Below are 144179 nucleotides of genomic sequence, written 5' to 3'. Positions count from 1 at the left end.
GGCCAACGGCAAGGTCGTAACCGGTGTCAAGATCCCTAACCCAGACATATCCCCCTCACTTGTGAGGGGCGGCACGGAGGCTTACCTCAAGTGCAACTACCAATTTCCCTTGACTTGACGGGGGCCCCAATAAAACTCGACGCCACTTAAAGGTCGTACGAGGACTCGTGTGAGGTATCTAGAAGGTAGCGTAGACCCCCCCCCAAACCCCACACAACTTACCACATCTGCCGTCGCAGACGTACTGGCCCCGGGAAATTCCCCAGGAGGGGGCTGTAACCCCTCCTACCCATGAAGGGGCCTTGACCGCCTTCCCTTTCCTTTCGGCGACCCATCCTTAGAAGGGACCGCCTCCCCGTTGAGGGGCCAATGGCCACCTCCCCCGAGCGCCCCCATCCGTAATGGGTGACGCCCACTCATAGGGATTTTCCAATTAGTGCTCACCGATCATGACCTTACCGCCACAGGTCCGGATAGTTGACCGGCTATCCGGACCCCCCACCACACTCCTACCTAAAGGTCATGTTTAACGTCTTCAGCCAAGCTATGAAGTCTCCTATGAGTAACTCATTCCCCATCCGAGACAAATGAACACCATCCCCCAAGTACATACTGTCATCATTAATACATCCATGCGCGATAGAATGCAGTGCATTGGAACGGAACAACCTACTTACTTTGTTATTAATTTTTCTCACAGAGTGATTAAGAGCAGAAACCGAAAAAGCCCCCCGCCACACTTTTCGTGGGATCATATGGGACCATGCAATCGTGCACCCTGGAACTCTCCTCGCTAACCAACTTACAGTGGAAAGCATCGCTTCCAGGAGAAGTCGTCTACCAGTGGTGACCAAATCATTGCCCCCAAGATGTACTATGACTACAGACGGCGGTGACCTCGTCCGCCCTAGCAAACCCTCGAAAAATGATTGGAACTGGTCAATACAGAGACCGCCCTTTCCGTAGAAGGACACACTGTACCCGTATTCCCCAGCCACGTGCACCATGTCACCTGCCTTGAATACGTCCGCGGCACGCCTCACGTATGAGTGGCCCACGACCCACACCTCCTTTTTAACAGCCGGTGATGTCTGACCGCTGGCCCGGTGTTGGGTCGACTGCCTAGTCCGCCCCGCCTCGTAGGCTTGCGTAACTGAAAACCAAACAAAAACAAGAAGCGTGAGTACATCATTACGGCTTCACAACATGTGCAAACGCACATACCTTTTATAACAATTGGAGGACCAACGCCCCACACGTTTAACTTGTTCCACATTCAGACCTCTGGCTGTAGCCTCTGTAGCAGCCCCTATCCGAAAGGAATGGGTCCCAAATTCGCCCGGGTTCAAGCCCGCAGCTGTAATCGACATCGCAAGCACCCGCTGAAACTGAAACCTTGTCAGTGGGGTGGCGTCCGCGTGTCTCAACAAGGTCCCCCCCCATGATGCCACCCTTCGTGTTAAATAGTCCTCTAAACACTTCACTGGGCACATGGACGACCCGGGAATCCTGCGTATAATTATGCATTCACCCATCCCACTCTGGTCGGTTTTGGACCTCACAAACGAGACAGTCATCGTCTCCCCTCTGATCTGAACGTGCTCTGCGCACAGTCCTCCCGTCACATCCTGCTTGTTCCTTGCCACTAATTCGCTTACCCGCATAGCCCCATGAAATGCCAGCGTAAAAGCGGCTCGGAATAACACTGTCTCAAACTGAGACGAACATGTTGTAGGGAGTCTGGATAATAACTGGGCCAACCTATCCAAACCTATCGGGCGCCTCTCATCTATTCTGCGACCCTCAAGGCGTTGCCACCCACGTAGCGCTTTTTGCACAACGAAAGACGCTGTCGGGTCCTGGATCCCATGAGCCCTAGCAACAAAGGAAATGGCAGCCCGATGCCTCTGGGCCGTGGCCACCGTCTTTCCTGCCAGATGTAATGACATCAGGAAGTTCACAACCCCTTCCTCCTGGCCCCAAAGCTCCTCACTAGCAGTCCCCAAAAAGGCTAAATAGGACCGGAACGCCCCTTCATATGCCTTCCTCGTCCTGGGTGCTAAACTCTCTCCCACGAGGTTACGAAGTTCGGGGCACCGAGAGACCAAAGAGCTTCGGGAAAGGGTGCCGGCTCCGGGTCCGCTGTGGGCAGAAAACCCCAGAAGGCCTGCATACGAAAACGAGAAAGGGCATCAGCCGCCTGGTTCATTACCCCAGGGACATGTCTTGCTTTGAATAAGACATTCAGTTGCATACACAGTAATACGATCTCCTTGAGCAGCCTCAAAACCCATTTGCATCGTGCTGCCTGACTATTGATACACTCAACCACGGTCATATTGTCAGACCAAAATACCACAGAGTGATCTCTGAACCCTCCGGGCCACGTTCTCAGGGCCACGAAAATGGGGAAAAGTTCCAGGAAAGCAATGTTACTTGTCAGTCCACTGTTATGCCACCATGCCGGCCATTTCTGTGCAGACCATCGAGCACCGAAAATGGCACCAAAACCTACACTCCCTGCCGAATCTGTCCACAGCCCCAGCTCCTCAGAGGACACGGCTGGTTTATTCCAGACGACTCGACCATTGAAATCCGCCAGAAATGCCAACCAAATGCGCATGTCCTGGCGGACCTCGGCCGAGAGCCTCGTGCGATGATGGCCCTCCTTCAATCCGACCATGGCTTGAGCGATCGAACGGGAAAAGGGGCGGGCCATAGGTATAACTCTCAGGGCAAAATTCAACTGGCCCACTAACTGCTGTAACTGATGCAGCTTAACCTTAGCTTCACTCAGACACATTTGCAGGGATGCCCTGAACTTAAACACTTTATCACTTGGTAAACGGAAACAACCTTCTCCGGAGTCTAACTCGATCCCCAGAAACTCGAGGCAAGTCGAAGGACCCACCGTCTTACCTGGTGCCAATGGCACGCCAAACTGATTCATTAAAACACAAAATGCAGCCAAAGCTTGCCCACATTCCGGATCCCCGGCTGCCCCCAGGAACAAAAAATCATCGAGATAATGCATCACATGTAGACAACCCGTCTTCTTTGTGAAGACCCATTGTAGAAAACTACTCAATTTCTCGAAATAGGCACAAGAAATTGAGCATCCCATCGGCATACATCTATCCATATAATACTGACCCTGAAACATGAAACCCAGTAGGCGCTGATCGTCTGGATGTACCGGGAGCAACCGGAACGCTGACTCGATATCAGATTTTGCCATCAGCGCCCCGGGCCCCAGGCGATTCAAAATGGCCACGGCCTCATCGAAAGATGCGTACCGTACCGAACACATTTCCGGGTCTATCGCTTCGTTTACGGAAAGACCACGAGGGGCTGACAAATTATGTATCAGCCGAAACTCACCCGGGTCCTTCTTGGGGACCACTCCTAAAGGCGAACAGACAAAGTTAGCCACCGGGGGTACACTAAACGGACCGGCGAGTCGACCTCGAGTAACCTCCTTCCGGATCTTTTCCTGTACCACGGTCGTATGCTGCAAGACCGATATCTGATTTTTGCATTTTTCCACACCCTGAAAGTCCCCCACTGGGATGCGGAAACCATATGAAAACCCGTTCCGCAACACCCCAGCGGAAGCACGATCCGGGTATTCACTGAGCCAGGGAATCATTGCCAAGGTATCAATCGGGGTAGGTAAAGGCGCCCCTCGGACTATGTTAGACCTGTTTGGCACCTCCTCTACCCCCGTTATCACCCGTTTTGGCTCTGCACGTGGACTCAGGATGGGATGATTGCCCACACCCACTACATTCGTGTTTAAATTTGCACGATCCCTGGGGCCTAGTACATTTACTCCTGTTAAAATTCCAACAAACCCCCTTTTTACCTGTATTACCGGTAGGCCTCGAGTGATTGTCGGTACCCGTACCTGATCGAAAAGGCGTCCCCGCATACTGACGGGAGGATTCGCCCACATTACTCCCTACTAATGGCACTTTCAACATACCAGTCTCCTTCATTTTGGACCAGGACACAGAATCATAACAATCCCAAGTTAAGTTTTTATCATGTTCTTTTGCTTTTCTGAAAAGATTATCATAGCAAAACCAATGATTACCCTCGTGTGATACCGAGTACCCCATGATCCGTGACTGATAACTCGGCAACTCGGGTAGCAATTCGGGCCTCCGTTCTCCCAAGATCGATGTGAAAATTCCCCATGCCTTGCCCCAATTGCCAACGTTTTCATTAACCTTAAAGGCGGCCATCTTTGCGCGCCAAACACTCGGATGCATGAGATCCTTCTGACCTTTAACATGCTCCATCTCATAATGATCAGTAAGCAACGAGAAGATGTTCACATATTCCCCTGCCCATATCTTTTCTTTAATAGCTAAAGGAACATGCTGACCCAACCTCTCCCTTCGAGAGGGAGCCGACTCTTCCCTCGCAATCGGCAATGGCCGCTTACCTGAACTGGACGCTGTCTCTGCGACCAAAACAGTCCCCTGTGGCTTCTCTACGGCCGCAGCCGGCGTGGATACCTTCGCTGCTTCACGAGTTTCCCGCAGTTGATTCATTAACACCTGCGCGTCGACAGCCGTGGCGCCCTTGCTACTTTTACCCAACCACGCTGCTACTTGTGCTGCCAGCTCGGGCGGCATGTCTTCCCCGGACACGGGGGTGACCACCACGGGAATCGGATTCCCTTCCTCCGGCACAGGAGTGGGTGCTTCGAGCGGGGCACCGGGACCCGGGGTATCTCCCCCAGCTGCTCCTCTCCTGGGCCTCTTGCCTTTTCCTCCCGGGGCCGTTCCCTCCAAAGGACGTTTCGGGCCCCCTTCCTCATTTTTATCCATCCGCCTTTTTAGGTCGGTCATCTCCTTCATGAGAACACACAGCATCTGTTCGGTAGTCATTCGCTTTCCCGCCTTCTTCGGCATTCTCCGACAGAGTATCTGTAAAACAAACGAGAAAGATTACAACGCTCAAAATTGGCTCTTCGTTCCGTCTCGAGCTCACGTGCAGCGAGGAGGTGCAGCTTCAGAGCACAGGAACAAGAGGATGCTTTCTGGTCTTGCTCCTCCTTTTATCCGTCTTCAGGGCGGGCGTAAACCCGCCCCTGCCTGCCCCAAGGGCGTGGCCAGCCGCGTCAGTGTCTAGGCCAACCCACTCTAGGGTGGGAAAAAGGCGCGCCCCGGCTACGCCGCTTCGGGCATACCAGCCGAGACTCGCCTCCCGCCCAAGATGGCTTCCCGGGGGGATAGTGGTACTCTGCCATACGTTCGGGGGGACCGATTGGTCGCCCCTTGCCAAAAGTAATCTTTAGGATCCAGTGTTCATTTGTGCCAGTAAGAGCCACATATGAAAAAACAGAGTCTATGACTCCACATAGGCAAAAGAAGGCCAGAGAGCACAAAAGGGGATATTGGTAATGTGTAAAGAGAACCACTGCTCATCCTCATATCATCTGGCGGCGAGATGGCTGCTAAAGATACTGGGGCAGATTTACAAGCCCCCTGAGCCACCAGTATGTCACTTTTTGTGTGACGTACTGTAGGCGCATGTTACTGACCCATATTTACAAGGACGTGGCTTTTCCTGTCCTTGTAATTATGGCCCCTTTACACGCAGCACTTTGCGTGAAAGGCGTGTTCCATGGGTGTTGCTGTGGGTGTTTCGAAGCAACACCCATGGAATAAGACACATTTCCAGATTTACGAGGAATCGGAAATGCATTTGAATGCTACGCCACCCTAGGGGTGGCGTAGGGAGGCACAACGAGGAGAAATGTTTTCATTTTTCCTCGTGTTTTCCTCTATCAATGCGTGCTGCAGCACACATAGGAAGAGGAAAATGCCTGTAGTGATTGTTTTTGTGCAGGAAGTTACCCCTTCCTGCACAAAAACAATCTTTCCATGACGCAGGCATCCTATCACCATGGTGCAAGGGTGCCTGCGCTGGCATATGGCAGCTGTTTGTGCGCCAGCGCTGAGGAGAGCACATTGTAAATATGTCGCATTCCTGTGCCTTGGAAGTGGCACATTGTGGCGCAGCCAAAGGGCTTGCGTTGCCGCGCTGCAACACTTCCCTGTAAATCTGCTGCACTGTGTGTGTCAGTAAACTGTAGGGCAGTTATATGGTGCATGGTTAAAAATCACTGACAATAAACCGTTATATTTTTTCCACAAAACCAACAATTACTACATACCATATAAAAAACAGGCCGGGCCTTCTCTTTTCTGATATTAAAACAACTAAATGAAGGTTTGCTTGCAAATCAAAGCGCACTAGTTTACTGCACTATAATATAATGTCATTGTCAAATCAAAGGTAGCTCACCAAAAATCTGAGAAAAGACTTGTTAAAGCGTTCACGTTTCATTGATCCCTAAACAGAAACTGACAACCCCTGAGCTATATGAATCTGTTTCACTTGAACAGAGGGAATTCAACGTAAATAGATAGTGCTGAGGGGGTCCTCATCAAGTTACAGAGCTGGTGACAGAAAGTGAATATGTTAGTGTCGAGGGACACGGTCCCTCGCGGTTCCACCAGTGATCTAAGAAACTCCCTGAGAAAAATGAAAGATTCGGTAGCGACTGTATAACACAGCACGGAGTGTCTGAAGGTATACAGTCATTAATTACCTACAGATTACTTTCTTGTATAAACTGACATAACTGAGACCCATCATTATTCAGTGAGTACGACCCGCCATTCTTAAAGTGTTCTTGCACGTTGGTGCTGCTAACATAAGCATGTGCTTTAGGACTGACGTCAAAGACCAGGAAATTATATAGGCGTATGTTTCTAAGGAAGCAGTTTTTGTTAGTCTCGGCTTCTTTAGCCTTCAGGGAAAAACCGTTTACGTAGAATATGCGTATTCCACTATTCAAAAGAAAGCCTGCTTTCTCTCCTCCAAACGTCATTTCCTGTATCAGTTTACATTTGTGTGTGTTGTTGGCAGCTCAAAAACGTATAAGTGGCTGGGATATGGTATCACGTTTAACAATGAAGTAGTAGATTTTACAAGATCCTTGCAACACTTTCACGCCACCATTGAATCACTTTTGTGACGCAGCGGCGTCATAAACAATGTGCCACATTTGCAACGTAACGCATCTAGGAAGATGTGTCACGTTGTAAAGCCCTGCATCACATTATACCTGCGTCAGGTATAATCAGGGCACGAGTCCTAAAAAGAGAAGTGGGGGGACGCTGTCACAGGAAGTGACGTCACGACAGGAAGTGACATCACGAAAGGTGTGCTCCGATCTCGTCCCAGAGAGGCCAAAGAGTGAAGTCCACCTGTTTAACAGGGGGGACAGCATCCACCCGGTAAAATAAGTGCGGGGATGCCGTCCCCCTGCGTGGTACACAGACTCGAGCCCTGGGTATAATGTATGCAGGGTGGGCGTTCCAACGCAAGAAAGTCTCCTAAAAGTGACAAAGTGAAATCCACAAGATTTCACTGCATCACTTCTACAACGCCACTGCATCAAAACCTTATGCCTGTTTGAAACAGGCATAAGGAGTGACGCAGCACAATAGGAATAGGCATTTCTGGGCATTGCTGGAGTTGTGTTGTGATTGCGACATAACTACAGCTGCGTTACCTTTATGCCAACAGAGGCGCGATGCATCTGTCAATCCTTGAAGGAATTAGGGGGCATATTACCAAGCAATAGCGATAATTATCGCTATTGCTTGGTTAGAGACAAAAATGTAACGCTGAGCTACGGCGATTTTTACCGCAAATAAACCTTGGTATTACCAAGGTTTATCGCAAATGCGATAAAAATCGCCCGCAATGCATGAATATCGCTGAAAAGTCAGCGATATTCATGCATTATCGAGCTAATGCTCTTAGCCATGTTATCCACCTCCCATTGGATAACATGGCTAAGAACTGCTCAGGGCAGGTGGTAGCTTTTGGAGATATTCGCGCTTAGCGCGAATATCTCCAAATGTTGGTAATAGGAGATAGCGATGTTAGCGACTGTTTTCAGTCGCTAACATCTTGGCACGCCCACTTTGCATGTCATTAGTGATAAATATCACTGACATGCAAAGTGGGGCTCAAGATGGTCGCTATCTCCTACTAGCTGTCACTAACTGGTGTTAGCGACAGCTAGGTAATAGGGAGATAATTTTATCTCTGCTTTCTTGGCTTTTAAAGCCAAAAAAGCGGAGATAAACCCCCTTGATAATATGCCCCTAGATTGGTTAGAAATGGGGGAGAGGATTTAGCCTTACGGCTAGCGCGGTCAGCTTCGAAGCTGGTGGTGGTGGAGTCTTGGCAACAATGCTCAACATCCTATGATTCTGGGCAAATCACTGAATCTCCCTGTGCAAAACAAAAATGAATGTGTCCTTCTGCAATTAAACTGGCGCTCATGTAAAGCGCTCTGATACCGGATATCTCGGGTCTAGTTTGCGATATAAAACCCTAAAAAAGCATTCTTATGTCAACCCCAACTACTATGGTACGTTTTCAATCCTCAATTTGTGCTCCTCCAGATCAAACACTTAAAATATACTGCACAGTTACACAATTGTTTTACTGTACAGTCAGCTCAAAAGGATACTAGATGAGTGCCCTTCCATATAGGTTTCCCTTGTCTTCATTGCTTAAGTTCATTCTGTGAATGCCAAAAGTAGTAAGTGCATTCTGTGAATACCAAAATAGTAGTAAGTTTATGATTGAGTCTTAAATTCATTCTGTGAATCGGGCCCACAAAATCCAGACCAATTAGGTAAGTATAAAAAGGTAAACTTATAGTTTATTTTGTTGAACCACACAGGACTTGCCTCAGCCAAGTAAGAAATACTTTCAAATGCAAGGCTGTACACATGAATGCAACTGTGGATGTGTTGGAATCATTTACAGATTTGCATTACTTTTATAACAGTTCAAAATACAGTAAAATTAGTGTTAATTACTTTTAGATTACTTTTCAGTTACTTTCAGCACTTGAGGTGATATGCCGAGATATCATGCACTAGAGTGGGTCACTTACAGGTAAGTATGACAATTCTTAGGTTAAAGCATAGTTACTTTTTTTCATACAAAACAGTAAGTCAACAGAAAATTTTTGGGAAATGCCATTGGTTCCTATGGGAAAAAGAAGGTTATCGATTTACAGGTAAGTAGACGACCTGCAAGAATAGTTTTTGGGGGTTAGAACCAAGGTTCAGGCAGACACTCAAATTGCACCACCATCGGCGGCACTAGGGCAGCCGGGTGCAGAGTGCAAGATGCCAATGTTAGTCCATGGGGCACCTTGGTTGAGGGGCTGCTAACGGGCAGGCCACTCGGTCTCAGGAGCCAAGCTCCTTGGGTTAAGGTTAGGGCAAAGGGATTTCCAGGTCAGCACCAAGTCCACACCACCAGCGGTGCAGGGATGGCTGGGTGCAGGGTGCTTCGGAGGGGTCAGGAGCCACATGCAATCCTATAAAGGTTGTCGGTTTTGGATTTTGGCTGCAGGCTCGGTCAAGGAAGTCTTCTGGGAGGAACCAACAACTGGGCAGGTCAGTTGGAGTGCTCAGGGATATAGTTGCAGCTCAGGTCCTCTTTTCCAGGGCACTGGCTGGACAGATACAGGGGTTCCTTTTGAGGTTGGATTTGACCTTACCGGGCCACTTGTGGTTGGGAGGGTTCTCTTGCAGAGGCTGCAGGTGCTGTCAGGGAGACCTGGAGGGGTCAACATATGGTGGACCCAGGAGAGTTGGTTGGTGGACCTCGCTGGGACCGGTGGGTCACTTGGACTCAAGCCATAGGCGACGGGTGCAGTGGTGGGTCCAGGCATCAGGTTTCTTCGTCCTCAGAAGGCTCAGAGCTTTTCTTTGTAGTTTTTGTTGAATAGAGCTGCTGTTCGCTGGAGATCCAGTCTTTGCTGAAGACAGTCAGTTCTCCTAGGGGTTCTGGAGGTTGCTGTCTGCAGGACTAGTCAACTTTTGTTGGAGGATCTCCGGAAACCGCATACTGGCCATTAGGGCTGGGGCCAAGTCAGTTCTTCTCTGTAGTCTCCTCTGCTGTGTGACTTATTCTGTCCTTCTTCTTCATAGGTTGCAGGAATCTAAGGAGGCAAGGTTCAGGGTCACCCCTAAATACTAAATACTAAAGTTAGGGATGTTTACAGGGGTGTGCAGGTCGGGACCAATGGGCCCTTGTTTGGGGTGGGTACACCCCATATTATGCCACCCTCCAGTGGGAGGGGAGCATGAGCCTCTCTCTAATTGGCTGGGTCCCCTCGTCTTCAAGATAGAGATACTAAGATTTGTGCTTCACCCCACCTCCTCCACCTGAGGGGTGGGGTTGGCGAAGGTGGGCACAGCTCTCCTCCTATCTAGGTTTTACTGCTGAGTCTCACGCCCGAAGTGATGGTCTGAACCAGTGGGAGCCAGTTGCTGGGGGCAGAGAAAGGGAGGGACAGCTTACAAAGGCAGCAGGCCTTTTAAACACCCCCTTTGTGGACACAGCCCATCCTGGGGGAGGAGGCATGACACCTCTGCCCAGGGTGGGCTTTGTTTCTGAACCCAGAGAGCCGAGTCTCTCTACCCAGGGATGCCGAAACCTGTCTGGCGGTAGCAAATGGCAGGCGGCCATTCAGAAATCACATAAGGGCTGGCCGTTCTACAGGGGGCATCTCTAAGATGCCCTCTGTGTGCATTTTACATTAAATCCCACACTGGCATCAGTGTAGGTTAAATGTGCTGAGAAGTTTCCTACCAACTCCCAGACCATATACTCTTTGTGGCTTTACTGCACTTGCAATGTCTAAGAATGCACTGAGATGTTGGAGGGGTACAGGGCTCATGCAAATGTACCCTCACCTGGGGGCTAGTGCACCATGCTAGAGGGATGACTTACCTAGGCCCCAAACAGTGGGGTAGGCACCCCAGAACATAACAGGAACCGGCTTGCAGCAGTCCTCAGGGCCATCCGTGGCTCTGTGAGAAAGGCTGCGTAGCTCTGGTTTAGTACTGTACATATTTTGACAATAGGGGTTACATTATATGTTAAACTACAAACCAATATGCTCTAATAATATTATGCCCTAAGGTTTGAAGAATCGATGGTTCACACAGAATTGATATGTTAAATAACAGAATATTGCAAGCTGCAGATATTAAGTGCATTGTCTATGTTTATTGTTTTCATATTTTAATTGAGCACCAAAATGGTGCTTTTTAGAATTAGAAAGGCAGTTGAACTGCTGAAAAGCGTCTCTCTGTCCTTCTTGTCGCTGTGTCCAGAGAGGCAAGATCAAATAAAAAGGTTTAAATTGCTCCTAACTTCGAGTGCTAGCTCTCTTACTTATGAAGTTTGGGAGGTTTTGTGGAGTTAAGAGATGCCAGCGGAGGAGTCTCACTATGCACCACCAGTGATATGGATGCTTCCAAGTGATTTGCATGGAAATGTGCAAATCACTTGAAGCTCCACCTGTTTGGCCATGCCCACATTAGTAGTATGCAGAGGTCTTCCTGCCTTTTGCCAGGATGATGGATAGCTTAAGAAGCGGCTGCCCGGTGTGTTCCCGGGTGATTTTGGCAAGGAGTTCCTGGTGCCAAGGAATATGAAGACATGTCCACCAAACAAAGAAGCACTTACTGCAAATAGTTAAGAGAAAGGTCTCTTGTTTGATTGACTCTTTGTAGACTTTTTGTCTTCTCTCCAGGAGGATTCATGCTATCACATATTTCTTGATAAAGACGTACCATGAACAATCACATTGCCAAAACGTACACAAGGTCACTGGTATGGGAAACATAATTTAACCTCCAGTCACAACCTCTGCCTTTACAACGCAGTCACTACCATGATTGTGATGTTACCATGCATTCCTTTAACCCACAAGTTGTTGCAATGACTTTCTCTAGGGGGCATGTTGATGGACTGGTATTGCATTTTTAAGTCCAACACCTTCCCAACTGTTGCCTAGACTGGAGTTGGAATAGTAATTTATACTATTCCAATATCAAGCGCCTCCTAAAGCAAGTTGTTGTAATGACTTGTGTGGTAACATAATGTGTGATAACTTCACAGTTAGGGTAGTGACTGTGTTATAAAGGTATGCAGGGTAAATGAATGCAGGGTTCCGTCGTACAACCCTAGTGACATTTTCTCTTGCTCCATTGTGCAGCTGTAGTGTAAAATACATACTGAACATTTACCCAAGGAGGTAGCACTTAGTATTTAACCAGTAGAAAGTAGTCCACTTAGGTAGATATTTTGTGCAAAACTATGGACTCTTGTTTGATAAAGGGGCAGGTGTGTTTCCTTTGCGGCCGAGTCACTAACACAGCTACTGACACTCCCACAGAGACATTTAGAGACCCACTCACACACTCAGGCACTCACACACCCACTCACAGACCCATTCAGCAACTCATGTACCCACTCATAGGCCCACTCTGGCATGTACATCCACTAACAAACACATTCAGACACTCATGCATCCACTCACAGACCCATATAGGGACTGAGACAGCCACTCATAGGCCCACTTAGAGACTCACACACCCAATTACAGACCCACTCAGATATTAATGCATCCACTTACAGACCCACTCAGACGCCATGTACTCACCCACAGACTTACTCAGACACTCATGGAGGCATTCACAAACCCACTCACGTACTCTCACACCTACGGATAAGCCCACTGAGAAACTCACTCAAACACTCATGCACCCACTCACAGACCCACTCAGGCACTCAAGCACCCCCTCACATGCCCATTGAAACACTTTGCAGTCACTCCCAGACCAAACAGACACACACACACAATCACAAACCCATTGAGACACTCACATGCTCACACACACCCACTGAGACACTCATGCACTGACACACACACTCACTCTCAAAGGTTAGAGTTCGAAAAAAATTTTTTTAAAAACTTAGAAATTCACTTAAAAATCCAAAGGTTACAGGGAAGTTATAGTTAGGAAATATATTTTAAAAAGCTATAACTGCTGAATGTCACTAGTTTTGTATGAGTGATATTTGAACCTAACTATAACACCCCTGTAACCTTTGGCATTTTCAGAGTAAAAAAAATATATATACATACATATATATATATATATATATATATATATATATATATATATATATATATATATATATATATATATATATATATATATATATATATATATATATATATATATATATTACCTACTGGCTATCGCCAGTAGGTATATATAGTTAGGATTAATTCCCTATGGGATTTCTGAAAATTCTATGTCTAATAACTTTGGCGTTTGTGGACGGAATCGGCTGAAATTTTCAGGAAAATGGCACATTTTGTTTCTGAGCAGCCCCTGAAAATTTGGTGGGGTTTCGTCAAGGGGGGGCCGAGAAAAAAGGGGGGTCCCAAAACGCATTTTTCCCATTCATTTTTCCATAGGGCCTTTGGCCTCACTTTTAGCTCGAACGGCTGAATGGATTTGCACGAAACTTGGCAAAATTGTAGGGACTGTTAGCCCGATGTGCCTTTGCTAGGTCTCAATATATGTGCTTCAGTGGATTTTGAGAAATTAACGTTTAAATCAAGATATATATCTGTAACAGCGCTCCGGGCAGCGATCCGGTCCGCTTACTTTTCGCTTATCGGAACTTTGCGCGCAGAAAGCTGATTGGCTCTCCGGTGTCTGTCAACATTCTAAACAGTCCGGAGCGGCCGCCATCTTGTCTCTCGGTAGGATCGAGAGAGAAGAAGAGGTGAAAAACGAAAGGGGAATTTAATGAAAGGGGGCAAGGTATCCCCCTCTTGACCCCCTAGGAATGTTGTTGGGGTTATTAAAGGGTCCCGTGGGGAAAATAAAAAAAAAATGATTTTTCACGGTAGAAGCGCTTCACGGGCCGCGAACTGGTAGCGAAACGGGAATTCGCCATTTTGTGCTTCGTTAATTAAATTACTAGGTATAAGTGGGTGCGGGAGACGTATCCTAATCCCCTATGTTTCCTGAGGGTGACTGAGGAGGCTGATATATGTTGATACATCTCTTCCAGCGGCTGTGCGTGAGCTTTTTTTTTTTTTTGCTGCGTGACAGTCCGGAGCGGCCGCCATCTTGTCTCTCGGTAGGATCGAGAGAGAAGAAAAGGTGAAAAACTAAGGGGGAATTTAATGAAAGGGGGCAAGGTATCCCCCTCTTGACCCCCTAGGAATGTTGTTGGGGTTATTAAAGGGTCCCGTGGGGAAAATAAAAAAAAAATGATTTTTCACGGTAGAAGCGCTTCACGGGCCGCGAACTGGGCCGCAAACTGGTAGCGAAACGGGAATTCGCCATTTTGTGCTTCGTTAATTAAAGTACTAGGTATAAGGGGGTGCGGGAGACGTATCCTAATCCCCTATGTTTCCTGAGGGTGGCTGAGGAGGCTGATATATGTTGATACATCTCTTCCAGCGGCTGCGCCATCTTGCCTTTTTTCGAATGCCACAATTTTGTCGTGCACGGCAGCCATTTTAGATGCCAGGCTGGTCCCAGGCTATCACCTAACCCTGCGGATGTAGTTTATGGCCCCAGCTGTAGAGAATTCAGACATGCCAATCCTCCTGATTCAGGCGTGTGACTACTGTTTCAGTGCTAGTCTCCCGCCTCCCGATTTCTGCAAGCAAAAACCCGGGGGCATATTACGAACAACTAGCGATAATTTTTGTCTCTAACTTGTTTAGAGACAAAAATTATCGCCGCACATCGGCGATTTTTATCGCAGATAAACCTTGCTATTATCGCAGAAAAGTCAGCGATATTCATGTATTATCGACCTAATGCTCTTAGCCATGTTATCCACCTCCCATTGGATAACATGGCTAAGAACTGCTCAGGGCAGGTGTTAGATTTTGGAGATATTCGCGCTTAGCGCGAATATCTCCAAAAGTTGGTAATAGAAGGTAGCAATGTTAGGGACTGTTTCTAGTCGCTAACATCTTGGCACGCCACTTTGCATGTCATTAGTGATAAGTATCACTGACATGCAAAGCGGGGCCCAAGATGGTCGCAATCTCCTTTTAGCTGTCACTAACTGGTGTTAGCGACAGCTTGGTAATAGGGAGATAATTTTATCTCCGCTTTCAAGGCTTTTAAAGCCAAAAAAGCGGAGATAAACCTCCTTGATAATATGCCCCACGATTCCGTGTCCTAATCCCCTATGTTTCCTGAGGGTGGCTGAGGAGGCTGATATATGTTGATACATCTCTTCCAGCGGCTGCGCCATCTTGCCTTTTTTCGAATGCCACAATTTTGTCGTGCACGGCAGCCATTTTAGATGCCAGGCTGGTCCCAGGCTATCACCTAACCCTGCGGATGTAGTTTATGGCCCCAGCTGTAGAGAATTCAGACATGCCAATCCTCCTGATTCAGGCGTGTGACTACTGTTTCAGTGCTAGTCTCCCGCCTCCCGATTTCTGCAAGCAAAAACCCGGGGGCATATTACGAACAACTAGCGATAATTTTTGTCTCTAACTTGTTTAGAGACAAAAATTATCGCCGCACATCGGCGATTTTTATCGCAGATAAACCTTGCTATTATCGCAGAAAAGTCAGCGATAATTATGTATTATCGACCTAATGCTCTTAGCCATGTTATCCACCTCCCATTGGATAACATGGCTAAGAACTGCTCAGGGCAGGTGTTAGATTTTGGAGATATTCGCGCTTAGCGCGAATATCTCCAAAAGTTGGTAATAGAAGGTAGCGATGTTAGGGACTGTTTCTAGTCGCTAACATCTTGGCACGCCACTTTGCATGTCATTAGTGATAAGTATCACTGACATGCAAAGCGGGGCCCAAGATGGTCGCAATCTCCTTTTAGCTGTCACTAACTGGTGTTAGCGACAGCTTGGTAATAGGGAGATAATTTTATCTCCGCTTTCAAGGCTTTTAAAGCCAAAAAAGCGGAGATAAACCCCCTTGATAATATGCCCCACGATTCCTTGGGGGTTTCAGCTGACAGGGCTTGGTATTGGGTTACATGGTAATTTTTCCAGGAAACGTCAGAGGGTCGATGCAGGGGTTCTAGAAGAGGTGATAAACCATTTAAGCCTCATGAACAAGCGCATGGTCTTTTAAAGATTTGTGAAGTACTCGGAGCGGCGGTGTGTGTGTGTGCCCTCTTTCAGGAGCGGGCGGGGGGGCACTGCCAGCAACTTGCCAGGTCAGGTAGTGTTCAACACGTGCATCACCCTTTCTCTGCTTGCTATTGCGCTCCATGCTTCGGAAAGGTAAGAAAAAGAACGTGCATTTGAGTTTGAAATGTCCGATCCTGCAGCAGCACACTTCCAAAGCCCACACATGACAATAACCCGATTCAAGGCCCCATTCACCCGTTTTTAAAAAAATAGATAACACTCCAACAAAGTAAGGTTATAAAACTTTATTAACTACTAACTTTAACGAACGGAACAAAAACTAAAAACATTTAAACATTTCTCAACACAAAAAGCAACAATGGTTAGAAGCTGTCTTTTGTGCGAATAGTCCCAAGGCAGCACAACGTGCAGAGTTCTGGACGGCACCCAGGTGATGTCGCCTGGGTGCCGCACTGGTTTAGGGATCCTACAATGCAGCACAGAAAAACAGCGTGGGGCGTCCCGGGTGGTGCGGGGGGAGGCCTCGTCAGTAGCGGTCTGTGTCCAGTGTCACATGGCTGACACAACATGTACGACAGGCACCCAGGTGATGTCCAGTAAACTGCCGCACTGGTTTTGGTATCCTACAATGCTGCTCCGAAAATTGGCGTGCGGCGGCCCGGGGGGGGGCGTGGGGGAGCCGGCGTGAACGGGCCTCCCCAGGTGGCGGCCATCTAGCTGAGTTGCGCCCGCTCTTGCGGCTACAGCGTCTCGCTCACCATGTTGTTGAGTTGCTCCCACTCTTGCAGTGCAGCGATAGGCGGCTGCCACATGGCTCTTAAAATGGCGGACGGCTCCTCGGTTTTAGGCCTGGTCCACTGAAATGGCCCTGGGACACTTTGGAACTCGGACGCTTGCCTGCTAGGGCTTGGGCTCCATTCTCGAAAAGCGTTCCCTCAGCCGTGAAGATTGTATAAAAGTCTTGGGGGCCCCCGACTCCCGCAGGCTTCCGGTGGGGAGCGGCTGCCATGATTGCTCGCGGAATGACCACGACGGAGCCACGAGATGGTGGTGCTCTCATGCTGACGCCAGCTTCAGTCTGAATGATCCAGAAACAAGGTGGGGCTTTCATCGTTTGGGAAAAAAAAATGTTCTAAACCAATGAAAAGTGTTATTTTTAGGTCATATGACCAAGCCTTCCATCTTTAGGAAACCAAAAGTAAAATGAACCAATGAAAAGTTTTATAAACAAGTCACATGACCTGTTATGCGGCATAGGGCTACAAAAAGCGTAGAAAATCCGTTGGCACGTGAGGCGGCGTCAGTAGCGTACCGATGTGCGAATAGGCCGAAGGCAGCACAACGGGCCGAGATCCGGATGGTACCGAGGTGGTGTCCAGCAAATTGCCGCACTGGTGTGGCCATCCTACAATGCTGCGCCGAAAGACGGCGTGTCCAGCTGAGTTGCGGTCACTGTTGCGGTACAGTGACTCGAACGCGCCGAGATCCGGATGGCACCGAGGTGGTGTCCAGCAAATTGCCGCACTGGTGTGGCCATCCTACAATGCTGCGCCGAAAGACGGCGTGTCCAGCTGAATTGCGGTCACTGTTGCGGTACAGTGACTCGAACGCGCCGAGATCCGGATGGCACCGAGGTGGTGTCCAGGAAATTGCCGCACTGGTGTGGCCATCCTACAATGCTGCGCCGAAAGTCGGCGTGGGGTGCCCCGTTGGCTTATGAGGTGATGTCAGTAGTGGACCGATGTGTGAATAGGTCGGAACCAGCACAAGGCACCAAGATCCGAATGGCAAGTCCTGGATGTTGAGTGCCTCAGTTGAGAGTTCTGAGCAGTGCTTGTAAGACTGTCTGAAGCTTATTTGCACCTGCTGCAGCTTCACTAGGTCCGGCGGAACTTTTTTCCTTTTCCTTTCTGCTTCTTTTCCTACAATGCGTTTCATCTGAAGACACGACCAGGTCCCTGAATGTGTGCAGGGGGACGCTATTGATTGAATGAAAATGGCGGCTTGACACAAAGCTGACTCAAGCGTTACTGTTGGTGCTATACAGAAAAAAATTGGTTTTCAGTTTGTACATTCTTCAGGTTTTTTTTTTCCATCCAAGTCTGATTGAGAGTTTGTAGAAAAATGGCTTCAGATTTTCCACATACTACTCTTCAACATTCTTCCTAAATGTAACAATGTGAAACTCACTAGGAGAACGGCTGTTTCTGTTTCCTTTCAAAATGCTGCCAACAATATTTTCTGAATGGAAGACACCATCTTGTAGCATAAAGGGCCGAAAGGGGTTCTGGTCTGGCCGATGGTTGGTGGAGACATTTTGACTATATCTTGGACCTGCCCGGCCTCGCCCAAAATGGCGCCGGTATAAATGGGACTCGTAACTCCTTGCCCGCAAATGTATATCTAGAAAATGTTATTGTAAGTGGCCCTGTTCTATTTTAATTACAAAATGTATGTCCACCGATTCCGCAACTGTTAGACACCTTAGTTCTTGCAACCTAATGGCCCGCTCGTTACGTTCCTCTACAGTGTAAATGTCTCCTCATCATATACGATTTCAGTTTGCTCCGTGGCCGGCCCACGTGGTTATAGGCCCGTATTTGTATACTGACATTTTCACAATAAAGGTTTTTAAAACAAAACACGGTAGTAGTATTTACATTGGTAAAGTTTTTACTTTTAGTGACTGTTTTCGAATCAGTAAAAGGCAAGTGAAATAAAGCAGTCCAATTACATGACGGATAAAAGGTATAATATGTAGGATACAGGTCTGCATCCAATGACCGCCTCCGCGGTGGCGGTGAACACCTTCCGCGATTTTCAAATCTGCATCATGCCACCGCGATCATCGCTGCCATTGGCTGTAGGCAATGTTCCATGGCGGTGATGCACCGCCGGGGCCCGGGCTGAGCTACCGCGATGGTGCATCTTTCAAACGCATCCAATGACCACCTCCGCGGTGGCGGTGCACACCTTCCGCAATTTTCAAATCTGCATCATGCCACGTGATCATCACTGCCATTGGCTGTAGGCAGTGCTCCATGGCGGTGATGCACCGCCGCAGCCCGGGCTGCGCTACCGCGATGGTGCATCTTTCAAAAGCATCCTATGACCGCCTCCGCGGTGGTGGTGCATACCTTCCGCGATTTTCAAATCTGCATCATGCCACCGCGATCATCGCTGCCATTGGCTGTAGGCAATGCTCCATGGCATTGTCGCACCGCCGGGGCCAGGCATAGCTACCGCTATTTGGGTGGCAGATCATGCCCACAGCCATCCACACATGTCTCAATCCCAATGGCTACCACACTTGTGAAGGGGGTGGTGCTGGTGTCACACCGCTGGGGCCAGGCGGTAGCTACCGCCATTTGGGTGGCAGAGCAGCGGAAGGTAGAAGTAGGTTATAGGCCTCTCTCCACGCCAGTAAACTAATACGTTGTACCGCGTGATGTGCCTACCCCCTGCCCGCCGAAGCACAATAGAAAACTACTAATAGTTTTTATCCATGCTCCTCATTTTTGGAGCATTCCACCTTTGGTAATTTTGCCATTGGTACAAAAAGGATTTAGGATAGGGTGAGTCTTTTAGGGGACTCACACCGTCCATCTCCTTGGTCCTGATGAATACCGGGAATTTTCCCAATTGGTAGAAACATGTTGGCCAACGCACTATAACACATACAGAGATACGTAGGTCGTAACTCCCCTTCCAGTATCTCGTACTTTATTTTTCACTATTGTCCAGTTGCTTTTTAATAAAATTCCCTTTCCTAAAGTTAAACCAGGACAATTTTTAACATCTATTTTTTGCACCCACATTCACAACCTGCTCCACTGTACTACAGGTGTCGTTGCACACCCTGGTGACACTAGGCAACCAGGGTGGACCCCGATGATGAAGCATGTCACCACTAGGTGGTGAGTGAGGGTTTTTTTAGAAAAGGAATAATTATTCCACTTTTGGAAAACCTTCAGCCTAACGTCGGGTGATACTCCTTCTATTGTTTTCTATATCCGTGACCAGGGGAACAGGAGTATTCCTCGTCCACCACAGGTGGACACAATCCCTTACTCTCCCCCTTGTTTTCCCAGTGGCAGATCATGCCCACAGCCATCTACACATGTCTCCATGCCAATGGCTACCACACTTGTAAAGGGGGTGGTGCTGGTGTCACACCGCCGGGCCAGGCAGTAGCTACCGGCATTTTCGTAACATTTACTGGCTATGTCCATTGTGAACACTGCATCAGTACACAGCAGCAACATGGTGAAGGGCACAACATTGTACACACAATGCCATTCTTCCATATAATCCACATGTGGACACACGTTCTGTGTGTTGCACTTTGGTCTGTGATCCCTACCATGTCACTTATGCATTTGATGGTGGATGATGCTTGACACTCTTAAGCTGGTGTCATTTATGTTGAAGAAATCAATGTGTTGTGGGACAGTGCTGAGCTTGTCAAGGCTTGTCTCACTGTATGGTATCGTACCAGACTGGTGCTTTCACATCAGCTCATGCACACAACTGAAATAATTTTTCAGTCTACTGTGATCATTGTGTTGTAGATGTGTGCAGAGTTTACATGATGCATTGAGGTTTGACAGGTACAGCAGATGGGTATGATACAGTCATTGGCATTTTAGACACATTGGCGGATGGTACAGCAACAGACGTGCACATGTGAAATGTGTGGTTCAGTATGTGTGCATTCACATTGACCTATGTGTTGTTAGCGGCACTTGTGTATTGTTAGTGGAGAGGTGTGCCCTCTGTGTGTCTCAACTGGCCACCCATGTAACCTGGTGTGCCATGCATCTCTCAGGGCAGTCTTTGTTTTGCCATGACATCGTTGATGGTGAGTGCTGTGGCCATCTCCTTATGGTTGTCACTGACATTTGCACATTTACATCTCAACTAGGAGGAAGCCAAATCTCCAACATCACCTGACAGTGCTGGAGGACATGGAGAATGTTGCAATCATTCGGAAATTCCGCCTCGACAGACCAATACTGAAGACCCTGTGTGATCTTTTGGAGCCCCACCTGCAGCCTCGCCGCCACTATCCAACAGCATTCCCACCCACTTACAAGGTGATGGCAGCCCTCCACTTTTTTGCAACTGGTTCCTTCCAGGAGATCGTGGCCAGCGCTGGAGGGATGTCGCAGCCCATGTTCAGCCAGGTGCTGAGGGATGTTCTTGCAGCCATGATGCGATATAAGAATCGCTACATTCATTTCCCTAGGAGAGCAGAATTGGCCGGTGTGAAGGGTGACTTCTATCCCCTTGGGTGCATCCCCCATGTTGTTGGTGCCATCGATTGCTCCCATGTAGGTCTGTTGCCACCACAGGCAACTGAGCACATTTTTAGAAATCGTAAACATTATCATTCTATCAATGTGCAGGTGGTGTGCCTTGCGGATAAGACCATCTCTCATGCGTGTGCAACATTTCCTGTCTCTGCACATGATTCGTACATCATGAGGAACAGCATGGTGCTCCGGATGATGGAAAATATGCATCCCGAGCGTGCTTGGATTGTGGGTGAGTATGCCTGCTGATATGGCGTACTGTGTGTTACCTCCTGCACTCTGGCTGTGCAACATTGCAATGGGGGTTTGTGATTCACAGGTGACTCTGCATATCCCAGTCGGCCATGGCTGTTGAGCCAGCTAAGGAATCCCAGGACCCCAGGTGACGTCTGGTACAATGATGCCCATGGCAGGACCCAACGTGTAATCGAGCGGACCTTTGGTGTGCTGAAGTCAAGATTCCGCTGCCTTGACAGGACAGGAGGTGCACTGTCATACTCGCCTGGGAAGATCTGCAAGATCGTTGTGGCATGCTGTGTGCTGCACAGCCTGGCCATCCACAAGGGGATCCCCCTGCTCATGGACGATGGTGTGGAGCCAAGGCCACCGCCTGCTCAAGGACCTGAGTCCAGTGATGAGGACAGTGGAGAGGAGGAAGGAGTTGACCTGCGCCAACAGCTCATCGACTGCTACTTCACTTGAAGGTGGGTGACGAGGTACGACTTGTATATTGTCTGGTGTGGTTGCTGTTGTTGTGAAGGGCTATGGGCGTATGTAACAGACAGGCACATGTGGAGTGACCTGTATGCGAAAATGTGTCAGTGACATTTCACATTTGACCATATGCAGGACTCTGTTTGTTGACACTTGCTGCACATTGTGTTGTCTGCCTGTACAGTTATGTTGATGTTTGGTGTTATGTCTGTGATAGCACACTGACGCCAGCGACTGTTGTTCTGTTGTGTCTCCCTAGGTGCTACGGAGTCATCCTGGCCTACATAATGTACATCTTTTGTATACATCATGGACATTTTGGAGACAGTTAAAATAGCACTAAAGAGAAGACTGCACACAGTAGTATTATTCATTGCAAAACTGTGTAATTTCATGTTGCAGAGCAACATCATTTACTCATACATGTCAGGTGTCAATGCATTGCATGCAATTGTTGCTGTGTGTGAGGATGCAGGTCTCACACACACACATCAAGAAGAGTGAAGATGGCTACCTACCTGTTATGTTATGTTATGTTAAAGGGGTACTTTTATAGCGCACGGCTACTCCGAAGAGTGTCCCGGCGCTGAAAGAACCTCACGAACCCAGGGTAGAAGGTGAAACCGGAGGGAGAGCATAGCTCAGAGTGGAATGAGTTATTGCGTGAAAAGCAGGTCTTCAGTTCCTTCCTGAATGCCAGCAGATTGGAGTTGGATCTGAGTGACAGAGGGAGGGCGTTCCATAGCCGGGGGGCCAGATGTTTAAAAGAGCGCCCCCCTGCGTGCGCGTCAGATCACAGGGGTGACCGCTCTGGCCTGGGTGGAAGAACGCAGGGATCTAGAAGGGAAATAGACGCTGATCCGTTTCCGAAAGATAACAGGCACCTGTGCCATGAAGGGCTTTAAAGGCAATGGTCAGGGCCTTGAAAGTAATTCGGTTCTTGATGGGCAACCAGTGAAGGGTTCTAAGAAGTTCACTGGCCCTATCTCTCTCAGTGAGGCCAAAAATGACCCGGGCCGAAAAGTTCTGCACAACCTGGAGACGCGCAGGGAGGAAGTCCGGAAGGCCTAGGTAGAGTACGTTGGAATAGTCCAGGCGAGAGCCTATCAAGGCCTGTACCGTAATCTTTCTATGCTCTAATGATAAGAGCGGCGGGAACTTCCTCAACATCTTCAGGATAGCGAAACATCTGCCGGTCAGAGCAGACACCTGTGCCCTGAAAGAGAGGCTGTTGTCAATCTGGATACCCAGATTTTTAGCAGTCCCTGAGTCGCTGGCAGGAGGGAACAAGGCCGTAGGCCACCATTTCTTCCATCTGGGGTCCGCGGGGCAACCGAAGAAAAGCACTTCGGACTTGTCAGAGTTGCACTTGAGGCTGCTGTGACTGAACCAATCAAACACAGCCCCAAAGCAACCCCGGATAGAGGCCCCATCGAAATCACAACCCCTGTTGCAAGTGAACAGGAGTTGTGTGTCGTCCGCATACGACACGATCTGAGCCCCAAAATCTTCCGCCAGTGCCGCCAGAGGGGTCATATAGATGTTGAAGATCGAAGGGCTCAAAATTGAGCCCTGCGGAACTCTGACCTCCAAAGGCGGCATAGCGGCAGAAAAAGGGGGAGCCCAGACCGTTTCTGGCGATTCGAGAGGAACGACCTAAACCATCGAAACACCGTCCCCCTCAGACCAACCTCCCAGAGTCTAGAAAGGAGGCGGTCATGGGGGACGGTATTGAAAGCCGCGGAGAGGTCAAGCATCACCAACATGGCTTTGCCTCCACTGTCCAGGGTTTCCCTATTGGCCTCGGTGACCTCGAGCAAAGCTGTTTCAGTGCTCAGGTTGGAGCGGAAACCGGACTGCAATTTATGAAGTATGTAAATATTCTCGAGAAAGTGGGACAGGGTGGTATGAACATGTTTCTCGACCACTTTCGCAAGTGCTGGCAAAAGGGAAATTGGTCTGTAATTGGCATGGGATTCAGGGTTCAGGTTGGTTTTCTTGAGCAATGGCCGAAATGAGTGCCTGTTTCCAAGGCTGAGGGACCTCACCCGTACTGATAGAGAGATTAAGTATCAGGTTGATAAGATGGTTCAGAGTAGGGGACATTTGCGCGAGGAATTTAGCAGGACACAGGTCTAGCGGGGAGCCAGATTTCAGTTTGGAGAGGAGATCTAAGGAAGCCTGTAAGGTCAAGGAAGGAAAGTTCCAAAGGGCCGGGCCCACAGAAGTCGGGCACGGATAAGGGGACCGTGAATTAAGAATGGTTGACGTGTTAGTAGTCCAGAAGGAGGCCTGGATAGGCCGAATTTTGCTGGCAAAAAAGTCAGCAAGTTCGGTGATCCAGGACTTCGAATGCGTGGATCTAGGGATGCGCCACGGAGGAGAAATAAAGTCCTTGACTATCCTGAAAATTTCTTTGCAGGAGCTGGAAGCATCATCAATCCTACTAGCCAAATAGGACTTTTTACCAGCTGTGATATCGTGATGATAGTCTCTAATCATGGCCCTATAGGTTTCCTTCGAACTGGCATCATAGTGCTTACGCCATTCCCTTTCGGCTTTTTTACATTGCTGTCGCTTGTCGGCAAGTGCCGGCGAAAACCAAGGGGCGGATGTTTTCACAGATAGTGATAGGGTAGGGGCTAGGTCGGCAAGCCGTTGAGTCAGCCATCTCTGCAGGAGCTCAAGATCCGTTTCCAGAGTACCTGTCAGCAGGCATGGATAGGTGTCTAAAGCCTGCGACAGCATAGTCGAGGAGACCCGATGGAAAGCTCTGGAAGGATTCGCTTCACGCCACTGTCCATTCCAGACGCTCTTCGCTATAATAGGGATCTCAAAGTCCGCTAAAAAGTGATCAGACCACAAAACGGGAGCGAGTGAGGCCAGGACCACAGGGAGGGTGGAAAAAATGTGGTCCAATGTATGACCTTTACAGTGTGTGGGGGACCGAAGATGCGGAATAAGCCCCAAGGATGAAGTAATGTCATTGAGCTTTATGCTGTCAGGGTCATCCACACAGTCCATGTGAATATTAAAATCACCTAAGAGCAGACAGTGATTAGATCTGAGGCATAGCGTGGAAATGGCCGAGTGGAGTTCTTCAAAAAAGGTGCCCATTGGGCCCGGGGGCCTATAGACCAAAAGCCCTATACATGTTTGCTGGGGTGAAAAGGAGAGGGAGAAGGCAAACTGTTAGCTGAGGGAGAGCAGTGCAATGGCTGACACATGCTCCTGGGTGGGTGAGGCCTCCATGCTGTTGGAGTGTGGGACAGGGAGCATGCTGGGAGTAGTGATAATGGCCTCCCTCCCCCAAACAGGCCTCCCAAGCAAGTTGGACAAACATCACAAGCAAGATGGCTACCTACCTGTTAGCTGGGGGAGAACAGTGCAATGGCTGACACATGCTCCTGGGTGGGTGAGGCCTCCATGCTGCTGGAGTGTGGGACAGAGGGCATGCTGGGAGGAGTGATACAGGCCTCCCTCCCCCAAACATGCCTCCCAAGCAAGTTGGACAAACATCACAAGTAAGATGGCTACCTACCTGTTAGGTGAGGGTGGACAGTGCAATGGCTGACACATGCTCCTGAGTGGGTGAGGCCTCCATGCTGCTGGAGTGTGAGACAGGGGGCATGCTGGGAGTAGTGATACAGGCCTCCTACCTTCAAACAGTCCTCCAATACAAGATGGCTACCTACCTGTTAGCTGAGGGAGAACAAACAATGGCTGACACATGCTCCTGGGTGGGTGAGGCCTCCATGCTGCTGGAGTGTGGGACAGGTGTCATGCTGGGAGTAGTGATACAGGCCTCCCTCCCCCAAACAGACCTCCCAAGCAAGTTGGACAAACATCACAAGCAAGATGGCTACCTACCTGTTAGGTGAGGGTGGACAGTGCAATGGCTGACACATGCTCCTGGGTGGGTGAGGCCTCCATGCTGCTGGATTGTGGGACAGGGGGCATGCTGGGAGTAGTGATTCAGGCCTCCCACCCCCAAACAGTCCTCCAATACAAGATGGCTACCTACCTGTTAGCTGAGGGAGAACAGTGAAATGGCTGACACATGCTCCTGGGTGGGTGAGGCATCCATTCTGCTGGAGTGTGGGACAGGGGGCATGCTGGGAGTAGTGATACAGACCTCCCACCCCCAAACAATCCTCCAATACAAGATGGCTACCTACCTGTTAGCTGAGGGAGAACAGTGCAATGGCTGACACATGCTCCTGTGTTTGTGGAGGCCTCCATGCTGCTGGAGTGTGGGATAGGTGGCATGTTGGGAGTAGTGATACAGGCCTTCCTCCCCCAAACAGGCCTCCCAAGCAAGTTAGACAAACATCACAAGCAAGATGGCTACCTACCTGTAAGGTGAGGGTGGACAGTGCAATGGCTGACACATGCTCCTGGGTGGGTGAGGCCTCCATGCTGCTGGGGTGTGGGACAAGGGGCATGCTGGGAGTAGTGATACAAGCTCCCACCCCAAACAGTCCTCCAATACAAGATGGCTACCTACCTGTTAGCTGAGGGAGAACAGTGAAATGGCTGACACATGCTCCTGGGTGGGTGAGGCATCCATTCTGCTGGAGTGTGGGACAGGGGGCATGCTGGGAGTAGTGATACAGACCTCCCACCCCCAAACAATCCTCCAATACAAGATGGCTACCTACCTGTTAGCTGAGGGAGAACAGTGCAATGGCTGACACATGCTCCTGTGTTTGTGGAGGCCTCCATGCTGCTGGAGTGTGGGATAGGTGGCATGTTGGGAGTAGTGATACAGGCCTTCCTCCCCCAAACAGGCCTCCCAAGCAAGTTAGACAAACATCACAAGCAAGATGGCTACCTACCTGTAAGGTGAGGGTGGACAGTGCAATGGCTGACACATGCTCCTGGGTGGGTGAGGCCTCCATGCTGCTGGGGTGTGGGACAAGGGGCATGCTGGGAGTAGTGATACAAGCTCCCACCCCAAACAGTCCTCCTATACAAGATGGCTACCTACCTGTTAGCTGAGGGAGAACAGTGAAATGGCTAACACATTCTCCTGGGTGGGTGAGGCCTCCATTCTGGTGGAGTGTGGGACAGGGGGCAGCTGGGAGTAGTGATACAGGTCTCCCACCCCAAACAGTCCTCCAATACAAGATGGCTACCTACCGGTTGGCTGAGGAAGAACAGTGCAATGGCTGACACATGCTGTCATGATTCACCAACCATGCCCCCTTTGCGCAGCAGCAAAGAGATGTTTACCCCATCAGAAAACCCACCCCTGTCCCGTGCACCCAGCACGCCATAGTATGTGTACAATGCAATGTGTGTCCTTTGTGTGTAGAAACGTTTTGCTGAGGTATTCATGAGTAAATAATGACTTTGTTTATGATTCTTTGCTTTGGTTATTATTTTGACTGTAGCGAGTATTCAGAGTTAGGCTATATCTTAAATGATGCAACTTAGTTCCCAAGCTCTGTTATTTTCATTCGCAAACTTTGTTATTGTTGTACGGAGCATCAGGAGAGGTTTGCCGTCAGGAGCATCAGGAGAGGTTTGCCGTCAGGATGGGCTGGGCGCTGTTGACGCACACGCACGCAGGTAAACGGTGCGCAAGGCGTCCTCTTCTCCCGGGTGTGGCTCAGCTATAAAAAGCCACACCCAGGACTTCTCGATGCTTCGTCTTCCGCCACGCTCCCGAGGACAACGCACCAGAGCGCTCTCTGTTCCTGGACGACAGCTGCAGCCGGAAATCCCTCGAAGGTCTTCTTGTCTTCATGCTCGGATTTCAGCACGCGTCACTACAGAAAAGGAAAAGCTAAGTGAAACTTTCTTACTTTTAAACAAGGCGCTCAACGCAAGCAAGCAGCAACTAATTAAAGACTCGAACTTACCTGGCAATATTTCATTGACTTTTGGCCCATTCAGGAAAGAGACTATTGCAACCTGAAAGAAAGTAAAAAAAGGCTTTGAGAAGAATATCAAAGTGATAAATAATTGAAGAACAGAAGTTAGAATTTTGTGCTTTGCAAATTGTTTTTCTTGTTACAATATTGTTCCCATCTAGGTGGTGAAGGAGTGAAGAGCTTTTACAGAGTTGTATAAGTAAGTGATATGTACAAAGAGAAGAGGGAGTTGTTGAGAGTTAAAGAGAAGTAAAAGTGAAAGAAGTAACTTATTCATGCGTAATTGTTTTCCCTAGGAGAGAGAACTGATTTCTCCTTTTTGAATTCAACTCTTCAACTTCAAGAGTCCACATCACCTCACCCCTCGACGACGACACGGACGCGACGCCTAGATACTTATTGTCACAGGTAGGCCTTTTTATTAGTTTAAACGGAGGTCTTCTTAGAGAAGTGCAAGAAATAGGAGAGTGTAGGAAATAAGGATTTTAGTTACATAAGTTTCTTTGTTGCCTCGCAGGTCGACAACCCAGGAACCAGGTAGCGTCCATTATCCGGCCTTCCTCCCTATTTTCTATTTAATTACCTAGGTGTTCAATTGATAATCACTAGGTGTTGCCTAGGAATTTGGGAAGTTGGTCCATAACGTCTCTGCGAAATCCAGCTACAAGCAACTCACAGGTAAGAGTTCTTGTGGCCTTGACACATGCTGCTGGGTGGGTGAGGCCTCCATGCTGCTGGAGTGTGGGACAGGGGGCATGCTGGGAGTAGTGATACAGGCCTAGCATCCCCAAACAGTCCTCCAATACAAGATGGCTACCTACTTGTTAGCTGAGGGAGAACAGTGAAATGGCTGACACATGCTCCTGGGTGGGTGAGGCCTCCATGCTGCTGGAGTGTGATTTAGGGGCATGCTGGGAGTGGTAGTGCAGGCCTCCCTCCCCCAAACAGGCCTCACAGTGAAGATGGCTGGCTACCTGTCAGGTGAGGGTGAACAGTGCAATTGTGTTTGGGTTGTGAAAGGAAGTACATATCAGTGTGTTGTTTGGCATATGTTTGTACTTACCAGCCTCCGTTCCCCCGGGTACTCGTGTGAGACTCTCAGGATGCAGTATGGCAAGCACCTTCTCTTCCCATGGTGTGAATGTTTTCGGTGGGATGGGAGGGCCACTGCCAGTCACGTTTGCCAGCTCCCAGTTCTAGCTCCTCTTCTCCTTGACAACCCTCTTGAGATCATGCCACCGCTTCATGATATCCTTCTTGGATCTTGGGGTGGTCCCTACTGCATTGACCCTTTGTACTATCCTTTCCCACATTTGTGTCCTTGTGGCTAATTGGGTCTGTTGGACCAGGCTACCAAACAGTTGTGACTCTACTCTGACAATCTCATTGACCATGACTGTCAACTCACCCTCTGTGAATTGGGGCATCTTCTGTGATGCCATGGTGTGTGGTGGTTGAAGTGTTTGTGGGTGCAGGTGTGTGGGTGGGGGGTGTGGTGTTGGTGTGGGAGGTGTGTTGTGTGCTGGGGGATTGTTTGTGCTGGTGTGATCGTGGTAGTGATGGAGGTTGTGTGTGTGTGCTGTTCTCTTTTGCCTCTCCTGTCAGATGTGGTGTATGGCCTTCTTTTCTGGAGTGTTGCAAAGGATTGTGGTCAGTGAAGGGGCTAGTTTTATACTCAGCTGTGTGGGTGTGTCCAAGTGGAATTTGGCTGACAGGTGTGTTGTGGGAGTTGTCCTGTGCTTTTATTTTTGGTTTTGTATTTATTTATTTCATTTGTATTTTTATAATGTATTGGGGGGGAATGGCTACTTTGATTTGTGCAATGTTTGACATCACTGTGGTGTTTTTTCATCGTCCACCATTTTTTCTATGTACCTTCCGCTGCGGTGGCTATGCTGCAGCTCTTCCGCTATGTCTCCCATTCACTCCTGTGTGCGACCGCGGCGGTTGGAAGCAGCGGTTCCGACCACGGGACCCTCAGGGATATCCTAATTTCCCGTGCGGTGTATCCGTTATCCTTGCGGCAGATTGTTGCTTTTCCACTGCTTTTCCGACCGCAGCGGTCGTTTTTTTATGCCATCACCGCCCGCGTCGGGCGGTTTTGGTAGGTCCACTACCGCCGCGGTCCGTCTTTTGTGGCGGTTGATCCTAATTGGACGCCCGCGGTCCTGGCGGGCGGTTGTTTCCCGCCTCCATGGCGGTCGGGGTGATTTTCCGCCTGCTATCCTAATGGGGGCCTATGATTCTACAAATTCACTTAAAAAACAAATGTTCCAGTGATATTATAGTTAGAAAATAGATTTTTTTAAAACCTTAGAAATTCACAGTAAACCAAAGGTTACAGGGACGTATAGTTATGTTCAGATTGAACACATAAAAAACCATAGACATTCAGCAGTTATAGTTACCTTAGCTAACTAAAACTTGTGACCCAGCAGTGTGCTTGCTTATGACTTCACATATGATATCACTCATGACATGATCAGTGACATTACCGATGACATCTCAAATGATGTCACTGATGACATCATCCAGTGAGTGTGAGTGTTTTCTAAAAGTTTATGAGTGTTAAACATATATACCAAGGTACTTCAAAAGTTAAATTAATATACTTTTATTCACTACTAATGAGTGATTCTATTTCTAACATGTATTATATGAGTGGCTATGTGACTGTGTATCTGTTTGTGAGTGGGTGTGTGAGTGGCTGCATGAGTGTGTGAGTGGCTGTATGAGGGAATAAGTGGATGTGTGAGTAGCTTTATGGGTGAGTGAGTGGCTATGTGAGTGGCTGCAATGGTGAGCGAGTGGGTGTGTGAGTAGCTGTATGGGTGAGTAAGTGCCTCTGTGAGTGGCTGGTAGATCAGTGGGTATGTGAGTGGCTATATGGGTGTCTGAGTGACTGTGTGAGTTGCTGTATGGGTGGGTGACTGGGTTTGTAAATGGATCTATGGGTGAGTGAGTGACTGTTTGAGTGGGTGCTTTGCCTAACTGAGTGGGTGTGTCGGGGCTGTATTGGAGAGTTGGTATCTGTGTGAGTGGCTATATGGGTATGTAAGTGGATATATGAGTGGTGTATGGGTGTGTGGGTGGATGTGTTAGTGGTTCTGTGGATGATGTCATCAACGATTAATTTGAGTTGTTATCAGTGATGTCTCTGACCATGTAATGAGTGATGCAATATGTCTGGTCATAAGCAGGGCATTGCGGGGGCATAAGTTATACGTGGCTCAAGTAACTGTAACTGCTGAATTTCTATGGTTTTGTGCGTGTGCAATCTGAGATTGTTGTTTTTTTCAGTAAATTTCTAAGTTTTTTTATATTCTATGTCATAACTGTAACATTCCTGTAACCATTGGCATTTTCATTGAATGTTTACATTTTGTGAATGTTATTTCATAACTATAATGTTCCTTTAACCTTTGTTTTTAAAATTAATTTAGAAGGATTTTAAATGTTATATAGTTTTGTAACTGTACCCGGTAACCTTTGAGGATGGGTGTGTGAGTCTCTGAGTGGGTATGTGAGAATTTGAGAGGGCCTGTGAGTGGGTTTGTGAGTATCTGTTTGGGCCTGTGAGTGCTTGTCTGACTGTTTGTGTGGGTCTGTGATGAGATCTGTGAGAGTCTGTGTTGGTTTGTGAGTAGGTCTGTGAATGGTTATGTGAGTATCTGAGTGGGTCTGTGAGTGGGGGTATGTTGGACCCGGCCCTTTTGGCAGGTTCGCCCCAAGACTTTTTGCTTTTTCCTAGCCTGTTTCTGTGGCATGCTGTTGGTGATTTTAGGCCTCTGCGCACTTTTTCACTGTGGTACAGTGTAAAGTGCGTGAGCTCTCTGTGTATGTGTGGTGAGTGACCTGCCCTCCCATAGGAATGCATGGGGAATATGTATGACCATGGTAGGTCCTGATGTGTGGGGAGTGCAGGGTCGAGTTTGGTATGTGGGAACACGAGAGATTGAATGCTGCGCAATGATATATGCGGCATGATTGTGTCTAGTGTAGAAGTGCCACTTTTAGAAGTTGGCATATTTGTGTAATTTGTGCCTGGCGTGTGATTTCCTGGAGCCTGGCTCCAGGAGGGTGCCTCGGCCTGCTTGTGGATTGACTGTCTGGTCAGGGTGACAAGGGCTGGGGAGCCCCGAGGAGGTTGTCTGAGTCAGCCCTTGGTTGAATGACTGCATCTGCAACTAGAGTGGTGGGAGGAGATAGCACCTGGGAGTGAATGGGGCTGGGTTTTCCCCACACAATGCTGGCTCCACCCCCTGTGGTGCATCTGATGTCCCTAGCCTGGCCTGTGAAAGGAGTTCCCTATAACCAGTTGTAGCTGGTTCTCACACTGCCTGCACCCTTCTAGATAAAGGATTTCTCTGTATAAAAAGGGGCTGTGTCCCCTTACAAAATGTTCTTGTTTGCCAACTTGAATCCTGCCAGGGGCGTGCTGCTGCTTGGGCCAAGGGGAAGGCTTACCTCCCTGGGCCCTGCCCAGCCCCTGGACTTCTGAAGGACTTTGTTGCTGGACCTTTTGTTCCCTATAGCGCTTGGGAGCGCTCTACCTTGTCCCTAGCGCTGGGGGAGCTTTACTTTCACCCCTAGCGCTTGGTAGCGCTTCATTTTGCCTTTAACGCGCCTGGGAGCGCTGTGATTGTCGGTAGCGCTGGGAGTGCTTTGTTTGGTCCTTAGCACTTGAGAGCGCTTCACTGGTGCTTCGCCGGTGCCCACCCGGCATCTGGCCCGTTTTTGCGGATTTGTGGGCCTGATCGAGTGCCCACCTCCATTTCTTATTACTTAATGAAAGCCGGTGCCCTCCCGGCATTTGCTGTTTTGTTCCCGCTGCCGGTCCGCCGCACTGCCTGCGACGACCTGGAAGTGATTGGCCGGCCGGCCTATCACAGCGCGGCCTGACCGGAAGTCCCGCCCCGCAGCCGGGGGGAGAGAGAAGCTTCCTGGGAAAGGAAGTGTGGCCGCGAGAGAGAAGAAGTACGGGGGGAGATGGCGCGGGGCTCCCGTGAGACTGGGAGAGCCCCGCATCGAAGGGAGATGCCGCCGAGACAGCAGCGCTGACGAGGAGCCCCTGTGAAGGGTGGGGCTCCATCACGCGGCACAGGAGGCCAGAGGCGACACCCGAGGGAGATCGGCGGGATATCAGAGCCGGTGAGTGGGGCATTCGTGGTGTTGGCAGCAGAGGGGGGCGTGGGGGCACATTACGGGTACCCGCCCCCCCAGTGTGCTCTCTCCGATGAGTGGGGCCTCAAAGTCCCCCGAGAGGGACTCCCGCGTCCGGAGGCATGATTGTGATTGAGCCCTGAGAGGCTCAAGCGGCCCTATGTGTTGACGAGCCCCGAGAGGCTCGAGGGGAGCATATTTGATTTAGAACCCTGAGAGGCTCCAAAAGGCGGCACTTCGTGTACGAGCCCAGAGAGGCTCGTGGGGGCATATTTGTTGAGTCCTGAGAGGCTCAGACCGGCCCATTGGTGTTATGAGTCCAGAGAGGCTCTTGAGGGGCCCATTGCTGACGAGCCCCGAGAGGCTCACAGCGGCATAATTGTTTTACGAGCCCAGAGAGGCTCTTGAGTGCCGCATCTGTGGAGAGCCCTGAGAGGCTCAGGGGCACAGTTGTCTTGGATGGTAGAGCCTGCGAGGCTCACAGGTGGTTCTTGGGCCCCAGTATTCTTTCAGAGAGCCCAGAAGAGATCCTACAGCTGCCCAGCACTTCGTGGGTAGGTGCCACGTTTAGGCCCCTGACATTGGGACACAGGGCGTCCTAGCCCCAACAAGGCCAGTTGGCCTAGGGTCTGCCACAGGTGGTGACTAATGTAAGTTTTGCGCAATTGTGTGGTTTTATTACACCTCTGGATGTGTTTTCATGCATCATGTGTTTTTGCTCTATTGAGTTATGTTCTGGCACCTCTGAATGTTTTTATGCATCATGTGTCTTTCTTGTTCTTACACCTCTGAATGTGTTGGTTTATGCATCATGTGTCTTCCTTCCCTGCACCTCTGAATGTGTTTTTGATGCATCATGTGCCTTGTTCTTACACCGCTGAATGTATGTTTTTTGCATCATGTGTTTTCCTTCCCTACACCTCTGAATGTTGTGATACATCATGTGTAATGTGTTCTTGCTGATACCCCTAATTGTATTATGATGCTTAGGTGGTTATTCTTTCTAGTATAGGTGGTCCTAGTGAGGTCCTGGGTCCCTGCGTGACAGTCTCCTAAGATGGTTAGGGTTACATAGGTGGTACTTACCTGTTCCAGTAGTTACTGGTTGTGTGCTATATTTGCTACTTTGTGCTACAGTGATTTTATATCCTATATTCTATGTTCTAAAAGTGCTATTTCTACTAAGTGCTGATTCAGACAGGCGCCCACGTGGCCCTGTCCTGTGTAAAAAATCCCTTGTGAATATTGCCCGTGCCAGTTGGCACCATGTATATTGTGTGATTGCTATCTGATGTGTTATTACAATACAAAAGTTATTTTTATATAACCTTGTGTGGAGTTCCTTTTGTGGTGTGCCTAGGATGTTGTTGCTGGTGTGTGCGTGCGCAAATGCTTCACACATTGCCTCCGGGATAAGCCTGTCTGCTCGTGCCAAGCTACCAAGGGGGTGAGCAGGGGTTATCTTGGCGTGTGACTCCCTTGCCCTGACTAGAATGGTGGTTTCTGCCTGGCTTTGGTGTCAGCCTTAGCCAACCAGAAATAGCCAGTTCTAACAGGGTATGAGTGTCTAAATGGATCTATGAGAGGATGCATGAGTGAGTGGGTGGCTGAGTGGGTCTTTGACTGGGTGAGTGAGTATCTGAGTGGGTCTGTCAGTGGGAGTAGGAGTGTCAGAGTGAGACTCTGAATGGGTGATTGAGTGTCTGAGTGGGTCTCTGAGTGGGTGCATAGGTGCCTGGGTGGGTATGTGAGTGGATGCATGAGTGTCTGAGTGGGGCTGTGAGTATGTGCATGAGTGTCTGAGAGGGTTGGTGTGTGTGCGTGCTTTAGTATCTGAGTGGTTCTTTAATTGGGTGTATAAGTGTCTGAGTGGGTCTATGAGTTGATGCAGAGTTTCTGAGTGGGTCTGTGAGAAGGTGCATCAGTGTCGGAATGGGCCTGTGAGTGGGTGTGTCAGTGTCAGAGTGAATGTCTGATTGGGAGTGTGAGTGTCTGAGTGGATCTGTTAGTGTGTGAGTGAGTGACTGAGTGGCTCTCTGACTGGGTGCATGAGTTTCTCAGTGAGTCTGTGAGTGGGTGAGGAGTGGTTCTGTGAGCGGGTGCATGAGTGTCGGAGTGAGTCTGTGAGTGGGTGGGTGAGTTTCTAAATGGGTCTGTGAGTGGGTGTGTGAGTGGTTTTGTGAGTTTTTGAGTGGGTATGTGAGTGGATGCAAGAGTGTCTGAGTGGGTCTGTGAGTGTGGACATGAATGTCAGAGTGGGTTTGTGAGTGGGTGCATGAGTAAGTGGGTCTGTGAATGGGTGCATGAGTATCTGAGTTGTTCTGTGAAGGAATGCACGAGTTTCTGATTGAGTGTGTGAGTGGGTGCGTAAGTAGGTCTGTGAGTTTTTGAGTGGGTATGTGAGTGGATGCAAGAGTGTCTGAGTGGGTCTGTGAGTATGGGCATGAATTTCAGAGTGGGTCTGTGAGTGGCTGCATGAGTGTCTGAGTGGGGGCAAAAGTGTCTGAGTGGGTCTGTCACTGGGTGTGAGAGTGTTGACTACATATGAGAATGTCCACATCAATGTCTGAGTAGGTGTATGAGTGGTTGTGTAATTGTCTGAGTGGGTCTGTGAGTCGGTGCATCAGTGTCTTAGTGGGTGTGTGAGTGGGTGTGAGAATGTCTGAGTAGGTTTGTGAGTAGATGCATTAGTATCTGTGGGCCTCATTTATGAGCACTTTTGCAATGCCAGAATGTCAATTACTATACATCCCGGTGGCGCAATGTGACCCAGCATATTTACAAGACCATGTTAAGCTACTTTACGTGGCTTTTCATGGCCTTGTAAATATGTGCCTCTTTTACACAGAACACTGCGTGAAAGCATGTTCCATGGGTGATGCTGTGAGTGTCCCCATGCAACACCCATGAGATCTAAAGCATTCCCAGGTTTACACGAAATCGTAAACCTGGGAATGTGTCAGAAACTAATGCCAACCCAAGGAGGGTGTTAGGGAGCAGCAACAAGTAGAAATATTTTCATTTGTCCTGATTCTTTTCCATTTACTATGTGTGCTACATTCTGCAGCACACACAGAAAGAGGAAATCACCTGAATTGATTAATTTTGTGCAGGAAGGAATCCCTTCCTGCACAAAATGAATCAGCTCCTGAAGGACTTGGCCCTTTTTGGCTAAAGTCCCTAAACTTTTGGCTTTCCTCCTAGATCTTTTTTCTGACATGGTGTTGCCAACTTAGATGCTTTGGGCACTTTGCCACTGCTAAACAGTGTCAAAGTGTAAGTATTCCCTGTATAAAGTGTAATGGTAATTGGTTGAAAATGATTGGTATGTTTGCCTTACTAATAAAGTCCCCAGTAAAGTGCACTATGTGTGCCAGGGGTGGTAATGCAAATGCTACTAGTGGGCCTGCAGCACAATTTGTGCCACCCACACAAGTAGCCTTCAAAAGGGAACTCAGGTCTGCCATTGCAGGGCCTGCGCGCAGTTTATTAAACTGCCATGTTGTTCTGTCAAGTGCATTCACTTGCCAGATCTTACCCTTCTATTTCTATGCACATTGGACACCCCTATGGTAGGTCTAGGGTACCCCCTGGGCAGGGTGCAGTGCATGTGAAAGGTAGGACATGTACTAAGGTGTGTGACATGTCCTGACAGTGAAATCATCTCCATTTTGTTTTTCACTTTTGAAAGGCCATCTTGCCCATAGGACAGAATGGGAAGGCTGGATAGAATGTTTTCCAGCCTATCTTCCTAAAAGCTTAAGATGGAAAGGTGATGTTTAGTATGCATCAACCCACAATGTAATAACACATCTTTTTATGAGGGTGGTTTTTGCACTTTGTGTTTAGAAGCTACTCTTTTAGAAGTGACTGAGTTGTTGTGCTCTGACATTTCTGTGTGTCTCTCACTGGCTATGGATTGACTGTCTGGATTTGAAAGTGTCTTGACCGAGGGGAGGAGGTGAGACAGCAACAGGCTGACCTGCATCTGGAGTGTACGGGGAAGAGAAGCCCTTAGAGGTGAAGAGGCCTGGGTTGCTGCTATAAAACAATTGTCCCATCTACAGACCCCCACTAATCAAAGGAAGAAAGGTGTCACTGGCAGGGAGGCACCAGAATTGGTTTGAACAGAGGTCAGTGCCCCCTGAAACATACAAACTTCAAGGCCATTGAGGGGTATAACTACAAGAGCTGAAGCCTCTGAACTTTGGAGAATGGCTTGATCAAGTGCGAACAAGACTGGATCTACTTCGTGGTCAAGAGGACCTTTGCCAAGGAAGAAACAACTGAATGGACTGAAGGATAGAGCTGGCCCTTGCTGTGTGATCTGGGGCTGGTTTGCAGTTTGCTGTTTCAACCAAGGAAAGGCTAAAGGGACTTTGCTGTGTTCTGTGTCCCCGTGCTTGAAGGACTTTGCTGTGTGCTGTGTCCTGAAGTAACTTATCCCCAAGAGCTGGCTCCCTGTTCGGAAACACAGGAACGCAAAAATTTCCAAGAGAGTCTCAGTGGCATTGTGTGTGCGTGCTTTTTGCAGCCTCAGATCCTCATAAGAACTGCCCTGTGATCGTAGGTGCCTGGAGTCCAAGTGAGTCTCAGTGACGCTGTGTGTGTGTGCTGTATGCAGCCCGAGACCTTTCGGAGGATCGGACTGTGATCTGGGGTGCCTGAAGTCCAAGTTAGGATCAGCGATGCAGTGTGCGTGAGCTTTGTGCAGCCTGAACCCCTTTGTGAGGATTGTCCAGAGATCGTGTGCACCGGAATCCAAGTGAGTCTCATCGCCGCTGTGTGCGGGTGCGTTGTGTACCATGAGACCTTCGTGAGGATTTGCCTTGTTATCGTGTGCACCGAAATCCAAGTGAGTCTTATCGACGCTGCGTGTATGTGCGTTGTGCACCGTGAGACCTTCATGAGAATCTGCTTTGTTTTCGTGTGTACCCAAATCCAAGTGAGTCTCATCGCCGCTGTGTGCGGGTGCGTGGTGCACTGGGATACCTTTGTGAGGATTTGACTTGCTATAGTGTGCACTGGAGTAAAGTGAGTCTTAACAATGCTGTGCGCGTGATCTTCATGCAGCCTGAGACCTGTGTGTGGAGTGCCCAGTGATCGTGCACCTGGAGTGAAGGAAGACTTAGCTACGCTGTGCGCATGTGCTTTGTGGCAGCCTGAGATCTTTGTAACTGAAGGGGCCTGGACCGGCAGTCCCGGAGGAGCTGAGTTGCCGGCCAAAGCCACCGTTGCCATTTCACAAAGTTGCATTGAAGGCCCAGCTGCTGGACAAAGAGAGGAGAGTGAGTTTGCACCCCCCAGGTAACTTGTGTCGACTCCTGAGGCGGGGCGCAGGCTTGGAGGGAGACGCTCTCGGCCTCTCTCTCGTGTTGGCAGCATGAGCCTCTGCTTTGGCTTGTGTCACGGCCCGTATTGGCAAGGGAGTGGCAGTACAGGGGCTGGAGTGCGAAGCTGCACTTTGAGATAACATTGTACTGTGTTGGGGCAACTGTGAGAGGCTCACTGCAAGTCAGAAGGAGAGGCGTAGAGACCGCCTAAGGCCGGGTGATCAGGGCCCGAGTGTACTATGTAGTATTTCATTTCTGCAGAACCTGACTGTCGTATTACAAATCGCATCATTTCTGCATAACCGAGAACCTGATTAGAGTATTACGCATTGCATTATTCCTACATAATGAACTACCTAGTGTATGATGCATGGCATTTTATCTGCATAACAAAATACCTGATTTGAATATGACTCATTGCCTTGTTTCTACATAACGAACTACCTGATTAGCGTATTGCACATTGGAGTATTCCTGCAAAACAAATTACCTGATTAGTATATACGCATTGCCTTATTTTTGTAGAATTACATATTTGGTGGTTGCATTACGCATTGCATTATTTTATCTTGCAAAGTGCCTGATTGTTGCGTTCCGCATTGCATCCTTTTCATTGCAGAGTGTCGGATTACTGCTTTACGCATTATAGTATTTGTACATGACAAACGTGCCTGATTCTAGCATTACAAATTGTATGACACGTGATATTAGGAGTACAGGAGAATGTTTAGAAGTGCTCATTGATATCGCCAGAACTTACAACCTGGCGTCCTGGTGAATATCTATAATAAAAAAAATTTCTTTTGCCTTGACCGTCATTTTAACATCACTTATTTTCACTCCCTGTCTTGCACTGCACTTTTTCAGCACCACTCTGTGGCATGGACACTTTGACAATATGAACCAGCAGTGAGTGTTGTCTGGCCAATTCATCTGGGCTTGGACTCACCACCCTGGTTAGACGTCCTACATGACGAGGCTCCGCCAAATGGGTGGGCTGATAGGATATCTATCATATACTCGTGTCATGTGACCACTTGGTCTGGATTAGTGCAATTCAAAAGGGTTGTCTCCTAAACAGGACCTTTTAGACTCAGCTATGTTGGTTAACAGACCCTCCAACTCTTTGTGTCTGTTGCAGTTTGATTAGGGGTATTGAGTTTGGATGGTCTATAAATATAGTCCCCTTGACCCTCCTCAACCATTGGTTTTCCGGCCTAACAACCGGCCACGAGAAATATTACACAACCTCATATGTTGGTTTTATATTGTATGGTCTTATCGTATATCTTTTTACATAAAGTGTATACTCGTTTTATAAAACTTTTGTGGTGCTATTTGTGGTGTCATCATTGGATTATTGTGAGCGTGGTTGCGAATACTTTACACATTTGTCTTGAAGATAAGCCAGGCTGCTCGTGCCAAGCTACCGAGGGGGTGAGCAGGGCTATCTAAGAAGGTGACCTTCCTTTCCCTGATGTTGGAACGCGGGTCCCTACTTAGCCTAAGGTACCTACCTCAGCCAACCAGGGATCTTGGTCTAACAGCTCTGCAATGCAGGCACCCTTGCACCACACAATTCAAGGATGTCTGCGTTGGCGCATAGCAGCCCATTCTGCACCAGCGCAGAGGAAAAGTACAGGTATGCACTGGATTGCTGCCTTTTTATTTTGACATAGGGGATGGCAGCAAGATTCCTTGTGGCGCTGCTGTATGTCAAAACCTTATAAATGAGGCCCTGAGTGTGAAGGTGAGTGTATATTATTTTTTCCTCCGAATTTGCAAAGCCAATGTTCTGGTACATGGGGACTGCGCTGAGCATCTTGTCGGTTTCATGAACGCTCGCACTAGCAAAAAAAAATTAAATTTTCTAGCCCATCAGGGGTCTCTCACTGACCCCTAGATTGCACCTATGGGGTCAAAGCACCTCAATCACCTCCCAGACTGCTCGCAGTCTGGCCTGAAGCACCGAAGGACAGAGCAGGGCTTCCATCTCCGAGCAGTTAGCCGGGTGAGGTGAGGCTTTTCTCCCACACAAAGCTGGGAATGAAGAGGTAGCTCTTACCATCAAGCACAAATCTTGCTTTTCTGGTAGGGTGGCACATGCCACAGACTAACCTACTTACCTGATTAGGTTGTTGAGAATTTTATTTATGCACACTTTGTATGCACAAATTCTGTCTATCCTGCAGTAGCTTGTACTCCATAAACATCTAGGTCCTGAAGAAAGCTGGGTCAGTTGACCAGTTCGGCAGAAACATGTTGACCATACTAATCTTAGCCAGGAGATAGTCAATAATTTTATGACTATCAGGTTATTTTCAACATGAAACTTGGTCAATTTACAATAAACATATTTTTTGCCCAAGTAGCCATTTTTTATTTTTACTTACACATGAGCACTGCACTTCACTAGGGTTCATACGGTTTGAACACACACCTGGGCAAGAGTTTTCCCAGGAGCATAAGGTCAGGTACCCAGCGGGGCCCGGTGGCTCAGGGCTGTGGTCCTAGATCTAGTTCTCCGTGAGCTCCCTATGACGAAGCTCCGCCAGTAAGGGTGGGCTGATGGACTCTTTACTCTAACCAAGTGGTGGGCAAACTATTTGTATTGTGTTCCTCACATTTCTACATCGTTCAGCAGTTTTCTGTTCTTTATGAACGGACTGTACATCTCCTGGTAGTTGTCAGGTAGTTGTTTTGGGGATTGGAGGTAGTCCAGTCCATAATCTATTCCCCTGTGACCCTTAGTTACGTTTTGTTTTTACCTCTACCCTGACCCCTTCTAGTACATTTCATCAGATATTTCACAGCCGGCAATTGTCTCTGATATCTAATATGGAGACAGTAACTTTGTACTCAGGTGCAGACAGCCAATCCTGGCATTACTATTAGTGTATGGATTTGTGAAGTGACGCAAGAGATTTGCGTCCCTAGATATACAAATTTGTTGTTTCTTTAACATCTCAACAACTACTGAACAGATTTACACCAAATCACAAAACGGCTCTTTCTGGATCATGAGCTAGCTTTCTGTCAAATTTGGTGTAAATCCGGACAGTGATTCGGGCAATAGTATTGTCTGAAGTTTGCTATGGGAATTAACATGGAAAACTCACTTCTTTTACCTTCCCCTGCTCTCGGCCCCAGCTTGAAGGATCACCCCAAAACCTTCCATGCACAACAGGAATCTAAAAGACACTTTTCTGGGAACATTTTGTGAAGATTCATCAAACGGCACTGGAGTTATAAACAAGTCAAAAAACACTTTTCCTTTGGAGACTAGGTCCTAACTATAACTACCTACTTAATTGCATTCGTAGTTTGAAACAATTGTCATCTCTTTGGGAAATTGAAGGAATGATAAACCATGATGAATACCTCTTTCTACTCTGTGAAAATCCTGTCCTTCCCACATTTTACCACCTACCAAAAGTTCACAAGGATCTCATAAACCCCCCTGGGAGACCAATAGTGGCATCCATGCAAAGTCTCCTAGCAAACTGTTCCATTTATATTGACCTGTTTTTGTCACCAAAGGTGAGGGAGCTTGTATTCTACGTACAAGACTCACAGGACTTCCTGAGACTCATTGAGGGGATAGTCATGGAAGAAGATATGATGCTTATCACGCTAGACATCACCAGCTTATATACATGCATCCACCACACTCAGGGATTACAGGCCATCAAGTGGTTCCTGGGGAAAAGGCCGCTGAAATTTCAAAAGCATAACGGAATGCTTCTTGAGATGAATAGATTCTGCTTAGAGAACAACATTTTTATCTTTGCAGGACAGTTTTACAGGCAACAGCGGGGGACTGCCATGGGCATGCGCTTTGCCCCCAGCTATGCGAATCTCTTCATTGGCTGGTGGGAGAGGCACAGGCCTGGACAGGTAGGACTGAAAAATGGGTGGATAACATAATTTTGTGGGCAAGGTATATAGAGGACCTGTTTGTCATTTGGCGGGGCGACCGCTCCTCGGCTAATGAGTATGCTGAGTCGCTGAATGACAACAGGTTGAATCTATTTTTCACTTCGACAATCAGCAGTGAAAAAGTCTGCTATCTAGATTTAGATGTATACATTAAAAATAGTAGGCTACTAACTAGACTGTACAGGATACCTACATCAGGGAATTCCACTCTACATGCAGGGAGCCATCATCTTAGGAGCCTAATCTCCAATATACCATATGGAGAACTATTACCATCAAACGCAATTGCACCAAAGATTCTGAGTATCAACAAGCCAAAAAAGAGGTGTCTGAACGGTTCACAGCTAGAGGCTATTCCATAAACGACCTGCGCACTGCTGAAGGAAACCTTAATTTAGTGCCTAGGACAGAACTGTTAATAAACAAAAACAAAAACAAAAAGAGAGAAAGCACTGAAAGTAGGAAAAAAGAACCGGTAAGAACGATTACCCAATTCAACAGCAAATCGGCTCAGATTCTTAAGAGAAATTAGAAAATCCTTCAGACTGACTAAGTACTATGAAATGATCTCCCCGTAAGACCTATGATCACCTATAGAAGAGGTAAATGTATAGGTGACCATTTAGTACACAGCCATTTTTAATCCGTGTCCCCCAAAAAAGATTCCATCGCAGGCTTCTTCCTGTGCATGCGCTGCAAGGCATGCAAATACAGTAAAAAATTCTCCAACTATAGAACTAATAATGAAGATCCTAAAAGCCTACGAAGGATACATCTGCTCCTGAATTGCAACTCTGAATATACCGTTTATTGCTTATTATGTCCTTGCATTAAGTGGTATATCGGAAGTACTATACATCCCGCAAAGAAGCGGATTCTGGGGCCTATGCGGGCGATAAGTAATAAAGATCCCAACTTCCACATCGCCCGCCACATTGAAGAAGTCCATCAAAGCAATAGAGACTTACTTAGTTTCTTTTTGCTTAGATCAAGTACGAAAAAACGAGAGGGGAGGAGACAGGATTAAGAAATTACGTGTTTTAGAGTCAAAATATATTATCAAGCTCCAAACAATGACACCTATTGGCCTTAACGGGGATGAAGAGATGTGGGTCCATCTAGATTAACTTCCTGACAAGCCCCATCCAGTTTAACAATATTTACCTGCGGCTGCCTCAAAGTCTTTCTTTCCCTTCTAAATCTTAGATTTTTACCACTTACACTATACCTGGGAATTGTTATAATCAACTTAGAAATAAATACTAGCTTTCCCTCCATGATTCTTTGTAGGCAAATGTTAGATTTTGCTATTTGTATGTGTACAAATGTGATTTACCCATATTCCTGCACTTTGCCTGCCTGAATCACTGGGTGCACACATTTTCTGCCGGGGGGGCGAGGCGTACAATCCTCAGGCTGATTCGCGGGGGCGCGCGCCGCCAATGACCAATCATCGAGAGGAGCCGTTTATATACAAGTCTGGGCTCCCGCCGCGCGGGAGCCACTATTTCTTGCACTTTGCCTGCCTGAATCACCAGGAGCATGCATTCTCTACCAGGGGGATCAGGCCTACATTTCCCAGGCTGCCTCGTGACGCGCATGCTGCCAACGACCAATCTTCGCACCAGGAGGCGCTTACATATGCTGCGGTAGCCTGTATTTCCTGCACTTTGCCGGCCTGAATCACTGGGAGCAGGCATTCCCTGCCAGGGGGACCAGGCCTACAATACCCAGGCCGCCTTGCGGAGGGCACACCACCAATGCTCAATCTTCACACCAGGAGGCGCGTACATACAATTGCTGCAGGAACTGATATTTCCTGCACTTTGCCTGCCTGAATCACCGGGAGCACTCATTCTCTGCTGGGGGGGACCAGGCCTACTATCCCCAGGTTGCCTCGCGGCGCGCATGTCGCCAACAACTCATCTTCGCACCAGGAGGCGCTTATATATGCTGCGGGAGCCCATATTTCCTGCACTTTGCCTGCCTGAATCACCGGGAGCATGCATTCTCCCAGGCTGCCTCGCGGCAGGCACGCCGACAACGACCAATCTTCATGCCAGGAGGCGCTTAAATACAAGTGCTGCAGGAGCTGATATTTCCTGCACGTTGCCTGCCTGAATTGCCGGGAACACGCATTTTCAGCCGGGGGGGACCAGGCCTACACTCCCCAGGTTGCCTTGCGGTGCACATGCCGCAAACGACCAATCTTCGCACCAGGGGGCACTTATATATGCTGCGGGAGCCCCTATTTCCTGCACTTTGCCTGCCTGAATCACCGGGAGCACACATTCTGTGCCAGGGGGACCAGGCCTACAATACCCAGGCTGCCTCGCGCCCGCCGACAACAGCCAATCTTCGTGCCAGGAGGCACTTAAGTACAAGAATTTCCTGCACTTTACCTGCCTGAATCACCGGGAGCACACATTCTCTGCAGGGGTGACCAGGCCTACAATCCCCAGGCTGCCTTGTGTGCATGCTGCTAACGACCATTCTTCACACCAGTAGGCACTTATATACAAGTCAGGGCTTCCGCAGTGTGGGACACGTGCGGGCGTATCCAGCCGCGCCTAGGCAAAGCCTGTCAGCAACGGGAAGAGACGGACAGGGCCATCCTCCTGAGCTGTTTTGGTTGCTGTTGTTAACTTTGCCAGTGACTTTATGGAACCTTTATTGGAGCACACCATTCACTAACTGTTACAGTGGTCACATGCTTCTTGAAAATCTCCTTGTGTTTCTACCACTTTAAATCTGCACCTGTGATTGTGATTGTGCCCTGATAGTTTCTCTTTTGGAACTTTGTGGTGGGGGTGCTCTAATTGCCTCTTGTTTTGATTCTATCTCTGGAGCCCCTAGTGATATTGAAAGCTATTAGCCACATGATAAAGATGGGTAAAAGAAAGGCTCAGGGCCTGGACTTGAAAAATAAGAGGCCAAATAAGAGGCTCTCTAGTGTGGTTTGCCATGAGTCATTGGATAGGATTGAGACCATTCTAAACAAGTGCCATGACATAGCCTGCTCTGGCTCATCAAGCCAAATCCCTTTGTTTGAAAGTTACGCTAATTCTTCGAATGCCCCGGGGTCCATGATGGGTGCCTCTCCTGAACCACATCCTGCAAAAAAATCATCTGCCAAGCAGATACCCTCAATGTTGAAAAAACTTAACAAAAGGCATAGCAAGGCTGTAGCCATTGGACCCTCTGAAGGGGACCCAGTGTATCAACTACTCCGCTCTCCAATCCCCCAACAAGAGAGGTTAGTGTCACACCGACTGTACACATCGAATGTAACAATAGATTCAAAGTACTTGCAACAGAGGAAAATGAGATGGGGGTGATTGTATGTGACCCCGAAGAGTCATGCTCAATCTCTGCTGCTTTTCTCAGGGTATTAAAAGGCCAAATTACATTACAGAAAGAAGACATGACTACTCTAAGAGTGAAGGTAGCCAGGTCGCCAGAGAGGGCAAAAGGTGGGAAATTGTCCCAACCAGAAATAACACCACCATCATTAAATCTGATCTCCAGGGGGACTGGAAATAGTAGCTTGGCTAATGCAACCCCAACCCAAGACCCCACCCAAATTATATGCACTCAACCATCGACATACAGTAAGGATACTCCCAGCCTAATTGCTAGGAACACACTAGGATTCGATCAAGCCTGGGGGATTGATAGAGGAGTGATTGCCCTAGACGAAAGGTCTCTGCATAAGCAAGAAAGGACACTAAACAAGGGGATAGTTGGGGACGGTGTCTAGATGTGATCTTGGGTGGGAAAACCGAGCAGTGATCTAGCTGACGGAAGTCCCAAAACTTCCATTAGAAAGACAGGAAGATCAAGACTCTCTCAAGAGAAAGGTCATCTATTGGTTTAGGTCCACATGTCATTGCTATTCAACCATTAGAGACGATTTACAACTGGTAAAAAGAGTCCCTTTGCAAAAATCTATTTGGGACATGATTGAGGTCAGCTTCTATGTCAAGGGTATAACCTCTGGTTTATTGTCTATTGACTCACATGTTATCTACAAAGCCCCTACCAGCATCTCTATCAGATACAGACCCCGGCGAACGGAGAGGACAGAGCGGAACACCTTTAGATAAAGCAGTAAAATCAGTAGTCAGGGTTGGGCCTGCAAAGGCTTTAGCGACAGCATCCTGTAGCCTCACACTAACAAATACCCCTGCACTAATCTGGCCATCTCCCGAGAGAATATATGTGAATAATTTGTCTTGGATGAAAGTGGGGTATGCCCTCTCCGTGTTGGGGGATGTGGAAGGGGGGAGTCTTTTAATCGGCCACTGAGGGTTCTTGTGTGGAATGTGGCTGGCATCTCATAGTCACTGGTAGACCCGGAATGGTGCTCTATGGTAGACTCCTTTGATGTACTTCTATACCAAGAAATCTGGAGTCTGCACTGCCCTTATAGAAGTGGCTTTACTGCTTACGTTATCATTGCCACCCACAAAATATATGGGCAGACCCTCGGGAGGGCTAGCAGTATGGGTTAAAAATTAATTAGGGACCAAAGCCAAACTTTTGAATGTTGACTCCCAAGACATTCTAGCGCTAGAGCTTACTTTCTATAGTGGGCAGAAAATAAGGATTTTTAATGTTTACAATAGAGTGCTGCGGGGCCAGGATGAAACTAATACAGTGTGTACTCTTGACCCTGTTCTGTCTCACTACTCAGGCAACATCCCTACTCTAGTTGAAGTGGACTTCAATTATACTTTTGAACCGCTTGCTTTGATTCCTTTAGATCTGACTGATGAGTGGGACAGAGAGTGGCAAATACCACAACTAATCCTCCCCCCAGCCGGGTGGGCCAGGAGAGGTGGCCAGGTGTTAGCACTTCTGGTTCTCAGCAGGGTCTGAGAACCACAAATAGGAGGACCAATTCCGACCCAAACGGTGACCCCACTTTTAACAGAAAGTAGAATTGATTATTGTCTGGAATCTTTCAATCTCTGGTACTTAGTCCAAGACATGGCAGTGACCAAGAGGGCAGATAGCGACCACAATGTACTAACACTCACACTTACAAAGCAGGGCATGGCCACGCCAGATCGAAGGGGATGCCCGGACCTAGGTGTCTTGTCAATTACAAATAACTAGAGATCGATCAGATGAGACTGGGTGAAGGGACACCCAAGGGCATTAGAGGCAGCTAAAAGAAAAGTATGTCTCTTAATGGAGGAGCTGGAAGAATATACCTCTAACAACACTGTGGAGACACTGGGCCCTAGGCATGAGGTATTATATACAGAAATAAGGGAACTGCTAACTAATCCCTGCAAACCGCAGAAAAAGGAAGGGATCTACACACATTGGAAGACACCTCGTCAGGGCACTTGGTATAACAAAGTCTGCAGGACTTCAAGGGATGCACTTACACAGGCCATAAAGCAAAAATCCCATCCCGAGGTTCTGCCCTGCAGAGCTAAACACAAGCAGACAATTGAGTCAGCTAAGAAAGAGTGGGAGGGCTCTATGTGGTGCTCCTTACAGAACGCATCGATAGTTAAAGATACCAAGAGCTTTTGGAGTAAAGCGACATACTGGCTCAAGGGGAGTGAGAGGGTCCTAGTTTTTACAGTCCAGCCCCAGGAGTGGGAAGCGCACTTTAGTTCTCTATATGAATCTAGGGAAAAAGAAGCTGAGGGAGATCCCCATGGATGTGGGATACTGCCTGCAGAAGAGGGAGGCGACCTCGTCTTTACAATATAAGAAACACAAACAGCAATCCGCTCTAGCATTCCTGCTTTTGCTCCTGGCCCAGATAGAATCCCCAAGAGTTATATAAAGAGGACATAGCATTTGAGGATCATATATAAATCTTTTATTTTTTGTTTAAGAATACATAAATCTTCTAACTTTTCTAACAATTTTAGCAGGCACTCCCATTCCCTCCTCCTGGACTACTGCAGAGGTTGTCCCCATATATAACACGCATTTGCAATGCAAGAGGTCTTGCATTTACACGAGTTTGAGCTAGTGGCATTGTATATGGCAATACCTTTTATTTATGTTTTGTTATTTAAAACATAAATAGAAGGTATTGTCATTTACAATGCCAATAGTTCAAGCTTGCGTAAATGCGAGACCTATTGCATTGCAATTGCTTGTGCTTCAGTTACAGGAGACAAGTCAATGGGTGGCTTCGCCTTTAGCAACGATGGCAGTTATAATATTCAAGAAATAGTTATCAGATTTCATAAATCCTTCGAGGCTTCATTTGAGCAGGCAGAAGAGAAGCCACTGGGTCTTTGTTCAGCTTCACCTGTAGGGTCTGTGCCAACTGAGAATGGATGCTGCCAGGCGCGCAACGCCCATTGGGCTTAAAGAGCTTCAGCCCCCCCTGTCATGTGTGTCAGCCCGGGAGGAGACAGCTTCCCGGGTACACACACAGCCGCACCCGAGTACTTCACAGGTTTTTAAAAGACCATTTGCTTGTTAATGAGGCTTTGTTGTTTTTTCACCCTTTCTTAGAGCTCCTCCAGCTCCACTTTGACCTTTCACTTAAAGAATTACCCCCCCGAAATCTTGTCTTAGCCCCCCTGAAATTTGCCTCTAGTTGCGCCTCTGGCTGCTGCAGACCCCATGGCAGTAAACATGTGGTCCAAGATTCCAAATCAATCCCAGTTGCTGGTGATGGCGGGGTTGGTGACTCTTTGGAGAATCCATTTCACCTTCCCAATTTATAGTGGGGGGGGGGGGAGACACACACCACTAGAGATATTCTGCTATTACAGATTGTGTTTGGCATGGAAGGCAGTTTTGCCTACCTTTCCAGGTGAACCCGCACAATTTAATACCATTGTATTACTTTTAGAAGGTGTATCCACAAAACGCCTTGTGAAAAGGCTACTATAATCCTGCATGCAATCTGAACTGCCCATACCACAGCCCTCAGCCTGGGACAACCTGAACAATGACCTTCGGCATTCCATACTGAGGGAGGATTGGTGTGCTCAGCCCAAGGCCCGACACCCAATACTTTGAGGAGAATTCATTTTAAGTTCCTCTATAGGATCTGTCACACCCCTCTCAGCCCTATAAAGAGTAAACTTAGGACTGATTCTTGCAGTTACAGGTGTCTCACCATAGGCTGGCTTCATGCACGTAGCATGGACGTGTCCCACTACCAATGAACAGCTTCTAGTGGAAAGTGTTTGATACGTTTTCAAAAATGGCGGAACACTGTTCCACTAGACCCTGGAATCAGCCTTCTGGGCCTGTTCCATCATGTTCCTGCTGCAGTACTGAGATTCATGGCCCTGGCCATTTTACTGGCTAATAGACAGATGGCAGGTCACAGGGGGTGCTGTTGCTACTCCACTCTGAGAACACATTGCTGAAATATGTGGTTTACCATCTGGAAAATGTCAAAATGTACGCTAAAACACCACCCTCCGATTCACATCCACTTTGGTCTCTTTAGACTGTACCAACATGCAGTCGGACGGGTGGCGTTAGTATCGGGGGACGGTTGGCGTTTAATAACGCTGTCCTGCGGTGCTCCCAACCCCTTTGGCATCAGTGACTCCTCGTGAATTCAGTCTTTGTACTCGTATGCTTAATGCTAAATCCAATGACTGAGGGAATACTTTGTTTATTATAGTGCTGACCAAACATCACAAGGCAACAGAGCGTCTTACATAAGACGGAGGTAAACACAAATTCAAAGCAAAATGAAGACACGCTCCACCAAAAATAAACAAACGGATCCCTCACTATGCAAATAAAACTATCGCAGCTTGCACGGATACTTGTGGTTGCAGCAAAGATTCACATCTATTCGAAGTATCTAGGCAAATGTATCGGCTTACCACTTGTTGTCTCCATATTTAGACGAAAACCTGCTTTCCAAATAGGGCTTGCAGCTACATTCTCAAGTTGTGGCACTGCGAGTGAGAGGTGGGTATTGTCCAACTCAATGGCACTATTTAAAAAAAACTCGGAAAAAGAAACTGGTTGATATAAACCCTTCCGACTCCAATATCCTCAAGCTGCATGCAGTTTTCCGCAGCATGTGCATCAACTCACTGAGCCACAACATCAACATTACAACCTTGTTTTTTGTGTTCATTCCACGGTGAAACGGAAGGCTGGAAGTGTGGAAAGCTGCTAAATCTGAAGAGGGGCTGGGAAAGAAAGGAAGGAAATAATAACTAATGTCTCAGCTCTGCACCTGTCTGCTTGTGTGTGCAATGGCACATTTAAACAAGGCAACCGAAGCACAACAAAAACAAACACATCGTGGGGAGCGTTGCTTGAAGAGGAGGTCCTTTGCCGTGAGGGGAACGGCTTACTGCAACACCGGGGGTCTCACTCAAGCACCGTGAGGTGAATGGCTTTGAGCGCCAGCACCGCGAGGGCAGGGACTTCAATCCCCAGGTGCCCCGGCAGTTGTGGCGCATCTGTGGCACCAGCGCAGCGCCCGGAGGGGAGTGAAAAGGCAGGAACGCCTCTCGCCCCGCAAGTCGCGCGCGGGAGAAGCCCGGGACAAGGGCGGGACAGTCTGTGCAGTCCGGGCAGACCGAGACAGGGCAGGGCCACCCCCTTAAGAAGTAACATTTACGAACTTTTAGAATATTTTGTAAATACAGGTTAGGTTCTGTAGTTAAAACAGGAAGTACGGAGGAGCTTAGCGCGCACCCAAGATGTTCGCGTGAGCACAGGGCTCCCCGGACCCTCGCCACCCTTCGCAATCTATCCTGCAGTTATCCTGATTTCTTGGACGGATTCCTTGAGATGAACCTCGGCTGAGCTCATAACTCTTTTCAAATCTTAAATCGGACGCGGGCAACCGAAACTGTGTCGATCTGAACTTTTTGGGCCCACCGGGAGGCAAGCCGGGGACAGGGCGAATCGTGGATCCGGGACGGAATCGAACAACAACGGCAGTGGGTTCTCCTCAGTCGCCCCTTCATCACTTTCGGTTTCGGTTCTGGATCCTGACGCGGTCTGATTGTGAGGCCGTATCCCTCGGCTCGGTGTCATTCCAGCCTCCAGCTAATGCAACTACTGCCCTAACTCTGCAGTCATGTGGATCGCTTTTGTACTTTTGTTTTGGCATTACGAGCCGACTTTTGGGGTCTATTGGTGCCCGGCCTAACGGCAGCCATTTTCACCAGGTCTCGCGGGCCCCTCTGGGGCGCATCTTCCGACATGGCTGGTAAGGGTGACGCTGAGAAGCGGAAGACGAAGGCACCTCTTCGTGGGGGACTGGTCCCGAGAAATTTCATCGATCGCTACACTCAGCCCAAAGGATCCCCTGGCCATTCCAGTCGTACCCCAGAGGATGCCAAAGAAGATCCCTCCGCCCCTGTTGATCTGTCCCTACAGGACATCATGGGCGCCATTTCTAATATGAAGGAGACCATCGGTCAGCAAAACGAGGCACTGCCTCGTAAAATCGACACGGTCACCATCGATGTCACCCTGACCAGGGCCGACCTGTCCAAGACCAATGAGAAAGTGAAGTCATTGGATCTGAAGACTTCCAGCCTCACGACCGATGTATCGGAACTTCAGACGGAAGTTGGTAACTTGAAATCGGCCAATGATCTGATGTCCCAATGGCTTGAGGAGTTTGAGAACAGGGCGCGACGCAACAACATTCGCGTCATAGGAGTGGCAGAAAATCCTGAGCCTCACTCGGTGGATCTCCTGGTCGAGGATCTTGTCCTGAAACACCTTTCTCCCTCTGGACTCAGCAAGTTTTTCGCTGTGGAGCGTGCGCATCGAGTGCCGGGTGGAAAGCCCAAGCCGGGCGCTCCTCTGCGGCCCATTATTGCGAAACTCTTCCACTTCAGAGATCGGGACGCGATCCTACAGGCTTCGAGAGTACATGGCCCGGTAAACTTCGAGAACTCCTCTGTCAACTTCTTCCGGGACTTTACCCATTAGGTCCAGAGACAACGAATGGCTTTCCAGGGGGTAAAACGACGGCTTCGGGACCTTGGTATGAAGTACGCTATGCTCTTTCCTACTAGGCTTCGAGTGGAGTATGAGGAGCGGACTTTCTTTTTTGATTGGCCGGACAATGTAAATGACTGGCTGGACACCCTACCTGGCCGGGGTGATCGGACGGAGCACCCTGGCGGTGCCGAAGGTGGTGAGCCTACGCGGAAGTGACTTTTTCGGTCCCTGACCTCCGAACATTAGACCTTTCTCAGCTGGGTTCTGTTTCTTTTCTATTATGGTTCAGTGCGGTTCATGTCTGGGTGGCGGGTGGTGACGGGCCTCTTTCCTCCTCCGGGGTCTTTTTGTAGAGTGGGGGTTTTAGGGCGACAGGCACACTGCATGTTGGGGTGGCATTTTGGTCTATTGCAGGGGTGCAGGGAGGGGGGAGTTGTAACGGTTGTTGGTTGGGGGTGGTTTGGGAGTGTGTTTTTTCCTTTCAAGGCGGCAAAGTGATCCTTTTCTTGTTTCAGGTGTCCGGCTCTTTGTGGGGTGATCCATGCTTTACTTGTGGGGATGGGGGGTAGTGGGTTGAGGTTGGTATCATGGAACGTCAACGGATTGGGGGATCGTAGCAAATGGGGTGTGTGTTGCAATATTTGCGTCGTTTGTCTCCTGATGTGGTACTCTTGCAGGAAACGCATTTGGTGGGTAATGTATGTCATGCTTTAAACAGGTGGGGTTACCGACTGGTTGCGCACTCGGGGTTTACGGCTGGTTCTAGAGGGATTGGTATCTTGATCCGGTCTTCCCTCCCCATCGAGATAGACAGTGTTACCCTTGATGATAGAGGGCGCTACGCCGCCATCACTGGTAGGTGGGAGGGTAAAACTCTTTCCTTGGTTACAGTATACATTCCCCCAGGTCTCCAGACCTCTACTTTCTCTGATGTTGGCCAGATGCTGCTGGGCCTCCCTGACAGTCTCCTTCTTATGGGTGGAGATTTTAATTCTGTGCTTTCAGGCGGGTTGGATCGCCACGACCTCCCCCCCCCTCCCCCCCCAGGATGCTTCCCGCTTCCCAATCTTGGCTTGGTGGGTTCATAGATACTTTTGGCCTGGTGGACTTCTGGAGCTTAATGCACCCGACGCAATGTCAGTACACCTTCCATTCCGGGGCCCATGGGAGTCTATCCAGGCTTGATTATGTCCTTATGCCAGGTCCAGTCTTCCTATGTCAGGGAGATCAGACATTTGGCCCGAGGTATCTCTGACCAGTCTCATTTGTGGCTTAGCTTTGACACGGGGACACACGCCGCGGGGCGGATTGCCCCTATCAATCCATGGTATCTGCGCGACCCCAAGACCCGTAGTAGCCTGATAAAGTCCCTAGATTCTTACTTCTTGGAAAATGAGGGGTCTGTTTCGTCCTCTGTGTCCTTGTGGGAGGCATTCAAAACTGTCATTCGTGGTCAGGGCCTATCCTTAATAGCCGAGACCAAGAAGGTTAGAAATATGGAGGTTGAGAATCTGGAGGCAGAAATACTCGAGTTGGAGGCCGACCTGGAATCAGGCGTCACCTGGGAGACACTCCACACCCTTAGTTTGAAACAGTTTGATTATAAATCCCATGTTACAGATGCCGCCAAGACAATGTTCAGGGAGCAGCAGGGTAGACTGTATGATGTTGGTGATAAGGCGGGCAAATTGATCGCATGGCTTGATAGAAAGGAGAGAGCGAATTGTGTGGTTCCCGTGATACTGACTTCGGATGGTGTGTGCGTGACTGACCCTGGCGAGATAGTGGAATGTTTTGCCAATTATTTTCGTGCAGTTTACCCCCCGGTGTCCGACAGAGATGAAGATGGCTCTCGTTTACTGCTGAGGGACATTGCTTTGCCTTGTCTGTCTGAGGAGGACCGAGAGCGCATGGAGGCTCCGTTGTCAATTGACGAGATTGCTACCGCAATCCGTTCCCTCCGTTCCGGTAAGGCTATGGGCCCTAATGGCCTCCCTGTCGAACTGTATAAACTGCGCCCGGATAAAGTTGCGCCCTACCTTCGCGCGATGTTCAGGGAGTCACGTGAGCTCGGTCCCCTCCCCTATGACCAGCGTCTAGCTACTATAGTCGTGATTCCTAAGGAGGGCAAGCCTCGTGATCGCTGTGCGTCGTATCGGCCTATTTTCCTACTAAATGCCAAGCCTAAGATCCTTGCCAAGGTCCTTGCCAATTGCTTAATCACTGTAATTTGCGACCTGATCCACCCGGATCAATCCGGATTCATCCCGCACCGAAACACTGCTCTCAACCTGCGGCGCCTACACGGTGTTCTCGCTAGGGCGGAGTCTTTGTCTGAGTCGGCCATCTTGGCTTCCTTGGACGCCACGATGGCCTTTGATACGATCGAATGGCCGTATCTCTGGGCCACTCTGGCTAAATTTGGTTTTGGTGCGGGCTTTATTAGTTGGGTTAAGCTTTTGTATGCGGATCCGTTAGCTCAGGTCGTCGGCAATGGCAGAGTGTCCCGGTCCTTTGCTCTCGGGAGGGGTACGTGGCAGGGATGCCCGCTGTCCCCCTTGTTGTTTGCTCTTGCTCTCGAACCACTTGCAGCCTGGCTCCGTTGGGAGCCCTCAATAAAGGGCATACAGTGGTCCCCCGATTTTGAAGATCGTGTTTTGTTGTATGCCGACAATATCCTTCTGTACCTCACCTCCCCCCGTAAATCCCTTAATGTCCGGTTTGATGTTCTCACTTCTTTTGGCAAGAACTCTGGCCTGATTATCAACTGGTCCAAATTGTGTGTGTATGTCATCTCAGGCGGCTTTCCCCCCTTGCCGAGTAGGTTTCCCATTCCAATCTCGCAATCCGGCTTCAAGTACCTGGGAGTCTACATATCGTTGGATCCAGTTGCCCGCTACGAGCAAAATCTCCTCCCTCCGCTCCGACGACTGAAGGTGGACGTGGCGCGGTGGCGTAAGCTGCCGTTGTCGCCTCTTGGTCGAGCGGCACTCTTTAAAATGATGTCAAACTCGCTTTCTCTATGCGCTTCAAAATTCTTTTGATGCTAATCCGGCCGCATACTTTCGGGAGGTGGAGGGTTTGCAGAGGAGGCTCGTGTGGGACGGTCGTGCTCGCATTGCGCTTGCAAAACTCACTCTCCCCTGGTATGACGTGGGCATCGCGCTCCCGGACATCAGGAGGTATTATTGGGCTTCTCAGTTGTCCACCATTAATCATGCTACGTACGAACCCGGTCCGGTGCCTGCATTCGAAATGGACAAACATCAGTTGCCCAGCGGTAACTTCAATAGAGCACTCTACTCTCGGGCCACGGGGAGGAACCTCACGGGACCCACCAAGGTTGCGGTGCGCGTGTGGAAAGATGCGAATGCGGCTATGGGATGGAATGATCGATTGACGCAAGCGACCCCATTGTATGCATCGGAACACTTGGGATGCCTCTGGACAATGAAAGGTTTTGAGAATTGGGACATGATTGGTATCAGCAGAGTGGGCGATATTTGGGTGAAGGGAGCGGTGAAGACCTTTGCAGCGCTTCAAAATGAGTATGAGTTGAGAGACCGAGAATTCTTCAGGTATGTACAGGTTCGCCACGCCTTGCTGTCTGTCTTCACAGCTGGTGAATCTGTTCCTGAGTCATCCCCACTTGAGGACCGTATACTTGATGGTCATCTGCCCGATAGTACGATCTCCTTGATCTACAAGAAACTAATTAACAATCGGGCAGACCTTCTTGTGCGTCTCAGAGAGGTCTGCTCCGGGGACGGGTTGGAGTTGGATGACGAGGATTGGCAGGCCGCCTTATCCTCCCCTAAAGAGGTCGCCATTCCGGCCCGTCTCCGACTTGTTCAGCTCAAGATTGTCCACCGTGTATATGTTACAGGTCCTCGTTTGGTTGCGATGGGTTTTTCCCTGGATGGGTTGTGTAAGCGTGGATGTGGTATTCCTTCACATCCTCTGGGAGTGTCTGGAGGTGGTGGCGTATTGGCAGCGGGTGCATGCGGTCATGGAGAGTGTTACCGGGGTTGCTTTGCTGCCTGAGGCCCGTAGATGTCTGTTGAATGTGTGGGAGCCGAATGATTATAACATTGCCCAGGCCTGGTGGGCGGCACTGGGGAACATGATTGCGAAAAGAGATATTGCGCAGTTGTGGGGTTCCCCGCGGCCTCCCACCGTGTCGGCATGGAAGGAGAATATGGACTGGTGTATGTTTAGAGAGAAGACGGTATATGTGGCTAGGGGCAAGGCTAGGGCGTGGAGGAAGATCTGGGGTCAGTGGAACCCGTACCAAGGGAACATCTGCACACCTCCCCTCAAAGACACTCTGGACATTCCATCCTCCCCCTGATCCGGTGGTTCCTGTACCGGTTTATTCTCCCTTTTATTATTATGTGGCTGACTTCCCCACTGCCTCCCCCCCTTCCCGATTGTATTTTATGCCCTCCTGATCGGTGGTTTTATACTGTGGGTCCCCCCCTCTGGAGCTTGACAATGTTTATATTATCTTTCGCCTTGAGTTCTTTCTTTTTCTTCTTTGGTTTTCTTCTTCCTTTTTAAAAAAAGTAAAAATTTCTATATCCTGCCTACATCCTGTGTTGCCGAAGAGGTATCCTTTGTTACTCTGTGCCACAGTAGAGCGGTCATTGCTCTGTGAACTACATAGACTGCTTTATATGTCCTAGCGGCCGGCCCCTGTGGTTGTAGGCCCATACTTGTAATGCTATTTTTGCACAATAAAGTTTTTTAAAAAAACAGGAAGAACATTGATGTTATAAAACCCTGTTCCTGTGTTTCTGCCTACTATTAGTGGTGGTCTGAAAGACATTGATATCAAAGGGGCCAGTAATTAGCTATTATTGATGGCTAAAAGCAAAGTAACTATGGACAATTATCTAGTTAAAATGGTGAGCAAAATGAACAATGATAGAAGGAAGTCACTGGGACGTGACAATTTAACAGAGATAACAACTACTGTATCTGATGTCAATAGTGGACCTAACTTAGCCCCCCCTTCTACTACTGATGCTACCACCAATGCTCTTACAGTGGAATCCCCGGAGATAACTATGGTAGACCAGGACACATTAGATGATGACCTGCCTGATGATCTTATCGATGTTTCTATTCACTGCTCACCAGCCAAGAGAGCAATAAGGAAATGTAGGAAAACAGCTTCTAAGCGGGGAGGAACACACCTTAAGAAAAAGCCTGATACAACTAAGAGGAGTACTCCCAGCCATAAGGGGACTATGACTACTGACATTGGCATTAACACAAACTCTGATCTCTTGGACCATATTACTAAGTTGTTAGAGGCCAAACTAGAAGTGATTGTCAAGCCTCTAGTGGCAAAAATTGATGCCCTGACTACTGAAGTATCTAGATTGGGAGAGCTTCTAAATCAGATAACCAATGGCGAGAGCCCTAAACTGAGGGAAAGGAACGTTTTAACAGATAATGTTGTACAGCAGCCATTGGTGGGGGGGGGACAAATACGGCTACAGCCAGGGAGACGAGCCAACTGGATGGCCAGTCTATACAGACCAAAGTAACCCCAGCAAGTACAGGGGGGCCTTTGACTCCAGTAAGAAAAATACGACCAACTAACCTCCCACCTGCCTGTGAACCATATGTAGTCTTACTTTCAAATGTCCCACCTTTAGACCCCATAGAGTCCAAATTCCGCCAGGAATCACACGATTCACTTAAACATAAAAGTCTTTCCTGGCTGAATAAAAACTGCGGGTTCCCGATACATTATTCTGATCAGATATTGTCATGTCAACTAGACGGGTACCCTGGATTGGAAATGCTAGGAAAACTTGCGGGGTTGAATGTATTATCATTAATTTTAGACACCCCCAGCATGTTGCGACTGTGCTTCTTAGAGCGGCTTCCCTTAAGCAGGGTGAGAATAGTGCACCCCTTGGGATATTTTTATAGCCACTTAGTCAAGGTCCCCCAGTGTAATACTTTATTTAGGCCCCTTAACTCTTACAGGAGTCCAATATTCGAGATAACAACACATAACAGATATCAAGCACTGAATGCGCTGGATCAGAACGATTGGCTCACGTCGATTGGTAGTCCTGGTTTGGGGCCAACCTTAAGTAGCCAAGTAGGCAAATCAAATATGATAAATCTTGAGTCTGAGCATACACAGACAGTGGTGCCCATACTGAACCATGATGATAGGTCTATATTTGGGTCCATTCTAAAGGTAGTGGAGATGGACAAGATTATTAATTGTGCTGGTGATACCATTGGTACTCTAGAAGAGGCCAGTATATGTCGAATAGACAGAAGTGTGCTTGAGGGACCTATTATAGGAAACAACTGCCTGGAAGAAATAAGTATCCAAGCTGGCCCTTTAGCTGTTAAATCCACACAAGATACATTGCTGGATGCACCCTCACCCAGACCCAATGATAAACTATCCTTAAGATTAATATCATGGAACATAGCAGGGTTAGCTAAGAACCTTCGGGACCTCGTTTGGTGTACCTACATTGAGGATTACGATATCATCCTTCTCCAGGAGACTTGATCCTTAAAAACTCCACACAGGCTTAGGTATAAAACTTTTCATTGTGACGCAATTCCCTCAACAAGAGGAAGAGTGTCAGGGGGCCTGGTGATCTGGGTTAGAGTCACTTTAGAAATAGAAGCTACTTCATTAAATATTCCTTCCCCTAATTTGCTGGGATTAAAGATGGTGACAAGGGGAAATGAAATTATACATTTAATAAATATATATATTAGGCCACACCCAACAAATAAAGAATCTAAGGTAGTAGAACTTTTAGACTCAGTCAGTCAGAATATCTTTATTCGACTTTTTACAAGTCATACAAAGAACAGAAAATAATGGAAACAATTACATTACAATACAATACATACTATACATCTATCTACATTTTCCAAAAAGAGAGTCCAGTTAAACAAAGAAAAGATTTTGAACGTAAATAAAATAAATTTTTATGCAAGTCCTGCACAGAAAACATCCTAAAAAGCTAATAATTTTAAGGTAAGATTTGACTGACAGATTTCGCCCTCATTGCGGCTACCAAAAAGTTTGCCATGCAAAAAGTAATATGTGTGTTAGGTAGAAGTTGTAGAAAGAGCAGAGCTGGTCTTACTTGAACGAAACCAGCTTTTTTCAAAATAGGAAGCAAATATTTCTTTCTCTGCTCGTGATACAAACTACAAAACATGACAAAGTGCAGGGTATCCTGCACCGAAAAGTTGTCACAGCAGCACGGTGGGGCCTGCTCAGGCTTCTGCCAGCTCTTAAATGAACCCAAATAAAAATGTATCAAATTAAAACGAAACTTTGTTAGTAAAAACCTGTGGTATGGGAATGTGACGAAATTCAAGTAAGGGGCGAGTGAGGATGTACAAACCAAAAGGTTATGGGACCTTACCGCAGGTTTCAGCAATTCGTATTCCTCCCGCCGTGCTTCCTGCCTGTCCCTAAATAACTTTGTAATGATTACTATGTCCTGTCTCCTAATTTTTTCCGGAGATAAAAAAAGTTCTGGGCGACCAAGATCTGCAAATGTTTTCGCTACATAATCCAGCCATGGGATGCTGATATGTTTATCCAAGGATAAGACGTCATGCATAATTTTGTGGTTCAAAGGTAGGTCTTTGTTTGTCCATATTTTCAGCCACAAAGTTAGCGGAGCAAGGCTCAGGGTATCAGACAGATAAGGCAAGCCCACCTCTTTATGGATAGAATACGTTGGGGTGGATTGCGGGACTGAGAGCAGAGATCTAATAAATCTATTTTCTGCTCTCTGAATTGGGTCGAGATTTACATAGCCCCACAGCTGGGCACCGTAAGCCGCTATGGCCACCGGTTTACTCTTGTAGATTTTCAAGAGAGCTTGCATGGGCCTAGCCCCTAACTTCCCAGCAAAGCCCAATACTGCTGAGGAAGATCTTATTACAGCCTGCCTTTTTGCTCTTATCTGAGGGCCCCAAGTTCCTTTCTAGTCAAACGTTACCCCCAGATATGGAAATGTAGTTACATTGGTGACGGGAACTCCCCTACAAAAAAATGTTTTATGTCTTTTTTTGTTACACTTACGACCCATTACCATCGTGTGTGATTTAGAGGCGTTGACCTTGAGGTCCAGAGTCTCCATAAAACTACCAAATGCGTCCAGGAGATGCTGTAGGCCTACCCCAGTGCGGGCTATCAACACTGCATCGTCCGCATACAGGAGTGCTGGGATTTTAACGCCTCCTGCATGCGGAACGTCGGCTGCCTGACCCCGCAGGTGACTGCCCAGCCCATTAATGTAGATGGTGAATAGTAAAGGGGCTAAGATGCAGCCTTGCCGCACCCCCTTAAGGGATTTAAACAGGGGGGTGCGTCTACCTTCGTTTGTAACTCGGACAGCTGCAAAAAGCTCCTGATGCAGTTTAGCCATAAACACAACCAAAGACTCATCGATACCCATCTCCAACAATATCTGCCACAATTTCGTCCTATTCACCAGATCAAAGGCAGAGGAGAGGTCCATGAATGCAAGAAACATGGAGCCCCCCTTTGCCACTGTATATTTAGAGATCAATAGGTGCAGATTTATACATTGTTCGATTGTCCCTTTTCTTTCTCTGAATCCATATTGTAGTTCAGACAGCCCTCCACAGCTCTCAACATTTCCATTAAGTCTGGCCAAAAGGACTCTACCTAATATTTTTATGGTTGAGTCCAAAAGAGATATGGGCCTGTAGGAGGCAGGATCATCTCGCTGCCCTTTATTTTTGTTAATAGGGACGATGGTGGATATGGACCAGGAACTAGGGGCTTGATTATCATTGGCTGCGTTAAACACTTTAGACAAGACCTCCGCCCACAGTTTAGGTGAGTACATAAAAAAGTCGGCAGGAACACCGTCAGGGCCAGGAGCCTTATGTCTTGTTGTGGCCATCAAAGCTTTTTCTACTTCTTCGGGGTTAAAAAGAATAGGGTGTACAGCTCTCACAGGCACTGAAGCGTCTACAGTGCCTTCAACCCCACCCTCATAGACATTTTTGAAGTGATTTAGCCATTTTTCGTCAGTGATCACACAGTCCATAGGAGCATTATTGTCATCGGAAAATAAAGGTTGTCTGATGATCTCCCAAAATCTCCTACTGTCCTTCAGTACTGCAGCTGAGAGGAGATTTTCCCACGATTCGCGTTTGATAGTTTCCTTGCGATTCTTAATGGCTACCTTATAGTTTTTCCTTAATCTGACAATGTCATCCCCGACCCTGGGGGAAATTTTTAACGCTGTCAACAATGCTCTGTGGGCTTTTGAACATGCGGAATCAAACCAACGCTTTGTACCAGAAAGTCCTTTTTTTGGTTTGGCTAAAAGGTCCTTAGCCACCTGGCCACAAATTGCCTCGTAAGCCGCTATTATTTCTTTACCTTGCGCGCCAGTTTTTTGACAGATGTCCACTTTGTCTTTTATTTTTGGGAAATTTTTTCCATAGAAGTCTTCCGGGATCACTTTAGCCCATTTCAATCGTCTGTCTTGGTCGCAAGGTTTCAAGGGATGTACTGGTTTAAGTTCTGTTGGCGGTGCTCCCATCTGGCCACCCCAGGCCACTTCAAGTAATACAGGGTTGTGGTCGCTATAGGGTGTTATAACTGTGCGATAGGCCATGGACCGATTTAAAATACCTTGTGAGACAAAGATATAGTCTATCACTGAGCCATGATGACTGCCAGTAAAGGTTGGCGCCCTTACGCCCTTATCGGGTTCATACAAGTCATGGTTTGCTAATAGTTCTTCTAACTCAGACCCCTCTGTAGAATGTTCGAAGTGGGGACCCCGAGGGGCCTCCTCGCCCACCTCAGTTGCATTATCACTCCTTCCCATACAGGCTAATTTACACAAATGAATGTTAAAATCTCCTAATAGGATAAACTCATAAACTAAATGGATATTCTGAGACACTGTATTTAAAATGCTATCTATGTTGGCAACATTACTACCACTGTATTCGCTGTTCCCAGAGTTATAAAAGTTGACATATATCGTCCTGCAATTGTTATTAGTCACCCTTTCAACCATTAGGATGTTTACGGAGTCAGTATTTATCTGCCTGTAGCTGCCCTTCAGATCTAAGGAAAACATAAGGGCCAAACCACCTTTGGCTCTGCCCATACGGCTAGGGACGGCAGGATTAGTAAAGCAAGTGAATCCATCCCACCCAAAATTAGCGGATGTGTCCCACGTTTCTTGCAGGGCAATTATATGATACTTAGAGATAAAGCTCAAACAGGCATTATCCTGTCGTTTTGCATTTGAACCAGCAATGTTCAAACTTAGAATTTTACAGGAGTCAGTTGGTAACCTAAGCTCTTTTTCCCCCACCAAACGCCCTTCAAATGAGCTTGAAGATATGTCCGCCTCGTTCAGTACCACCTCAGGGGCGCTCTGTGTTGGGACGGTGTTCAGGATTGGCTTTTCGTGACCCCCCCCCTGATACAATAACCCAGGGTGGTCGTTAACTAACGACACATGTCTCTCTGATGTTTCATAAAAAGTGGACACACTAAGGTCTTCAACAAAATAATGTTGGCTGCAATTTGTTAAGGGTATATTTATGGTCTAGCTTTCTAGAACAGATTCAGGTTTAAGTCAATCACAGTTGTTAAAGTCAGATAAAGGAGCGTACCTATTCCCCATTCCACACCCCCAATCAAAAGGGGTAGCTACCTGACCTTGACCCATGGCTGAGGTGTTCCACGTAGGTAGTGGGGTATTTGGGCGTATCAGAAACTGATCGTTTCTCAACCGTGGTATGAACCTGTTATTTCGACCAGTAGGGTCTAGGCCCAGCAAACCGGGGCCCCAGCCATTGACGGCTGGGTCAGATGGCATGGGAGGCCAGAAATTTGTCTCAAGCGTATGGTTAGGTCTTCCGTACTCGAAATTAAACATGGGCCCAAAACGGTTGTTAGGATATCTGTGTCTAAAGCCCCCTTCCCGGTTTGAGGCATTATACGCTCTCCTAACTCTAGGGGAGTTAGAAAAAGTAGGGAGCTGAGCCTCACTATAGAAGAATTTTAAAGTGAGCGGGATTATAGAACCGCTCCGCTGTTGGGGTGGGAAGATGTTAGTCAAAATATTTGGGAGGACTTCCGCGTTAGCAAAGTTTATAATCACGCAATCCCCCTTAAATTTTTTTGGCTTAGACCCGATCCAAGATACCCTCCTGGTCATAACAATGTCCCTTGCTAAACTACCCATCCCTTGGTGGGCCATGGTCATATTAGTGGTGAGCCAATGAAGTGCTTTATCTTTCAGGTCCTGTTTAGATTCTATTTTATTTTGTGCTAAAACGGGGACATTTGCTAGTACTAGCACAACTGGAGAGGCTTCCAAAATGAATTGGGCTGAAACGTCCTCATGTATTGATCCTCTTATGTCACCTGATATCAATGACGAAGCGGCTCCTCCTGCTACGTCCTGACTAGGTGCCGTTAATGAGGTTGATGCTAATGCTGGTGCTGATGCTAATACTAGGGGGTGCTCTGGTAGGGTGGGCTGTGGTGCGCTCTCATTAGGAATAGCCTCTACATCTTCAGTCGCCAACTTTGTAATAAGGGCGGATAGATTTGCCACCTCTTCTACCAGATTGTTTTGTGCAACCCCCGCCTTTTTAACCTCCGATGTTAGTTTGTCCAGTTTCCCGATCAGGGGCTTGATGATTGTCCTGATTTTTATGTCGATCATATCTTGAATCCGGTTGAATAATTCATCGTCTATGATGCGTCTGGACTCTGCTTCAACATCAAGCTCCAATTGTTGCCCTTCACGTCTTGGGGGTGGTGTAGCCAACTTTTTCCTACCTTGTTGTTTCCCCCCTCGCTTTGTATGAGATTTCCTACAGGCTCTCACTGCCCGTGTTACGGGCTGCCCTGGTGATGGTACTTCCTCCACGGTAAATGACTGATGATTTCGATCCGAGTCATTATCATTATTGGCAGACGAGTTTACCAACACATGGGGATCTTCTTCGTCGCTGCCATGGTCTTGTGAGATGTGGTCTAATCTATTTGACTGGGGAGACTCTAGCGGTGTGACCAGCAACTCTGTAGATGGTACCCTTGACGGCGGGCTTTCTGGCGGTAAGACTGGAGATTGGCTCAAGCCTAGCGATTGCCTCCTCTCATTATTGATCTTACTGACTTTTTGTACCACATATGAATACATTGTATTAAGAGGCTCCGTAGCGGCAGGTGCCGGCTTTTTCCTTACCATATTGCCTACCAGCTGAGGCGAACGAACAATATCCCAAAGTAGGCGTCAGAATCGACAGGCAAATGGCAACTGGGCTGAGGGCAATAATAGGCAAATTTAAACAGTACCTTATGAATGCCAGGCGGTGAACCTCAGGGGGGTGGCCTTGCCTTGCCTTCTTGTGCCTCTGAGGGCCACAGAGGGCCCGCCCTTTGCCCGGGCTTCGCCCCGGGCGCTCCCGCGCGCTCCTGCGCAGCGGGGCTCGTCACTTCTTATAGGCGTCGGTTGAGGAGATTATGCGGGGCGGGGCGGTGAGGGAGAGCGGGCCAGGTGACTTGGCCTCGGGATCGCCGGGGCTCCTGGGAGAGTGAGTCCCGGTTCCCAACGCTCGCAGCCCTGTCACTCGCGCACTCGCCCAGCAGGTGTCAGCTTAGACACCTTAGGACCGAATGCCCAAATAGTAGTAGGAGGGGATTAATTGTAAATATGAACCAGTGTTGGGCCTTGATAACTTACTTGAAGAACAGGACATAACAAATGACATTCCAAATTTGGATTCTATTGGGTCAGTTAAATGCACTGTAGCAGCAACTCAAATTTTTCAGATGACCGTAGGTCACGATTTAAGGCATGCAATGGCCGTCTGCAGTCGGATAGACCAGCAGCCCAAACATTCTGTAAAGGCAACTGCAAGTCACATATAGACTTCATATTGGTCTCTTTGAGTTTATGGTATTTACTCATTGATCTTAAAATAGATGTCAGGACAGAGAGTGATCATTTTCCACTCCAATTATGGCTAAACCCTCAACCTTTTATGTCTAAACGAGAAGAGGAGGTTGCACTAAATAGTTCCCTAACAACAGACGTGCACTGAGATGGCCCTATATCCTCGCTAAAGAAGACACAATGATAAATATTTATAATACCTTTTCTGACACTATCACATCTTGTAAGGAGCCCTTATTGGGCAGCAAGGGTGTTTTAGATTTACATTATAAACTGGCTGATGCTCTAGGCCCCCTTCTGAGTAAAGTTTGTAAAAGGGATAAGACTTCAAATCATTTAGAGTTGGTTAACCCTTGGTACAATAAAGAATATCGTCTAGCAAAGTACCATCTGATCCAGGCTGTTAAAACTAAAAACTCCCATTCTATAAAAGAAAGTAGACATGCATATAATAAAATCTTGACCCAGACGAAAAAAACATGGGATGATGCACTATGGGACGATTTACTAACAGCAGCTAAACTGAGAAATCAAGGTACCTTTTGGAGCTTAATATCAAAAGGCAACAGAAAGGGTAGATCACCCAAGGATCTTTATCTAGATGAAAAAACCTGGTGTGACCATTTCGCTAAACTTTACTCAGAAGATGAAGAGGGGTCGCCCACACAAAATTTAGAGAGCAATTTGGAACAGAGCATAGCGCCATTAAGATTTAATATAGAGGAGACTATGCAGGCACTACGGCTATTAAAGCGGGTAAAGCTCCAGGACCGGATTGGATTCCTGGAGACCTACTAAAACATGATGTGGAAGTATGGGGGCCATACATTAACTTTTTATGTAATTCTATAGTGGCTGGAACACCAATCCCTGATAGTAGGAAAGGGGCAAAAATTGTAACGATTTTTAAAAGAGGAGATAGCTATGATCCGGGCAATTATTGCCCAATCAGTTTAATTGATCTTTTACAGAAGGTTTTTACCAGACATATTTTAAATAGACGTATAGAATGGATGGATGGGACACAGATATTGTCTAAATATCAAGCAGGGTTCGGATCAAAAGTTAGTACAGTGGATCAAGTGTTCAGGTTCACGTGCATCTGCTGGAAGTATATTAACATAAGAAAGGGCAGTTTGTACGTGGCATTTATAGATTTGCGGGCCGCCTTCGACCTCGTCCCACGGAATCTTCTGTGGATTACATTAAGAGACTTGGGGGTCCCAGACGAGCTACTTAATGAACTTATTCGATTACACGCAGGGAATTATGCAAAAGTTAGATGGGGAAAGGGAGGTGAACTTTCGCAGCCAATACCTGTGAGCCGTGGTGTGCACCAAGGCTGTCTGCTGGCGCCCACGCTCTTTTCATTGTACGTTAATGATATACCTACTTATTTAAGGGATTGCGATCATGACTCTCCGAGGTTAGGAGATGAGGCAATTACGGCATTGCTTTTTGCTGACGATACAATCCTCATCTCACAGATTCCGAAGGGTCTTCAAAATCTGGTGAACTCATTTTACGGTTACTGTGTAAAGAAGGGGTTGGAAATAAATTAATCTAAAACAAAATACATGTCAATAAATCCGCAAAAGTCCTTTAGGAAGAACTTGGCCTTAAATAATCAAAAATTGGAATATGTGGGGAGTTTCAACAATCTAGGCATTACTTTGGATAGTAACGGTTCATGGAAGGGACACCTGACAAAAAGTAGGTTGGCTTTTAAGCAAAACTCGATGCCCATCCTAAAAGTGCACGGAGCTAGTTGTTCCAAAGCTTTTACGCCGGCACTGGAAGTATTCAAGGCAAAGGCTCAATCAGCTGCACTTTACGGTGCTGAGGTCTGGGGGCATTGCTGTAAACACAACTTTGAACGGGAAGAAAACCACTTTTTGCGCAGGTTACTAAATTTACCAACTAGAACCCCCCTAGTTCCAGTATTTTTTGATTTGGATCTTAAGCGGACAGATTACCAAGCAGCTCTTAGGCCATTGCTGTATTGTGTAAGGTTATGGACAACCCCGGAGTTGTGTAACTATAAAAGTGGACTGATAGAAATTACCCAGATTGATGAGTACAAGAAAATTGCGTGGTTAAAACATATTGAACTTTGGTGCACCAGATTAGGGCTGTCCCATTTTTGGGATGAACCCCAGAATATGACATTGGTGTGTAAAAAGGTTCTAAAATCTACTTATTGGTCCTATGTCAAGGATGAGCCATCCCACTGTCCATCTATTGGCACATTGACTCAGAAATGTCTGACTATAAAAGATAACGCTGCATTTGAACCATTTATCGACGAGATAAGACCACCATTAGCAAAAACTTTATATTTGCAATTTAGATATGGGGTATTACAGACTAATGCTCATACATGTAGATTGGGAGGTAAAAATGAGGATGGTATCTGTACCCTTTGCTCACTAAAGGCAAAGGAAGATGATGTCCATCTATTGTTTTTTTGTTCGGCTTATACGTTACCTAGACACCGTTGGATAAGATCCCTCTGCAAAAATATGGGTGTCAGGTCCTATAAAGAGGCAGAGCGTATCATTAAGTCTAATACCTCACAATTGGTGGTTTTTTGCACAAGCAGGTTCTTATTCAATGTGTATCTCATCAGGAAACGACTTGGATACAAATTGTAATACAATATTGGAACCTGTAGTTTCCTTTATATAGCATTAAATAATGCAGAATGCACAAAACCGGATAGCCCAGCCACCATTTCAAGAACAAAACTGAAGGAAAGGTTCTGGCAAGCCATATCAAAAAAAGCACTGGTAAAAAGCAAGGGTCGCTTAACTTCTGAATTTTTAGATTTTAAATCTGTTTACCGCTTTCAGGACACATTAGACAAAAGTGTCCCTCCAATGGCACGTAAACTATTCTTCCAGTTTCGATATAAGACCCTTCCCTCAAAATAGTTTTGTTCAAAGTGGTCTAGTGATGCTGCTAACGATGACCTTTGTTCCGCGTGCAATGCCAGTTCAGAACCGGTTGTACATTTGCTATTCTTATGTCCACATTACCAACTTTCAAGGAAAACATTTATAATTCCATTGTGTAAAGTAGTCGGCCCGGGACACTACCTCGAGGTGGTAAGAATTTTGATGACCGACACTCGTAGAATAGTAGTTTTTGGCCTGTCTAGATACTGGCATGTACTTTGGATTAGGCACACTTAAAGCACTTTATGATATATTAAATTTCCCTCCCAACATTTTTAATTATATTTGTATGGTATCAATGCTTCCCAAGATGATCTAAATGCACTTCATGGCATTTTAAATTTCTCTCCTTGAGTTTTTAAACTATATTTGAATGGTAACAATGTTTTTTAAAGATTATCTTCTTTTTGAATGTGCTGCTTACTTTTATGATCTACGATCAAAATAAAGTTGGTTATGATGATGATGATTTATGAAAAGTACGATTGCCAAAAATGTATGTTTTTTTATTCCCAGTTCAAAGATTATGACTAGGATCATAAATAGCCGCTATACTTTACTTCCTGTTGTGACATGGCTGATCAGTGTAAAGAAAGAGATTCTAGAAAGTAGAAGCAATTATTTTGCTCTTTATGAGCTTATGTGCTGTAAGGCCAGGTAATGTAAGCTTTGTTGCCATTTTTTGAAGATTGAGGGGAGTGCAGGAAAAGTGATGGCACCAGTCATATGTATTTTCCATACTTCTTTGAGTTGAGTCAGATTTAATGTAAAAACTGCAAAATAATGTTTGAGCAATAGTGTGTTTTTATCAGCATTTCATATATTCATTTCATATATTTGCAGAGTCGACCGACTAAAAATTAACTATGCAATTCCATGTTGCAGTTCTAAAAAAATCAGAAATGCACTCCCATAGATTTATGCCCATGCTTGTGATACATTTCTGACATTTCTAGAACTCTGAAGAATTTCAGGGATACTCTTGGAAGCTGCAATAATCACAGATTATCAAAAGTAGATTTTGAAACGTGTTGCGAATTTCAAGTCACTCACATGCCAATGCATATTCGAACACCTTGAAAAAGTGTAACTGCTATTTCTATATTTATTCATGTATTTATTTAATAATTTTTATGTTGCAGAGAAAATATTTTTCTCTGTGGGGAACCCCTCTTATACCCCTACCAACATTTGGAGGGTTCAGTCCTCACTCCCATTGAAGATATTAATTTATTCCTCCCTCCAAAGGAGTACATTTCCAAGCTCATGTGTTAGGCTGGTGTTTATAAACTTCCCTCGGCACTTGCAGGCTGGAACCCTGGGAGCAGCATGGCTTTGCATTTGTAAAGAATTGAAAATGGTTTTAACAACTGGGCACCCTGTATGGATAGCCAATTCTCTGTCGTTTGAATATTGACAAAAAAAAAAAGAAATATTGAAATTTAGTGAAATGGAATCATGACATTTCTGCACTTTTTCTCACTTTCAATAAATCAATCAATCAATCAATCAATAATTTGTAAAGCGCACTACATACCCGCGAGGGTCTCAAGGCACTGGGGGCGGGGGTGCTACTGAACAGCCAGACCTTGAGTATCCACCTGAAGGTCAGCATGTCTTGGGTCTGTCGTAGGCTCAGTGGGAGGGTGTTCCATGTCTTGGCGGCGAGGTGGGAGAAGGATCTCCCACCGGTGGTTGTTCTTGGCATGCGCAGGACGGTGGCGACTCAGAGGTCAGCGGAGCGTAGCTGGCTTTTGGGGATGTAGAAGGAGAGTCGTCTGTTGAGGTAGGCTGGGCCGGTCTTGTGGAGTGCCTTGTATGCGTTGGTGAGGAGCTTGAAGGATATCCTCTTGTTGACGGGGAGCCAGTGCAGGTTTCTCAGGTGGGGGTGATGTGGCTGTGGCGTGGTACGTTGAGGATTAGACGTACCGAGGCGTTTTGGATGCGTTGTAGTCGTTTGATGAGCTTGGTCGGGGCTCCCGCGTAGAGGGCATTTCCGTAGCCGAGTCTGCTGCTGACGAGGGCCTGGGTGACTGTCTTTCTTGTATCTGTCGGGATCCATCTGTAGATCATGCAGAGGGTGTTGAAGCAGAAGGAGGAGACGCCGTTAACTTGCTTGGTCATTGAGAGCATTGAGTCGAGGATGATTCCTAGGTTGAGTGCGTGGTCGGTGGGTGTCATGGCTGCCCCCAGTGCCATCGACCACCAGGAGTCGTCCCAGGCTGAAGGGTTGGAGCCGAGGATGAGAACCTCTGTTTTGTCTGAGTTCAGCTTCAGACGGCTGGTCTTCATCCAGTTGGCAACGGCCTTCATTCCTTCGTGGAGGTTGGCTTTGGCGGTGATGGGGTTCTTCGTGAAGGAGAGGATCAGCTGAGTGTTGTTGGTGTAGGAGATTATGTTGAGGTTGTGCTGTCGGGCTACGTGTGTGAACAGCGCGGGCTGAGGGATGAGCCCTGGGGTACGCCGCAGATGATCTCGGAGGCTTTGGATTGGAAAGGGGGAGGCAGACACCAGAGAGGAAGGAGGTGGTCCAATCCAGAGCCTTGTCTCAGATCCCTGCGGCGTGAAGGCGACTGTCAAGTGGTCTGTGGAAGAAGGTGTCAAAGGTGGCAGAGAGGTCCAGGAGGTCAAATGCTGAGGTCTCTCCGTTGTCCAGCAGGGTCCTGATGTTGTCAGTGGTGGCGATGAGGGCAGTCTTGGTGCTGTGATTGCTGCGGAACCCTGACTTGGAAGGGTCCAGGATTTTGTTTTTCTTCGAGGTATTGGTTAGCTGTCTGTTGGCGGTTTTCTCGATGACCTTGGCCAGGAAGGGGAGCAGAGAGATGGGCCGGAAGATCTTGAGGTTTCTTGGGTCTGCCTTAGGTTTTTTGAGTGGCGCGTTGATCTCGGCTTGTTTCCAGATATCTGGGAAGGTCGCGGTCTCAAGGGAGAGATTGATGATGTTGCGCAGGAGAGGTGCGATTGAGCAGACTCTGATTGTGAGAACGGTGGGGATATTATGAGTTCTAAGTTTGCACAGGGATATCAACTTCGAGTTTTGTGGTAAACACTACCTCACAGTCAAATTTCAACAGGTCAAACATCCGGAAATTCATCACAGGACCTTGTGCAGAAAACAAGGCACAAAAGGAATTCAAAAAGTAAATATTGATTCCGTGTGTTATGCCTCATTTCAGAATGCAAGACTCAGAGTAGGGACTAATAAATACCTCGCCCAGAGAACTGGTATTTACTAGGTGTAGAAAATACCCCACCCAAATACTCCCCTCACATAATCAGGCCTAAGGTCAGCAGAGAGAGCAGTTTCTTAAATGTCTGCTTAATACTGGAGGTTTACAAACATATTCCATTTTCTCAAATAAGAGAACCGAGGCACACAAAGATGAAATAAATGGGTTAGAATTACACACTTAGGTCAGGTGGAACAAAAAATGAACCTGCCCTGTTTCCATAGGTAGTTCATAAGCTACAATAACCATGTGAACCGCTATTTACTATTGCAGCATATATTGGATACCTCACATTATCCTTTATAGCAGACACTACATTGGGGGGCATATTCTCAAGAACCATGCAATAGTATCCAGATACCACGCAAATGTCCGCGTTAAACGCCATGCCACAAAAATTGAAATGCAAATGTAAAACATCAGGCCTGCAAATCCCACGCGTCTGATGGGAAAATGCACTATAAAAGCTACAAAAATAACACACTAGAAAGAATCCAAAGTGCGTAGCAACATGGATGCACCCTGACCCTGCGCAGAGGCCTACACAAATCTCACAACCCCCACAGACCACCAGCAGGGAACAACGGGCCGGGAAGGTCAGGGAGAAGAGGAGAGGAAGACGGGGTGCAGTCGGCAGCAAAACCAGATAAGCGTCACTGAGGCGAAAGAACACTACCATCAACTGACCCCCAAGTAGACTACCGGGAATGCAGTCGGAGTGTCAAGGAAGCCAATGGAGGAGGCCAAGAGGCGCTGGCATGATGTGAAAAACTAAATCAGGCACAAAGCTGCTGCCAATAGGAAGGCAGCAATGGTGATAGGAGGTGGGAGTCCTGCGCCACAGGTGGAGCTGGAGGAAACGGAGGCCACAGTCAACAGTGTGGAGACGGTGCAAGGAGTCATGAGTGCGAGCACACAGCTCAGTAGGACCTGACACAACATCAACAGGGTGAGTAACAACCAGGGACTAGGGGTATGGGGGGAGATGGGCATAATGGCACACATGCACAACGATGTGTAGCACACTGCACACCCACAATTACCCTGAATCATGTCCCTGATCCCCGTGGCACACTCCAGCACACACACACATAGCAAGAACAGCACACCCACATTGTCATTAATGTGGTAGTAGTAGTGGTAGTAAGTATTTATTTGTTGATTACTTAAAATCATTATAATCAGCAAAGTACATATACAAAATAAAATTAGATTAAAAAATATACAGCTACAATGTACATTTATATCCAAGCAAAAATCTACAACTAAGCCCTAACATAGTTTATTTGACTGCAAATGATCAGCATGCAAAAATAAAGTGCATTGTGCCAGCAGCTATAATTTACAGTATACAATACATTGCTCTAAGAAAGACTTTATAACAGTGGGAACTGCAAAGGTAAAAAAACGCCCAATAAAATAACTTTTAAGGCAGCTTTAGCAATAAAGTGCAATTGTGCTAATAAACTTTTAGCAGCAGAAACTAAAGTGCCGTATGCTACAAGCTAAAGTTGTCAATATACCAAAAAACTTTAGAATAGTGAAAGATACATAAAAACAACCAACCATAGTAGTATTGCATTAGGAACGATGTTAGCAATAAAGTGCATTTGTAGTAATAGACTTTAGCAACAAAAATAAACTGCTTAGTGCTGGAAACTTTGATTTACAATATACCATACATCAGTCTAAAAGGTACTTTATAACAATGAAAGCAGAGACAAGGATTTAGAAGTAGTAGTAGAATACAATTGTTCAAACCTCGGAGATCGTGTGTGTTTCCGCTAAGCAGACTTTAACTGTTTTAGTTTAAAGGATGCCAGCACTATCCCTAAAACCATTTACTAGCAATATAACAAACACAACAGTACACTTGGGCTATCAAACCCTAACGACTATGGTTTAAAGACCGTGCATAACCCAAGAAATACATTGCAGCATTTTAAATAATTTTCCTATCATAAATATCTTCACTTCAATCTATATATAAAAAAACGAAAGTATGTCTTTTTGTCCTTTATGCATTACTACACCATTCATCCGATCGCCATGAAACTTTGGGAAGTTGTTGAGTACACTCCAGCAAAGGTTTCTGGCAAAAAAAAAAAAAAATGAATAAAAAATGTGTTAAAAATTGATGAGTACACTCCCGCCAAGGTTTCTGGCAGAAAAAAAAAGAAAAGAAACATTTGTTAAATATCGCCCCCCCGGCCCCCAAGGGCCCTCATAATCTTTCCAATACTGAACGTTTACAGTTTACGGTGTGACTCGCTTTTGCAATGACCATCAACAAAGTACAAGGACAATTGCTGCAAGTGTGTGGACTAGATTTGGAGAAACCGTGCTTCTCACATGGACAACTGTATGTGGCCAGGTCACGCGTCGGAAAACCTTCTGATTTATTCGTGTACGCACCAGATGGAAAAACAAAAAAGACAGTGTATCCACAAGCACTCGAATAAATAAACAGAATTAAAACAACACTTTAAAATGTTTTCCATATTAAAATGAATAAGTTTCAATACAAATTACACAATGTAAATTGAATGTTATCATAACAAGTTTCCTTAAATTCCCTTTCTTCTGAGATCGCAGCAACGAGCGACGGGTAAGTTAGTTGTCAATATTACAACGTTTCTTTTCAGCTATAAAAATAAACTTAACAAATCGGAAAATAGGACGGGTGGTGGCTCCATTTAGACATAAGATGATGGCGTTTCTACAAGATCTTACCCCCAATTCAATAAAAATAGGCTTTAAGAAAGTTTTCTGCTCTTCTAACAATTTGGGGCATAAAGTTACTATATGCACTAAGGTTTCCTCACAAGAACCACATAACCTACACAATTTAGAGTGCCACTTGTTTTCCCATTTTGGTATTCCATCTTTAGTCGGATATCTCCCAATACATAGTAGCATAAATTTGTACTTAATTAAGGGTTTTAAATGTAACAGCAAATATGATTGGGGAGCCAGTTTACCAAAGGAATTTGCAATTTGGTACAATGCGCAAACCCGACTCTGCATAACAGAGCATACAACTGGGTTCACATATGCACAGAAACAGGCCTACTACATCTGACTGAGCTGGAACTGTGAAATGGAAATGTATGCATACAACCCCACATCCGTCATGTAATCCCAATGTACACGATCCCACACCTGAATCCAGCACCTCCCAAACAGTCACAATGTGCATTGTCATACAGTTCGCATGTAAACGGGAACAATGTGCCAACGTACATGTCAACACATTGTCAAGATGCATCTCCCCTTCACAATGCAGAGGGACACACAACACCTCCAGCAGAGCACAGAAGACCACACATTGGTGATGCCGGATAGGACCACCACACCTTTGACACCGACACCCTACAACAGCCAGGGCCGGACTGGGAACTGAAAGCAGCCCTGGCAAATTTTGCCAGACCAGCCCCGACCGGCGCATAGCGAGTGAGCATAGCGAGCGCGTCTGACCAGTACTAGGGGTGCCTGGGGGGGTTCTTCCCCCCAGAATATTTTGGGAAACGATAGACCAAAATAGGGAATTTTACAGCACATTTTTCATTACATATTCAAATTGTATCAACTTTCAAAGCCCAGTAAATAGTAGATGATGACGTTAAAGAACATCAGGTTACCTACCCAGTCATATGTACCCTTAGTAATTCAAGGAGTGAATCAGAGAGAACAAAGCAAAAGTGAGACCAACCCCCACAAGGTGTGTAGTGCCTACCCTTAGGCCACGCCCACACGCCCCTTTTCCACCCCTCAAAAGATGTGCAACCACCGGACGCGCAGCGGACGGGCGCAGCGCGGCGCGCCAAAGGCAAGCCCGTCTGGGACCGTCCGGGCCCAGACGGCCTTAGGCCTAGACACTATGCCCAACTTGCAAAGGCGCATAACCTACACCCAAGATACGCTTCGAGCTTGGAACACGGATAAACATCCTCAGTGTAAGTACATCCTTAAGGAAGACACCCCTTTCACGGGCTGCACCCTCTGCAATCCGACAGAGGAAACGGAACGCGGCCAAGCACTTCGATTCGGCCTTCTGAACTGCAGGTCTCTTGTAAAACATGCTCATGAAATAAATATCCTCGCCCAGAATTCTATGCTGGACGTATTGTTTCTGACAGAGACATGGATGACACCAAACAGTGACTTCGACATGGTCAATGCAGTCCCACCATGTTATCAAATTTGCTCTTTGAACAGACCGGTCGACAGAGGTGGCGGGCTAGCCATAATTTACAAAGACCATCTCACTTGCAGAATCGAAAGTGGAACTGTCAAAGACTGTGAAAACTGCAACTTCACTTTCCAGATCTCGCCAACAATCTCACTGTCGGGACTACTAGTGTACCGACCGCCAGGCTCGCTAGGGGAATTCTCCTGCACCTTGATGGATCACATCATACTAAAAACAATTACTGCCTCCAACTTCCTCCTCCTAGGGGATCTTAATCTGCATTTCCTGGACCCTGCAGACAATACCGCAGCTAACCTACTAGCAGATCTTGCATCAGCCGACCTACATCTTCTGAACTCAAAAGCTACCCATGAGAAAGGCCAGCTTTTGGACCCGATCTTTACAAATATAAGGAACCTCAAAACCCAAGATCCCACCCCCCTCCCATGGACAGACCACTTACTGGTCCCCATGTATTGGTACCTCCAAACCACCCCGGCTCTAAAACAGAAAACCAGGACACTCGGGAGACAGTGGCACAAGCTGATACCAGAGGAATGGGAAGCGAAGTTAATAGAATCCACCGCACCTCTCTCCTCGGATCCCAACACGGCGGATAGAGAATTTAACGGTTGGCTCACCCACTCCCTAGACAGCCTTGCCCCACTAACCAGCACCCTTAAACACATTAAAAGGATCAACCCAGCTCCATGGTACACACCTTCCCTGAACGCACTAAGGAAGGAGTGCAAAAGGACAGAACGCATTTGGAGGAAAGATAAGCCGGTGAAGGAGAAAGACGCCTTTCAGTTATCCATGAAAGCGTACAAACTAGCACTTCGTAATGCCAAAAGTGCCTTCTACGAGGAAAAAATAAAGAATTCCTCCTGTTCAGCCAAGGAGACCTTCCTTATCCTTAAAGAGCTCCTCCATGTCCCGGACCCCCCACAAAAACCTATGGACCCCAAAGCAGCAGAAGAAAAATGCGTCAATCTAGCCACCTTTTTTGACGAAAAAATTAAAAAAATCCTTGCCTCTCTTCCCACGGCTAAACCTGACACCACTGGGAAAGTTAAGGACCTACCTCCTTTACAGAGGAATTCCTCTGCGAAACCCGACACACCCCACCTGGCGTTATTCGGCCCGGCCACTATAGAGGAAGTTGCAGCAACATTTGCGTCAATCAAGAGTGGCGCCCCCAGTGACCCAGTACCCATAAGATTTCTCAAAGATATCACCCATACCATAGTGCCCCCGCTGACCGCCCTTATCAACACCTCTTTAGCCCAAGGTGAAGACCCTTTGAGTTGGAAGGAGGCGGTCGTGAAAGGGCTTCTCAAGAAACCATCACTAGACCCTGAGGATCTATCTAATTATAGACCAATCTCTCTCCTCCCCTGGATAGGTAAGGTCGCTGAGAAACTTGTAAATAAAAAGCTGTCTCATTTCCTGGAAACCAACCATCTCCTTAAGAACTCTCAGACGGGTTTTCGACCAGGTCAGGGCACTGACACCGCTCTCCTTGCAGCAGTGGAGAAGACCAGAGAAATTCGCGATACAGGAGGATCAGTGGCAGTGGTCCTCCTGGATTTGAGCGCGGCCTTCGACACTGTCAGCCACCAGGTCTTAACCCAACGCCTAGAAAACATCGGAGTGAAAGATACAGCGCTGAAATGGCTCACCTCCTTTCTTTACCAACGCTCTTTCCAAGTCTGGGAATGTGAAAGCCGCTCCCCCTCCATCCCCCTCCGGTGTGGCGTGCCACAGGGCTCATCAGTAAGCCCCACGTTATTTAACGTGTACATGGCCCCACTGGAGGAGTTGGTCTCTCCATTTGGAGTTACCATCGTCAGTTATGCTGACGACACTCAGCTGGTGGTAACTCTCTCTCACCCCAAGCTAGAGCCTTCCAATCTCCATGACTGCCTCTCCAATATCCATCAATGGATGAGCGACTCAGCCCTGAAATTAAATGGGTCAAAAACGGAGATTCTTCTCCTAGGGCATAAAACACTGAATCTACCCCCACACTTCTGGCCCGCCTGTATGGGTGAACCCCCTGCCCCTAAGATGGAAGTTAAGAGTTTGGGAGTATGGTTAGAGAAAGATCTCACCTTCAGAACGCAGGCAAGGAAAACGGCCAGCATCTGTTACGGCCTACTAAGATCATGCAGAAAGGTGCTCTCCCTACTCCCTTTCCAATCCCGACTACTGCTGATCCAAGGCCTAATTGTGTCCAGGTTGGACTACAGCAACGCCATTTACTTAGGAGCCCCGGAAACCACTCTCCAAATACTACAGAAAACCCAGAATGCCGCTGCCCGGCTGCTCACGAATACCCCAGCCAGAACATCAGCCAAACCCGCACTGAAAAAACTACACTGGCTTCCGATCAGGGAAAGAGTGATATTCAAGGCCCTATGCCTGGCTCACAAAGTACTGCACAACGCAGGTCCACCAATCCTTAACAACTGGATCACACCCTACAAACCCACGAGAGCGCTTCGATCGGACCATGAAAACCTGATTGTGGTTCCCAGGGTGAAGAAGGCCCGCGCAGGGGGCCGCCGCTTCTCAGTCCACACAGCGAAACAATGGAACGCACTCCCCTTGAAACTTAGATCAGAACCTAACCTCCTGCGCTTCAGGAAATCTCTCAAAACCCTTCTTTTCCCTTAAACCACTTTCACCCCCGCACTTTCATCCATCAGGATCACGAGGTTTAGCGCTGGGATACTCTTGGGTGACTACGCGCTCTATAAAAACCTAAAATAAATAAATAAATAAATAGTGAGCAGGCGCAGTGAGCAACCACTACTAGGGGGAATTTGGGGGGTTGAACTTCTCCCCCCAATAATTTTTGGGAGGCAGAAAGGCCAAAACAAAGCATTTTTCAACAAATGTTTCCTTACATATTAGATTGTATTAACGTTTTTAAGCATAGTAAATGCTTACTTTATAGAGCACCAGGATACCAAGCCATAAATCACAGAAATTCCTACAGAGAACACTAAAAAATGAAATGTCGAGCATGAAACTTGAATTTAAATATAACAAATGTATTCTTCACATAAAATAGCATAAAGACATTTAAAAACGCACATAACTTCAATCAATTGTGCAAAGGTTCAGAGTAAAAAGTGTACAAGACAATGTGCAAACATTAAATGATTTTTATATCCTGAGTTTTGTAAACAATGCTAAAATAAAGCATCTTATGTAAAGTGCAACAGTGCACAACATTATGGTTGTGGGCATATTGACATTATAAACAGCTAACATGATCTGCCTGTAATAGCAAATCCTTAATATGATATACTGCAAAACATAATAACGCACTTCTTCTCAAACAAGTGTTATATTCAATTGCACTTTGCATTAATTTGTGTCAAGAAGGTGTTTCACAGATGAGATGTGGGAGCAAGTCCCCAAGCAACCACCCATGGGTTTTGATGTAAAGCCCTACCTACTAACATAGGTAAACCTGGCTTTAAGACAAAAGCTGACGCCTTCTTGAGGTTTTCCAAGAATGCATGTATGCTCTTAAGTACAACATAAATACAGTACAGTAAACATTTTAAAGTTTTCCTAAGCATAGGATTTTGTAGGGGATGGATATTACTTGTTGTTTCAGTGCAAAACCAACGTTGGACATAATGCTCACAGCCTTTCACTATAGTACAAAGGTGTGTGCATGGTGCAAAGCAGGCTCAAAGAGAGCCAACGCAAGGAGGTCAACTCTGGTTATTGCACTGCATTGTTTGATATTTATAAATGGCCCTCAAAATGTTGACGGTAACATGCAAAAGTCAATTGCTTTTCATGTCCAGAGTGCATCATCAAAGAAAATATTTTATTAGAAGTGCTCAGCTTAGAAATGTGATAACTTGAGCTCACATTTGAAAGTGTTAACATCCCTTGCATCAATTTGCTTTTGGAGGCAAAAAGATAAATGATTTTCTCATTGCTTATTTGCATTAAAGCATCTTTTTCCACAGACATGAGCATAAAGGCTTCCAAACGTGACTGAGGAAGAGAATTACGCAGCCTATTCAAGATGTACTTAAGCTTAGAAAAAGATCTTTCACAAGACACCCGAGAGGAGGAAATAGTCAATGCCAACTTATAGGCATTAAAGAGAGAAGAGTAAATGTATGTAAATGTAAATGTAAATGTATAGGCATTTATATAGCGCACTACTTACCCGTAGGGTCCCAAGGCGCTTCGACCGCTGCGAAACCCTTCCTGGCTTCCCTGAGAGATGGTCCCTTAATGGGTATCTCCAGGGTGAGACCAGGCATCCCCGGCGGTCTGGGGGGGCCGTTAGTGAAGATGAGGCAAGCTAATGCCCAGAGTTGCCGAGTGTGATTGCTGATCAGAGTGGGCACCGAGGCGAGAGAATTATCGAGTCCGCTGACCCTGGTCCAGAAACCTGCCGCGCGGGAATCGAACCCTGGTCCCGGGCCGTCCTCTGCTCTCGGGTCTGCCACCTCTGACCAGTGAGCCACACTACTACTAGTTGTTACTGTACAGGTTATAACGCAATAATAAACTATAGAAGCAAGCAATACAGTCCTTGTAAGTCTTATACTTAATTATACGTTTTTTGCCCAACATTAGCGTACTGTACTATCTCATCATCAAAGTTGAGATAATGGGTGTCTAAGTCTTGCTCATCTTCAACTTCTTGGATGATACTGTACTCTTCCTCAATTCTGAGTTTTAGTCTGCTCCACTTAGATGCAAAATCAAGCAATTCATGCTGCAGTCTTTCAACAGATGCTTCCGGATCAAATCTAGTTAACAAGCCACTTAGTCGTTGAAAAGCATTTTGGGGAATGTTCTGGAGGATGTCTCTAAAGTTTCTTGTGTGATTTTCTCTTCCCAGCACCTTTCATATCCATAGTGAAAATCTAAAATGATAGACAAGAGGGTTTTCAAGGCGGATGCAAACTGATAACAAATTTGAAACAAGACATCCCACAGCTAATGCATGGGACTTGGATATATGGTATACAGAAACTGTTGTGTCACGTTGTGTGCGTAGAGCATACTTTGCACAATTTCATTTCCTAAACAGGGAATCCTACAGATTCAGGCAGCTATAACTTGGTAAAGGATGGGAGTGGTGGTGTCCAAGACAGAGTAAGAGGCTTTTCTCCAGTGCAGTTTAAGAAATAGCATACTTTAGTGTGGGTTCATGTTTTACAAGTAGACTGCACAATGTTGAGTGATCATAACTCTTCAAGAGAGTGTTTCCCTGGACAGACTCAGAGAAACTCTTTTGAAGCTAAAATCGCAACAGGAGTAGAAACTGCTTTATTGAACAGAATCAGACTCAGGCATGGTATAAAATGGAATAAGCAAAGAAGAGAGTCAAGAGACCACTCCCTAGGACATGCTCTGAGATTGCACTGTACAGACGGTGAAATCACAGCCTACAGACTCCCTGGGTAGGTATAAAATAGTGTGAAATTGCATACAATGCTGCCCAGGATTCTTTAAGGGGCCGTACAGTGATGATCACAACACCCTTCGGGCCACTCTTGTCTTTTCAACAAAAAGTGCTATGCATTTTAGGCTTCTTTTTTTTAAGACTGTTTCAAAGTCATAACTTTACAGCATAAAAACTACATTCTGATATTCTTTTTTGTATTTTCAATAAATTGTCTCTCACATTGTCACACATTAGGCACTGAGATGTGATGTCACACAGGCCACCGAGGCCAGAAACTGGGGAAATGTCATTCATAAGCACCTAGGCACTGAGGGCAGAAACTGTGGGAATGCCACACATGAGCACCAAATAACTAGCACCTAGGACACAGATGCCAGAAGCTATGGACACATCACACCCATGCAGTGCAGCTCTTAATAGTGATTACCATTATTCCTCTGAATCTAAGCTGTTTGTGCAAGATCAGGTGTTTCGGGTACACGTGTTCTGAATAGTGATGAGGCTCCCAGCCCCCTCTACTCCAACCCCCAAGCGGATCCGCCAAGAGGTCTGAACATTAATGAAAAACAAATGAAGACGTCTGCATAATACATTAATTGACAAGAAATATTGTATAGAAACGCTGGGAGCATGAACAAGCACTGACTGTGGCAATAGTTCTGGCTATGTTTTTACGTGGGGAGGGGAGAGGGGGGGAAGGAAGGAGGAGAGAGAGAGGGAGAGGGAGACAGAAGAAGAGAAAGGGAGAAGAAGAGGGAGAAAAAGAGGAAGAGAATGAGAGAGAGGGAGAGGGAGATGGAGAGGGGGAGGGGGAGATGGAGGTAGAGAGAGAGAGAGAGAGAGGAGAGATTTAGAGGGGGAACGAGAGAGAGAGAGAGGGGAGCGAGAGAGGGTGGGGAAGAGAGAGAGGGAGAAAGAGAGAGGGGGAGAGAAATACAGGGATAGAAAAGAGAGATGGAGGGATAGAGAGAGGGAGAGAGAGAAAAGGATAGAGAGAAAGGGATAGAGAGTGACTGAGGAAGTAAGAGAGATATGTGGATAGAGAGCGAGAGAGGGGGGATAGAGGGAGGGAGAGAGAGGGAGAGAGGGGGAGAGTGAGAGAGGATAGGTATAGAGAGAGAGATTGAGAGAGATAAATAGAGAGTGCTGAGGGAGCGAGAGAGAGAGGGATAGAGAAATAGAGATAGAGAGGGAGGGAGGGAACAAGAGAGGGAGAGAGAGAAAGGGAGAGAGAGGGGGCAAGAGATAGAAAGAGTGAGAGGGAGGGAGAAGGAGGGTGAAAGAGAGGGGACAGGAGAGAGAAAGAGGCGAGAGAGAGTGAAGGATAGAGAAAGAGACAGAGAGAGAGAGAGAGAGAGAGAGAGAGAGAGAGAAGGAGAGAAGAAGAGAGAGAGCGAGATCCATTATTTCACTGCAGAACATACCACTAATTTACTTATCATTTTACCCTCACTACACCAAAGCGCCATTGTTGTTCTACATAATGCAATATTCTTTCACTACAGAATAAGGGAATAGATGTACTAGATAATATAGATCTTATTGTATTATAACAAAACGGGTATCAACGTACTGAATAACATGCCATTACGATGCGGCAGTATATGCCCATTAATGTAGTACAGAATGTCCCCTTGACCATACTTCCGAATGTAACCATCTTTGTACCGAATTTAGCTCCTGGATCCCTGGCACTGAGGGATAGCTCGGCAGACTAGCTCAGCAGGAAACTGGGCTCAATCAGATGCCCGGCTGCAGACTCTATGGTGTCCCGATGTGTGAGCATCCTACTGTGCACTCCTTTTTACCTGGGCTTGCTTGGGCTTCTGACATATTTACTACCACCCAAATCTGTGTAGACCATGAGCGCCCAGCCATGCCTTTGCAGGCAGAGACTCCTGTGCCTGTTAACAACAGTGTGATAATGACTCATTAATCAGGTCGTACAGTGGGCTACCTGCTAGTCAACAGTTTATTGGAATTTATAATATCATAGGTATGGTACTTTGTACTGGTGAGGTGTTCCCACTATCCAGCAACACAATATATCAGTGGTCGAAGTGGGGGGAAATAAGTAGGGGAACTGTGGGCGGAGAATCAGAGGGCGGGTATAACCCAAGGATTGAATCAGTGGGCGGAGCCAGAGGTGTGGCCAGAATGTGCAAACCTCCCAATTTTTAGTATTTGTTTGGCTTCACTGCCCAGTTTTATCAACCAATGGATACACATGATTATTTACGGTTATAATGAGTTATTGACAGTAAAATGTATTCACAAAGCAGGATATTCCTCTAATCACAGAATGTCCTCGAGTACGATAAAATGTGGAAGCACAAGCCATTTGACTCCGAGCCATGGAGTTTCTGTCATCAGCACTTCTCCCTTTTCCACAACAGCAGTTCAAACATGAAGGGATAAATATCCTAGTTTGCAAATGTTTACTAAATAATAATGGATCTGCCATATTTGCCTCATAATGCAAGATCTGCTGCATGATCTGACCATTTAAACTAATAAAGTGTTTGTAGCTCAAACATATCAAAAGTTAATAAATAATTTGACTTGTGTTGCTGCGGAGTAGATGATAGTTAATAGCTCACTGTTCTATGTTAGGATTTTAACTTATAAACTGCAAGTAACAAAAGGATCTCTCTGACAAAAGCAGTAGCCCACTGGCCTATTTCCATTATGTGCATGGTACATGTTCTTTGCAGCAGGTACATTAACCCTCTGAGCTACCTTTCCATGAGTCAAATCTTCCATAAGACAACATTCCGATCTCTCTCTAGGAAGAACATTAATCACCAGAGTCATCAATACATTTGTATTGTTACCAAAAATTGCTGGAGGCCAGGAAAGAGGCAGCAAGCGCTTTTAAAACTTTAATATACTTGCAAAAATGATGCCTCCACCTAAAGTCAGCACCTGGTGCGGTCACACCGGCTGCACCGCCCTAGAGATTGCCCTTCTCAAGGGTCCTGTGATCTCAGTGACAGGGTCACTGTTGTTCTAAGGTGTGCTGCTTCATAGGCCTGCAAGACTGGAGGTGAACTTCAGTATGGATAGTGGTAGACAAGCCTTGAAGGTTAACCTACACTTGTCATCCTAGGGTCCAGCTGCTGGTGCTACGACACCTGGGCTTCTAATGTCTTGTGAAGCCTTTAAGGTCTAGCATGAGATAGGTCTTTCTCAGGAGAGTGGTCTGGCGGACTGGTTATTATGGCTGAACCTGGTTGCCGAGTTCCAAATTCAGCAGCTCCGGCCATAGTGCCACATCCTCTCCCCCACTGAACACCATACTGCCCCACTGAGAAAAACTCAGACTGCCTTCAACTACAACCCAATTGTTGCCAGCTATAAACACCTGGATGCGGCTCAATGTAAATTGCGCACTAGGCAAGAGCCATATGTGGCCTGCAAATAAAAAGTGACAGCATCCTGGATAAAGCAAACAATCATAGGGAATGCAACATTTTGCAATCGATGTGAAATGCAAGCTGGAACAACATGCTTACCTTAACGCTTTTACACTCACTGTTCAGAAATCAGTGAGTGCTGTTACCTGAAAAGTTAAGGACATAACTACAGGGCCCTGAATGGACCCATTTCAATGGCCATTGCTTATATCCTTACAAAATTTAAGCAGTATGGTAAAAAAGACAACATCCCTAGATGCAGAGCAGCAGTACAAATTTTGGTTTTCAATCCTCACATTGCAGTACCTCCAGGATTGGTGCACTAGTTCCAAGCCCAGGGAAAACAAAGCCAAGACAACAAAAATAGCGCTTCGCTGGCAAACTCTGAAAAAGTGGCGCCAATGTGTTTGGGTGTGAATAAAATCAATCTGGCCAGTTTGCTACCACTGTGTCTTACTTTATTTAGCTATTTATTTTTCAATATTTTTGAACTTTTATTCCCAATGCTGCACTTTAGAATTAAATGTCAGAAAAATACGACATTGATTTCCAGCAAAAGTGATTTTCTTTTATGATCCATTTCACAGGGGAGCAAATAAAAGAAAGAAGAGGAAAGAGAGTGAGAACCCCATCTTGAAGTCACAGTTTTCAGTAAGAGAAGAACTGCCGCGCTAGCAGGTGAGAGACCTCAGTATGTACACAGAGCTGTGCATATACACCCATAAGGTATAGCGGTTCGTTCAATTCCCGGTATCTTGTGAAGGAAGCATGTCTTATAGTCTCCACTGTCTGGTTGAAAAGGGCATGTGATGTTTCAGAAGTTGGTGAGTCAGTTATACCCCCTGTACTGCAATGCCCTCATGGGTCCAAGGCTGCTTATTCCTCAAGATGGCTTCCAAGAAGGACTGTGTCCACTGGACCTTGCCATTCATCTTCCTGGACAGTAGACAGCAACAATGAGCATTTCAGCTACTTCTCCTACAGCAGATTATAGGTGTATGGCTTCCCCAGATCCTAGGTGTGGTCACGTCTTTCAGGAGTAACAGTGAAATGCCTAGCCCTGTTTCTGTCTTTCTGTACTAGTAAAATAGAGCCTGTTGTAGTGGTCCAAATGCAGTAGCAGCTATTGGATTGAGGCAGCCAGTAAGTATCCTAATCGAGAGGCACTGGCTGGAACAAGTCAAAACAAAGACCCAGCTACATTTAAATTTTGAAATCAACCTTCACCACCACTGTTCAACCTTTCCAGCATTATAGCTGGAACTTCTATTCTATAGGGATGGGAATCTGATAAGCAACAGTGTGGTTGTCTGTTTCAATGAGAGCCCAGATAGACAGCTTCAGGGCCGGACTCTCCATTGCTATGCTATGCAGAGCACCAGGCTAAGGGCAAAGCAGCTCGAGGTGCTCCTGTTGGGTAGAGATTTCGGACCTGGAGGAAAGTATGAACATTCCCCTGGTCAGTCAGACACCTATGGACTCTCTGAGACAGCGATTCATATAAAGCGCCACCATGATGTTCATGTCCACAAAGAGCGCCCGAAAAACCTGGACACTATTCAGTGTAACTTTCACTCAGTCGTCCATAGGAAATCATGTACAACACACATGGCTACAAAGCCACCACTCCAGACATTTATTCATCCTTTCCCCACTGGTAGATGGATGTTCTCTTTAGTTCATTCTTTCTCTCAAATGGTACAATACGTTTGTTTTCAAATGTCAACATTAGGGACTTTTCCTCAAAGAACACAACCTTTAATAATTCCCTTCTCCAAGCACTATTATTGTTAAGACTGTCCCATCGACCCAGATGTCAGCGAAAAGTATCCAAGTGTGTTTGCTTTCAGTTTCCCTGGCTGTGAGGGACACCAGCAAAATATTTGGCACAGGAAGTCTTGACCCCCGGCCTCGTGGCAGCTGAAAGTTGTCTTCGCAGGCCTCCCGACAGCTCAAAAGACGGCCCCAGAGAGGTGCCCTGCCTCTGATCACTGATGATGTCTTCTACGAGCTGTGGCCCACAGCTCGTAGAAGACGTCATCAGTGATCAGAGGCAGGCCACCTCGCTCCGCACTGCCTCCCTCCGCCCTTCGCCCTGCTCAAGAAGTCGCAAGACACTCACTCACAACAACACAACTCAGGCAGCATAACTGCTTGACCACCACCCATCAATCAGGGGAATCAATGCTGGAGAAACTCACCTGCTGTGTTAGTTGCAGAGAGGGGGGCCTACGTCAGTTGGCTGCCGGCGGGCTAGCCACCTAGGAATACAATTAAATTATGGTGGCCCACAATTAACTCCGGTGGTCAAGACAGTGCCTCTGCTCCAGTCCTTATCACTTGTGATGCTGCTTCTGCAGGCCAGTCACTCGCACTTTTAGGGCCCAATACGCATGCGGGGGGAATGACATCAGCCGCCTGCACCCGGGCCCAGAGAGGAGCGTAGACACGGCAGAGGAGGAGACAATGCCCACTGCGCACAGGCACCTCGTCCTTCTGAAAAGTTAGGTTACACTGCACTGGAACGGGTCATTACGTCAAGCGGCCTGAAGCTGCAGCCAGAAAAACAAGCAAAGCAACACGGAATGACTCACGTCATTCACCAGTCACCACGACTCGGACTGAAAATCGGCCCAGGCAGCCACAAAACCTCCCCCTTGTTGGAAAACCAGCCCCCACCCCATCCAGCCTACCGGGGGATTGCCCGGTGCCCGAAAATACCAGTCCGGCCCTGACAACAGCCCATGGATATCCCACACAACCCACCACCAGGACTAGAGCAGCCAAGCTACTTAGAGGAAAACACAGACCCTGCAACAGACCACACAGCCGGAAGCACCAGCAAGCACGGCTGGCTCACAACACTACACCGACCCACACATGGCACCCCAATGCCAGGTGTCAGAACGCCAAAAGGAGGGGGCCATACAGGTGTGGCTGGGGTCCGAACCCATGGAAGACAAACTAGATCACATACGTGGGTGTCTATTATCCTTCAGGGACCACCTACACCCCACAGAGGAGACCCACACTGCCATAGACACATGCATATGCACATTTCCAGTACAGAACCACGCCCAGGGGCATGCAAACATCAGTCACACACCCACATTGGCTCTTCGTACGATGACCCAGTCCACTCCCCTTACGAACTGAGTAGGTGACGACCAAGCGACATGTCCAAGCTCTAACCCTCTGCCTGCAGAGACATATCTGCGTCCCGTGTACACAGCACAATGTAATGTGGTAGGCCCCAGGGTCCTCATGCATACACCAAGACCACAGGGACACACGCAGATATTATGTTGAACTGGCTACGGGCACGTGCGCGTGGCCCCTTTATTGGCAGGGCCACATGTACAGTGATGCCTGTGCTGGATTTGTGTGGGGTGAGTGTAAGCCAGCCCACACGGAGTGCTTGGTGCTGGCAACATCCTGATCAGTGGACACCAGAGCAACGGAAACAGAAAACACCTGCATAACAGAGTCAACTGCTAAGCAACATGGAGGGAGCTGGAGCAAGTACAGAGGTCACCCAACATTCAAACAGGAGTGTCCATGAGTTGCAGTGCACTGTGGTTGGGGCACTAGAGCTTAGCGCACTCATGTGATGAAAATGTATTTATTTATTTATTAATTTATAGCATTTATAGAGCGCTCTGCAACCCTACGGGCATCCTGGCGCTGAGTACATATAGCTGAAAAAACATATGTAACAGAAGGGGACAGTGGTCTAAAGTTCTGGTCGATAAGATTTTTGGGAAGAGCCATGTTTTAACCTTTTTCGAAATGCCATCAGTTCATTTGTTTTTCTGATGTCAGTAGGAAGGTTGTTCCACAAATGAGCTGCAGCTATGCTAAAAGCTCTGCCACCACAGGTGGCTGTCTTGATCCTGGGTATGCTGATAAGGTTTAAGGATGAGGATCGAAGAGACCGGGTAGGCTCATACCAGTTAAATTTATTTTGGAGTGGTCGGGGGCCTAGCCCATGAACTGCCCTGAAGACAGTACATAGGGATTTGAAACAGATCCTCTGGTGTATAGGCAGCCAGTGAAGGTCGGCCAGGGCGAGAGTGGTAGAAGATCTTCGTTCTCGAGAGAGTGCCAGTTTAGCTGCAGCCGCCTGGATACTTTGAAGTCTGGAAATAAGATAAGCAGGGGATTCCAGTAAATGACTAGGATTGTGTCCCTTCGGGATATTCCTGATGCAGACGCAGTGGGGTGTGCTAGACCTGCATCATCTTCCACATCAACGTCCCAGGTCTCCCACACTGCCTGGCGTGACATTGCTGCGCAACCTCTACACAGCACAAAACTCAGTCAGTTAAGGGCCATGGGTTGCGGTGCACTGAGTCAGTGGCACCTGGAGTGATGAGCAGGGTAACAGGCAGATGATGTCATCCAAGACAGGTGTGAGCAACTCCGTTAGTCTGCCTGTACCACTGTTTCAACTCTGGCAGATGACGGTTGGAGGTGGTCCTGGCGATAGTGGCATGTGCCTCCTGCGGTGATGTGACATCCGGCCTGGTCAGGACTCAATTGGACGTGTGAGCCCTAGTGGACCGCAGTTGAGGCCGGAGGCAGCGGACAGCACAGACACACAGACACATGGCATTGACGTCCCCAAGGCCATCGTCTCAGAGGCCATCAAATATTGAATCAAACTGGGTCCCTTACTTGAGCTGCACAAAGTTAGTGGCCCCGGATGTAGAGCGGCCGGCACAGGCACACCGCCAAAGGACTGTGACTTGCGGTCCACTGAAGTCTGGCCTCGTAGACTGAGCGGGTCCTCGTCGATGTCAAAGGTGAATGTGGCAGAGGGTTACGGGGGACAGTGGAAATTGTCCTCCAGGGCATGATGCAGAGGGCAGATGCTATCCGGAAGCAGCAAATTGAGGAGTAAAAAGCGACAGCCTCGTTGCCACCACCAATTCAGTATCAGCTGCATGAGGAAGAAAACTACCCCCTAGTCCATAGACTCAGTCGCCATCAATGTACAACCAGAGCGTGTACATGAATGTCGGGGAACAGACTTAGTGGCAACGGGGCTGAGAGGGGATGCAGTTTGTGACGATGCTGGTACACTGATATGAACTCTGTCATTGCTAAATGAAGACTCTGTGACCTACTGGACCGCGTGTAGGCCATAGGTAGCGGTCAGCAGTGGCCCACAGTCAAGTTAGTGACACAAGCGCAGTCATCTGTAGTGTTCATTCACCTCCGTAACGATGATCCTCCCAAATGCAATGCGTCATCCTCTTATGCCTCTCTGTGCATGCAATGATCTGTACACTGCCTTAGAATAATCGATGTTCAGTTCCAAAACTGAGACGTACTCAAGCACAGCGTAGGCCAAGAGCAGTAGTCAGCGTGGGCCCACAGAATCTTGCGGTTGTGATGCACTACTAAGACCTGGTGGCACCACATCGAAGGGAGTATAGTGACATAAACTCAGCCATAATTAATGTGCTCTGCCATGGTGTAATCAAGATTCAGTTCCAAATGTGTGATCTACTTGTCCTCTGTGCATGCCGGTGGAGTACATCAACAAATTAGGAGTACTGCGGGCCTGTGTTGCTGAGGCCTTGATGGTCTGAGGAGGCTGCCAAGGTTGCAGCCCTCGGGCTTGGAGAATGCACCAGCATGTGGTGGGCCCTCTTCGGCACATGCCGGTGTCGGCAGGTGGGCATTGAGGCCTGGTGCACAGGGGCAGTACTGGTTCAGTGACCAGGGTCCCGGGGTGCAGCAGGCGCACAGGATCGCAGGCAACTCCGCTCACGGCATCGGACTTGTGGCGGGGTGAGAGGCGCTGCCCTGACAGAGACATTGGGCATTCCGGAAGGGGACCACGCCCAGAGTTATGTGTCTTTTATACACACCCCCACGCTGACCTGGCGTAGGCCGGGACAGCCCACTCCGCTCATGCTTCCAGAGCGATCTTCCCCACTGGCTGGGGTGACATGGTTGTGTAAACTGTCCACTACACTCCATACACTAGCGGTGTATTTTGACATGGTTATGTGTGTGGTCTGCATACTGCAGTCTGTCCAGCACATCCACGCCACACTTGGCATTGTGTGCAGTCTCATTCATGGGCCAGTTGCCTCGTTCGCACATGCCTGGTTCCCACCTATTCCCACATCCTGCTATTGTGTGGCTGAGGTGCTGTGCCGTTGATGGCTAATGTACATGGCTGGACCAGGTTCCCACAGTAAGTTGTGCATGTTGTTTGGCATGTTATATGTGAGCCATAATCGCCATTACGGTTAGTTCACTAGTTCGTTTGGTTTTTTGTTTGGCAGCCTGCTGATGCCATTTGCACAGACGTAGTCATTCAGTGACTCTTTCACGGTCCGACCGTTGTTTGTGAAGTCACCAACATTTCCTGCTATGCCCAAAATGCATTGGGATTTTTAAACGTTTGGATGCTGCTGTGAAGCACCTCGCATTTATGTTCCACGCACCTTATTTTGAAGAACGTGAATAAAACTTCTTCGGAGATAAGATACCAAGACGTGCAATTTCGGAATTATTTTGTGCACTGTTCTGTTCCATTTGATGCTGTTCTAACTATGATGTACTGATTTATGTACTATATTTCTTATTGGATTACATAATTGTTGTAGCGTCCTTTTGACGCCTTTCGTAGTGCATTGGATCACCCCAGATAACTGTCTGGGAACTTTTACTTGTGTCTTGTTCCAGAAGGCTTGCAGGGCCTCTCACCCGTTGCACACACTGCTGTAAAAACTCTGATTCCCTGTGTTGCGTTGATTTAATTTTGATTACCTTTGATTATTGAGTGCATTAAGGCTGTTATCACTTTTACTATATGTGAGCTTGCGACTTGTGCATTTTCTGTGTTGTGAGTTGCATGATGGGGGAATTGAGGTGTTTGGTGTGTGCATTTGGTATTGGCCAACAAGCAGTGCATTTCCGTGGGTTTGATCCTGGTAGCGCAGGTTGATGATGGACTGTCAGAGGTGTATGAATCATGCACACTACCTGGGTGGTTGGTGGCAATGTTGGGGGAGATTCCCCGGGTGTCCACTATTGCCTGCACATTGGTGGGATATGTGCGCTTTCTGTTGCGCTTATTGTGTGCAGTGTTGCCAGGGGCCACTAGTAGGACATGTGTACAGTCAATTGCCCCCTGACACATGCGGGAAGCCAGCTGTGGCAAAGACGCCTTGCTTGGTCTCTGACTGATCCTGTGCAGTGTGTGGGAAGTATAGATAGTGGGGTACAAAGCTGATGGTGTCATCCATGATGGTTGTGTGGGACTTGGATTGGCCTGGCTGTGTGACTCCCTTGACTCGGGCGGATGTTGGTTGGAGTGTACCAGAGGCCAACAGGTGCATCACGACCAGCAGCTTTGTCTGAGGTGGGATGTTGGTTGTCCGCTGTGTTGGGACCGTCAGCCTGTGGCCAATGGTGGTCAGGATGCAGAGGAGGATTGTCCCTTTCAGCATGTAGTGGGCAATGACATTCTCTTGTGTTGGGTCTGTGAGGTTAGTGCATTTTCTGGGGTCACTGTCTTTGTCTGTGCGGCCTCAGTGTTGGTCCAGGGGGGTGGTGGGTGGCCAGAGGGTTCGTGGGTTCTGGGGGGGTGGTGGCGGTGGGTGTTGTGGCCCTCTTAGGTGTCCGGCCCTCATGTTTAGTGGCTCCATGGCATCTGTTGTTCTCCAGGTCTGGCTCTGGTTTGGGCTCCATTTTGTGGTGCAGGCTGCCATCCGACTTTACACCAGGTCAGGGCAGGTATTAATTTCTTGCAGCTAACGCACCTTATCACATGTTTTGTGGACTTTTTGCCGATCTGACTTGTCGTTGAGAATGTTGCGACGTGGTGTTGCCATGGCTTTTGGCACGGGAACATCTACTGTGCATCTCATTAGCGATAGTTGCCGGGGTCGTCTGTGGCGATGTTTTTTGCGGCTGCTATCACGGGTAAACTGGTGCTGTTCACTGTTAGCACCAGCTTGTGAATGGGTTGATAAATTTATTGTGACTTTGGCTGCGATAAAGTGCTGTTAACTCAGCGATAACTCCTTGAGAATATGCCCCTGGGATGTGTAGTTGCTGGTAGCTTGCTCTCTATTTGTCTAGCTATGATGAGAATTCAATTCAAAGATATTGAATGTGACATGAGGTTCCAGTCTCATTCATTGCGCTATGGGCAGGTGTGACAAGCCAATTGCAACTGGTACTCAGTTTCATGACTGATTGGTGCACTTGCAATGATTACCGGAATAAATCATTACCAATCCACAGCATTATGGGTTACTGCTCCTGCAGAATACGATGAGGGACATCTGAGACTCCCATGTCTCACAGATATTCATTGGCCTTGGAGTGATTGGGAGCCCCCTGAAGGGAATTGGGGGGTAGGGGATGTACAGCAGGGGCTGCAGGAGCCTGTGGTACACCCCTGGCTGTCTGAATGCACGTTTCCACGGCCATCCAGAAATAAAAATTTGCTTTTTCTTGATCCAATCTTGCATGTGTTTATAATATGTTGTGTTCGATTGACAGCTTTTCAATGTATTGGGTAAAAATATATCTGTTTACATGTGATGTTTGGTTATGGAATGACATAACTTTTCACGTTTGCTTGCAAATTTGAATGTTAAGGATTTTATTGTGCAATGGATGTACATCCTATGAAGCCATACCTTACGCAGCTTCCTAACCACTTCCCGTATTTCATTCTTTCTTACCAAACATTAGACTGCAGCTTTATACGAGCCCTTTCCTTGGCAGATCTTATGTAGGGTTTCTGCTTTTTAAAGATTTGAATAGGATTATTGTTTTGGGGTTATATGGTGTAGGGGCAAAAAAAGATGGTAGACCCAGATCTCTACACTGGTGTAAACATATGACATTGTTCTGCATTCTGTCCATCAACTGTTGTTTTTTCATTTGTCACCCCAAGTGGGACGGATATGCTCAGACGTGAGTCCCGTGCTCTCCACGCCACTGGAGTCAAGCTATCCTGGCGGAAGATGGCTGATAGCCACAAACCGGTCCTGGGTGATTCTGGTCCGGGGAAGACATGGCTTGGCAGTTCGGTCTGGACTGTTCCCATTAGGCACAGGGTCAAGACTGATTTGCATATGGCCATGTTTTAACTGGGGTGGCTTGGTGAGCAAAATAACGATGGATTAAACACATATCTGTGACTGGGGGTGAATGTTTTGCCATTGTGCAACATTCCGTCCATCACCTTGTGTGTTTTGCTGTCACCCTATGTGGGAAGGGTATGCCCAGACGTGGGTGCCGTCCATACTACGCCACTGGAGTCAAGCAATCCTGGCTGAAGACGGCTGATAGCCAGAAACCGGTCCTAGGATGCTTGATTCCGGTCTAGGGAAGCCATGGCTTGGCAGTTCGGTCTGGACTGTTCCCATGAGACAGAGGGACAAGACTGATTTGCATTTGGCCATGTTTTAACTGGGGTGGCTTGGCGAGCAAAATAACGATGGATTAAAGCCAGATCTGTAACTGGGGGTGAATGTTTTGCCATTGTGCTACCATCAGTCCATCACCTTGTGTGTTTAGGCAATGGGCTTATACCTAAGCATTTAAAACACTTTGAGAGAGTAATTGTTTGTGCATCGGAGACTAGGAAGAGAGCAGGTGTTTGTACTCAGCATACTTACTTAAAATGTATTTCTTTCTGGGTGCTTGCTTGGTACTGTTCTAAGCCACCTTTCTTATAGTTCACAGCTTGTGGGCAGTTAAAACTGGGTTTCCAGCTGCCGGGAAAGATTTCCCATACTTCCTAGACATTGAAGGGTCCATCTGTTGAGATGTCACAGTCCCAGCTAACATCATCTAACAAAATCTACATTCTAGAAAGCCTATTGATGACGATTCATAAAAATACATGGCAGGGTGTTAGACCTGGCTTCCTTGGCATGGTTTCCCTTAAGGTTTTGCTTTCAGATCTCCTGTTTATACTTATTTCGTTTTTGCTGGCCTTAGGATTCTGCACACTTCACCACTGCTAACCAGTGCTAAAGTGCTTGTGCTCTTGCCCTAAAGTGTGGTGACATTGGTTTATCCCCAATAAGCATATTTGATTTTCTTATACGTGGCTAATGATGTGCACTACCTTTGCCTAGGGCCTGTAAATTAAATGCTACTAGTGAGCCTGCAGCACAGATTCTGCCAACCTCTTAAGTAGCTCTATACACATATCTCAGGCCAGCAATTGAAGAGCCTGTTTGTGCAGTTTTAAACTTCCATGTTGACTTGGCAAGGTAAACCGCACACCAGGCCAAAACCTTGGTTTTTTAATACATATAAGTCACCCTTAGGGTAGGCTCTGGACAAGGCAAGGTGCAATGTATTTAAAAACTAGGACATGTACTTTCAAGCTTTACATGCCCTGGTAGGGAAAAACTCTTAAATTTGTTTGTCACTACTGCAAGGCCCATATCTCCAATAGGCTATCATTGGTGTTACCTTATTTCATTGTATAAGCATAATTTCCAAAGGGGAAGATACCAGTTTTGTGTCTCTGGAATCCTAATTCAAAATCGTAATTTATAGTGAAGTTGAATTGAATAAAAAATAATTCTGAAAACATCACGTTTTGAAAGTGGGAATTTTCTTGCCTTAACCAATTGGTGCTTGCAGCCTCTCTCTGATCTGGAGTGAGTGACAGCTGGGCTTTGTGTATTCCACCTAGACAGCCACACACAATGGGGTGGAGGAGCTGGGCACAGCCTCATCTATACCTGAATAGGCTGTGTCCTGTCCACACAGAAAGGGGTACATATGCCCCTTTGGTTAATCTGGAGCCAGGACCGGAAGGAAGATCATCTGTGCACTTCAAATGCATCTATTTGAAGTCTCCCTAATTCAAAGGCACCACTGGGTATAAGAACTGGACCTCAGACACCACCACTACAGTACACTTCGCGGCCTGTGGATACTCTGCCAAGAATACGGTTTTCTGTGCTGCTGAAAAGACTGCCACTCTGCTGGACTGCTACTCTGCTAGTCCCCTGCTTTGCTTTGCTTTGTTGTGCTGACCTGCTGCTTGCGGCCCTCTTGCCTGGGTAAAAAGGACTGAACCTGCATCTGAACCCAGAACCCAGAGTGACTCTGAGGGCTAGTTGGCTGATCCAGGGGCATAACAGGCTTCCAACAACCTTGCATCTGCCTTCTGTGAGTCTACCCAGACAAGTGATGCCACCCCAGTCCTGGATCATTGGAAGTGGGTCTAAGGTGCTTACCAGGAGAACCCAAGCATATTCTCTGCTGAGTGGTGCATCCTCTAGCTAGACCTGCACATCTCCTTGGCTGAGCAGCGCATCCTCAGCCTGCTGTTGAGGCCCAGGTCCTCACACCCCTCATCGACAACAGCTTGATGATGAGGCAGTCTCCACATCTCAGCCTTGCAGCTCGTCGGAACCAACACATCACCCCAGCCGGGCAACACATCCTTGATTCCCAGACTTTGTATTGCAAGCCCCTGTAAACGGGATCCTCACTGACGACACACAGGACTTTGCACCTCATACTCGCAGCATCATGGAACTGACACATAACTCTCACTCAAGCAATACTCTGCAAGCAGCATTTAAGGCACTTTGTTCAATGGGCCTAACTTGGCCTAAGCTGACCCGTGATCCACTGTGGTCGGCCTGGCTTTTGACTTTATCCTGGTCCGGTGCGACTAGATATCTCTTGTTGGCGCTTGGTGCTTTTGCTTCTATTACCTTAACAATTTGAAATCAAATATCTCCTGTTTCCCTGATTTAATTTTTGTCATTTTAGTTTTATTTTATTTATTAAAATACACTTTCTTTTTCTGAACTGGTGTAGGATGTTTGCATGATGTTTTCACTGTTTTTACTGTTTGAAGTGTTGCATAAATTCTTTACACAATGCCTTCAAGTTAAGCCTGAATAATCTGTGCAAGCTACCAGGGGGTGAGCAGAGGCTAATTTAGGGTTTGCTGGTGCCTTACCCTGATTAGGATTGTGATTGCTGCTTGCTCAGGACTCACAGTGCACCGATCTCCATCACAAGCAGGGAGATCCCCCTTCCTGTAAATCCCACTCATGTGGTGGGGATATAGGTGCTCCTGGGCATTCTAAGGTGTGTTGTCCCTGGATATTTGTGAATTCCTGCAAACAACTATGTTTATGAGCATATACAAACTTCTCACATTTCCCTTTCCAGCTGGGAAAGGTTGTATTTTTGCTGGTGTAAATCCCTTTTGAGAATGGAAGGGAAAATTGATCAATCCCAAATTTTGTATGGGGGAAGCAGAAGGGGGTTCTCTGCAAAGAAAACAATTATACAAATATGCATTTGCAGAAAGAATCCATTCTCCCTCTGCTGCGTTCTGCACCATGGAGCTCTCAATAAAGAGGGAATGGATTGCAGATTTGGAAATCAAATGATTTTTCCAGGAATCCTCATTCAAACCTGTGCCAGACGCAGCTTACCATGCACATTTAGTGCAGAATTCTTGAATTGCAGAGAGTAGTAAATCTGCAATGTGAAGTAGATATAAATCTCTCAGTGTAGATTTATTATTTTCTTTGTGAATCAGCCCCTTAACTTGGAATGGTGTGTGATCCAGATACAAGGACATTAAAAGAAGAACATGACAATGCCAACAGCAAGTATATAATGTTTCTGTTTCCCTCTGGAACAGTTTGATCCCCATGTACTTTTGGTTTGCCCCTGTGATGGTTGCTCCCCGCAAACATTGATACATCTGATTTTATTCTGTAAATTGTATAAAGCTTTGCGCAAAATGTATTTAACACCACTTTTAAAATCCAGGGGGTTTTGCCAATTCCGGCCTGCCTTCTTACATCTACAGCTATTACCTGATCATGCTGTGATGCTGGTGGTCTTTTCCTATTTAAAAGGTGCTCTATTTTGGAACAAAATTATGAGTAGCTAATTTGCAATGAATAGATGTATAGGTTGTTCTGTTTTCCTTTACGCTGTACCGACCGTCTACAGAATGTGTGATCTGAGGTCAATACAGTGGCTTGTATGTTTGCATGTTTTTAAACGCATTTATGTGGTTTTTATGTTTTATCTTGTATGATCATGATGTCTCAGGCCGACCAAAACACACATGCACACTTATATTTCTCCGGCCCAGCTGCATTGAACAGACTCCCTGGCCTACGCGAGGATTGGATGGGAGTCTGTTGCAGGGACTGCTGGTACCAGGAAGAGAAGAGAAAGCGCAACATGCAAGGGGCCCGGCAGCTTCAGGTACTTTTTTTTGTTTTAAATATATTCTAACACTCCAGCGTGCTCCGCCCCAACCCCGCTCACCCCCCTCCTGCGTTCCTTCCACCCGTCTCTCCACCCGCCCTACCACACTTTGTTTGTGGTGGCCACCACCCCGCCTAAGCAGTTTCTATGATTTGAACCCCAAATAAACAAACAAATGCACAAGTTATGAACTATTGTATTTGAATCACAAAAGTATGAAAATCTCCATTTTAATTGTAAGAGGAAGATTCAAAATGTTGTTTTATTCTAAAAGACAAATAAATATACTAGAACCTACATAACCCCCTTATTAATTTTCAAGTCAAAAGTTAATCCATGTCTAGGGGCAGGGAGCAACCATCAAAAATTGTGCCATTGCAGGAAAAAATTATTGCTCCCACTCCCGAAAAAAAAAGAAAAAAGTAAGCAAGTGTCCCGACTTGCTCAGATAGTCTTTTGCATGTAAAACCATAAAAAACTATATTCTCTCGTGCAGAAGAGCAATTCACAAACTTCTCAATACGGAATGTCTGGAACCCTGTTATTGTCTCTACTTTAGAGTACACTTCTGTAATGTTTTGTGAATACCTGAAAGTTGTAAATCAGCACACATGCAAGGTAGTAAACAAGCAGATGCATATTCACCTTTTTTTAAGAATCAGGTCTCGCATGTCTCATACGTATTATTCACGGATGTGTTAATTTGCAAACGTATTGTCTCATGACATTTGCGTATGTTTAAAAAAAAGAACAATTAATTTGTGAAGGTCACTAAGTTCTATGCAAGTTGTGCGTCTGCATAAAAAATCTGGCGCTTTTCCAGCATTTTATAATTGAGTGTTATTTAACATGCCAGTCCCTCGTGAGTGCTGAGCCAATGTGAGGAAAAGATGCTAAGGGTATCTACTGGCATCAGCACAACACGACTTCAAGCCACTAAGTAGAAAAAAACGAAGAAAGGTATGTGTTCACATAGAAAATGCTAGCAACTTTCTGGCTTGAAACAGTTTCACAGTGTGTTAAACAAACAGCTAAGCAAGGTATTCACTTATGTACAAACAATTCGTAAGTTCCTGACACAACACAATTCACAGTAATCACTTGAGAAATACAGCTATAGTGCTTAGGCGAAGGCCAATCAGGAGTCTCAGAACTACTTGAACGGCCAATGAGGGAACAACATAAATCTTTGCTCACATAATAAGAACTTTCCTCTTCTGTAGCGTAGATTGGTTTAACTTTGATATCTTTCACATCGGTTTTAGGTCTTCCAATGCAATCCTTTCCAATACTGAGCTTCCTGTATTTTACATTGAACAATGGGTAGGCAAGATAAACCAGTTACAACTAGTATCCTGTTTTATTACTGGTGGTCAGGCAGGCCATTAGTCAGTGAGTACATCATCACCAACATCACTGTTAATCACTTACACCTCTGGGTACTCTACGACATCACACTGCACAGTCATCTGCCCGGAAGCTACTTATGTGTCAATTTTACCCAATTATACAACATAATATTTTTAAGGCAGCTGTTTGTGTTAATCAGGTTTTTTAAGCCCAGGGGCGGAAATGTCTGCCCAGAGAGTGCGAGTTCCACAATTCGTCAAAAAAGGAAGTTTATATTTTCTTGATATGATCTTTTTTCCGGAAACGTTTTGCATTCTTTTAATGAATCTGACATGATTAGTAAATATCCGTACACTACAAGTGCTCTTATGCGATTTAGGCAGAAGGAATATTTTATTATGTGCAATTTAGCAATGTATGAAGCAGTCAACCCGAATATTTGAATGTTAGCGATTTGCACAGTAGAAAAAATATTTATGAGTCAATACATCACAAATCATCCTAACCACTTCCGGTGATGCCTTTTACCCACGCTGAAGAATAGTTTCGTATAGTAGACTAATTAATCTTTTTATTAATTGGGAAAACAATCCAGAATGAATGTTCTCTTATTTTCTCATATTAAGGACAGCTTTTCTGTATCTGTAGGCTTAGATGGAGTTTATTTTTCCAAGATGTAAGAGTTCTGACATTAATTGTATCTGTACAATGCACATTTAGTGCACTGGACACAGTGTACAGCACCAGTACAGGAAAACAAATACATGGTTAGAACTAGAGCATTATCATTGTTATCAGAAATTAACAAATGGAATCAGTGATTTGGGTTCTAAAACAAGGTGGTTTGTTGGTAGGGTGCCTGACTACTCACACAGATATCAAAGTACACTACATCACAATGCATTAACCATCTACAACCCATCTTCCTCTGTTATTACTTTTTGACGTTGTGCTTATTTTGACCACGTACAGTGCTCCACTGCCTTTTGTCCAGGTATGCCATATAAAAATGCTATTTGCATGCAATTGACATACATCCATATATGGATATGATTGGTAAACAATAAAACCATAGATATGAATGTATAAACTAAAGGTACTGCAAAACAACAATAGCTGCACGAAGGCTTAAGGGGAATCACTCAGACTTGGTGGGTGATCTACAGGTCTGCAGAGTGGCACCATGGTCTTCGCCACTCTGGTGGAGGATGGTTCCTATCTGCCTGGGGGTGATCTATAGTTTGGGACAGCTGATGATGCTAAAGTGACTTCCTTCACAGCAAGTAAGGCTTTGACGAGCAGGATAACCTTTTAAAGCAACCATTCTGCAAACTATTTTGTATTATGAAAATAAACTCTCAAAGTGTGAGTTTGATTTCTCATTACAAAACCAAATGGCAACAACGTGCAGGGACAGATGCATGAAAAGGAGTGACGGAAGCCCTGCCATCAATGGCCTGAATGGCCATCATTGTTTGGGCTGCCATGTCAGTGGTTTACATTGACATAACCAGTAAAGGCTCCACTGTTGTGAGCACAGAGCTTACCTTGATGCTAAATAATTAGGTGAACTGCAAGCTTGGCGGGACAAGAGCATCAGAGATGTATGACAGTGCCCCTGCTCAGAGAAACTGTAACGAGGGGCATAGTCTTTTTTTCCTTTTATCATTCTCATCCACAGGCACAGGCTATTCTAGCACCTTTGACTGAACAACCATACAAAGCAGCCAATTGTGATTATTTAGACCACTGAATGTCCAAAGTCTGATTTGTATTCTAATGTTTTGGAGCATCAGGATTTGGTGAGGATGCAATAGAATTCTGTGGAGCCCAGTATGACCACATACCACTGAAGGCTCTGGAAACATCAGTCGTGGGTGCTCAATAGGGGAATGGGCATAGTGAGGAGATAAAGGAGGAACTGCAAAAGCATCTTAGAGTATTTAATACTCTTCTTGTGGTGATCAGCAAGTCCTTACTTTTTTCCTCATGTTCTTTTGTACATGTCCACATGACAGCATCTCTTCAAACAGCCTCAGTGATGCCGACAGAGGTGGAGGCTACTGAGGCATTTCCAGAATTGACTGGAGCAGTCCCGAATATCATCTGACCCGAGTTGTCATGGTATTGTTTGAGCACAACTGATTCTGATATCTTAAAGGGTTCAGTTTTGAGCTGCTGCTTGCTGAACCAAAACTGTGGAAGGTATGTATCTTGAATTTGGACTGATCCCTACGATTTATAGCATGAACAGTCCTCTGCATGTGTTATGCTGGAGAGGACTACCATAGGCATATGTAATATTAGTGAAAACCTTAAACACAAGAAAAACACTCAGGAATGCTCAGACATTGGCAGAAAGTGCTAGTATGCTTCAGGAACTTACTCCTAGAGCTTCTTATGTTGCCCCTGCCCCATGAATTAAATGAGGCACTTCATAGACATCATTACTTCCTGGGCATCTTGCAGCTGAAGAAGGACTTAGAGTAATGGATCACATTCTAACAACAGTCAAAACAAAATCCCATGGCTGAGACTGAATAAGCACGGTCAGGAAGCTAACTTATTTGCATATTTGCATAATCGCTGCTTTTTGGATCAATTTAAATCTGTTCACATAGTCATTATGAATGCCTGCAGTTACTCCATCTGCTGTTGTATAACCTTTAGTTCTTTTGGGATGTTATCCCCCATGATTTAGACCTTAGAAGCATACTGTGACTAGTCAAACAGACACAATAGAGGTATGCTCTGTTTAAATTATTTCCCTACACCTTTAGGGTTTAGCTGCTATTGCGGACCTTGGCTAACCTGTACCAGATCATTGTTGTCTATCTTTTTAGAAATTTAGCACCACAGTTCTTACTTGATAGATAAAGAGAGGTCATTTCACAGCCGGAAACCTATATCCCAACTTTTCGATCCTTGCTTATGGTACCCTCAGCAGAAGATTTGATGATGAGGGTGGACTACACAATGGCAAGTATTTACTACATTTAGGCAATGGAAAGGAAGATGAAGTATATTAGAAAACTGAATGCGTTACACAGAATGATTTAAAAATAATTTGTTACTCAAACAAAAACAGCGCAGCTGTCTGATATGTTGTTGACAGGAACACTGATGAAAGCCTTAGAATTATAGAAAGTGACAGTGATGAGAACGAGCCAGTGATTGTCAGTATGCAGGGCTGGTCAGAGGACACCGATATGACGCCTCCCATTAAACCTACTTGGAGGGATGTGGTTCCACCACTGCCAGCTTTCATATTAGTAAGACCCTCGTCGAGACTTTCATCCACCACCACCACAGTCAAAGTACTCCTTCAAAGAGGCAAATGACACAGCCACCTTCCTCGAGCTTTTATAGAGTCAGCGATCAGGTTTTTAAGTGTTCAGGAGTGTGGCGCTCAGCTTCTCACGGTAAGTATTAATGTCTCGTGGTATAGAATTAGGTGCTTCTTGGCGGAGGAAAACCTTAACCTCTGTGAGAGAAGAGGTTCAGAGACCTCTCTCTAATGTAATTGGACACGAATCCAGAGCACACTTCGTGTATCAGATTGAATTTCAAACTTTAAGCGGGCAAAATGGTTTAAGCGATGGGATAGATCAAAAACGCATAAGTAAATCAAAACGAATTTTATTGTTCAACAGTGTTCTTTCCTCAGAATCACTGTATGTATCACTCTAGCCTACACGTGTTTCAACACAGCATGTGGCTGTGAATCTTCAGGGCTAAAAAGGATGTATAAAAGAAAAACAAAAGGAACAAAAGGAAAAAATCAAAATTACAAATAATATGTGTGGAGGGTGCGGACACCAGTGAAGTGGAAACCAAAAAAGGCGGGGATGGGGAAAAGGAGACAGAAGGTGACTTATGGTACGAAAACTCACGAACAGTTATTTCTAAACGGGTCTATATTATTGGCGCGGCCTTAAGACAGATTGCTATATCTTGTGAAAGATAATTGATTCATGAAGCAGTACTTTTTCTCGGGAAGTCAGGACAATGAAAATTACCAACCGAACAAGAGTAAACCCAACACACGTAAAACCCGCAGAGGCCAGAGAGGAGGACAGAGACGACTACAGAGAGAAACTGAGGTCGGGCACCAAGAAGTGAAGAATGCACTTGGTCAGGATGTACAGGTGATTAACCTCTCATCCATGAACCTAGACAGGGACATGATCTCATTATTAAGCAAGGGTCTCAGTTTTAATCCTATGGACCTAGGCGATCCTTGTAGGATTAAGATTGATTTGTTCAAGTATATCAGAGGACTTAAACTTAAAAAATACTTCTGGGGCGCCCCAACTGAACATACAATTGCTGAGGATGACCTAGAAGATACTACTACTAACCCTATCAGTATACAGGAGGTTCTAGCATCACACCTCTTATTGTCAATCACGGATTTTGATGATCCCCCAAATTCTTTTAATGACCTATTAACAGACTTAGAACTGAAGACTGATGACACAATAGACAGTGGCCTAAAAAATAAATCCAAATGGACACCAACACTTCCTAGCGGCAACACCATTGACACCTTCTATAAACTCGTATTGGATGACATTAACAAGTACGAAGATAAAATCTCTAAACGTGGTCCTATGATTAATGACAATCTAACTAGGGAAGAGCGAATAGCACTAAAAACTCTAAGTGATAACCAGGACATTATCATTCGTGAAGCTGATAAAGGAGGTAACGTAGTTGTCATGAACAAGGTAGACTACAACACAGAAATCCTCTCTCAACTCTCAGACAATTCCTGTTATGAAGCCATTCCTAGTAATCCCATGGGCCCGGTTACAATATTGATCAATAACCATCTGAGAGAATGGAAAGAGGCATGTCTGATCAATGATGCAGAATACATGTTTCTAAAAGTTACACGTCCTTCTTATCCATGGCTTTATACCCTTCCAAAGGTTCACAAAACCGCACCCTTTCCCCCTGGTAGACCAATTGTATCTGGGATCGGGGGTCCAACTGAGAGGCTTTCCCAGTATGTGGACAAATTCCTGAGTCCACTGGTAAAAAACCTGCCTTCCTATATTCAGGATTCGAAACATATATTAAGTATCTTAACGGACATCACATGGCAACCTGGACTGATTATGGCAACCCTTGATGTGGTTTCGCTCTATACTTCCATTGAACCAGAACTTGGATTACAGGCGGTCACGAGAGCATTGAACACCAGACCAATTACTTTGCTTGAACATACTAAAATGTTGATAACGATGATGGATATCATTTTAAATCAGAATTTCTTTGTTTTCGATAAAAAATGGTATAGACAGACTAGAGGAGTAGCCATGGGCTCAAGGTTTTCCCCTTCCTTTGCCAATATATACATGGGTGCTCTGGAGGCAGACTTGATCTGGAGCATTAAGGGCTGTAAATGGATTGATAATATTGTTTATTGGGGTCGCTACATAGACGATTGCCTCCTAATCTGGTCAGGATCGGACACTACACTTGAAGAATTCTGCAGGTACTTAAATGACAATGAGATGAACATGCGCTTCACCACACACATTAGCTCTACATGTGTTTCTTTCTTGGATCTAGAATTATACATCAAGGATGGTACCCTACAAAGTAGATTATTCCGCAAGGAAACAGCATGCAACTCAATACTTCACAACAAAAGTTGTCATCCTGACCATCAAAAAAACGGAATCCCATATGGAGAATTCATACGAGCGAGGCGGAACTGTAGTGAAGATCAGGAATTTGAAACTTGCATAAAAGACATGCAGTCTAGGTTCTCCAATAGAGGCTATAACCCTCAAATCATTTCGAAAGCTGGCCAAAAAATCATAAAAACCAGCAGAGAATCAACATTGGCAGCCAGACGCCCAAAAACTGATATCAGAAAACAACCAGTGAGACTTGTGACAGACTTTAATGAACTGAGTCCTGTAATACGAAAAAGTTTCCAGAAACATTGGGGCATCCTTAGGGCTGACAGAACATTGACTGAGGCCATAGGCAATCATCCTCAAATTACTTTTCGGAAAGGGAGAAATCTTAAGAATAGACTAAGTCCTACTGTGCCCAAAGCTACGAGAACTTGTGACTGGCTAACTCAAAAGTCCAAAGGCTTCTTTAAATGCGGCATGTGTCCGATGTGCAGGTGGGCCAAACATGGAACTAAGACATTTCAGGATCACAGATCAAAACAGTACACAATCAACACCAACATTAACTGTAACACCAAATTCACTGTATATATCATTGAATGTGCTTGTAAAAGCAGATATGTGGGAAGTACGATCAGGGCACTCAAGGAACGCATCAGAGAACATGCTAGAGCGTATGCCACTAAAGACCCACGATATCCCATGGCCATACATATGGCCTCTTGTCCTGCACAAGGTGAGAACAAGTCATTCACGTTCTACGGCATTGATGTGATACAGCCCTCTGTAAGAGGGGGAAACAGGGAACTTCGTCTTAGAAGGCTGGAAGCACTATGGATCATGCGTTTGGATTCTACCAACAGAGGCCAAAACACAGATGATGAACTACATTTCTTCCTAGGCTAGGATCATCAAAATGCTTTTGCAAACAGTCATAAGGTATCACTACTGTATATGAGGATAATATGCAGTGGTAAATGTAACAAGGAGTAATATATAAGTATTTTGTACATTCAAATTCACGAAGAATTTATACAGTCTTTATGTAATTTCTCTGATTGAAATTTATGAATAATTATGTGTACAAGAATATGTATTTAATTGCTAGAAATAATGTCACCGAGTACACCCGCTAAGGATCTAGCCATTAGTTTTCCCAAGACATTAAGTGTAATGTTTTCCTTCTCCTCCCGGTTGGGAGTTGCTTTCCACTTTTTTCTGCCTTTTCACAAGGATAAGCAGGTTAACATCCTATATAATAGGAGAATGGTTCATATCTCCATTGTATTTCTTGGGTCTTTTTAATATTCTCCAAAACATCTCCGTAAAAAGAATTCCTTCTTATGGAGCTTGTTTTATGCTAGCTGCGAAGGAGAGCCGTTTTCACTCCGTTTTACCGTCCTCGAAACAACCCATAATACGTTTATGGCTCGAGTGTCTCACCACGTGAAAGGGTGTAGGGACTATTTAAATATTTGAGTGAAAATGGTAAACAGGCACAATATTGACAATACGCTGTACTAATATTGTACCCATTGGGACTACAATTGGGTCCCTTATAAACTGTGAAGTATACTTTGCATTTCGTATCCTCAGTCTCTAAACAAATATCTCATCCCCCTGTTCAATTTGCCGTGGGGTATCTATGATTAGCTTTAGAATTCACCCGGTCCTTTTTTCACTTTTTTTCGCGGTCCCTATCGGTACACAGGCACTTTGTGCAAATTGTGGTTGATTCTGAGTTTTTAAATAGTAACTCTTCTATTATTTGCCCACTACCAATCGACCTGAGCGGTCTAGTCTTTTTTTGCAACCACCCTACTTTAGGGGCGTGAACCGCGTGGTGTTTGTTCCCGCATTTCGGAAACAGGAGCTGCATTTCGGCTCAATCCACGGGCTAACAGGTAAGCCACGTAAACGGCTTCTTTAGGAAGATTTTCACTTCGCGCCACATTTCTTTACCGAACTATTGTCACCTGATTAATTCTTCCCTTCCTTTCGTTGTGTAGCCCGATTAACAACGACGCTGTGTGAACTGTAACACACGATCCATATTGTTGGAGGAAACGGCAACCGATTATTCACGGTACCGTTCTGCCACTACACACAAACATCCCGATTAGGACCGGGACGGAATTATCACCGGTCTCCCGGTGAGTTTCTTTCCCTCATTAAATTCCTGAATTCTCCTTCGTAGCCTTTTTGAAGTATTTGACACCGGCCTTTTATATCCTTGTTGATTACATTTTTGTCCTCCTTCAACAGATAACGCGCCTTGATCATTCAGATCAGGTAATTTCCCAATCCCCCCTTCTCCAACTGGTATAATTTTTGTCCGGATTTTAGCTCAATTTCATAACGTGGTACCTGTAGCCCATGCTTTCTCAACAAATTGAGTGCATGCTATTTTGGATCGGAATCTATAGTCATTAATTTCCATTCAGACCGTCTTACACTGATTAGAAGAATCGAATATACCCTAGAAATCTGTTGGGTTCTTTCGTGGCAAGTGTGCTAACTAATTATAAGTGAATATTTCAACTTTGTCCATTGTTTATGATGCATTTAGGTGTATATGATTATGAATAAGATTAGCAGTGAGGCATTTTTGGTATTTTGGTGAATGCTAACGCGCTATGTACCCTTTCTATAAAAGAGAATATGTCTGCACAATTAGCATGTTTGGTTTGAATACTGTGGGTTTTGAATGTTGACAGTAGCCACTACGCAAAGTACTCGCTGTAAAACAGGGAATACATCTGGACTAATAGCATGTGTAGTTTTACTACTATGTTGATTTTTGTTAATGATAGACGGTTTTTCTGCTTTTTTTGAAATTTATACGCTTAGTTATGCATGGACACTTGGCTCAATAATGTACAAAAGTTGGTTATGTCAAGGCAAGGGGGTACTAGATTCATAGTCTATAACATTGACTTATTCAGATATATGTCTCGCAACTGTACACAGTCGTATACCTAATGTTTTTCCGTTTTCATTTAATGATTTAAAATGGTGGAATCAATTTTTGAAATACATAGTTGACACCAGATTTAATTTGTTTGCCCATTTTGAGGCTTGGAACAGTTCAAATGAAGGAATGTTTAAGGTTTAGACCACCAAATGGACAATACTTAACCGTGAAAAGTCACTGCACGCCACAATTTTTATGCTTTTGACTAATTCATGAATCAATTATCTTTCACAAGATATAGCAATCTGTCTTAAGGCCGCGCCAATAATATAGACCCGTTTAGAAATAACTGTTCGTGAGTTTTCGTACCATAAGTCACCTTCTGTCTCCTTTTCCCCATCCCCGCCTTTTTTGGTTTCCACTTCACTGGTGTCCGCACCCTCCACACATATTATTTGTAATTTTGATTTTTTCCTTTTGTTCCTTTTGTTTTTCTTTTATACATCCTTTTTAGCCCTGAAGATTCACAGCCACATGCTGTGTTGAAACACGTGTAGGCTAGAGTGATACATACAGTGATTCTGAGGAAAGAACACTGTTGAACAATAAAATTCGTTTTGATTTACTTATGCGTTTTTGATCTATCCCATCGCTTAAACCATTTTGCCCGCTTAAAGTTTGAAATTCAATCTGATACACGAAGTGTGCTCTGGATTCGTGTCCAACCTTCCTCGAGCTCTTCAGGCTTTGACAGTGGCACACTAAAAAAGTTCTCTTCCCCAGTCTGGAACTTCTTTATGATTAACAAGCAGAAGGCTACGTTTGCAATATGCTCTGTTTGCCACCAGAGTGTTCGTCGAGATGAGCCAGTTTTGCACTACGGCACTCAATCCCATATTACACCTCCACCAACGTCAGAAATGGTAATATACAGGAAGGTACATTAGAGGGATTAGAATAGCTAGAAGTTTAGCTATAAAATGGTTGGGTGTCACTGTTCATGAGCTATGATTTTGCTTAGTCACATAGGTTGATGGAAGGAAAAAAATTGGAGCAGGCATAAATCGGTCATGAAAGCCATGAAACATAAGTCAATTAGGCAGAAAAGTGTGGCACATGCCGAGATGGAATTTACATTTTTTGTAAGCCGGGGCAGAACTAAAGAATGATGAAGTGAACAGTGCCGGCCGGCATATATTGACAGTAGTGGGGCGGGTAAATACGGGTGGTGCAATAAAAACATTTTTAAAATGGCACTTACCATCCTGGCTTGCCACACAACGTCCTCCTCATCTCTTCTCAAAGCTCAGAATGAGACCCAGGAATTTTCACTAACCAATCCTGATGCTGCTCTCAGGCTGTTAAATAGCATGAGATTAGCGTCAGAATTAGGGGGAGCAACTTCTCTGAGCGCTCTTAAAAGCACTGGAGGCCTGCGCTTTCTCTAACCCAGCTGTCTTAGACAGCTAGGTTAGAGCGGTTGAAAATGTGCATGTCTGGCTGACTGTCTCAAGAGGCCCAGCTAGAGGGACATGTGCACTTTAAACATGAGTACACAGCACCCTGCTGCCACTCAACTATAATTGCGCCACCCCATCCTGAAACCAGGTTCAGGATTTGTTGCTGTTAAACTAAATGGTAATAAAAACCTTATTACCATTTTCACTGGGGGTATTTATTAGTAGGGTGACTCTCCTCCGCTCTCATAGAGGAGCTGCTCCTGGAAGTGAAGTACTAGAAGTTGACTAAGTGAGCACTGGGAAAGAGACCTTGTGTTCAGTGTGTATGCATTGCAAAATTTGAAATGCTGCTCTGCTAACTGAAGCAGACATACATTTCACCCCCTACACTGCAGCCGCAAATTGAACCATGCTGCAGTTTCAGATGGCAAAATGCAGTGGGTAGGTAAGTGATGGGTGGCATATCTGCCTCGCTTAATAAATACAGTATTGTCATATTGCACACATTGTATTTATTTATTTATTTATTTATTTTATAGCATTTATAAGGCGCACAGCTACCCACAAAGGGTTTCCCGGCGCCGAATTAGCAAAACACAGGGCACAGCTAGAGAGAGACCAAATCCGAAGGCACTTATTTGTCGAACAACCAGGTCTTTACGCTTTTCCTAAAGTTCCTGTAGTTTTCTTCTTTGCGTATTTGGGTGGGCAGTGTGTTCCAAAGAGTTGGACCCAGATATGAAAAGGATCTCCCGCCCATTCAAGCCCGTTTGTACCTGGGTACTGCAAAGGTCGCTGATGTAGCTGAACGAAGATTGCGATTGGGAAGGTAGGGCTTGGCAAGATCTTGAAGATACTTGGGGGCAGTCCCAGCTTTAATTTTAAACAGATAGCTCAGGGTTTTAAAGCGAATCCGGTTTTCAACCCTGATCCGGTTTTCAACCCTGATTTTAGATAGCAGATTAGCCACCTAAGGATTTGTTTCATACAAAGTACAACAGCAAAACCTCACTACAGTTCAGTTAGCTATTTGTCAGTATCTTCTATCGAAACTAACATTTTACGTTTGCTGGTTGTCAACGTGTTAAAAAATCCAGGTAGTCAAGTCAACCAAAAACCTTTTTCTTCCAATGGAGGGATAAGGCTGTGAAAGAATGAGCGGGAAATGTAATGAAGGGGTGAAAGGGAATGGTCAATGAAGGACATATGGTATTGGTTGGTAATGGGATCTCATTCCTGCAATGCTGCACTGTCATGGAAACTGCTAGTATACTGTATGAATAAGACAACCTTGGGGGTTCATGACCATGGCCACTCTCTATCTCACTGTCCCTGTATTTTTTGACTGTTTGATTAAGAAAGCCTTCTCAACAAACATGTTTGGTCAATAGTTTACCTAGACCTGAAATACTCTTCAAGTTACCAGAAAAATGTTCTCTTACCAAGATATATAAAAGAGGGGCAAGGGAAAGCATACTAAAAAGTGAGCAGAAGAAAGCTACAGACAGGAGAAAGTCAGCCACGGAAACAGGAAATAGAGAATACACAGCGTAATGCAGGGATAACAAACATCAGATAGGGGAGATAAAAAAAGTAGATAGTATAAATACAATAGACCTTATTTTATTAATGGGAAGAGGAAAAAGTAAACAATTATAATTGATATGACTTACTGGGGCCGGCAGAACCATCTTCCATGACATTGATGGTGGTGGTAGTCCCACCGGCCATGGCACTGATGGTGGCATCTGATTGGTTCCCTGATGGCCTTTTGCCAATGGGTGCTTATGAAAGGGATAAAGAAAACTACAAAATAATCATTATTGGTACTCTTTACAAAAAATAAAGTTTGACAGGCACAGCATTGTACTTTCTAAATCAGATAGCCTGTTCCTGGTTTCCTAATCTAAAATTACATTTTGAACTGCTCAGGGAGAATGAAAACTGTATGAGCTACCAAAAGGCACAGGGAAAAAAACCCTGCTATACTATCTTTATAGCAAGAGGAATCTGCATCCCTTAAATCAGCCTAAGCAACCACCTTGCTATCTCACGTTGGGGCAGAATCCAGGCAGTATGATTCACTTGACGTCCACTCCACTCCTACGGTGCAGCAACCTCCCTGTCAGGTTGGCATCATGCACCACTAATCTCAAAGCCCAAATTTATCAGGAGTTTGTGTTGTTCTTTCCTCCAAGAATTGTTTTTTTTGAAGGGAGGCATCCCCTTCCTGACCAAAATCCAGAGTGCACTGTACTGTGGCACCCTTGTACCATGGCACAAGGGTGCAAATATTAGAGGTAGGCATCACTCAGTGCACCAGTGCAGGGAGAGAGCAGGAATGCAACATATCTTGATAAGTTAATACATATGTTGTATTCCTACCCTCTCCATTGACGCAGCTCATCCAAATGTCCTGCTTGCCAGCGTTGAAGTTTGAAAACTCTGGTCCCCGCTGCACTCAGCAAAGTGTATAGATTAACAGTGGCATATTACATCACATGCCCACTTCTTTCAGATGAAAGACAGTGGATGCAACTTCAAGCACTCTCTGATGCTATCAGTGCATTTATTTATGTAAATGGTAGACACTAATATTAAAAACATGTGCCTGAACATGGTACCACACTCATAAATGAAATTTGCTATTTGCACATAGGGCATATGTACCAACAATAATTGTTTCAAACATATATCTATTCTATACATAATTTACATTTTATAAATGAACACATTTGCATTATATAGTTTTTTTAATTTATATATACTTCTTCACATCGTGAATAATGACTAGCACACTTATTAACTGGTGTGAAATATATGTATTTTTATAAATAGAAAAAAATTTGAAAAATAATTATTTGTTATATACACTGATATATGTGTGTGTGTGTATGTATTACACACACACACATATATATATATATATATATATATATATATGTATACATATATATATATATATATATATATATATATATATATATATATATATATATATATATATATATATATATATATATATATATATATATATATATGTATATATATATATTCACTAAAAAAACCATAGGTTATAGACCATATATAGTTAGGAATTAGCATTTACAAAACCTTATTTTACTCACACAAAACCAGTGAAATTTGCATATATAGTTAGTTGCACTAACTATATATCGCGCACCCGCAATCCACTGCTGATGATGTCACATATTACATCATTCATGACATGGTCAGTGACATCACTGATGACATCACTGATGACATCATCCAGTGACTGTATGTTTCTGTAAAGGTAAAATATGTCTTACATATTGAAGAATGAGTGGATGTATAAGTGTCAGGATGAAGGATTTAGTAGGTGCATGACTGACTGTATGAGAGAGTGAATAAATGTGTCTCACTGAGTGCATGGGTTAGTGTTTAAACTGTCTTAATTTGTGCATCATTATATCTGTTGTTCTGTAAAGTGCTGCATGTGTTGATCAGTACCTATATGAGTAACTATATGGGTTATTGATTGGTTGCCCAAGTATTTGTATGGGAGAGTGAGTGTGTGTGTGTGGGTGGCTGGGAGGTGTGTGACTCTGTGCATAGATGTGTGAACAGTTGATTCACTAGATGTATGGGTTCAAAACTGCATGTGGAAACAGCTGTATGGGTGGTTGACTGTGTGCATGAGTGTATTGGTGAGTGAATGGATATCTCAGTGCTACATGTCAAAGTAAGTACATATGTAAAACACAGTACATGTGAGAGTTGACATATATAAATGACTGTGTATAAGAGCTAGTGAATGTGTGAGTGGCTGCATGGATCATTGAAAACTTGTATCAGTGATTGTAAAAGTGAGTAAATATGTGTTAGAATATGTTTGAATAAGTAAGGTGTGTATAACTGTGTAGTTGAGGAAATGGAGGTGTGATTGATTCTTTGCATGACTGACTAGGTGTATGAGTAACTCCATGGATGAGTGACAATCTGTGAGTGTCTGTTTACACTGAGTGTATCTAAGGTTATATTAGAGACTGAAGAGGTTCATCGTATTATCACATGAATGATGTCATCAGTGATGTTGTCAGTGATGTCATTTGAGTTGTCATCAGTGATGTCATCAGTGATGTCACTGACCATGTCATGAATGATGTAATATGTGACATCATCAGCAGTGGATTGCGGGTGCACGATATATAGTTAGTGCAACTAACTATATATGCGAATTTCAATGGTTTTGTGTGAGTAAAATAAGGTTTTGTAAATGCTAATTCCTAACTATATATGGTCTATAACCTATGGTTTTTTCAGTGAATTTTCAAGGTTTTGTAAATGCTAATTCCTAACTATATATGGTCTATAACCTATGGTTTTTTTCAGTGAATTTCAATGGTTTTTTAATAGCAAATATCAAAAGCTGTAAAATGTATTCTTCTTTTAATGGAAAAATATATTTTATATGTTTTTAATATAATTTTTTTATGTATATATTTTTTTTAAATTATTTTTTTTTGTTTCGCTACCGGTCCGCGCACCGGGTAGCTTCCCGTTAGCTCAATTTGGTGCCGCGACCCGGTCCGCGAACCGGTAAACGTTCCGTTGGCGCAACTGCCGCGCTAGAAAACAACATTGTGACGCGTCGCGTAAACGCGACGTATCGCATTGCCGCGTAATGCATCTTATGACGCGCCGCGTTAGCGCACCCGGAAGTGCTCCGGAGCGCGAACCGAGGCGCGAAGAGCAGCACCCCGGAAGCGCTCCGGGTGCGTAGCGGGACGCGAAACGTAAGCGCGACAGGTCATGTGACTTTTTCATAAAACTTTTTATTGGTTCATTTTACTTTTGGTTTCCTAATGATGTAAGGCTAGGTCATGTGACCTGAAAATAACACTTTTCATTGGTTCATTACATTTTTTTTTCACAAATGATGAAAGCCCCCACCTTTTTTCCTCACTCTGACTTTCATCTTTGTGAGAGGAAGACCTACTTTCCATATTTTGTAAAATGGTAAGTGTTGTAGCTGCAGCTGCTGGAGCCACTCCACCACCACCACCACCACCAAAAAAGGATGGACCACCTCCTCAGGTTCTCCTTAATCAAGAGGAGGAAGAAGAGGAAGAAGAGGAAGAGGAGCAAGTGAGCAGGCTGTTTTTGCCTGAAGAGCCAAGGAGGTCCCATGTGAAAATTAATTATATCCGGCAATTCTTCACATTTCCCCGGGGCCAAAAAAAGTAAATGCCCGTTACGTCACATGTCTCATCTGTGACAAAGAACTGTCCTGAGGGACAGAAAAAAAGTACAGCTTCGGGAATCACACCATGCATCGCCACATGGAGAGGTGGCACCCTGTTAATTATAGTGCTGCGCAGGTATGTGACCTGCAGGAAAACCCCTCTCCTGTGGCCAGTACATCAACTGAACAGGCAGTGACGGGACCAGAGGCGAGGGAGACAGTCCCAAACATCCAGATGAACTTCGGGGACCTGAAGCATACCTGCATTTTTTGCGGCAAATTAATTTGCTATGGGGAGAAAAGTATACGTCTAATCGACAGAGCTTATGAAAATCATAAATGTAAAAAACGCCCAAGAAAGTAAATTATCTTTTATTTTTGTTGCTCCTGTTGAGCCCTTTATAAGGAATGATTTTCGTTTCCCTCCCCCCAAAAAATAAAAAAATATATAAAACCGTTCTTAAAATACAAAAAAAGTAAAAAAAATTTCATAAAAATAATTTTAAAAATTCAAAACAACAAAAACAAAAAAAATAGTTTTTTTCAGAACTACCTCCCATTTATAAAAAATTGCTAGAATGTTTAGAACTCTGGCAACCTCTTTTTCTTTTGATTCGCTTCCCGGTTCGCGCGCCGGTACGCGAACCGGAAGCGAAACAAAAAAAAAATTAAATAAAAAGGAAGCGTGAGTATAAGGGAAGGAAACAGAGAGTAATGTTAAAAGAAAGACAGCTAGAGGGAGTAACACAGAGATACTGTTTAATAGATCTATTTTCCAAAGAAAAGATGTAAAAGGGTATAATTGAGAAAAACAAAATAGATAAGGAAGTGAAAGAAAAAAAGGAGAGTAAAAGAATAATAAACAAGAGTTACTTGGAGAATGTGAGTGAATGTTCAAATTAAGAAAAAAAACAGCAAAGAATGTGGAATGAGAGGTAGGGATAGAACCGGACTAAAACAGCAACCATGAGGGAAGGTGTTAAGAAAACAGTGAGCGAAAGTAAATAGGAATAAAACAAGTTGTATGACAGTGAATAAGGTTAAAACATGTGGAATAACAGAGAGAAAAAACAGAAAGCAGAAAAGAAGAAGTGACAGAAAAGGAATAATTGAAGCAGCAAAGAAATGTAAATAATATAGTGTGTTTCAACTACAGGGAGTAAGCATAATGAACAAGTAGTGAAAGAGTGAAGAGACAGAGACAGTGAGAGTAATAGATATGGACTGAGTGAACAGGAGTGAGGACTATGAGAACAGAAGAACTGAGAAAAGGAGTGGAAGGAGTAGAATAAGTAAGTAATAGAAAAGGAATGAGGGAAGTAGCAAAGGCAGGAAACTGAGGGTTAAAAAAATGAAGCAGTGGAATTAATAGAAGTTAAATGTGATAGAGATGTAACGGAAAGAGTACTAAACACTTACCTTATAATTGTCGTTAATTTAGTCACTTGTAATTTTTATACTTTCAATCTGTGAAAGAAAGAACAAAAATTAAAAAAATGTTAAAACATGTATTTAAAAATTAGAAAAGACAAGAGAAAAGATTAAAAATCATCCAATTTTACAAAGAAATAAAGTTAGAGATAAACATGCAGAAAGAAAGAGAAAGAAATGGTGATAGACAGACAGAGACAATAAAAATTGTAATACAGTAAATTAGTAAGAGAAAAAAAAGGAAGATAGTTTCATTGACAGAAAAGAAGGATGAAAGAGAAAACTAACTGGAAGATGTGTAAGATACTAAAAGAAAGTGAGTAAGGTAAACTATATAAGGAAAGGGTGAGTAAGGAAAAAAGTGTGAGGGAGAGAGGAGACAGAAGAAGTGAAGGAAAGACTGTCAGATACAGATACAGATACAGACTGAGTAAGGCAAGAAAGAAAAATAAGTAAGTGAGGGGGAGTTATACTAACTGATTGCACCAAAAAAGGAGAACCTAAAATTTTTTAATTTAGAAAACAAAGGGAGGAAAGATGGAAAAGACAAGCGAAACAGAGGGTCTAAAAGCTGGAAAATGGTGCAAGGGAGAAAAGAAAAAAGCAGAGTTAGAATAGGGAAACAATGTTTGAAAGATAAGTGCAGTTAGAGAACAAGGGTGAAAGAGAATAAAACAAAAGGCAATGTGAGTATCTAAAGAGGATTGATAGAAGGTAGTAAAAGATGAGTGAGCATGAGACAAGATGAGCACATAATAAAAATCACAATTCAAAGTACAGAATTAATTATACATATTAAATGGTTTATTTTTGCTGTTCTCAGAATATATCAAATTTCACTAAAAACAGTGAGTTGAAGGTATTCATCATATAACAGCGGGGAAAAAAAAACACAATCAAAATGATTGTGTTTAAAAAAACCATATAATATAACCAATCAGAAATCAGAACTCCTCAAAAGTAACTTACTTTCCATGACGTCAAAGGATGTTCTATGAACAGCTTATACTCTGTTGTGCTGTTATTATTTTCTGCCGGCCACTTTCTGAAAGAAAAGTTCCATAGTTTTGACAAAAATGTGACATACAATAAATGACTTCTCGCTCTCTACCGCACTTCTCCTCAAGGCCATTTATAACTCTTGGAATGTGGACAGCATTGCAGACTTACATTACCTCTACTCCTTGTTTTGATCTGCTGCTTGAATTAGCTTATTAAAACAAACAGTTTTCGGTCTGTACTACACTTATCCACAAGGCCATATAGTGTAGGAGCCATTAGAACCTCTTGAAATTCCTCAGAGCAAATCCCGAGATTCCTTCCCTAAAATTTTGGTTGTAAGAACACCAGGTAAGAATTTTTAAGGTCAAAAGGCAATCTTTTTTTGAAAGTTAAAACAGAATCATTGCAGAATGACCAGCCGTTTCCAGACTTCAAATAAGTTGTGTAATGTCCTGATGTTGTTGAAGGACCGTCATGATATATAATTGCTGCAGTTAGAAAAGTCCTTCCTGATATTGACAACTGCGAAGCCACAACATTTTTAATTAAAGTTGTCAATTTTGTTCCATCAGGCCTACATCGTTGGAACATTAAAATGACATACTGGCCATATCTTCGTATAAATAATGTGGACAGCATTGCAGACTTAAATTGGCTACACTCCATGTTTTGATCGGCTGCTTTTACTAGCTTATTAAAGGATACTGATTTACTGTCTGGCAAAGTTAAATATATAAATCTTTCTGAGTTCACACTAGTAGTACTTGATACCCTACAGTTCTCGCAGTCATGCTGCCATTGATAACAAAGTCCAAACAGATGATCTACATCTACACCTTCATCTTGCAATACATCAAGCATATACATTAAAAACTCCTGACAATCTTGCTGAATATTTTGAGAGAATTGTGTTTGACCTGAACAGTTGTCTAACAGATTTCGAATTTCAGACACACTTTCTACTCTTGTTCTATCAGCGCTACATTTCTCTAACACAGAATTCAACAAACAGCAAAAACTTTGATCCGAATTGATCACAATCTGTTCTTTTAAAGTTTCTAGAGAAGAGACAACATTAACCACTACATTAGCATAGCAGTTGACACCAGAACTATTTTCAAATTGGAAACCAACAACATCTTCAACAGAATTCATTTTCTTTCTGCTTACAATTTTGGGTTCATCGACTTTTTGTCTTTTTGCTACAACCTCCCTACTATTGGTGACATTTCTTCGTTTCCGGCCTACCACAAGTTTCTCAAACAAAGGATATTGAGGCAAATGTGGCGCATACTCTCTTCTTAACCTATTGTATTCCTTAACACAATCTAGATCCGCACAAATGTGTGTGACATGACACTCAATCAAGTACAATCCTGATAAAGTTCTGACTCGTGACAATGCTACATAAGCCATACCCTCTTTGAACACAGAACTGCCAATATTCACCAAAGCACTGTCTACACTTAAACCTTGTGATTTATGGATTGTCACCACATATGCCAAGCAAACAGGAAACTGCTTACGGCGAACATATAAGTCTTTTACAAGCAAAAACCTAGCAGAGCAACGACCAATTAGCTGTACTTCCTCAATGCCATCAAATTTAATTTTTAGAAATTCAATTCCATCTCTATTTCTGTATTTCTCAAAATCAACAACATTACCCATTGATCCATTTACCAGACCTCTTTCAACATGTAAATTCCTTCTCAAAATGATACGGCAATTTAAGCACACATTCTGAGTCTTTTCAAAACCAGCAGTTTTAGATATAGTCTTCTCTAATGAATCCAATTTAGATTTCAAATTCTCAGACAAAATAATTGTTGCTCCCATATGCTCTATTCTGTCAATAGCTTCCAGTTTCACAATCTCTTGGTTTTCTAAATTCAACATTTTGTTGTTGAAGATGGAACATTCTGCAAGAGTTGGCATCAAACATATTCCAGATTTCTTCTCAGTAATTTTCTGAAAAATATTCTCTGTCAGAACGTCTTCTTCTGGATACAAATTTGACAGTAATCGTGCATGTAAAGCTTCTTTCCCACGCTCGGTCACTTTCCCGATTCTAACATCTTGTAGAATATTCTTGTAATCTTCATCCTTCGCCTGACGCATATTTTCACGCAGCTCAGCATAATTGAAGTTTAACCATATGTTAACGTTGCCAATGCTCCCTAGGCACTTCCTGGTATCTTCATGCGTAAGCAGTTTAAACACTGGTTGTCCTTTCACTGGTGTCAGCTGCAGAAGATCACCAAAAACAATGATGTGTTTGCTACCAAATAACACATCATACTCTGTTTTAAGAACTTCCTGCATTCTCAAATGCACAAAGGCAAGCATGACATTGGAAACCATGCTTACTTCGTCAATGATAAGAAGTTTCATCTTCTTCGGGACTCTAGATACTTCACAACAAGCATCTCCAGATAACTTGTGGTATTGTAATTTGTTATCATGCTCCACTGCAAATGAAACAAGCCAAAGGGAGTCCCATTAGTGTGTGGGAGGAAATTTTGGAAGCTCGGTGTTTTCCACAGTTATTTCCCGCAGGTCGAGGAGGACGATATGATGAGCGACCTGATCTAATTCCTGCTTCTGAATACCGGACTTTACAATTGTATGCAGAAGATCCTAGGTTTCGTCAATGCATTCCCTATTTGTTTCATCTACTGTTTGAAAGTGATCTGTCTGGACTGTCTTATGCAGTGAACCACATCTTGAAAAGTGGTGTACAACTGCGAAATATCTCCGCAAGGGACTTCATGGATAAAGTCAATGTGCAAGACAGTACCTGATTAATCTCCTGGCATGTCAGCGTGGTACTAAAGAGTATTGGTACCGTTGTCATGGTGTCTTAAAATGTATGCTGAGGAACTTAGGAACTCCCACATGGTTCCTCACTCTCAGCTGTGCTGAGTATGGCTGGGAAGACTTACTTGAATTTCTACGAGAGGCAAATGGAAACATTGAAAATATTGAATTCAAGATACCCGGAGAACTGTGCTCTTTGGATCCAGTAAATGTATGCAGGTACTTCAATCATAGATTTGAAGCTATGATGTCTTTCATCACGAACAAGAAAAATCCACCTCTTGGAGAGGTGTTGGATTTCTTCTGGAGAAAGGAGTATCAAGCAAGAGGTGCTCCTCATATACATATGCTGCTATGGATCAAAGATGCACCCAAATTTGGAACAGATCCGGATGACTTAGTGATGAGTTTCATAGAACAGTATTCTACATGTGCTGTTCCAAAGACAAAGGAAGACAAAAGTCTAAGAGAACAAGTTTTACGGTGTCAAAGCCATTGTTGTGGAAAGTACTGTCGTCGTAAATTCAGAAACAAGAACAAGTACTACACAAAATGTCGTTTTGGATTTCCACAATCTGTGATATCTAAAGGAAGAGTGAACAATTTGATGTCTTTGCTGCGACATAATGTGACGAGGAAATCACCCAAAAATACATACAATTTGAAAAGAAACGAAGAGTCCAAGTACATCAACGACTACAACTCAGTGATTTTGTCCATGTGGAATGCTAACATGGATATACAGTTTGTGGCTGCCAACTGTATGGCTGTGGCTCGGTATGTGACGTCTTACATCACAAAAAAAGAAAAGACAGAACTGAAGGATATGTGGGAGGACATTTCCCATGAAAAGAGCCTCAGTAAGAAGTTGTACAGTTTCAGTCTGAAGATGTTGTCGCATCGAGAAATCGGAGCTTACGAATGTTCTGACCGGTTATCTTCAGCAAGTCTCTATGCCATATCTAGGAGTATCATTTGGGCGAGTCTTGGTCTTGCTGCAACGCGTAATTGAGTTCTGAAACCTGTACGGGAAATTGAGTATTTGGCGGAGAAGGAGCCAAGCAGTACAGATATTTTGAAGACCAACATGTTGGATACATATTATCCAAATAGAAGCAGTCACCTGGAGAATGTTTGTCTGTATGAGGTCCTACAAAATTACATATTCAAGAGGAACATCAAAGAAGCTATTGATAAAGGAGTGTATGCTGTAATTGGAAGCGATTTCTATTCTAGATTCGAGAAATGCTTTGCTATTAATAGTGGCCTTAAGCCCGGTAGCGAATCATATCCCCATCTTTTCGTGAGCAAATTAGTAGAGAATTCCCTACCCCAGATCAAGAATAGAGTACTGAAGGTTGAGAGTACTTGGCAAGCAAACAGCCCTTCACAAATGTTGCAGATGCTACAATATCGCCAGAACAGGATTAGAGACGAGCAGGATCAGGAAAAGAGACGCATGAAAGAGACAAAAATGAAGGTGCTGGTTGCCCAAACGGTACCGGCAAATACGAACAAAAATAGCACGACACCTGTCAAGGGGAACTGTAATTATTGCAAACAACCAGGTCACTATGTAAGGGAATGTGCTGTCCTGAAACACAATATAGCTACAGGCAAAACAAAAGAACGACCACACACTCCTAGGCACAATAGCACACAACAGAGCACACAACAGACATCAGCGACTTTTTCACCCCCACCACCGCCTGTTCATGCCACACCACAAATGTATCAGAACACGCAGCCAGACTATCCAGAATACCAATCATTCTCATGAAACAGCCTTGAGAGGGAAGATGGCTTGCCCCTTATTCCGGTTCCTGTAGATCAAGAGGGTCCCTATGTTCATGGTCGTGTACTGGGTCAGGACAGAAAGTTTCTGATTGACACAGGGGCGAGCAGAACTACCATCAGCCATGACGAGGTTCCAGGGGCACCTCCCTCGGGCTCACAGAATATTTCCCTGGGATTTTCAGGAAAGCCTATTATTAATGAAGTATCGAAACCAGTCTCCCTCGGGGTTGGTCCACTGTCACGTACCACAGACTTGCTACTTACTAAATCATGTCCAGAAAACTTACTTGGTATAAAGACATTAAAAGAACTAGGAGCAGTTATCTGTTGTTCTCCGGAGGGAGTCAATCAATCAATCAAAGACATTTATAGAGCGCACTACTTACCCGTAGGGTCTCAAGGCGCTTGGGGGGGGGGGGTGCCGTTACTGCTCGAACAGCCAGGTCTTGAGCTTCTTCCTGAAGGAGAGGTGGTCTTGGGTCAGGCGCAGGTCGGTCGGGAGGGAGTTCCAGGTCTTGGCGGCCAGGTAGGAGAAGGACCTTCCTCCTGTTGTCGCTCTTCGGATGCGGGGGACGGCGGCGAGGGCGTGGCTGGCTGATCGGAGGTGGCGTTTGGGAGCGTAGAAGTTGATTCGGTTGTTGAGGTAGCTCGGGCCTTGATCATGTAGGGCTTTGTGTGAGTGGGTGAGGAGACGGAAGGTGATTCTTTTGTTGACGGGGAGCCAATGCAGGACTCTCAGATGTCCGGAAATGTGGCTGTTTCGTGGGATGTCGAGGATGAGTCTGGCTGAGGCGTTCTGGATCCGCTGGAGTCTCTTCTGGAGCTTGGCGGTGGTTCCGGCGTAGAGGGCGTTGCCATAGTCCAGTCGGCTGGTGACGAGAGCCTGGGTGACAGTCTTCCTGGTCTCGGTGGGGATCCACCAGAAGATCTTCTGTAGCATGCGCAGGATGTTGAAGCATGACGAGGAGACGGCGTTGACTTGTCTGGTCATGGAGAGGGAGGAGTCCAGGATGAAGCCCAGGTTGCGTGCGTGGTCTGTCGGTTTGGGTGCGGTGCCCAGGGCGGAGGGCCACCAGGAGTCGTCCCAGGCGGAGGGCGAGGAGCCCAGGATGAGGACCTCCGTCTTGTCTGAGTTCAGTTTCAGGCGGCTGGTCGTCATCCACTCGGCTACATCTTTCATCCCTTCGTGCAGGTTGGCTCTGGCGGCGGCGGGGTCGTTGGTCAGGGAGAGGATCAGCTGGGTGTCGTCGGCGTAGGAGATGATGTTGAGGTTGTGTTGCCGTGCGATGGCCGCGAGGGGGCTCATGTAGACGTTGAAGAGGGTGGGGCTCAGCGAGGATCCTTGAGGGACGCCGCAGATGACTTCGGTGGCCTCTGACTTGTACGGTGGTAGGCGGACTCTCTGTGTTCTTCCGTCAAGGAAGGAGATGATCCATTCCAGTGCCTTCTCCTGGATTCCGACGTTGCTGAGGCGCTGCACTAGGGTGCGGTGGCAGACAGTGTCGAATGCCGCAGAGAGGTCTAGGAGGATGAGGGCCACTGTTTCTCCGTTGTCCATCAGGGCTCGGATGTCGTCGGTGGCAGCGATGAGGGCGGTCTCGGTGCTGTGGTTGGCTCGGAAGCCAGAATGTGAGGGGTCGAGGGATCCATTCGATGACTTTGGCTGGAAACGGGAGGAGCGAGATAGGGCGGTAATTCTTGAGTTCGGTGGGGTCCGCTGTAGGTTTCTTGAGTAGAGCGCTGAGTTCGGCGTGCTTCCAGCTCTCCGGGAAGGTGGCGGTGTCGAAGGAGGTGTTGATGATGTCCCGTAGGTGGGGTGCGATGACAGCGTCGGCCTTGTTGAAGACGTGGTGAGGGCAGGGGTCGGTCGGAGATCGAGTGGATGGAGTTCATCATGCGGACGGTGTCTTCGGTGCTGATCGGAGTCCAGGCACGGAGGGTGGTGGTGGGGGGCGTTGGTGCGGTCCTGGCGTGCATCGGTTGCGTGCTGAAGCTGTTGTGTATGTCCGCGATCTTGTTGTGGAAGTAGGAGGCGAGGGAGTTGCAGAGGTCTTGCGATGGGGTGATGTCGTTGTTTCCGGCGTTGGGGTTGGAGAGCTCTTTCACGATGTTGAAGAGTTCCTTGCAGTTGTGTGCGTTGTTGTTCAGCCGGTCCTTGAATGCAGTTTTCTTGGTGGCACGGATTAGTTGGTGGTGCTTCCGGGTGGCAAGCTTGAAGGTGGTCATGTTGTCTGGTGTTGGTTCCCTTCTCCAGACTTTCTCGAGGGCTCGGCAGTTCTTCTTGGAGCTCTTGAGTTCGTCGGTGAACCATGGGGCTTTCTTACTGCCGGGTCTGCAGGGTGGGGTCCTCAGTGGGGCGAGTTCGTCCGCGCAGTTGCTGATCCACTTCGTGAGGTTGTCGGCGGCCTGGCTGGGGTTCGCTGAGCTGGCGGGAGGGTGCTGGCTCAGGGAAGCGGCGAGCTGGTCGGCTGTGATCTTGTTCCAGCTTCTTCGGGCAACGTGTTGCTGGTGGTGGTGGATCGTCGTTCTTCTGAAGGTGAAGTGGACGCAGCTGTGGTCCTGTGGCGTGGCTGAAGGCGATGTCTTTGCTGGATGAGAAGACGGCGTCGAGTGTGTGTCCGGCGAGGTGGGTGGGGGTGGACACCAGCTGCTTGAGTCCGAGGTTGGCGAGGTTGTCGAGCAGGGTGATGGTGTTGCGGTCGCTGTTGTTCTCCAGGTGGAAGTTGAGGTTCCCCCAGGAGGATGTAGTCAGCGGAGGGGAGGGCATGCGGGCTGACGAAGTCGGCGATGTCCTCGCTGAATTGTGGGCGTGGTCCCGGGGGTCGGTAGATCAGGGTGCCTCTGAGGGTGGTCTTTGGGTCGGTGTGGATCTGGAAGTGCAGGTGTTCGGCGGTGGTCAGGGTGTCGTCGGTGTTGGTCGTGATGCGGATGGTGTCCCTGTGGATGATGGCGATGCCTCCTCCTGTGTTGTTGATGCGGTCCCTTCGGATGATCTTGTAGCCCTCTGGGATGGCGATGGGATGGGAGTGCAACTGTTCTTACGTGATTTTAAGGGTCATTATGTGTTGACAGATTTTGACCACAGACTCCAGAATGTACCACAGCACCTACGGGCACAAGGTCCGACTGACGTAGGTTACATGAACATAACACCACACCTGGTCACTCTCAAAGCAGGAGTAGTACTACCACGTATATGACAATACAGAATACCACCTGATGCCGAAGTGGCCTTATTAAAAATTATTGACGAACTCATTGTACAAGGGGTGGTGGTGGAGACTGACTCGAATGTGTGTAACTCACCTGTCCTTCCTATCCTTAAACGATCAGGCCCTAATGCACCACCAGTTTATAGACTAGTTGTTGACCTTCGAGAATTGAATAAATGCGTAGTCCCACAATACCCAGTGGTCCCAGACATTTCTTCATTACTGACTGCTATTGATTCTGAGGCAACGTTCTTTACAGTCATTGACTTGAAGAATGTTTTTTTTAGCGTTCCAATTCATCCAGACAGCCAATACCTTTTCGGATTCAGTTTAAAAGGACGCAGTTTCAGATTCAGAGGGGCACCACAGGGCTTCACAGAGAGTCCTAGCGTTTACAGTCAAGCGTTAAAAAGACAGCTGGACAGTATTAATATGCCTACCAACACAGCACTGATACAGTACGTAGATGACATTCTCATTACAGCACGATCAGAAACAGACTGCGAAGATGCATCACTGACGGTTTTACACTTTTTGGCAGACAAGGGGCACAAAGTGTCCCCTTCAAAGTTACAATTCTGTGCACAGCAAGTGGCGTACCTTGGGCACTTGCTGTCCAAGAAGGGTAGACAGCTGACACAAGAACGTATTCAGTTAATTTCTAACCTTTCACAGCCCAAGACACAAAAGGAAGTGCGGGCCTTCATTGGCCTCACTTCATACTGCAGGCAGTGGATTCCCCAGTATGCCTATCTAGCCAAACCACTCATACAGTTGACAACACAGGAGGCAGCGACTTCGACTGTCCTCCCTTGGACACAAGAACACACCTTGGCATTTGAGGAATTAAAAAGAGCCTTATGTCAAGCGCCAGTTTTAGCGACTCCTAGTTACAGCAAACCCTTTATGCTTTTCGTAACTGATCGGGATGGAACAGCATTATCTGTCCTCAAACAAGATCAAGCAGGAAAACACAAGCCTTGTGCTTATTTTTCTAGTACACTGGACCCAGTGGCCCAGGCTCTGCCTGCGTGCCTGAAATCGGTTGCGGCAACAGCCCTAGCTATAAGACAAAGTGACTCGATAGTGCTGGGACACCCCCTGACAGTACAGGTACCGCATGCAGTGGAAGTTCTCTTGAACAGGACACAGACACAACACTTGACCGTAGCAAGACTGACAGGATATGAACTGACGTTATTTCAACCACACTTAGAGATCAGACGATGTAACATACTAAATCCTGCTACACTTTTGCCCTCAAGTACAGTAGACACCGCACCAAATGACTGTGTGGAAATAATGAATATAGTGATGAAACCAAGACAAGACCTGACAGATGTTGCACTCCCAGACCCTGACCTAACACTCTATGTAGATGGATCATTCATGAGGACGAGGGCGGGAGAATTAGTGGCAGCATATGCCGTGACCACTGCTACTGAAGTCATAGAGACACAAAGAATAGACATACTGTCAGCGCAAGCAGCAGAGCTCATCGCTCTGATACAAGCCTGCATGAGAGCTAAGCACTTGAAAGTGAACATTTATACAGATTCACAATATGCTTTTGGCGAAGTTCATGATTTTGGAGTACTATGGAGGGAGAGAGGTTTCTTGACCTCTCATGGGGCCAAAATTCAGCACGGCCCGCTTATTCAGGCCCTGTTGGAAGCAATACATTTACCTGCAGCCATAGCTATCCTGAAATGCAAAGCACACACCAAAGCTACAGACACCATTTCCCAGGGTAATGACCTGGCAGACCGAACTTCTAAATTTACAGCCCAGACGCCAACAGACAAGACAAAGACAGAGGTACCATTACTGACAAAAAGTATGACAGTCAGGGATCCTTCTCAAGATGTACTCAACATACAGACACATGCCACTTCAGATGAAATACAGAAATGGACTGAACAAGGAGGGGTCCAGACTGACCAAGGTTGGATGACTAAGGGCAAAGCAACATGGTTTCTTCCTGATTCAATGGTACAAGTGATCATAAACACAGCACATAGTCCAGCACACTTGGGAGTGAAGGCAATGATGGACAGCTTACAGAATATCTGGTTTAACAAGCACCTGTGTGCAGCAGCGAAACAAAAAGTAAGAACATGCATGATCTGTTGTCAGTTCAATCCAGGTAAAGGCATCCCGGTGGAACAAGGCAGATTTCATCCTCCTGACCACCCTTTTGAGGTCCTCCAGATGGATTATATCCAAATGGACAGATGTAGAGGTTACAAGTATGTCCTGGTAGTTGTGTGTGCACTAACTAGATGGACAGAAGCGTTTCCAGCCCCAGATTATACTGCTGTGACAACCGCCAGGCAATTGGTGCGCGAATTCTTTCCTAGATACGGATTGCCCCGTGTCGTTTACTCAGACAATGGTCAGCCTTTTTCTTCTGAATTAATGAAACAAGTGTCTCTTCTGTTAGGATATAACTGGAAGTTCCATTGTGTGCGACACCCTGAACCAGCAGGCCTTGTAGAAAGGCATAATCAGACAATAAAGACAAAACTAGCAAAGATCTGTGCAGACAAAGGCGTGGATTGGATGGTAGCCTTGCCAGTTGCCCTCTTTTACATGCGTATGGTAGCCCACTCCAGAACAGGCCTATCACCATATGAAGTGGTTTTCGGTAGACCGCCGAACATGTGGGGTACGCCTATGCCTAAGAAAATAACTGATGTTGACAGTAACATGCTTACAGATTACCTGGCTTCCTTGATGTCTGCACTACTCTCTTGTCGTTCACAGGGTGCCGCCGCCTTCCCTGACAACACCCAGGTCAAGGAGCACGCCATAGCCCCAGGGGACTATGTGCTCATCAGGAATTTTGATCGATCAAGCCCCCTTGAGCCGCGTTGGAAGGCGCCGAAGTTAGTGTTATTGACGACGAGAACAGCCATCAAAGTCGAAGGGAGAAAAGGGTGGCTTCACGCCCTTCATTGTAAACGGTACTTTGGAGACTCTGGAACTTTGGTAAAGAAAAAAGACATTACAGACTTTGAGCCCCCTTTGCTAGAAAAGACTCCACAGCAAGAGTACAGGTCCAAATTACGATCTAGAAAGCCAGATTACGTTTGATCAATTAAGTCCACTAGGTGGTGAATCGGTTGAACAAGATTTCTGACATGCATAAGATCGCGGACAATAATAGTAACAAGAGCAAAATGAAAGAAAAATACTGCAAGATATTACGTAGTAGATGTATAGTATCTCTGATTTTTCTGTCTCTTCTGTGCATCACTATAATCTGTGTCAGCTTAATACTACATGTTTTCTTTCCTCCTATTGCCTCACATATACACTCTTCCATTAATGACACCGTAGAGCATACATTTAGTGATCTGCCACCCCATGAACTGTCATATCGACTGGCCCTGCGCAACAATACTTTTATTCGGATGTTACACCATTCTCATCAGACCAGCAATGCGACAGATTGCTGGGTATGTGGCCGACTCCCACCTTATCAAAAGATGAAGGGAGTTCTGCCCCTTTTCCCTTTTCCGTTCTCCCACAATGGTTCGTGCGGAGCATGGTTTGCCTTAATGACATCAATGGACAAAAAGTCCACAGTTTACCAGGATGACTGGATATGGGGAAACTTGAATAAAGTAATGAATGAGGTATGTTTTCCTGACGAAGACGGACTCCCCCAAAGGAAGGGGACCGATCTAGAAAATGAAGAGTACGAGCAAGGAAATGCTTCCCTCAGCTTTATAATGCTGAATGCTCAGCCCATGCAAAATGCGGGTCCACCGTCTATTTCAGTCCTACCAGTAAAAGGTGATTTGTGCGTTAGAAAGAAAGGATCAGTACATATGGGACACAGCGAGTGTAATGCTGTAGTAGAGTTTAATGATAAAGGAAAGTCTTCTTTCAAAGCATCTCGCCATACCTATTTCATTTGCGGTCAGACAGCCTATGCACATCTGCCCTTAGACTGGGGTGGGACATGCTATATAGCGTTCCTGCTGCCACCCGTCTTTTTGGCCCCATCCAATTATCATCGAGATTCACGACTAGAGCATGTTAGACACAGGAGAGAGACCGATGCCTCAGAGATTGATCAGACTGAGACAGCCTGGGAGCAATATACAGATTTCAACAAAGGATTCTTTTTCTTCATAGGTCCCGTCCAAAACAGTAAACTGATACGCAGGTTATCAAGGACTCTGGAAGCAGTTGTGAATGAGACTGCATCTGCCCTGACGAACTTGACCCAGGAGCAGTCTGCCATGCGACTGGTTGTTCTTCAGTACCGCCTTGTTCTTGACGTCATCCTGGCGGATAGGGGCGGGGCCTGTAGGGTGATCGGCTCCAGTTGCTGTGTTTTCATACCTAATAACGCGCCATCTGTGTACGCAGCAATAACAAGGCTCCACAAGATTGCTCACGATATACATCAAGACCCAGGCACATGGACTTGGTCCAGTTGGCTCTGGGGTGTAATATCGGCATGGGGATGGAAAGTGTTGTCGTTCCTAGGAATGATACTGCTTATGATATTCGGCTGCTGTCTCTGTCTGCAGTGTGGCCCGGCCATTTGCGGCCTGTGTGCGACTGCCTGTGTTCCACATCCACATATACAAAGGATCAAAAATGAACAAATGATGCTGTATGAACAAATCGACGGTCTCAAGAGAATAGATGTGATCTGAAGGGTACAGTAGGGGACAAGGAGGGAATGAGGAAAAAGAAATTTTACATGGCCAATATGTCCCCTGCGTGTACCCCAACGTTTAGTGTACGTGCATGTCACCCATGCATTTTCCCTCTATGGCCTGCAATAATGATGCCTCTGCATTTACGTCCCACATTAGGATGCCAGTCACCAAGTCTTCCATAAAAGAAACGTTAATTTTGCACTGTGGCCCATGTGTTTGCATTGTGCACTTTTTATATATCGCGACGAACCCATTTCTCCATTTTGTTGCTCAGCCAGTCCCCAAATTGAGGTTTCATGCCTTCAGACACTCTGAGGGCTGCAGCTACGTATCCCTGACTTCGTATACTTTTGGCTAAGCCGAGAGGGGCCCAGCACGGGGTGCCAAGACAATATTGTGCACAACAGTTATCTGCTTGCTCTACAGAATCACATTCCTGCCTGGTGAAGGAGGTAAACAGAACCCGTCTGCAGAGATAGGGCCTAGCCTTTCTGTCTCCGTTTAAGTGATTTGCAGAGCTCGCGTACGTAGAAAGCTCAAGGCCCCCACGCAATGAACGAAGAAATAGATGCCCACACTGGCTCTTGGTGATGAGCGACCTTTGCTTCAGATAATACATCCCCGGACTTAAGATATCAGATAATACCAGACGTGCTGGTCGCCCTGACACTGAAGGCCTCCCTACCAGACCGAAAGTCAGCTCCCCCCAGTTACACGTCAGTTGCACGTCATGATCAAGTTGCGCACACAAGTAGGGCAAAGTTCCAGCTGGCCATGCAACCCCCCTCCATGTATCCACCCACCTATGACTCACCTATGACTCCTCAAGTGAACGCCCACATGTACGCCCACATGTACGCCCTCATGCACGCCCACATGTTCTTATCTCTCTTTCTCTTGCTCTGCCTGGAGCGCTCCTCCTATGTGCGAAATTGATTGTATAAATATTGTACTCTGTGAAAAAAGTTTAGAAGACCCTTCCTGAACCTTCATGGTGATGGAACCGATTCTCCCCTAACTCCCGTTATTGGAATAAAGCCCTTTTGAATCGGACACCACGGACTCTGCCTCTCATTTTATGCATGACCCTTTGTTTATCTATAGAAATTATGACAGGGTATTACTTTGTTTACCACACCTTCATCTTGCAATACATCAAGCATATACATTAAAAACTCCTGACAATCTTGCTGAATATTTTGAGAGAATTGTGTTTGACCAGAACAGTTGTCTAATAGATTTCGAATTTCAGACACACTTTCTAGTCTTGTTCTATCAGCGCTACATTTCTCTAACACAGAATTCAACAAACAGCAAAAACTTTGATCCGAATTGATCACAATCTGTTCTTTTAAAGTTTCTAGAGAAGAGACAACATTAACCACTACATTAGCATAGCAGTTGACACCAGAACTATTTTCAAATTGAAAACCAACAACATCTTCAACAGAATTCATTTTCTTTCTGCTTACAATTTTGGGTTCATCGACTTTTTGTCTTTTTGCTACAACCTCCCTACTATTGGTGACATTTCTTCGTTTCCGGCCTACCACAAGTTTCTCAAACAAAGGATATTGAGGCAAATGTGGCACATACTCTCTTCTTAACCTATTGTATTCCTTAACACAATCTAGATCCGCACAAATGTGTGTGACATGACACTCAATCAAGTACAATCCCGATAAAGTTCTGACTCGTGACAATGCTACATAAGCCATACCCTCTTTGAACACAGAACTGCCAATATTCACCAAAGCACTGTCTACACTTAAACCTTGTGATTTATGGATTGTCACCACATATGCCAAGCAAACAGGAAACTGCTTACGGCGAACATATAAGTCTTTTACAAGCAAAAACCTAGCAGAGCAACGACCAATTAGCTGTACTTCCTCAATGCCATCAAATTTAATTTTTAGAAATTCAATTCCATCTCTATTTCTGTATTTCTCAAAATCAACAACATTACCCATTGATCCATTTGCCAGACCTCTTTCAACATATAAATTACTTCTCAAAATGATACGGCAATTCAAGCACACATTCTGAGTCTTTTCAAAACCAGCAGTTTTAGATATAGTCTTCTCTAATGAATCCAATTTAGATTTCAAATTCTCAGACAAAATAATTGTTGCTCCCATATGCTCTATTCTGTCAATAGCTTCCAGTTTCACAATCTCTTGGTTTTCTAAATTCAACATTTTGTTGTTGAAGATGGAACATTCTGCAAGAGTTGGCATCAAACATATTCCAGATTTCTTCTCAGTAATTTTCTGAAAAATATTCTCTGTCAGAACGTCTTCTTCTGGATACAAATTTGACAGTAATCGTGCATGTAAAGCTTCTTTCCCACGCTCGGTCACTTTCCCGATTCTAACATCTTGTAGAATATTCTTGTAATCTTCATCCTTCGCCTGACGCATATTTTCACGCAGCTCATCATAATTGAAGTTTAACCATATGTTAACGTTGCCAATGCTCCCTAGGCACTTCCTGGAATCTTCATGCGTAAGCAGTTTAAACACTGGTTGTCCTTTCACTGGTGTCAGCTGCAGAAGATCACCGAAAACAATGATGTGTTTGCCACCAAATAACACATCATACTCTGTTTTAAGAACTTCCTGCATTCTCAAATGCACAAAGGCAAGCATGACATTGGAAACGATGCTTACTTCGTCAATGATAAGAAGTTTCATCTTCTTCAGGACTCTAGATACTTCACAACAAGCATCTCCAGATAACTTGTGGTATTGTAATTTGTTATCATGCTCCACTGGCAGCATCAGTAGCCGATGCAAAGTAATACCTTTAATGTTATGTGCTGCCAGTCCAGTTGGAGCGGTGACAACACAAGACAGCGATGACTCAGTCCTTTTCTCCAGATAACATGAAATTGCTTTAATGAGGAAACTTTTTCCAGTTCCTGCTTCTCCACTCACGTGCAGTCGGACAGGCTTCAACGACATACATGAGCACTCTTTCTTCTCATGACTTAATCCATGATCAATTTGGTTGGTAACTTCATCATATATTTTCCTCTGCTCAACGTTGAGTTGTCTTTCCAAATCTTCTAAGTTAACTGCATCCTCCTGAGCATGTGCCATGGCTCTTTCCACTTCAATCATGGCAGTGACAGCTTCATTTTCGATAACTGGTCCTCCTAGTGGATCCTGACTCAATGAAACAGAACTCTGACTGTCCTGAGAACTGTCTCAAGCAATCTCGGCTGCAATTGTTGCTTCCTGCTCGATTTCTGCATTCAACATTTCTAGATATTTTGGAAAAACAGGACATTCTATGGACTCCTTGGCTGCATTGAAAGAGTCTTCGTAACAGAGGAAATCTCCAAGTAGTTCCTCTTCTGCACGCCAAGGCTTGAAAAGTTGCAAAAGAGCTAAATAGAAAAACTCTTTTCTTTCTGGAGATTCGCAACTCAATTTTCGATGATTTACCAATTGACATTTTCTTTGCTTGACCAGACATCCCTCACTTCCAATTACAGCATACACTCCTTTATCAATATCTTCTTTGATGTTCCTCTTGAATATGTAATTTTGTAGGACCTCATACAGACAAACATTCTCCAGGTGACTGCTTCTATTTGGATAATATGTATCCAACATGTTGGTCTTCAAAATATCTGTACTGCTTGGCTCCTTCTCCGCCAAATACTCAATTTCCCGTACAGGTTTCAGAACTCGATTACGCGTTGCAGCAAGACCAAGACTCGCCCAAATGATACTCCTAGATTTGGCATAGAGACTTGCTGAAGATAACCGGTCAGAACATTCGTAAGCTCCGATTTCTCGATGCGACAACATCTTCAGACTGAAACTGTACAACTTCTTACTGAGGCTCTTTTCATGGGAAATGTCCTCCCACATATCCTTCAGTTCTGTCTTTTCTTTTTTTGTGATGTAAGACGTCACATACCGAGCCACAGCCATACAGTTGGCAGCCACAAACTGTATATCCATGTTAGCATTCCACATGGACAAAATCACTGAGTTGTAGTCGTTGATGTACTTGGACTCTTCGTTTCTTTTCAAATTGTATGTATTTTTGGGTGATTTCCTCGTCACATTATGTCGCAGCAAAGACATCAAATTGTTCACTCTTCCTTTAGATATCACCGATCGTGGAAATCCAAAACGACATTTTGTGTAGTACTTGTTCTTGTTTCTGAATTTACGACGACAGTACTTTCCACAACGATGGCTTTGAAACCGTAAAACTTGTTCTCTTAGACTTTTGTCTTCCTTTGTCTTTGGAACAGCACATGTAGAATACTGTTCTATGAAACTCATCACTAAGTCATCCGGATCTGTTCCAAATTTGGGTGCATCTTTGATCCATAGCAGCATATGTATATGATGAGCACCTCTTGCTTGATACTCCTTTCTCCAGAAGAAATCCAACACCTCTCCAAGAGGTGGATTTTTCTTGTTCGTGATGAAAGACATCATAGCTTCAAATCTATGATTGAAGTGCCTGCATACATTTACTGGATCCAAAGAGCACAGTTCTCCGGGTGTCTTGAATTCAATATTTTCAATGTTTCCATTTGCCTCTCGTAAAAATTCAAGTAAGCATTCCCAGCCATACTCAGCACAGCTGAGAGTGAGGAACCATGTGGGAGTTCCTAAGTTCCTCAGCATACATTTTAAGTCACCATGACGACGGTACCAATACTCATTAGTACCACGCTGACATGCCAGGAGATTAATCAGGTGAGAATCCAAAATACTGTCTTGCACATTGACTTTATCCATAAAGTCCCTTGCGGAGATATTTCGCAGTTGTACACCACTTTTCAAGATGTGTTTCACGGCATAAGACAGTCCAGACAGATCACTTTCAAACAGTAGATGAAACAAATAGGGAATGCATTGACGAAACCTAGGATCTTCTGCATACAATTGTAAAGTCCGGTATTCAGAAGCAGGAATTTGATCAGGTCGCTCATCATATCGTCCTCCTCGACCTGTGGAAAATAACTGTGGAAAACACTGAGCTTCCAAACTTTCCTCCCAAACACTAATGGGACTCCCTTTGGCTTGTTTCATTTGAAACAACTCAATAGCATTCCCCATGACTTCCTTGGAATGCAAAGGATGAACACTATAATGTTCATATATTTCTTCATTTTTAGAGGCTTCTACTTTCTCAATTTGTCCAGCACACAAATTGCTGTCCTCTTCTTCAATTACTTCCTCTTCTGCAACACATACATTCTTGTAGTACTCATTGTTTTTTATCAAATACAATGTTGCCTTTTTCACTTTCCTAACATCCACTATATCTTGCCAGATTTTCTTACTCTTTGTCGGAACCCCATTAACTAGGATAACCAGAGGTTCCTCTTCCACTTTCTCTACTTCAATTGTATTAATGTTTTTCTTCAAATCTAAAGGCAAATAAACAACTCTTCCCTTTAATCCTCTCTGTAAATCTGATGGAGGCAATTTCCCTGTCTTTGGCTCCATTCGTACAATAGCCTGAAAGGGATGCACACTTTGAATCAAAATAGATGCATAAGTATTTAAATCCTTCAATTCAGAAGGAATGTCAACCAATTCCTGATTATTATGAACAGCTTTAGCAGGCATCCGGTTTTGGTTTAATTTGTTAAAACAATAAGTACACATACGTTGGTCCGATCCCAAATCAAAACAATTTTCTACCATCAAGTATGTGGCAAAATCCTTCCATTCACTATTGTTTTCCATTTCACTTTTTGCATATAAATCCACTAACTTAGTCTGATTCTTATAATAAGTCAGTCGACAACACACACAAGTGAAATTAAGCCTCTCACTTGATTTCACCTGAAGGATGGAAATTTCCTTGTGAAACTTATCTATATTAGAAATCTGTACACTCTCTTCCACATTACCTTCTTCTACTGGGTCAATTTCAACATTGTTCTCTTTACTAGCAAAGTAACAGAACTCAATTTCTTCACAAATATTTTTCACATGTAGTTCGGAACCATGCAAAAGAGCACTGCTTAATTGTTTAAGCATAATTGCTGGACTCTTAGCATAATACAACATTCTCACTAATTTCCTCACTTTATTATGATGCACTGCTAGCATCCTGAAATGATGAAAAACACTCTGGCATACTCTTCTGGAAAGACAAGCCAATGAATGACCATGCAAACCTGTCACTTCTCTCACTCTGCAAGGATCTAATTCTTGCAGCAACATTTTCTGTTTTAAACTTTTCTTATTAAATGTACGAACAAAATCACAAAGCAAATTGATGGAATCCTGTCGCACACTGCAAACACTACTACACTTCCAGGTGTACACTGGACCCTTAGGACGTCTTCCTAAAACTTCATCACCTAACACCTCTTCTGCATCTGCAGACAAAAGTTTTTCTTTTTCAACCGGGCAACCGTCTTTCACCTCATATGCTCGACCACTGGTGTCAACTGCATGCACCAAATCATTGTCCTGGAAGTAACTCTCCTCATTGAAAAATGCCTCACAACTTGAACTATGCATCCATTCTCCTGAAAAAAACTTCACAAAAATTATTACGATTAACTACTCTCTTCCATCTACTATTTGATTTGAAATCATAAATTGCCTTGTTTAGTTTCGTTTTTTTTAGGGCGTATTTACAAGGCCATTGCACCAGGGGAAAGTGACTTAAAATGGCCAAGCACACATGGGGGTGTATTTACAAGGCCCTTGCACCACTTATGCATCACTTTTAACATTTACAATGTGGAGCACCATGGGGCAAAAATGGCACAGATGCGTCACGCATCCGTACCGCAAAAGTGACGCATTGCAGGAGTCACGTCGCAAGCGCGACATGACTCCAGCAATGCACAGGGGCGAGCCATACATTGCATGGTGCGTCACTCGTTACGCCTGCTTCAAGCAGGAGTAAGGATTTGATTCAGCAATGCCATAAAGCTGACTCAGTGAAATCTTGTAGATTTCACTGCGTTAGTTTTACAGGGCTTTCATGCGAGGTAACGCCCACCCTGCGACAGAACGGCCACATGAAACCTGACGCAGGTTTCATGTGGCGCAGGGCTTTACAGCGTGACACATCTGCCTAGATGCGTCACGTTGTAAATATGTCGCAACATGGCGCATCTTTTGCGCCGCCGCTGCGTCACAAAAGTGACGCAACTGCAGCGCAAAAGAGGCGCACGGCCATCATTAATCTGCCCCTAACATTTTAAATGATTGGTTCAGGATACCGATAAGGTGTGGCCTATCCAGAGGTTTGTTTGAGGTGAGGCCTACTCAGGGTTGCAGATGAAATTTAGGCTTGTTGAAGAGTACAGAGGAGATAATACATGTGCAGGCCTACATATGAAGTGAGTCATGTCCACTGCACTCTTGAACAAAGGCCAGACCTCCTCTATCTCCCTGGACAGGCCTAAACCTCATATGCACAATGTGATATGGCCGGGATGCCTGTTACCCCCTCCCAGCACAATCCCCAAGGATGGGAAGACGGACTCCGTTCTGAACTTTTGGAAGGCGGGAGGGAGTGACCCCCCCGGCCGTATTTATTAAAATATGAAACAAAATTAAAACATTAAAATAATAGTTTCATATCATGTACAATTTACATTTATTACATTTTGATGCAGACATGTTCTTTGGCTAACTTTAACAAATCTCTAGTACAGAGGTTTTCCTAGCCGAGTCTAACATCCTGCAAATGCATACTTTCTAAATTAAATTGTACATCCTAGCATTACGGGCCAACGGCAAGGTCACAACCGGTGTCAGATCCCTACTACCAGAGCTCTCCGCCTCACGGTGTGAGGGCGGCCGCGCAGAGGACTGTGCCCTCTGTGCCAACTCCAATTTCCCTTGTCTTGCGGGGGCCCCCAATTAACTCGACGCCATCTTAAAGGTCGTCCGAGGACCCGTGTGGGGTGTCTGGAAGAAGGTAGCGTGGACCCCCCTCCCGCCCCACACTGTCAATCACATCTGCCGTCGCGGATATCCGGGCCCCGGGAAATTCATAGGAGGGGCATGTAGCCGCCTCCTCCCCTGGAAGGGGCCTATGGCCGTCTTCCCTTAGGCGACCCATACTTAGTGGGTGCCGCCTCCCCCCCGGGCGCTCCCATCCATAGTGGGTGGCGCCCCCCCTCTAGGGACCTTGAAATTACTGCTCACCGATCATGACCTTACCGCCCGACCAAGAAATAAATACGACGTTTGTTTACCTACTAAGGAAGAAAATTTAACTGTATATTACACTATTTGTCACTAGTACTAGATCCTTATCACCTCACTAAACAAGATCGTTATCAGTTCGCTCAATCGAGGACGAAGACGTCACCAAGCAAATACTTTATTGCAGTACCAACATTGCCAAATTGTTTACCGCTAAATAAAAGGGGAAAAAAGACTGTTAACAACGCACATCACTTTTATTGCAGTACTGACGCTGTCATCAGGGGCTGGTGGGTGGGTCAAAATTGCTCCTTGTTCCGTCGAGGGCTCACGTGCAATGAGGGGGTGCAGCTTACAAGCACAGGAACAAGAGGATGCTTCTTCGGATTCCTGCTCTCTTTATTCCTCTTCGGGAGGGCGTGTACCCTCCTCCGGTACGCCTACTGGGCGTGGCCAACGGTGTAGGTGTTTAGGACAACCCCTCTTGGGCGGGAAAAGGCGCGCCCCGGCTATGCCGCTTCGGGCATACCGGCCGTGACACGCCCCCCGCCCAAAATGGTTTCCCGGGGGGATCCGGGCCCCCTACCATACGTTCGGGGGGACCGAGTGGTCGCCCCTTTCCATATGGCTGGGATGCCTGTTACCCCCTCCCAACACAATCCCCAAGGATGGGAAGACGGACTCCGTTCTGAACTTTTGGAAGGCGGGAGGGAGTGACCCCCCCGTGAGGTTCCGTGACGATTGTAAGTGGTGTTTTTAACTCGCACGAATATGGTCGAGTCCAGTATCTATGAACCGCAAATGACGAGTTTTGTAAGTGTGCGCAGTTTCGCTGTGCTAACTTAAACCGTTCGTTTGTTATGTGGGTTTGTCATCTGTACCCACGGGTTCCATCTTAGATACGGCATCCATTTTGTCTCTTGCCCTCAAGTAGCCAGCGAACGGACGCTGTCCGCTTCGCGACCCTGGGACTCCCAAGATATGGCGGAAGACGCATGTTCTTTGTAAGTGTCTTTATGACGAGGGGGATGCTACTGTAAGGCAGATGGCGCCGCTCGAGGCTCATCTTGCCGCACGGGCTTATTGTCTCAGTCGTGCATCTCATTAGGCACGTCCCTTTGATGCCTGTATCTCGTGCTTCTCGACACTCCCTTTTACACCCTTTCCGATCTCCCTACTGTCTCCGTCTTCCTCTGCACCTGTCTTCGTTCCTATTTCGATCTACTTTACTGCTGATTGGAATTTGCTAATGGTGGGAAGATGGGTTTTTACAGTTGGGAATCGCCAAATGTTTCCGCACTTATGTTCCGGATCTTGTGTGTTTCAAAGTGATCTAAGCGACCCCTCTGAGAGCGACTTGTGGGAACCAGGTTGTAAACTATTGTGTATCATGTTATCCTATGGGTAAAAACTGTATAAAAGGAGCGATTCACAAATACAATTTGAAGCAGTCTCCCCGAACTACACTCGATGTACTTCCTGTGACTTCTGTGTTCCCTGCAGTAAATAAACCTTGACTCTTTGACGCCGAAGGAAGTGTCCCGTGTCTCTGTGACTTGTACGCCGGAGCAGGTTACCCACGAAGGTTTCAGGTGTTGTGCCCTGGCACCGCTGGGTCCAAAGAACCCAGTCCTTCAGTTGGCGCCCAACGTGGGGCTGCATCAGTGGTACCGGTCCAAGCCCGACGATCGTGAGGAACTTCGTGTGAAATCTCCGAGGGAAGGTGCACCCCGCTTCATCGATCCTGTTGTCGAAATAAGTGGCCCGAAGACTTTTCCCGCGAAGATTCCCGCCTCCTAACGGCTGCGACGGACTGCTGCCCTGACTGTAGACCTGTTTTGGCGCCCGGCGTAGACCTTGGTATAGCGAGACGATTGACGGGCCTTCCTGAGGACGCCATTGATCTTTGAGTTAAGTATTTGTGGGTCGCTCCCAGAGTTCTTGGTTGTAGACACTTTAGCGAGTGTCTTTGTTGTAAACACTTTAGCGAGTGTTTTTGTTGTAGACACTTTAGCGGGTGTCTTTGTTGTACACGCTGTGTGAGTGTTTTTGTCGGTGACACTTTGCTAGCGTACTTTGTTGTTGTTGTATTTGTTTGACGACTGCAGCCGCCAAAGACCGAGGGTTTAGTTCTTTGCTGGGACTTGGTAAATCCCGAAATCCCGTAACCCTTGAAGTTTGTGAAACTCGGCTAGTGTGCAAGATGCCTGGTCGCAGTACTTTGTTCAGTTGCTTTAGACCTTGTGGTGCGGATTCCCTGCTGGAGGACTCGTGTCCGATACCTCCGGTTGGAACTCCTACATATGACTTATATAGCAAACATGGGCTAGGCCCGATTGCTTTTAACGATTATTGGATCAAATATACAAAGAAAGACGGCGATCTTCGTTGGCCACCTCACGGTAGCTTCGAAGCGTCGATCTTAGATAATTTGGAAATAAAGTTGTTCGAACGTAAATCAAGGCCGGCCATGTTTGATGCCTTTCGGTTCTGGCGCAAAGAAGCCCGACAGAAAGAGATCAGACAAAATAAACGTAGTCAGCGAGATACTGTTGCTACTATAGTGAAGAAAGCTGAGCAGTTTCAGCGTGATAAGGAGGATAAGGATAAGGAAGTGTTTGAGAGATTACAGCGTATGTCCATAGACAAATGCTATCCTGTTTTGCCTACGGAGTCGGATAAGAAGGAAGAGGCAGTTGAGGATTCTTTAATGTCCTATCTTATGAAGTCGCCACCTCCGTACGTACAGGGTACCGCAGCTCCTGCGATCCCTGCCGTACCTGTTCTTCCACCTGTAATTCCTCCACCAGTTCCTCAACCTGCACCTGCTCTTCCGACTGTTCCTGCTCCTTTGCCTATTTCTATTCCTACTGCTCCTCCGCTTCCACATACTCCTGTTCCCGCTACTGCTCACGCTACTGCTCCTGTGTTGTTAACCCCTGTTGCTGCTAACGTCTCTACTCCTTCTCTTGTTAGTCCTGTGTCTTACTCTTCTCCCTCTACTCGTAATCGTGATTCTCCCCTTGCGACAAACTTCTTTCAGTCGCTCGGACCTGTTTTTGGGTCTGCAGGTTCTGATGGTCCACAGAGACGTAGCCAGCTTCCTGGTAATAGAGAACGTGTTGCGCTATACAATATGGCGATGGGTTGGATGATAAACCCTGTTAGAAATCCACCTCGTGTTGTCCTCGAAACGTTTGATCAATTCAACATACCTACTCAGAGATATGTGTTTGATGAAATGTGCAAGTTCTTACATGATCAGATAGCGGCCAATGCGCCTGACGAGGTGCTGACCGCCCTGTCTGAACTCCGGCTTCAGTTCGCAACTGGACTGATAGTCGACACTAATGTCCGACGTGCTATTGAGCGGTTGCTATCTCTTCGTCCCGCTCCTATTCCTCATGCATTGTTCGTTGAGGACATTGAACAACGAGATGGGTCTGGCCAATATCCTATGCGTGAAGTTCCGCCAGTTTGGGTACCCGCTGATAATACTAATGCTAATGCTCCAATACCAGCACATTTCCAGAGAGTGTGGATACACCTCCCTTGGAAACGATCGGAAGTGCTTCAGGTGAAACAAACTTTGCCTGATCCTCGCAAAAATCCTGCGGGGTATTACAAAGAATTATCGCAGCTCGTAGACGCTACGATAATGAATCTGGCCGATATCGACATGTTGTTTGGCAATGTCGTACCGCAACCGGTATGGGCCAAGATTCGTCACCAAGATCACGCGAATGAATTAGGTGGTGATTGGGCTGCCATTACAGCGGCAGACGCTGGACAAGTGGCTGCTACTAAACCCGATCAGTTGATTGAACTTCTTCCCCAGCGAATCATTACATTAATGAAAACGCTTATGCCAGCTATGAGGGTAAATTGGGACAAGTTGTCAGCCTGTAAGCAGAAGAAAGATGAGAGTGTTTCAGACTTCTTTACGAGGTTCGAGGAAACATTCGTCGATCATAGTGGGCAGGATATGGGTACTGAGGGTGGACAGAGGTTGTTTGTGGATAAATTCGTATCGAACTTATTGCCCGACTTGAGCCATAAATTGAAAAATTCAGAAAGTTCATGGGCCGTTTCTACCTCAGCTCAGATATTGGCTACGGCACAATATTACGAAAATAGAGAAAAAGAGGAAAATGACCGTGCCGATAAAAAGACGAAAGAGCTGAAAACTAAAGTGTTGTTACAACAAGCATATCCGCCGCGTTCTAATCAGAATGCGCCTCAGCAGAATAGATCGCAGTCGCAATCGAATCAATCGCAGCCGCGTAATGATTCATCTTTTCAGAGATCTTCATTAGGGTACAATCAATGTGCTTATTGTAGACAGGAGGGACACATTAAATTCAATTGTCCTGCTTTAAATGACCGTAGTGGTGGTAATTCGTCTAGAGGAGGTCGTGGTGGTGCACAGCACGCATCACGTGGTAGAGGTCGTGGTGCTCAGAATGATCGCTCTGACCATTCATCAAATTCTAATAACTGTTTCGATCAACGTGGATCATCGCAAGGACGATCTGCGCAGTACAATGTAGACGATTATTACGTCGATCAGGGACCTGACGATAGTAATTACTAGGACAGCCAAAGACAAGGAGAGGGAGTGGTATCAGTTCCGGTTGATCAGAGAGGGCCTTACGTCGCAGTTGCTACATCGGGCGTCGTTGAGCCTTTTCTGTTGGACACTGGTGCAGCGAAAAGTTCTATCATGCATTCGAAACTCCCTGGCGCACCTTTGTCTGGCTTAACAAATGTTTCCGTTGGATTCTCTGGCGCCCCCGTTAGCAATCCAGTTTCGCGCCCTTTGCCCCTTAAAATTGGGCCACGTGAGCTCGAAGCTCCATTGATTTTGTCTACTGGTTGTGGCGAAAATCTTTTGGGTCTGGATTTGCTTAAACGCTTGTATGCGACTTTGTATTGTTCTCCTGCGGGTGTAAAGCTTACGTTAGGAGAGAGGGTAGTCTCTCCCATGTACTTGTCCCTCGATAAGCTTCCACCGGAATTGAGTTCTCTTCCTGCATCTTTGTGGGCGACGGGTCCAAATGACGTGGGCCTACTTGATATCTCCCCTTATGTTGTTCAGTTGAAATCGAATGTGCGATTGCCACGTATTCCCCAATATCGTATCTCCCTTGATGGTGAACGAGCTTTGTTAGCGATCATCTATGATTTGATCGAGAAAGATGTCATTGAAGAAACTCGGGGAAACGTGTGCAATAGTCCTGTACTGCCCATTCTTAAACGTACTGATCCTACCAAACCGCCTGTTTATCGTTTTGTTATCGATTTACGGGAGGTGAATAAAATTGTGGTTCCTCAATTCCCTGTTGTGCCTGACATTACGGCGCTACTGACTCTGATTCCAGCTACAGCTTCATGGTTTTCGGTGATTGATTTGAAAAATGCGTTTTTCAGCATCCCGATTGCCGAAGAGAGCAGGGACCTTTTCGGTTTCTCTCTTGGTGGACGTAGCTTCCGGTTCAAACGCGCTCCTCAGGGCTACTGTGAAAGTCCATCGATTTACAGTCAAGCTTTGAAGGGTCAACTAGATGCGTTTAGGTTGCCGGTTGGTGCGGCTTTAATCCAATACGTCGACGACTTATTGGTGGCTGCTGATACTCAGGACATTTGCAAAATTGCTACAGTGTCGTTGCTGCAACATCTCTGTGAGTTAAATCACAAGGTGTCACCTTCTAAACTCCAATATTGTTGTCAAGAAGTAACCTACCTAGGTCACTTATTGTCAAAGGAGGGAAGGAGATTGACCCCAGAGAGAATTGCAGCGATTGCGCGCATGGCTGTGCCACAAACCCAAAGAGATGTGCGTGCCTTTCTAGGTATCACATCGTACTGCAGGCAGTGGATTCCTAATTTTTCATTGCTGGCGAAACCATTGGTGGCTCTTACGTGCAAGGATGTTTCGACTCCTTTACCATGGACGGAAGAATGTCAGAAAAGTTTTTCTGAATTACGTGATTCATTGTGTTCGGCTCCTGTGTTAGGTACCCCTGATTACAGTAAACCGTTCACGTTATATGTTCACGAGAGGGAAGGTTGTGCTTTAAGCGTCTTAACGCAACCTTTTGGTGGTAAGCAACGTCCATGTGCATATTTTTCCTCGACCTTAGACCCAGTAGCTAGAGCATTGCCGAGTTGTTTGAGAGCAACTGCGGCAGCTGCGGTCTCCATCCGACAATCAGCAGGATTGGTCATGGATAATGTGCTTACGGTGATGGTTCCGCATGCAGTCGATACTCTTTTGAACCGTACGAAAACTCAGCACTTGACGAGTGCGAGGTTATCTGGGTACGAATTGACGCTCTTGGCAAGCCACATTCAGATAAAACGTTGTAATGTCCTAAATCCGGCAACTTTGTTACCAATCAGTGCAGAGTCAGATGCAGTAACAGAACATGACTGTTACTTGCGGACAGAGGAGGAAACAAAAGGTCGTGTGGACCTTAAAAACACCCCATTGGAAGACCCGGATGGCATCCTGTATGTGGATGGGTCATGTTTTAAATTGCCGAATGGTGATGTGACTACTGCTTATGCTGTGGTGACATTGAATACTGTTGTTGAGACTGCGAGATTGAGTCAGAA

This window comes from Lissotriton vulgaris, chromosome 8, assembly GCF_964263255.1.
Source record: "Lissotriton vulgaris chromosome 8, aLisVul1.2, whole genome shotgun sequence".
NCBI lineage: Eukaryota > Metazoa > Chordata > Amphibia > Caudata > Salamandridae > Lissotriton > Lissotriton vulgaris.
Note: the sequence above shows the minus strand (reverse complement) of the source record.